Source organism: Lygodium microphyllum, chromosome 20, assembly GCF_053477565.2.
Source record: "Lygodium microphyllum isolate KBCC chromosome 20, Lygodium_microphyllum_v1.1.10, whole genome shotgun sequence".
Lineage (NCBI taxonomy): Eukaryota > Viridiplantae > Streptophyta > Polypodiopsida > Schizaeales > Lygodiaceae > Lygodium > Lygodium microphyllum.
This window is the reverse complement of record NC_141154.1, coordinates 93,772,844-93,917,022: the sequence shown is the minus strand read 5'-3', so window position 1 is coordinate 93,917,022 and position 144,179 is coordinate 93,772,844.

The following is a 144,179-nucleotide window of genomic DNA, read 5'->3' as shown; positions in this document are numbered from 1 at the left end:
CTAGAAAATTTCTTCTTTCAGTGTATTGACCAATTTGAATTTCTAAGTCATGCACTTCCTGTGTACCATTATACCTAGTGCCTAAGAATGCTGCTTTGATGTGATAATGCGTAGGAACAGTCTGTAATTTCAATTCTTTTACTAGCTTTGCAGAAATAACATCATGAGTACTACCGTCATCATGCAAAATAATCTTTTCCTTTCCATGCACTAAACATTTCATTGTCAATAAAGAATGTGGAGTTGGCATACCTGGTAAAGTATCTGAAGGAGTAGTAGTGTCGTCTTCATCTTCCGTGAAATCAGGTATTTCTTCATGTTCGTCTTCTTCCATTGCTTCAAGGTAGTTGATATGGACATGTGGCTTCTTCAAATGGCAATTTGCTGCTAGATGTCCAGGCTGGTGGCATTTATAACATACTATAGGCTTGGCTTTGGTTACATTGTTTGGAATGGCGCGAAGTCTAGGGATATTAGGATTTGGCTGGGGAATAGGCTTAGGGTTTTGATTGGTATTGGACGGTAAAGCATGTGGTTTTGCCCAATTTTTACAGAAAGATGATGAAGGAAAATGACATTGATTAAATCTTCTAAAATTTGAGTTGAATTGCTTAGATCCATAGTTACCATTGGCTTGGAATTGCTGTGGATGTCTGTCTCTTTCTCGCAGCTTGTCTTCAGTGTCATGAGCTAGTGAAATTGCGTCTTTAAGAGTTGCAGGCTTGAACATATTAACTTCAGCGTAGTAATGCCCAAGTAGTCCAGACATATACTTGCGCTTGTGTGTCGCTTTAGGTACGTCTTTAAGCATGTATAACTGGAGTAATGCATTCCAAAAGCGCTCGGTGTACTGAGGAATGGGCTCATGATCCCGAAGAAGGTTCCATTGTTTTATGGCTTTTTCATGAAATTGTGGAGGAAGAAAATTCTGCACAAACTTCTTCTTAAAATTCTCCCAGGTAGCGGGACAATCTATACTTTTACGAACCACGGTCCACCAAAGAGATGCTCTATCCACTAAGTGATTAGTGACACACTTGATTTTATCTTTTTCTACATAGGTTTCCTCATGAAAGTAGTCATCAAACTGACTAATGAATGCAAGAACAATTTTTCACTCTCGAGTGCCATTGAAAGTACAGAATTTGAAATTTCTTTTACTTATCTTTGCTTCCTTGCAGATGGATAGAGCTTCGAGAGTTGCATCGATGGTACATCGAATAAGATCTTCAGATTGAGGTTCCTCTTTGTCGGTAGTCGATCTTTGTAAATTAGCCAATTGAACTTGCAATGCTTGCCTAGCTCGTCGTTTTGCATCCAACTGCATCATAATTACGTCCAACTTTTGCTCCATCGTAGGTTCAGGTAGGTCACCTTCAGCCATTAAATCATCCATATGTGGTTCTGTCATCCTGAAAAACTCAAAAGATCTCTCACTCTCAAAATCAAGTTAGCGGGATGAGCGTAGCTCAAGATCGGGTGTACAAGGCTTATATATTTTTGGGTGTGGCTTTCACAATCTTCGTCTTTGACTATTGTGGGATTTGTAATTTTTGAAAAATCTGTGTTTTAATCTTCTGCGTGTGCTGAAAATGCTTCAACAAACCTGCATATCGAAGAGTACCTTCCAATGAACAACTTCGCAGTTCAGAGTTTTTGTGCAGGAACAACCCTTCTATGAGTTTTGAACAGAAGTCAGTTTTGACTTCAGGTGACTTGTCTGACTTGCAGAGTTGCAGACTTATGTGACTTGCAGAGTTCCAGACTTGCAGAACTTGACTTGAAAGAACTTTGAAGACTTGAATGGTCGAATGACTTTAGGTGACTTAGGGGATTAAGAAGCTTTATGCTTCTTGGTCCGTCGTCAATTTTGAGGACATGAATATGTCCTCGACGGAAAAATCGGTGCCCAGAACGTCCTCACATTCTTGATAATGAGTCATTTTGAAGCTTAAGTTAAGCTTCTAATTGACTAAGCTTTGTAACTTAAAGATTGAAGCTTTTAAACTTGGCAAGAAATATGGCTTATCTCTGTTTCTTGACGACTTGAAGAAGAGGATGTAGGAGTGGTCCTCCGCCTCTGCAAGCTGGTCCTTCGCGACATGATGATGGAAACAAAGGTTCTTGATCGCCAAGAATCCAACTGTATCGACCATTCGCGATGAGATTAACCGTAGAGCTTGATCGTTCCAAGAGCTCCGCCTTCGCACAAGATGGGTAGCAATTGGAAGCTCTTGATCTCAGCTTCGCTCTGATACCACTAGTGCGCAGATCGGATGCTGTATGCTCGCGTAGTGAATGCCGGAAGGTCCCCAAGAACAATAAAACTCTACTTTTTGCACAAAATTCAAGGTAAAAAGCATGAACGACATGAACAAGAGACCAATTGGGTGCAATCTCCCCCCATGCCTTGTGTGAGTGCTCCACAAAGCATGTATTTTATGTATTAATCATCTTCAAGCTCAAATAATAGCCCAAATTATAAAATGGCAAGCTTTTAGCTTTTGAGTTTCCTTTAGCACAAAATAGGAATAAAGCTAGTGGGCAGTGCCCAAAGAGTCTGGCATGCCCAATACAATGTCTAAGTACAAATAACATAATCGTGCGCCCATGCGTATACAAAATAATAAATAAATATCCAATGCCTCAATAAATAGGTGCAACAAAATATAGGCGCCATGCCTAAGGTATGCGCCCATCAAAATATAAGTAATAAATCGAATACTCGCTATCCTTCAATGCTTTTCTCCGCCACTGTTGCTATCTCTACACATCAACTGAAGCATTCACAATCGTTAGTAAAATAATACAATTAAACTGACAAAAGTGAATACCTAGCAGTCTTCAGCTACATAAATAAATCAACTGGTTAGAAATCAATCCTAACCTTAATTTATTACAAGTGCGCACTCTAAACTCATAAACGTTTATTAATTTAATATGCATTTTGCAGAATCACCCACTATGGAATCACCCATGTACACACTAAATTAATGAAACGCTCGAAAAGGATAGGCGTCCCCATCAACTTCTCACACAAAGAATCCACTTTGTGTATGAGCCCTGGTCAACAAAGTTTACGGAATCCATCGTAAAACCTCACGGAATCCACCATGGCATGGAATGCACCGTGAAATATACCTCCTGGCATCAATGACTCATATGCAAGTCATTCAACCCTAAAATTTGAATACATCAACCATCTAGTAGGTAGCACTACAAGATATAGGCCTTATACCGACATTAAAAGTGACGAAAATGTAAATAAAGAAATTTACCCCCGTCATCGCAAAAAGCATCGTTATTGGTGATACCATAGAACAATCGGTATTAGTGTCGTTATCAGCGTCGCTATTTGCATCGGTATCAATGTCACATTTGCGACACTGATACCGATGCAAATAACGACGCTTTGCGATGCTAATAACGATGCCAATAATGATGCATGCATGTAATTTTGTGATGCTAATAGTGACGGTAATAGGGAAAAAAAAATTTTGTGGATAGCACTGTGTGCTGTATTTGGGCTATACAAAATAGTTTTTGCACTGTGTACAATGCTCGTGTAAATTAAAAAAAAGTGTACTTAAATCATAACACTAATACATGAAATAAATACATGATCGCATAATGAAAGTGAGTGGTACAACCATAGCAAGATATCACTACTACATAGAAAATGTTTACACAGATCAGGCAATCAAAAAAGAGGGTGTGTGAGCTCCAGGGATCCAAGGGCGAGCTATACATCCTCCCCATCCAATAGCTCGTCCCGCCGCAAAGGAGCATTAAACGAACTCTGCAAAGAAAGAAACAACTACACATTAATCCACCATACAATAATGCATTCTAATTAAACATGGTAACTATGGACAAGAAAGATGAGTGACTTACAGGGCCGCCGCGTCTATACAATCGGTTGATCAATGCAATGAGACCGTGCCTCTCTACATATTGAGTCTCAAGGCCAGTCGAATTGCGATTTTTAATGGAGTGCTATAAAGAAAAGAAAATACTAACTGTTAGAAACATGACTGTCAGTACAAAGGATATTGCAAAAAAATAAGCAAGCAAAACAAAAGAAAAACTTACAAAGTCCTCCAGATATGTCATGTTGTAGCCACTCCTAAGACGATGGACCACTCTGGCCTCTAGTCGTGCCCTCGCTGCCTCGCACTACTTACTCCAACGTCCTGGAGAATCTGTAGCATTTTCCCTTAGTTAGTGCGCCAGTCGTCTGCATCTAGCCACTCGGGCTTTGCAGCCCCACTCTTGAGTGCCTTGTGTGCGTTCGATCGTCTGTATGACATATATGTACGTATGCAATCCATCATCTGGCTCGTAGAAAATCTATCTGCTGTGGCTGGAACCGAAAACTTCTCATGCAAGGATGCTACTATGTAGTCCTTGCTTCCCTCCGATATGTTTTTCCAATGATCTAAGACGTTGTGCCGAAAAATTTGTTGGCACAACTCTCTCATGTGAGCCATCACCCTCCTCCCCTCATCATTCATGATGGCTCCTGACCTATCATCAACAAGATAGGCATATCCCTCTGGGGTATGCCTAAGATGGGTTCTCTCACACCTGCGACCACACTCCTAGGCATATCCAGGAGACCCCTGTACATCTGGTGTATTGACTGGGGTAGTATCTATTGGTGTAGCACCCATAGGGGTGCCACTTGCAGATGACTAAGCAAAAGCCAGAGTATCTGGATTAGACATCCCCACAGGTGTGACAAATCCTGGAGATGGTGCAACTCCAATAGAATGACGAGATGGAGACACCGCATTTGTGCCTCCACAGCAACGACCTGAGCTACGCTTCCTAGAACCTCCATGAGAGCGAGGAGTAGCACGTATCCCCCTGACCCTGAAGCACTCCCTCCCTCTAGCCCAAGTCTAGAGCATTAACCTCATCTGCTCGAAGCTGAAGCATCTGTTTGCGCCGAAGTAGATTTAATAGAGCAACTTGATGATGTCCGAGACAACTCTTGGTCTGCCATGTCTCTGAATCTCGCCATCTGATCTGGAGACATGCGCATGAAAATATCCTGCAACTCCTCATTACTCATCCCTTGATTCATCCTAATGATCTAAGTATCCAAAAATGTCACATGCACAAACAAAAATGATGTTAGCATAATCAATTTAAATCATACAAAGCACGATAATATAAATACTAAAAAAATGATCCCACTTAAAATGCATATCTAATGTACCCTTATAAGCAATTAGTCAACGAATTGAGTAAGTGAATGCTCCAAGTATGAAGTATCTTATGGTCCCATGTCAATCTCATGACACAACTCTGCATACACTGGAAGGTTGATAGACATGTCACCACAAAAGGATGAGTCCACCTCATTCTCAAAGAAATCTTAGACTCTTATATTTCCATCATTGTTACCCGATGATGGCTCCTCTATATGCTCCAAGCTTTCGGTGGCCTCCACCCCTTGCAATATCGACCCCTCTATTTGCATAATGTCCTCATCTATGCTCAGAACATCGCTTTAATCATATACTCTCACACTTCTGAGAGCTAAAGGTATAACATACCACCATTGAGGCTATTAGGGTTTTGGATAGAAGATTACCTCTTCATAAATACGTACAAGAGAGATTAAACTATTGTGACATGTACCATGTCGTAATACAATTAATAGACAAATGAGTTCATGCACCTGTTCACAATGGGCCGGCAACACAAAGGTGTCGCACAAATCCGTGCATTTTTTTTCGGAATCTATTTCGAGAAATCCTGATGGACCTCGTCGAACTGTTGCTCTAGCTCCTTCAAGTACCCCTTTGAACCACTGTACATCAAATAGTATCATGGAGAAGCTACGGTAATCCACCGTAACAATACTTTGCAAGTTTCCAAAATACTCCATCTCATCTATAACCGTGTTTGGATCCGTTGCTCATTGTTAGCTCTCTTCCTTGAACCTTGCCATGATACCACAGTCCATTGTGGAGTGCATTTTGTCAATACACTGCATGCGAAAATGTTATCTGCGCGACCACACTGCACTATATATTTTGTACTATACATTGAAACACTCAAATTAGTTGTCGCATATAAAATATAGATATGACAAATCCTAAACACGTCATCACCTTTGGACTATATCCCCTCGAGAATTTTCACTCCTCAATTGAGATCACTGCCCCTTCGTGAGACATTGTGGTCAAAGCTCCATGCAACCATCGCGTTGACATGAACCATGGCATCTCCTCCATGCCCTTGGGATATCCAATCGATCGATGGCGCGTACTATGTAGAAATTCAGATCGCGCTTCCTCTTGATCTTGCCTAGCTTGCTGGTACCTGGCAAGCCACGTCTCCATAGAGGCATGGTGCAACATACAAAATCGATTCACCTTCTCCTCCATTGTAGCATCAACTCTTTTTTCTACCCCATTTCCAACCACCACATCTCCGGTGAGTCTATCATCGTCCTTCAGCGACCATAGCATTTTGTTGTCTCGATCCACTGTTGGTAGCCATTGTGAAATATGCATTAGCACCTCACACACCAACCAACCTTCCGCCATGCTACCTTCTGGCTGAGCTCATTGTCGCACAAAGCCTTTCAGGGTTTTCATGAAGCGCTCCAAGAAGAACATCCATCGCGTATGGACAGGTCCAACAATCTCCACTTCATCTACAAGATGCACAAGAAGGTGGATTTGTATCGTGAGCATGCTGGTAGGTAGGTATTTCTCAAAGAGACAGACCACCTCCACTACTCCCCACCTCGCGGATTCAATACAGGACATCTTAATCTCCTTCTGTGAGATCCATTACACTAAACTCGACAACCTGTAAATGGCCGCGTGTATTTCTGGAGTAAGGCATTCTGCGATCATGATCGATAGTACAAATTGCCACAAATGAGAAAGAATTATGAACAATGGCTACACTCTAAATAGCAAAATGTGCACACCAATTACAATCCATTTGTAGTACAAACCTGACATATCTTATGCCAGTCATGGGATTTTAGCCCTGATAATTGGTCGTCTTAAGAAAATGCAGACCTGAGAGAACGCATCATACCCGTCGGAGTGCGGATAGACTTGACTATTTGCTTCACAATAAGTTCTTCTTTAGTGGACAAAATCCAAGGAGCGCGAGGCAGCTGCACGCGACCATCAGCACTCGTCGACTGCGGCCAAAGCACCTCCATCTTGCCTACCTCCTTCAAATCCATTTGTGCCCCTATAGTATCTCTCTTTCCTATGATGTGGTCCCATAGCAAGCTGCCCACGTTCTTGGAAATATACATGGGATCCAACAAGTGGTTGATCTATAAGTGGGTCCAATATGGCAACTCATAGAAAACTAAGAACCATCACATTCCATTTGGATGTGACTCCGCGTGGACCATTTTCAGCTCGTACCAGCTTGTGGCATTCATATGTGTTGGAGGTCATCCAAGAAAAACTTCCCTGAGTTCATGACCCTCTGGCAAGAAAGCGGCGTGTCCTTGATATACCATCTTCTTCATGGTTCGTGACCTTCGAGAGTCTAATTGTAGCCCGCACAATGGACATGCATGATAACTTGAGGTACCCAGACCTGTTCCAACACCTCTATCCAATGAATACAAACTTGAACGAGCTATGATAGATATTACCAATGAGAACGGAATCCTATTTACCTGAGCACTCTCCGAATCCCAGAAAGTCATGCATTGTCCACATGAGAATGGCTCGAATATTGGCGGACCGTTGATCATTCCGCTTGCTCATATCTTGCACGGTGACCTCCTCCTCCCACAAAATCTTAAGCTCATCAACTAATGGACGAAGATATACACATCCATATTTTTGACTTTGTAGCAGTCGGGGACAAGCAAGCTAAGGATGAGATATCCCTTCTTCATAGAAAGCCATGGAGGTATATTGTAGTTGACAAGGACTATAGGCCACACATTGTAAGAAGTTGAGTACAGACCAAATGGGTTCATGACATCCATTGCAAGACCAAGCCGAAGATTCCTTGGCTCTCAGGAAAAGCTCAGGAAGGTAGAGTCAATGTGGCTCCATGTGCGTGAATCCACTGATATTCGTTGAACTCCATCTATGGACCTATTCTGTACATGCTGTAATATCCCCCCCCCCTCCCATACCTCCCTCCCTCCCCCATTATAAGGGGATAGCACCCCCCCTCCGTCGGGAAGAAGCCGCAAGCCCTCCCCCCCTCGTCGTGGACACTGTGCCCCCCCTCCGTCTTCTCCAGGCAGCTGCGCCCCCCTAGCCATGACCTCAGCACCCCCCCTCCCCCCATGATTAGAGAGAGAGAGAGTGAGAGAGGAGAAGAAGAAGAAGAAGAGGGAGAGAGAGAAGGAGAAGAAGAAGAAGAAGAAGAGGGAGAAAGAGAAGGAGAAGAAAAAGGAGAAGAAGAGGGAGAGAGAGGAGAAGAAGAAGAAGGAGAAGAGGGAGAGAGAGAAGGAGAAGAAGAAGAAGAAGAAGAGGGAGAGAGAGAAGGAGAAGAAGAAGGAGAGGAAGTAAAACAAGAGCGAGAGAGAAGAAGAGGGAGAGAGAGAAGGAGAAGAAGAAGGAGAGGAAGTAAAACAAGAGCGAGAGAGAAAGAGAGAGAGGGAGAGAAGACTATGAGATGGAGAGGGTGAGATAGAAGGAAAGCAAATTGGGGAGAGGGTAAAAGAAGAAGAAGAGTTATGCATGTTGAAGTCACATTGAGTGGCCTTAGATTCCTTGTGGACCCTTGTACCACTTCCTTCCGCCAAGACAAGAGCGATTGATTTACCTCAAGGGTTGCAAGACCACGAACGCACAAGGATGGCACCCAAGAGACGAGTTACAAGGAGCAAAAGTGCTTAAGTTGCAAACGGAGCTAGGAACATATCCAATGCAAGAAGTGGAGACATGAATACCACCAACCCTACGACAACTATAGCTCATATCCAGGTTGTAGCAAGATTTAGATTCTTCTCACGCATCTTGAATACTTAAATAGAGGTGGAATTGCATGTATTCGCCATTAAAGGGCTTAAGATGGGTTGATCTTCTACCCTAAATAGGTCAAGGTAAAATCACATAGATCATTAAAAATATCTAGAAGATAAGCGTTTAAATTTTTCTTTGAGCAACCCTAGATCCCAAGGGGGAGAGTAAACTCTAGGGAGGCAATACATCAAGGCTGAAAATGATTGAAGTAGGGATAAGCTAAGTTCTAAAGCAACGGTGGCTTAAGGGACTTGTTGAAATCGTTTAGCATTGATGTTTCTAATGAGGTTTGACCTTGTTTAAGATGGAAAAAAGGTTAGTAAGTAGAGTGGTTAATTGCTAGATTAGGAAATGATGTTTTTCTAGTTAAAGGATGCTAGGCTGGCTCTTTCAACTTGATTGTTTCCGGAAGGATACTTAAGAATTGGTTGTGGTTTTGGATGAGTATCCAAGTGATTATATTTTCATGGCGGGAACTGTAAGGATAAATTGCCATGGGAACAAAAGGGATTTTTTCCCTAGTAAATGTTATTAGACTAGTTTCTTCAGCTGTGAATGATTTTCCAAAGAAATAATTAAGGAAGGATGGCGCTAGCTACCCCCCCAAACCGCCAAATCCTAACCAAGGGGGTTATGAATCTGTGCCAGGAATGTGGACCGAACCCACTGCAAGAGGTCTCTCCGTGGAAATTACTTGGCGTAGGAGGACGCTTGGGTGCCATGGGGGCTCTAACTGTAAATCCCAATGCCTCCAGACCCTACATAAGTGTTCTATGTGACTCGAGATGGGATCTCGAGGCCTTGATACTAGTTACAAGGTAGAATCTTGGTAGGATAAACCTTCGGGTTGTTATTTTCGGGATATGGAAGGATTATTTTTGCAGAGGCAGAAAGGGACACTTAATTCTCCTGTATAGGCGGGAGACAAACATTAACATGAAGATTAAGTTAAGGAACTGTTTGATCCTTGTTTTATCTTGTCTTTGTGTCCATTCCCTAAATTACGTAAAGGAACTTGTAATAACGGGTTAATTAATGAAGATTGTTTTATATGTCAAATATAATGCGCTGTAGGTAATTAGATAACTAAAACAACCCCCGAGGAAAGCATGGTGGATGTGACCCCAATGGGTCTATCCTACGGAAGGATGGTCTCGGTTAGCCGAGAGCTTTCCTCAAAGGAAATGTTAACGGGAAATGTCAGGAAAAGGTGGACGATGACCTTAGACAATGTTGGTTAGAACCCTGATTCATACCGTTTTAGGGGACCGGAATGGGACTATGCCCTACGGGCAGGGAGGTCGAGCGATGCATCCCTCTCGTTTCCCATTCTCTTCGAACCAAGTGCGGTATGAGTCTGCTTTGGTCCACTTGTATCTGCACAAAGTGGAGTAGTTGTAGACCGATGCTAGAAGGTTGTTAGGAATACCCGACTACGAGTAACCTGGACTTCAGGTTGATCCAAGTGGGAACGGTCGGATACTTCCGTTGCGAGGCAGACTCAAGAGACCCTAGTTGAAAAATCATGTGTCATGCCTTTGGAGTGTCGGGTGGCGTCTTCTAGATATACCTCTTGTTGGACTGCTAAGACGAGTTCCACAATTTGAGGAGCACGCATGTTACAGTTGGTATCAGAGCAAAAGTGCTTAAGCTCAGGGCTCTACTACATGAACAAAGTTGCGCAGTAGAAGCGTGATGGGTCCTAACCCACAGGTTCTAGAATTCAATGATAACTTGTCATCAATGAACCCTAAGCGTATTCGAGATGAGGAAATCTCAATTTCTCTAAGGGGGAGAGGATGTAATATTCCCCCCCCCCATACCTCCCTCCCTCCCCCGTTATAAGGGGACATCGCCTCCCCCCTCCGTCGGGAAGAAGTCGCAAGCCCTCCCCCCCTCTTCATGGATAGTGTGCCCCCCCCTCCGTCTTCGCCAGGAATGATGCCAGGAGGCATATTCCACGGTGGATTCCGTGAGGTTTTACGGTGGATTCCGTAAACTTAGATGACCGGGGCTCATACGCAAAGAGGATTCTTTGTGCGAGAAGTTGATGGGGACGCCTGTCCTTTTCGGGCGTTTCATTAATTTAGTGTGTACATGGGTGATTCCATAGCGGGTGATTCCGCAAAATGCATATTAAATTAATAAACGTTTATGAGTTTAGAGTGCGCACTCGTAATAAATTAAGGTTAGGATTTATTTCTAACCAGTTGATTTATTTATGTAGCTGAAGACTGCTAGGTATTCACTTTTGTCGGTTTAATTGTGTTATTTTACTAACGATTGTGAATGCTTCAGTTGATGTGTAGAGATAGCAGCAGTGGCGGAGGAAAGCATTGGAGTCTAGCGAGTTTTCGACTTTGGACTATATTTTGATAGGCGCCACGCCTATATTTTGTTATGTCTATAGAGACATCGATTATTTATTATTATTTTGTATGCGCTTATGCGCTTGGATATGTTATTTCTATTTGGACATTGAGATTGGGCGTGCCAAACTCTATGGGCACCGTCCATTAGCTTTATTTTCCTATTTTTGGTAGAAAGCAAACTCAAAAGCTAAAAGCTTGTCATATTTTTGTAATTGGGCTATTTTTGAGCATAAAGATTGGAAATATACATTAAATACATGCTTTGTGAAGCGCTCACACAAGGCATGGGGGAGATTCAACCCAATTTGTCTCTTGTCTCATGTCGTGCTTGTTTTTACATTGGTTTTTGTGCTAAAAAGTAGAGTGCTTTGTTCTTGGGGACCTTTGGGAATTCACTACGTGAGCTACCTGCGTCTGATCTGCGCACCAGTGGTATCAGAGCGGAGCAGAGATCAAGGGCTTCCAATCGCTACCAATCTCGGGCGAAGGCGGAGCTCCAGGAACAAACGGCCTCTACAGTCAATCTCGTCGCGAACCGTCGATACAGGCAGACTTTTGGCGATCAAGAACCCCTGTTTCCACTCTCAGATCGCGAAGGACCACTCTCTGTCGGCGGAGGACCACTCCCTCAACTCCATGAACAAGTCGTGATGAAACTGTGAGAAAAGCTCTTAATCCTATTAATCAAAAGCTTAATCATAAAGCTTAAGGGTATTAGAGAAGCTTATTAGCTTCATAATCTTCAAATCGTGATCAACAAGAAGGTCCGAAAATCGCGCGGAATCAAAAACGGCCCCCCCCCCTTCACGATCAAAAACGGCGGCTTCTGTGGTCAATAATTAAGCTATTAAGCTTAATTACTAAGTTCAATTAAGGTTAAGACACACCATACTCTGCAAGTCAGTGAAGGCCAATAAGTCTGCAAACTCCGGGTCCTGCGCATCAGAAGTCAAGTTTCGCAAGTCGACACTAATCAAGTCCTGCAAGTTCTGCAAGTCGGCTAAGTTCAGCAAGTCAACAACCTTGCAAGTCTGTTAAGTCTGCAACTCTGCAAGTTAGACTAAATCAGAACTGACTAACTCTCGAAACTCATAGAAGACTTGTTCGTATGCAAAAACTCAGAACTGGAAAGTTGTTCGCAGCAAGCTGTTTTACCTATCTACAAGTTCGTTGAAGTACTTTCAGCAAACGGAGACAGAAATATTTCAGAATTTCTGAAAATTGAAGAAGAAAATACCCAAAAATACATAGCCTTGTAACCCCAAATTTGAGCTACGCTCATCCCGCTAACTGATTTTGAGTGAGAAAGGTTTGTTGAGTTTTACAGGATGACTACCCCACATATGGATGATCCTATGGCTGAAGAAGATCTACCCGAGCCTACCATGGAACAAAAGCTGGATCTTATCATGTTGCAATTGGACGAAGAGCGAAGAGCTAGGCAAGCCTTGCAAGCGCAATTGACAAAGCTACAAGGAGCGTCCACTGATAAAGAAGAACCTCAAGCTGAAGATTTGATTCGCCGTACCATCGACGCCACTCTTGAAGCACAAACCATTCGCAAGGAATCCAAGATAAGTAAACGAAGTTTCAAGTTTCGCACTTTCAATGGCATAAGAGAAGGAAAGACTGTTTTATCATTCATTAGCCAGTTTGATGACTATTTCCATGAGGAAACTTATCCTGAGAAAGATAAAATCAAGTGTGTTACTAATCATCTGATAGATAGAGCATCACTTTGGTGGACTGTTGTCCGCAAGAGCATAGAATGTCCTGCTACATGGGAAGATTTCAAGAAGAAGTTCATGCAAAATTTCTTACCACCGCAATTTCATGAGAAGGCAATCAAGCAATGGGATTTACTTCAACAACGCGATCGTGAGCCTATTCCACAGTATACAGAGCGTTTTTGGAATGCACTCTTACAGCTACGCATGCTTGAAGACGTACCAGAGACGACACATAAGCGGAAGTACATGTCTGGACTTCTTGGACATTACTACGCTGAGGTGAATATGTTCAAGCCTGCTACTCTTGAAGATGCTATCTCCTTAGCTCACGACACTGAAGATAAGTTACGTGGAAGAGATCGACGACCACAGCCATTCCAAGCAAACGGTAATTATGGATCTAAACAATTCAATTCAAATTTCAGAAGGTTTAATCCAGGTCGTTTTTCATCACCATCTTTCCGCAAGAATTGGCCTAAACTACCTGCATTACCATCCACTGTCAATCCAAATCCTAAACCTATTCCACAAGCAAATCCAAATATACCCAGACTCCCAGCCATTGCAAATAATGTGACCAAAGCCAAGCCCATCGTATGCTACAAGTGCCACCAGCCAGGGCATCTCGCAGCAAATTGTCATTCAAAGAAGCCATCAGCACATATCAACTACCTTGGAGCTATGGACGAAGACGAGCATGAGGATATGCCGGATTTCACTGAAGAAGAAGATGATCCTACTACTACTTCCGACACTTTACCAGGTATGCCTACTTTACATTCATTGTTGACTATGAAATGTATGGTGCATGGAAAAGAAAGAACTGTATTGCATGATGACGGTAGTACGCATGACTTTATTTCAGCAAAATTGGTAAAGGAATTGAAATTGCATACTGTACCTACGCATTATCGCATAAAAGCTGCATTCTTAGGTACTAGGTACAATGGCACACAAGAAGTTCAAGATTTAGAAATTCAAATTGGTCCATATATTGAAAGAAGAAATTTCTTAGTTGTCCCATTACAGTCTAGCGACATTATTCTAGGAATGCCATGGAGACACCAACATAATCCCAATATAGATTATTCCACACACACAATGAATATTAATTTTCAAGGAAAATCTATTACATTATTTGGTATGCATGCATCTCATATGTTTCCACTGCTTTCGCATACTCAAGCAAAACGTGCACTACGCAAGAACACTAAATCATATCTCATTTGGGTGAATGAATTACACGCAAAAGAAACTCATATGCACCCTAGACATAAGGAATTTCTTGCATATTTTAAGGACTGTTTTGCAGAAGACCTACCACCAGGTTTACCTCCATCACGTCCAGAAGACCATAAGATTGACCTAATACCTGGCACACAACCACCTTGCAAAGCCCCATATAGGCACAATCAAATAGAGCAAAAAGAAATCCAGACTCAAGTTGAAGAATTACTAAATAGAGGTTTAATTCGACCTAGCAGTTCCCCATTTGGTGCACCTGTGCTCTTAGTCAAGAAAAAGAATAATACTTATCGGATGTGTATTGACTACCGAGCATTAAACAAGATCACTGTAAAGAATAGGTATCCTATACCTAGAGTTGATGACCTTATGGACAAACTGCAAGGATCTTCTATATTTAGTAAAATTGACCTTAAATCTGGATATCATCAGGTGAGGCTAGATAGATCCGACATATTTAAGACTGCATTCAGAACACAGTTTGGCCATTACGAATTCTTAGTTATGCCATTCGGATTAACTAATGCACCTGCTACTTTCAGTAGAATGATGAACCATATTTTTCTAAAATATCAATATTGTGTGATTGTTTTCTTTGATGATATTTTAGTGTTCAGTCAAAGTGAAAAAGAGCATTATGAGCATTTATCATTAGTTTTTCAATTACTGAAAGAAAATCAATTGTTTGCAAATCCTGACAAGAGTGAATTCTTTAAGACAGAAGTAGAATATCTAGGTCATATTGTATCACAAGAAGGAATAAAAGTTGATCCTAAGAAAATTGACGCAATATTGCATTGGCCTATTCCTAAAAATGTACATGAATTATGCTCATTCCTTGGTCTTGCTAGTTTCTATAGGAAGTTTGTACGTAATTTCTCATTACTTGCTTTACCACTGACCAAACTTCTTAAGAAAGGCATTGTTTATCAATGGACTGAAAATCAGCAGAAATCCTTTGATTTACTCAAACGTGCATTGACCAATGCCCCTGTTCTACAATTTCCTGACTTTAACCGACCATTCTTTCTAGTTGTGACTGATGCTAGCGGATCAGGAATAGGAGCCGTATTAATGCAAGACAATCATCCAATAGCATATTCTAGTTCTAAGCTGAAATCCTCTGAGCTCAAATATTCCACTTATGACAAGGAACTCTTAGCAGTTGTACAAGCATTGAAACAATGGAAGCATTATCTAATGGGTTCAGAATTCATGATAAAGACCGACCAGCAAAGCATTAGACATCTACTTAGTCAACCCCAAATTTCTGACCGTCATATCAAATGGGCTTCATTCATTCAAAGTTTCCATCCTATCATTCAATACCAACCTGGAAAAGAAAATGTAGTTGCTGATGCATTGAGTAGAAGACCTGCAATTCATAACATTTCTATCATATCTTTTAATTCTTTGATTGCTATGAAAGACACATATCACCAGGATATTACTTTTCATTCTGATTGGCAAAAATTAGTTCAAAATAATTTCATTCCTGTTGATTCATTGTCATATAATGATGGATTCATGTTCTTTGAAAAGAGACTGTGTATTACTATTCCATTCCGATCTTTTGTTTTAAATGAAATTCATTGTCCCCCATATCAAGGTCATAGAGGTATCATTTCTACATTACGCATGTTAACTGAAGATTTTTATTGGCCGCATATGGATGCAGATGTATCTAATTTTGTTTCTGAATGTCTGATTTGTCAAAGAATAAAAAGACATCATGGTAAACAGTATGGATTATTAATGCCTTTATCTATTCCATCTAAACCTTGGGAACATATATCTATGGATTTCATTACTGGCTTACCAAATACTAAATCTAACCATGACATGATTTGGACAATTGTAGATAGATTTAGTAAGCAAGCATATTTCATTGCATGTAAGAAAACTTTAACAGCATCACAAGCAGCACAGTTATTTTTGAAAACTGTTTTTACTAACCATGGATTGCCGAAAGTGATTATTTCAGATAGAGATTCTAGATTTTGTAATAACTTCTGGATTACACTGTTTGCAAATCTAGGCACAAAGATTGATTTCTCATCTGCATTTCATCCAGAAACAAATGGACAAACAGAAGCCACAAATAGCACTATTCTAGATCTTTTATGTGCATACACTATCTCTAAACCTCAGACATGGGATACTCATTTACATTTATTACAGTTTGCATATAACAATACTCCACACACATCTACAAAGAAAGCACCTTTTGAAGTTATTTATGGATATAGATTATCTACACCTGTTGCATCTTTGTCTAATAGAATACAAAGTGCCGATGATATTGCTGTTATGCATAACACTATTTTTGATGAAGTAAAGGATATGATTGCTAAAGCCCAACAATCATATACCAAACAAGCCAACAAGAAAAGACAAGCCATGAATTTCAAAGTTGATGATTATGTTTGGCTTAGAATAGAAAAGCGTAGACTGCAAAGTGTAGATAGACATCCAGTTGTCAAATTAGCCCCTAGATTCTACGGACCATTTAGAATCATTCATAAGATTAATGACAATGCATTCAAATTAGAATTGCCAACTCATTGGAAAATTCATAATACATTTCATATTAGTTTATTGAGACCATTTAGAGGACAATTACCTATCCACCCTGTCTATGAAAACCCACCTTTACTAGAAGAAGAGACTGAAATCCTTGAACCAGAAGCCATCATAGACACTGACTACATGACCACTAGAACTGGCCGAAGGTATTCTAGATATCTAGTGAAATTTAAGAACCATCCTGTAGAAGAAGCACAATGGATGAACGCTAGAGACCTAAATGCTTTCCCCACTCTGTTAGCTCCACATTGAGCTAATAGCAATTGAGGTCAATTGCTATCCCACCCCGGGGGTATGATGCCAGGAGGCATATTCCACGGTGGATTCCGTGCCACGGTGGATTCCGTGAGGTTTTACGGTGGATTCCGTAAACTTAGATGACCGGGGCTCATACGCAAAGAGGATTCTTTGTGCGAGAAGTTGATGGGGACGCCTGTCCTTTTCGGGCGTTTCATTAATTTAGTGTGTACATGGGTGATTCCATAGCGGGTGATTCCGCAAAATGCATATTAAATTAATAAACGTTTATGAGTTTAGAGTGCGCACTCGTAATAAATTAAGGTTAGGATTTATTTCTAACCAGTTGATTTATTTATGTAGCTGAAGACTGCTAGGTATTCACTTTTGTCGGTTTAATTGTGTTATTTTACTAACGATTGTGAATGCTTCAGTTGATGTGTAGAGATAGCAGCAGTGGCGGAGGAAAGCATTGGAGTCTAGCGAGTTTTCGACTTTGGACTATATTTTGATAGGCGCCACGCCTATATTTTGTTATGTCTATAGAGACATCGATTATTTATTATTATTTTGTATGCGCTTATGCGCTTGGATATGTTATTTCTATTTGGACATTGAGATTGGGCGTGCCAAACTCTATGGGCACCGTCCATTAGCTTTATTTTCCTATTTTTGGTAGAAAGCAAACTCAAAAGCTAAAAGCTTGTCATATTTTTGTAATTGGGCTATTTTTGAGCATAAAGATTGGAAATATACATTAAATACATGCTTTGTGAAGCGCTCACACAAGGCATGGGGGAGATTCAACCCAATTTGTCTCTTGTCTCATGTCGTGCTTGTTTTTACATTGGTTTTTGTGCTAAAAAGTAGAGTGCTTTGTTCTTGGGGACCTTTGGGAATTCACTACGTGAGCTACCTGCGTCCGATCTGCGCACCAAGGAAACTGCATCCCTCCTGGCCGTGACGTCAGCACCCCCCAACCTCCCCTCCTCCCCCCCGTGATCAGAGAGAGAGAGTGAGAGAGGAGAAGAAGAAGAAGAAGAAGAGGGAGAGAGAGAAGGAGAAGAAGAAGAAGAAGAAGAAGAGGGGGAGAGAGAAGGACAAGAATAGGGAGAGAGAGGAGAAGAAGAAGAAGAAGAAGAGGGAGAGAGAGAAGGGGAAGAAGAAGAAGAAGAAGAGGGAGAGAGAGAAGGAGAAGAAGAAGGAGAGGAAGTAAAACAAGAGCGAGAGAGAAAGAGAGAGAGGGAGAGAAGACTATGAGATGGAGAGGGTGAGATAGAAGGAAAGAAAATTGGGGAGAGGGTAAAAGAATAAGAAGAGTTATGCTTGTTGAAGTCACATTGATTGGCATTAGATTCCTTGTAGACCCTTGTACCACTTCCTTTCACCAAGGCAAGAGCGGTCGAATTACCTCAAGGGTTGCAAGACCAGGAACGCATAAGGATGGCATCCAAGAGATGAGTTAAAAGGAGCACAAGTGCTGAAGTTGCAAATGGAGCTAGGAACATATCCAATGCAAGCAGAGACATGAATACCACCAACCCTTTGGCAACTATAGCTCATATCCAGGTTGTACCAAGATTTAGATTCTTCTCAGTCATCTTGAGTTCTTAAATAGAGGTAGAATTGCATGTATTTGCCATTAAAGGGCTTAAGATGGGTTGATCTTCTACCCTAAATAGGTCAAGGTGAAATCACATAGATCATTAAAAAGATCTAGAAGATAACCGTAAAAGTTGTTCTTTAAGAAACCCTAGATCCCAAGGGGGAGAGTAAACCCTAGGGAGGCAGTATATCAAGACTGAAAATGATTTAAGTAGGGATAAGCTAAGTTCCAAAGCAAGGTGGCCTAAGGGACTTATTAAAATGGTTTACCATTGATGTTTCTAATGAGGGTTGACCTTGTTTAAGATGGAAAAAAGGTTAGTAAGTAGAGTGGTTACTTGCTAGATTAAGAAATGATGTTTTCCTAGTTAAAGGATATTAGGCTGGCTCTTTCAGCTTGATTGTTTCTAGGATACTTAAGGATTGGTTGTGGTTTTGGATGAGTATCCAAGTGATCATATTTTCATGGCGGGAACTGTAAGGATAAATTGCCATGGAAACAAAAGGGATGTTTTTCCTAGTAAATGTTATTAGGCTGGTTGCTTTAGCTAAGGATGATTTCCCAAAGGGATAATTAAGGAAGGATAGCACTAGCTACCCCTGCAAACCGCCAAACCCTAACCAAGGGGGTTATGAATCTGTGCCGGGAATGTGGACCAAACCCACCGTAAGAGGTCTCTCCATGGAAATTACTTGGCGTAGGAGGACGCTTGGGTGCCATGGGGGCTCTGGCTGTAAATCGCAATGCCTCCAGACCCTACACAAGTGTTCTATGTGACTCGAGATGGGATCTCGAGGGCTTGATACTAGTTACAAGGTAGAGTCTTGGTAGGATAAACCTTCGAGTTGTTATTTTCAGGATATGGAAGGATTATTTCTGCAGAGGCAGAAAGGGACACTTAATTCTCCTGTATGGGTGGGAGACAAACATTAACATGAAGATTAAGTTAAGGAACTGTTTGATCCTTATTTTATCTTGTCTTTGTGTCCGTGCCCTAAATTACGTAAAGGAACTTGTGATTAACGGGTTAATTAATGAAGATTTTTTTATATGTCAAATATAATGTGTTGTAGGTAATTAGATAACTAAAACAACCCCTGAGGAAAGCGTGGTGGATGTGACCCCGATGGGTCTATCCTATGGAAGGATGGTCTCGGTTAGCCGAGAGCTTTTCTCAAAGGAAATGTTAGGAAAAGGTGGATGATGACCTTAGACAATGTTGGTTAGAACCCTGATTCATACCGTTTTAGGGGACCAGAATGGGACTATACCCTACGGGCAGAGAGGTCGAGCGATGCATCCCTCTCATTTCCCATTCTCTTCGAACCAAGTGCGGTATGAGTCTGCTTTGGTCCACTTGTATCTACACAAAGTGGAGCAGTTGTAGACCGACACTAAAAGGCTATTAGGAAGACCCGACTATGAGGAACCCGGACTTCAAGTCGATCCTAGTGGGAATGGCCGGATACTTCCATTGTGAGGCAGACACGAGAGACCCTAGTTAGCAAATCCTATGTCATTCCTTGGAAGCATTGGGTGCTGTCTTCTAGATATATCTCTCGATGGATTGCTAAGACGTGTTCCGCAATTTGAGGAGTAGATACGTTACACATGCCATATTGTGAAGCTCACCATGCCGGATATACGAAATATGTGGTTTATACGGAAGTGTCTAAGAACTTTTTGAGGGATGGTTTGCCCTTGCAAGTCTTGTCAATACCTATGAGCACCACACTTTGGATATGTCTCCATAGTCTCGTATTCTCCTTGAAATAGTATGCAATCGTTGTTACCTGCATGGATGCTATTGTAGTCCATGCCAAGCTTTCGTAAAACATATCGTGCATCATCACGAGACTCATGCATGGTATTTGTAGGTGGTAATATATGATATTTCAGTAACCTGAAAAAAATCATTAAACACCTTGAAAAAGCACAAAATTTTTTAATGATAGTGCCAAAAAGAAATCAACTCAGCATACATACAAGGTACCTAAACAACTTGGTCACACTCGCATCGCTCCGTCCATATTTTGCTTACACACTTAGGAGTGCAAGCAATGTCTTCAGGCGAGATACTCGGCACCCATCATATAATGGTATGGATGCTTCCTCTCTAAGCGGATCAGATGTCTCGACATCCATGGGAATCAATACATCGATCATTGCCTCCATCTCAAGCTCCAAGATTGTAGGTAGATTTGGAAGGCTACCTTTCTCCTCTGGTATTGACGGTATAGATTGGGTAGTACCTTCCAAGTGGTGGATTCATTCAGGCACTCCATCCATCGCATGCCCACGAACTCTTCTAATTGGTTGCAAAGGGTGCACTCCTCCTTGGGACGAGACGTCACCTCCCTGGATAGAAAATTTGCTAGTCACACCCAATCTTCTTGTATATGGTATTCCAATAGCTTGTGAGTACAATGCATGATTGATATTAACTTTTCTTACCATTTGCTGAAAATCCAAGATCTCCTGATCAATGATCTCTGATTGAAAATCGTACATGTTCTATAGACAATCGATGTTTTTGTCTAATTGCTAGCTTGCATTGAGAGCAAGGACATGGGATACACTAATTAAGATACGCCTTGCAATCTTAAACAACAAGACCTTCATCGTTTTCCATTTTGTCTACGTTATGACAAACAAGTTGTTTTTGTTATCATTCTTTTTTTCTTTCTTAAATTGTTTGAGAATGGATTTCTTCTTTTGTAACTCAGCAAAAATTAACGTATGTAAAGTCTCCACCCACCCACCCACAAATTAACGTATATATGTCGGAGTGTTTCCTGTCTCGTGGTGTTGCACTGGACCTTGCCACCACTCTCTCTTTGTTTTTTAACCATTCATTATCTCCTCTCCTTCCATCTCTCTCTCTTTTTCTATTTCTTTATTATGCTGTATGTCTATTCTCTCTCTCTCTCTCGTTCCTTCTTCTTTTTTCTCTTCCACCCCCTCTCTCATTTTCTTTAACAATCACGACCACGACCACGACCACGACCACTACTACGACTACTACTACTACTACAAACAACAATAATTTTCTTTTCTCCTTTCCTCTCCCTCTCTCATTTCCTCTCTCCCTCACCCTCTCCCTCTCTTTCTCTCTTTCCCTATCAGGTTTAATGTTTTTTCTCTCTTTTTTTCTCTCTCCTCTCCCTCTCTCATTTCCTTTTCTCTCTTCCTCTCCCTCCCTCACCCTCACCCTCACCCTCTCTTTCTCTCTTTTCCTATTATGTTTAATGTTTTTTCTCTCTCCTCTCCCTCTCTCATTTCCTTTTCTCTCTTCCTCTCCCTCTCTCATTTTCTCTCCCTCCCTCCCTCCCTCACCCTCACCCTCTCTTTCTCTCTTTTTCTATTAGGTTTAATGTTTTTTCTATCTTTTTCTCTCTCCTCTCCCTCTCTCATTTCCTTTTCTCTCTTTCTCTTCCTCTCTCATTTCCTCTCCCTCTCTTTCTCTCTTTTCCTATTAGGTTTAATGTTTTTTCTCCCTTTTTCTCTCTCCTCTCCCTCTCTCATTTCTTTTTCTCTCTCCTCTCCCTCTCTCATTTTCTTGTCTCTCTTTTTCTCCCTCCCTCACCCTCACCCTCACCCTCTCCCTCTCTTTCTCTCTTTCCCTATTAGGTTTAATTTTTTCTCTCTCTTTTTCTCTCTCCTCTCCTTCTCTCATTTTTTCTCTCTCCTCTCCCTCTCTCATTTCCATTTCTCTCTTTCTATCCCTCTCTTATTTCCTCTCTCTCCCTAACCCTCTCCCTCTCTTTCTCTCTTTCCCTATTACGTTTAATGTTTTTTCTCTCCTCTCCCTCTCTCATTTCCTTTTCTCTCTTCCTCTCCCTCTCATTTCCTCTCCCTCCCTCACCCTCTCCCTCTCTTTCTCTGTTTTCCTATTAGGTTTAATGTTTTTTCTCTCTCCTCTCCTCTCAATTTATTTATGTCTTCTCTCCCTCTCTCATTTCCTTTTACTCTCTTCCTCTCCCTCTCTCATTTCTTCTCCCTCCCTCACACTCACCCTCTCTTTCTCTCTTTCCCTATTATGTTTAATGTTTTTTCTCTCTCCTCTCCCTCTCTCATTTGCTTTTCTCTCTTCCTCTTCCTCTCTCATTTCCTCTCCCTCTCTTTCTCTGTTTCCCTATTATGTTTAATGTTTTTTCTCTCTTTTTTCTCTCTCCTCTCCCTCTCTCATTTCTTTTTCTCTCTACTCTCCCTCTCTCATTTCCTCTCCCTCCCTCATTTCTTCTCCCTCCCTCATCCTCTCCCTCTCTTTCTCTCTTTCCCTATTATGTTTAATGTTTTTTCTCTCTCCTCTCCCTCTCTCATTTTCTTTTCTCTCTTCCTCGCCCTCCCTCTGCCTCTCCCTCTCTTTCTCTCTTTCCCTATTATGTTTAATGTTTTTTTCCTTCCTCTCCCTCTCTCATTTCCTCTCCCTACCTTTCTCTCTTTCGCGATTATGTTTATTGTTTTTTTCTCTATTCCTCTCCCTCTCTCTTTCCCTATTATGTTGAATGTTTCCCACTCTTTCCTCTCCCTCTCTCTTTCTCTCTTTCTCCCTTTTTCTATTATGTTTAATGTTTTTTCTCTCTTCCTCTCCTTCTCTCATTTCCTCTCCCTCTCTTTCTCCCTTTTCCTATTATGTTTAATGTTTTTTCTCTCTTCCTCTCCTTCTCTCATTTCCTCTCCCTCTCCCTCTGCCTCTCCCTCTCTTTCTCTCTCATTTCCTCTCCCTCTCTCAATACACACGAATTATACCAAAAACAACTAAAAGAGAGAGAGAAAACACAAAAGGAAAGCAAGAACGGAGAATGCACCCTCCCTCTCCCTCTCCCTCTCTCATTTCCTCTCCCTCCCTCTCCCATTTCCTCCCCCTCTCTCTCCCTCTCTCTCATTTCCTCTCCCTCCCTCTCCCTCTCCCTCTCTTTCTCTCTCATCCTCTCTCCCTCTCTCAATACACACGAATCATACCAAAAACAAGTAAGAGAGAGAGAGAGAAAACACAAAAGCAAAGCAAGAATGGAGAATGCACTCACCGTAAAGGCTCAAAGAAGGGTTTGGCAACTTCTCTTTGCGATGGCGGCTCCTCTTCGCCTTCCTACACCTCCTCTTCTTCTTGAACGGTGGTGGCGGCAGTGAGAGCCTTCTTTCTTTCTCTTTCTCTCATTCTCTCCCTCTCAAATGCAAGATGTTCGCTCTCCCTTTCACTCTCTCTTTCGTAAATGTGCGCAAAATAACGAGCTCGGGTTTCGGCCCGTGTTTTTTTCGTCTGACTACCGTCGCTATTTGTGTCGACGCTGCTATTTCTTGTCGTAAATTGTCGTCGCTATACCCTCATATCCTTGTAGTGTAGGTGGCTAATGAAATACTTTGACAAGGACTTTACCTACCTTAGTAACTCTTGAATTTTTGTTATTACATGATTATTTTTTTCATACATTGTAAGCACATGAAAATAATAATGATTTCAATTTATAGGATCATATATATATATATTATTTTTTAGGGTTGGGTTAGCCATTAATAGACTAGAGATCATCATTGTTTTTCCAGAAAGAAATAGGTGGGATAATTGCAATGCCGCCTTCATCCCAGTAAGTGCACATTAAATTGTTATTTAGGGAAGCTAATTTACTATTTTTTTTAAAAATCATTTCTTTCAATATTTTCTAAAAAAAGAGCTCGTAGCTAATAAATATTTTCAAGGATTCTTGTGAATGCATTTTATCAAAACCATTTTTCCATCATGAAAATTTGGTATAAACACGAGTAAAAGCTAACAGATGATGATAATAATAATTATTTATATGAACATGAATTTCACGATGAGTATTCTTACAAAAATATCCATGGGTTTGATAAATTTAGAATTATTGACTTTGATTTGATTTACTGATTCAGATTTGATTCACCTTACCCCCTCCCCTTCCAGCTGGAGAAGAATCCTTCCTAAGATATAGGGTCAGAAGGTTAAGGGCTTTCAGCATGGAGGTGTAGGGGTTACTTGTGAAGGAGCCAAGTATAGAAATTGGGATTGTATTCCAAATGAGCTTTGCTGTCTAGATCAAAGGGTTTAATCCCCACCAGAGTTGACTCGGCTAGTAATGTGTAACTCTTCCTCGGTCAACAAGCGGTCAAGGTAGGGGTGTCCTTTGATGTGTTCTTCTATAGGTCGGCCCCGAAGAGTGGTTAACACTCGATATAAGGTTGGCACGACATATGTGGGTCCATGAGGTAAACTATCAATTTTTTAAAAATTCATGGGTACATACTCACAATAGATTATTTAATTTATATTGAAAGATACATTGCCTTGAATATACTATTTTGATTTCATTAGAATGGGATATTCTTAGGGACATTTTCAAACATCAAGGACCTAGTACACAAGTTGTTCCATAAGTATCATTGATATAATATATTATTCTACCCTTTTGTTGACCAAGTACAATCCATGAATGAGGTATATCTTGATAACTTTAGACTATATAACTTGATTGTTGGATGTGAGGTGACTGTTGGAGGTTTGGGCTTCAAAAAGCCAGAAATGAAAAAAATTACGCAATATTTCAATTGATTAATTCATTCTTAGATCTATTCTAAATTACTCAAAATTATTAGTACTCAAGAGAAAACCTTTGCTATTATAATGCACCCTTGATGGCACGATTATAATAGCCCATCAAAGACCTAAGCGATAGACTCTAGAATTCCCTTAGAACTACATGAACTCTATTGCCTTAGGATCACTTGAGTCTACCTCACAAGGGAATATCCACCCCATTCCCATAAGGATTAACTTGAAAATAAGACTCCTAAATAATGTTAAGATCACCTAAAAATTTATCTAGTGTTAATCAAGGGCAGATAATCTTGTAAATCGGCCCAAACCAAAGTAGAATTGTGTTGCCTTAGGTTTATGAGGGTGAGAAACAAGGGGGAGCTAGCACATGAATCCATTTGCCCATAAGACAGAGTCTCACCCTATCCCCATAAAGCGACATGAGGTTAGGGTTTAATAAACTTTCTATGATGGTCAATGTTTCGGCTCTTCTCACTTGCTCCTAATATATTGTTTTGAGGGAAACCTCTTAGTGTGATCAAAGACTACTCTACCATAGGATGGATGTCTAGGGGATATACTCTTCCATGCCAAAAGACAGAGAGGTGAGAGAAGAGAGTGAAAAAGAGAGACAAAAGAGGAGACAGAATGACTAAGAAGGAGAGAGAAAGACTAAAAAGATAGGAGAGAGGTGAGAAAATCATGAAAGTTGTGAACAAGAACATAAGATGAAGAGATTGTAATTGTAACAATCAAAAAGTGATCTCAACACCTTATACACCTCCTCCAATGTGAAAAAATATTATTAATGAATCATCTAATAATATCTCTTCTAGGCTCTTACAATTCATTCCTTCTTAAAGTATTTTTACACAAAAGAATTTTACAATTGCCAAAAAGGATGGGTAGAATAGAGTACTACTCTGTTTATAGCCATACAAATAATAGGAAATGATTGACAAAAAGCAGACATTTTAACTAGAATGAAGACAAAAATAGAAGTCTCTACCATGTACCCATGTAGATGCCTTCACAATGGCTCCCAAGGGCTTTCATATATGTTTGTGAAGCCACACTCACACATAACCTTTTTCACCGTAATTATATCCTATAGACCTTTTTTTCTCTTAAGCTTTATAAACCTTTCCCTCTCTGAAGAAGCTAAGACTTTAGAGGTCTTATTATCCCTTCTCGTGGTCGACCTTTTGAATGAGTCCTTGTCTCGAAAGAGAGACGGTGCAAATCCGAAAGAAAGAGTAAATGCTGCCTTCACGTTCGAACTGCGATGCCGCCTAAGAAAGTCCAAGCAGTAGCTACGGGAGGGTCATCTCCCGATATCCATGTGGATATCTCACCCCAAAACCCGGTTTCCCTCTTGGTTTTATATCGGTTTTAAGTCAATCATGCAAAGATAAATTGTTAAGGATAAGATATATATATTTTTTCCAAGTTATTTACGATGAAGGAGTTTAGTTTAATTGATCATGCCAAAAAATGATAATAGTTTCCTTCAAATAGCATCATGCATTGAAACGAATTACGATCAAGATTATCTACCTACTATAGTAGTATATGTCGATTAAATCTTGAAGGAATTAAAAAAATCTGCATCTTGCACCATTAACCCTATTCCTTTTTGCAACGAATCATCATAGAAGATGAAATTCATGAAAAGTTTCTTACGTTGCTTGAATTCTAGGAAGTTATCATTGCCAATTGCATATCTTAGCAGGGAAAAGATTGGTATTTGGCATGAGTTTCGTTTGCAAGGAAAAAGGAAGATTAATTGAATTTACCTAACCTCAAAGCATTAAAGTTTAGGACTGAAAAATCAATTGTCACAAGGATAACAAATCGTGCCGAGGTGATCTCAATATTACCTTCTAAAAGATAACCAAATTAATGTAAACTTAGAAATACCTATGCTGTGAAATATGCCTTGGGAATGATTTAAAGACCAAGAAACATTTATACCTTAAACACTTGACTACCTTCCCTGATTGTAGGGTCAGTAAATTTGTAAATGTAAAGGAACTAAGATTTGTCCCTGAGGTTCTTAAAAAGAGATCCTAGGTCTGACAAACGTCAGCTTAAAGAAACTAAAATGGATTGTTTCATCGTATATTACGATGCAGGACTTGCACAGCAAGTACGAAGTCATATGGTCTTATTATTGATTCACAAGAAGGAAGGTTAAATAACCTCAGCAAGGATGGCGAATCCTTACGCAAGTTATCTTGCAAAAGGATGTATTCTTTGATATCTTTCTAAATAAGGAAGGTTAAAAAACAGAAACTAAAGTATCCAATGAACTTTAGGGTTGACCAAGTTGAGTTAATAGGGTACGCCCTAACCCAGAATATAAGGGATCTTGCCAAGTTGCAAGGAACCCTGGAACGAGTGTTGATGCATTCGAAAGGAAAGAATCATTCCTTAGTAGTTTGCCAACAACAAGATCGATTAATGAAAGTGTTTGTGCTTGCTAGAGATTTTAGAGCACTGTGTGATTTATGAATTACAAATTAAATGAATATCTATACTTCAGGTTGAAGGCCTGAAGAGAGTGGCAGTTTCAATTACCCCTGACTGCCTGCTTGACCCTAACCGAGGGGGTTGTTGACCGCGCCGGGAACGTGGATCGAGCCCGCCGCGAGAGGTCTCTCCGTTGAGCTCTACTTGGAGCAAGAGGACACTTGGGTGCCAGGGGGTTCTGTCCGTAAATCCCTCTCCTTCCGGGTCCTACACAAGAGGCTAACGTGACTCGAGATTGGATCTCGAGGCCCGCATACTAGTTTACAGGCGGAAGCTTGGAATAATGATCCTTGTGGATTATTGGATAGCCTTCGGGCGGATTATGGACAAGCCTACGGGCGGAACTCTTTGTATTTCAAAGATAAAAATGATGATATGTTAATAAAGAACTTGTTTGATATTATTTTTCTATGTCACGTGATAAGATTACGTGAAGGAACCAGTGCTTAATGGATTAATTAAAGAAGCTGATTGTTACATGTCAAATTAATGTGTTAGATAATTACATAGCTAAAGCAAACGAGAAAAGTGCAGAGGATGGACCATGGATCTGTCCTATGGATGGGTGGTCCCGGTTAGCCAAGAACTTTTCTCAAAATCTTGAAGAACAGCGGGATAATCGTCAAAGGAAACGAATAACGAAAGCGATGACCTAGAGATATAACTTAACCGATTTACGCTGTTTTAGGGGAACGGAATGGGACTATGTCTTATGGCAGAGAGGTTGAGCTTTGCAACCCTCTCTTTTCCCATTCTCCTTGAACCAAGTGCAGCATAAATCCGCTTCGGACCTGGCGTTTCTGCGTAAAGTATTTCGCTTGGGTTCGACGCTAGTTGCTGTTAGGTAATGACCAATCAGGATAACCCAAATTCCGATCGGTCCTAAGTGGGAATGGCCAGGATACTTCCGCTACATGGCAGACATGGGAAGACCTAGATCGCAAAGCCCGTAACATCCCATGGGAATGCCGGGTGGAGCTTTCTAAACATCCTTTCCGATGGACTGCTAAGACGTGTCCTAGATGATTCAAGTGGACACGTTACAGTTGGTATCAAAGCCGACCAATAACAGAATTGTTTTTATAAAATCTCAATAAAATGAAGTAAAGAAATTATTGCTGTCCAAACATTTCCTTACCTTCAATGCTGTCTTGCAGAATTACAAAGCGTGGAACAAGTTTTTGGTATTTCAAGTCATGTTTATGACTGCAATGCACTCTCCACTTTATAGACAAAGAATTGGGATGATGAACATCCTAGAGCAGATTTATAATCCATCACCTTTATACATACAACGAAGATGGATGGGGTCTTCAGGAATCTACTATATAGCTGCCCACCGGTTTTCTTATCTACAGACCAACCTAAAGAGGATCAAGTGGTTGGAAGACCTGAAAATCGTGAAGCTGTTCGTTTAAGTGGAAGCTCATGTAAATTCGACTTTATATATTCATGGTCAGAGGGTTGAGATGAACTCATATGTATATGAGGAAGTAACTCGTGTAATCCCCGCCGACAGGATTAAAGTGTTGGGCCTCCATGAGAAGTATGGATTCCAACGGAAAGGATATCCTGAACTTCCAATGACTTATCGATTCCTGAAGATCCATGACCCAAAACCCTACTATTATACAGTTCCTATAGATAAATGCAATAAAACGTTGTTCTCCCCAAATTAAATGTAAAAATAGGCTTATCATCACATGAAACGTTGTATTCAAAGGGGCTATGCCCATATAAATACAAATAAAAATTTCTTTTTATCAATGTTTGGCGGTGCATAAGAGTTGATAAAAAGTTAAGTAGCTACATTGTAGCTGAATTAAAAATGTAATATAAGCTAACGTTGATTATCGTATAATAACGTTAAGAAAACCTTTATTCAGGCACAACCCCAGGTACAGGTTCCAAATTCGCCTCCTACATCAAGTACTGCTGTGATCTAGGAGAAGTTCCTTCTCAAGCAGATTAAGCCACTCGAGTTTGATGGGAGAGGCAGATTTGTCCAAGCTGATGCTGAAATTTGGATTGAATCCATGGAGGATTACTTCGAAGCAGCTGGTACTGCACCCACCAATCAGGCTATGCTCGCCAAATTAAAACTCACCGGCGAAACCAAACTTTGGTGGAAGCAATGGTGCACGGATCAAGGGATTGCAGAGGGATCCGTTACTTGGGAGAAGATGAAGAAAGCCGTGTAGGGAAGATACTTACCACTTGCATATTGCACGCAGAAAATGAACGAGTTCTACGAGCTAAAACAACAAGGACTCACTCTTGACGCATACTACTCTAAATTCGTTTCACTTTTAAAGTATGCGCCACAGATGGACATGACATAGCAGGTGTCCAAATTTTGTGCAGGCTTAAATCCACCAGTAAAAATACCTGTCTCGAATCTATGCGTCCATCAGATCTTTAGGATGCACTCATTTGAGCGGTGCCTATAATTCAGGAGGTGCAAGCTAGACCAAGGGGTAACAAAACTTGGTCTTATAGTGACCCGAACAGAGGAGCATTCAAACCGCAAATGAAGAGAGTTCAAGGTCATAATCAGGGACAAAGAAAGAAAGCAAGGATGAATAGCGTCAACAACTTTGTTCCTACTCAAGGTAATGGCCGAAACCTCCGTTGTTTCCACTGCAACGAACCCGGTCACTTCAAGAGGCAATGTCCCAAGCTTAGTGGAGGACATCGCCAAGCGACTTTTCAAGGAACAGGCCATGGTCAAGGAGCCGCTACCCAGGGAAGAGGAAGAACCGCCTGCATTGCCAATAGGCAAATGTGCGAAGGAGGGGAAGAAGAAGATCCGACCATGGAAGCAGAATTTGAAAGAGCGACAGTCCATGCCGCTTTACACAAGAAAGGGCCGAATCGCCAATTCTCGGTGATTCGGACTATCAAGGTAAAGGTTTCAAAACCTTGATTGATTGTGGCAGTACACATTCCTTTATCTCACCAGCATGTGCAAAAAGATTAGGAATAGCCACAGTAGAAGCACCTACCCTGCTTGTGGAATTGGCAAATGGTCGTGAGGTAACTTGTACCAGGAAAACTGCTAAGGTGGAATTCTTTCTGGGAGGAAAGAAGACTTCGATTAAATTCAGAGTCATGAATTTAGGTATCCATGAGTGTCTACTCGGAATGGATTGGCTTAGGCCCAACGACGGCCACATTCACTGTGGAAAGGGCCAAGTTTCCTTTCAAAACTCTGAAAGGGAATTTGTCACAACTCAAGGTGAGGTTGGAGTGCCAAGAATCCAATTGGCCAAAGTATCTCGGATCATAAAAGGAGTCAGAAAAGGATTACCCGTTTACTTGATCAAACTCATCAAGTTAGATCAAAAGCAAGAGTTTCATGAAGGGGCTTCTTGGCTAAAGGAATACGCGGACGTATTCCCTGAAGAGTTGACCGAACTTCGGCCTCAAAGAGAAGTGGATCATGATATTAGGTTAGTGCCTGGAGCTACACCAATTGCAAAGAGACCTTATAGAATGTCCATACCAGAAGCAATAGAGTTGAAGGAACAACTCAAGCAACTCTTAGATTAGGGCTACATCCGGCCTAGTAATTCACCGTGGGGAGCTCCAGTACTATTCTAGAAAAAGAAAGATGGGACACTTCGACTTTGTATTAATTACCGAGGGTTGAATCAATCAACAGTCAAGAACAAGTATCTTATTCCTAGAATAGATGAGCTTCTTGATCGTCTTCAGGGTGCAAAGATCTTTTCCAAGATTGATCTCAGGTCAGGTTACTATCACATAAGGATCAAGGAAGAAGATATCCCAAAGATGACCTTCAATACAAGATATGGGCACTTTGAGTTCCTAGTTATGTCATTTGGGCTTACGAATGCACCTGCCACCTTCAATAGGTTAATGCAGGACATCTTTAGGCCATATTTTGATGATTTCGTGCTTGTCTTATTTGATGACACTTTAGTCTATTCTAAACGGGAAGAAGATCATGAACCTCAATTGCGGATTGTCCTTGAGACAATGAGATCACATAAGCTATATGAAAAAATGAAAAAGTGTGCATTCTTCAAGCGTCAGATTGAATATCTGGGATTCATAGTATCATCAGAAGGAATATCAGTAGACCCAGCCAAGGTCAGAGATGTGCTTGAATGGCCATTACCAGTATCTGTCAAAGAGATACGTAGCTTTCTTGGATTGACAGGATGGTATAGGGTCTTCATAAAAAATTATGCTTTGATTGTAGCACCTCTGACAGACTTACTAAAGAAGCAGACTTCCATTACATGGTCAACTCCCGAACAAAATAGCTTCGACAGATTGAAGCAAAGTTTGGCATCAACACCTATTTTAAAACTTCCAGACCTCAATAAGGAGTTCGAGGTAGTAACTGATGCTAGCATTCTTGCCTTGGGGTGTGTACTTATGCAGGAAGGCCATCCAGTAGCATACTCTTCAAGGAAACTAAAGAACCATGAAAAGAATTATGCTACGCATGATCTGGAATTACTAGCTGTCATCCATGCTCTAAAGCTTTGGAGACACTACCTGTTGGGTAACAAGTTTACTCTAGTAACCGACCATAAGAGTCTCAAATGGATCTTTACCCAGAACGAGCTCAACATGAGGCAACGTCGATGGATTGAAGTGTTGGAGGAATATGATTTTGAAATCAAGTACCGACTGGGAAAGAGAATGTAGTTGCCGATGCACTTAGTCGCAAGGCATTCCTAAATTCCCTAATCTTGCAGAATCCATCACGGCCAGATCTCTAGCTACAAAAGTATCTATGCCAAACAACCCTATACTTGAGTTAGCAAGAGAGGAAGCATGCCATGATTTGGCCTACCAAACAATGCTAAAGGATATCTCTACCAAGGTGCAGAATCAAAAGTTACAAGCTGAGTATCAGGAATTTTCCATTGATAATGGACTTGTCTACTACAGAACAAGGCTGTGTATACCAGCAAGTCAGTCACTTAAGTAGAAGATAATGTGGGAAGCTCATGATTCCCCTTTCGTAGGACATCCTGGCTATGCTAAGACTCTTAACGCAATTAGGAAGAGCTACCATTGGGAGAGGCTCAAAGGTGACGTTCTCAAATATGTGACTGAGTGTTTGTCTTGCCAACGTATCAAAGCCGAACATGTCATGATGCTAGGGAAACTACAACAGCTTGACATTCCCCAAATGAAATGGGAATTCATCAGTATGGATTTTGTGGTAGGCTTACCCCAAGTCCAGGGAGGATACAACTCCATCATGGTTGTGGTTGTCATGCTTACCAAGGTTGCACACCTGATTCCAGTAAAGACAAACTATAAAGCCTCCAACATTGCAAGATTGTTTATCAAGGAGATATTTAAACTACATGGTTTACCCAGAGATTCTCTCTTCACATCACACTTCTGGAGAGCTATCTTTGAAGCTATTGGGACTCAACTCTGTTTTAGTACCGCCTACCATCCCCAAACGGATGGCCAAACATAGTGAGTAAATCAAGTCATCGAGGATATGCTTAGGGCATACTGCTATCGAGAGCCGAAGAGGTGGATTCAATACTTGCCGTTGGTTGAATTTGCCTACAATGCTTCTTACCAACAGAGCATTCCGATGACTCCTTTTCAAGCATTGTATGGTCATGATTGTCGAAGTCCCCTAAACTTTTCTGATCCAACCCTAAGGGTTGAAGCATCAAGACAGATGTTGGAAGACATGGATGATCAAATAAAAACAATAAGACAAGACATACAAGCGGCCAAGGATAGACGAAAGGCATACACGGATCTGAAACGTCAAGAAAGAGTCTTCGAAGAAGGAGACATGGTCTTCATTCGCATACGCCCTAAAAAGAGTTCTCTATCCCTAGGAGATTGCAAGAAGCTAAGTCCAAGGTATTGTGGGCCATACAAAATCCTCAAATGCCTAGGACCCAATGCTTATAGATTGCAACTCCCTGAGAACCTAAAAGTTCACAATGTATTCCATATCAGCCTATTGAAAAAATATGGACCCAACCCTAACCATGTACTTGATGACCAACAAATTGTAATGCCTAGTCAAGGAGTCCTTGAACTAAGGCCGGATAGGATCTTAGATGTTAGGGAGAGACAATTAAGATCCATAACCTTGGGAGAATGCCTTGTCCAATGGTAAGATTATCCCAAAGAGGATGCCACTTGGGTAGATGAAGGCACTCTTAACCATCAATATCCCCAGTTTATCTCGAGATGAGGACATCTTGACTCCTCTAAGGGGGAGAGAATGTAATATTTCTGTTAAAAATATTATAAAGTCCATGTGAAGTCTCGGGGAAATGACAATGTTACATTGTGGGTTGGGACGGGTTAATCTAATACACTCTCCACTGAGCCCAAACTAGACATAGCTTAACAAAACCGCGTATTTTTCATGAGAACCTCCTCTTGGGAGGAGGATAAGGGATAAATATTGGATTTAATGTAAAAAAAATTTATTACCTTCCCCCAGCCGAAGCACGGCTGAGGGAAGAGGATGGTGCTAAAATGGGAGAGTGTAGAGGTGGAGGGGAGGAACTACATGCGAGCACCATGTGGGGGGAAGGGAAGGCCTTATCCCTTCCTATAAATACCCCCTCTAAGGGGTGAGAAGGAGGAAGGTCGTGGAAAAAAAAACTGTGAGGTTCGTGAACTGATTGAAGGCAATCACGCAGGGAGGGGAACGAAACATCGCCAGGCTGTGTCGTGTAAGGAGGAGGTGAGAGGGCACCATATGCTGTGTTGTCGCTGCTGGTACGCAGAGCCGCCGCTGGTACGCAGAGCCGCCGCCAGCTCCGTTGGGAATCACGGCCACCTGGCCATGCTGGCCATCGTCATCATGCTCATCTCCCTGCCATGACAATAATTAGAAGCTTTAGAAGCTTCTTGTAACTTCTAAGGGCCTCCTCCCAAGCCTCCCTTCCCGTGGTACATTTAAGCCACCTTCCCGTGGTACATTTAAGCCAAGTCTCTTAAAGTTTACCTTACTCTAGAAATTAAAACCTTTTCTCCTCTAGCATCCCCCAAAAGCCACCTTAGCCCACTCCCCTTGGCCTCAAAAACCCTTAATCCCCCGTGCCTAAATCCATAAGTCCCATCTTGTGTTTGAAACCCCATATTTTACCCCTCATATTTCTTTTTTTTTCTTAATACACCCCCTAAGCCCTTTCTAAAACCCGTGTCCCCTTTTTACTTACACGCCTTTTTCCCCTGTGCTATAAACCCTTGTGTTATCTTTCAAATTTTTCCCTTGGGTTTGAAAAACCCCTAAAGTCCTTTCACTCCAGTGCCCAAAGATCTCCCAAGGGCTTTCATATATGTTTGTGAAGCCACACTCACACATAACCTTTTTCACCGTGATTATATCCTATAGACCTTTTTTTCTCTTAAGCTTTATAAACCTTTCCCTCTCCGAAGAAGCTAAGACTTTAGAGGTCTTATTATCCCTTCTTGTGGTCAACCTTTTGAATGACTCCTTGCCTCGAAAGAGAGACGGTGGAAATCCGAAAGAAAGAGTAAAAGCTGCCTTCACGTTTGAACTGCGATGCCGCCTAAGAAAGTCCAAGAAGTAGCTGCGGGAGGGTCATCTCCCGATATCCTTGTGGATATCTCACTCCAAAACTAGGTTTCCCTCTTGGTTTTATATCGGTTTTAAGTCAATCATGCAAAGATGAATTTTTACGGATAAGATATATATATTTTTTCCAAGTTATTTACGATGAAGGAGTTTAGTTTAATTGATCATGCAAAAAAATGATAATAGTTTCCTTCAAATAGCATCATGCATTGAAACGAATTACGATCAAGATTATCTACCTGCTATAGTAGTATATGTTGATTAAATCTTGAAGGAATAAAAAAAATTTGCATCTTGCACCATTAACCCTATTCCTTTTTGCAACGAATCATCATAGAAGATGAATTTCATGAAATGTTTCTTACGTTGTTTGAATTCTAGGAAGTTATCATTGCTAATTGCATATCTTAGAAGGGAAAAGATTGGTATTTGGCATGAGTTTCGTTTGCAAGGAAAAAGGAAGATTAATTGAATTTACCTAACCTCAAAGCCTTAAAGTTTAGGACTGAAAAATCAATTGTCACAAGGATAACAAATCGTGCCGAGGTGATCTCAATATTACCTTCAAAAAGATAACCGAATTAATGTAAACTTAGAAATACCTATGCTGTGAAATATGCCTTGGAATGATTTAAAGTCTAAGAAACATTTATACCTTAAACACTTGACTACCTTCCCTGATTGTAGGGTCACTAAATTTGTAAATGTAAAGGAACTAAGGTTTGTCCCTGAGGTTCTTAAAAAGAGATCCTAGGTCTGACAAACGTCAGCTTAAAGAAACTAAAATGGATTGTTTCATCATATATTACGATGCAGGACTTGCACAGCAAGTACGGAGTCATATGGTCTTATGATTGATTCACAAGAAGGAAGGTTAGATAACCTCAGCAAGGATGGCGGATCCTTACGCAAGTTATCTTGCAAAAGGATGTATTCTTTGATATCTTTCTAAATAAGGAAGGTTAAAAAACAGAAACTAAAGTATCCAATGAACTTTAGCATTGACCAAGTTGGGTTAATAGGGTACGCCCTAACCCAGAATATAAGGGATCTTGCCAAGTTGCAAGGAACCCTGGAACGAGTGCTGATGCATTCGAAAGGAAAGAATCATTCCTTAGCAGTTTGCCAACAACAAGATCGGTTAATGGAAGTGTTTGTGCTTGCTAGAGATTTTAGAGCACTGTGTGATTTATGAATTATAAATTAAATGAATATCTATAGTTCAGGTTGAAGGCCTGAAGAGAGTGGCAGTTTCACTTACCCCCGACTGTCTGCCTGACCCTAACCAAGGGGGTTGTTGACCGTGTCGGGAACGTGGACGTTGAGCTCTACTTGGAGCAAGAGGACGCTTGGGTGTCAGGGGGGCTCTAGTCGTAAATCCCTCGCCTTCCGGGTCCTGCACAAGAGGCTAACGTGACTCAGGATTGGATCTCAAGGCCCGCATACTAGTTTACGGGCGGAAGCTTGGAATAGTGATCCTTGTGGATTACTGGATAGCCTTCGGGCGGATTATGGACAAGCCTACGGGCGGAACTCCTTGTACTTCAAAGATAAAAATGATTATATGTTAATAAAGAACTTGTTTGATATTGTTTTTCTATGTCACGTGATAAGATTACGTGAAGGAACCAGTGCTTAATGGATTAATTAAAGAAGCTGATTGTTACATGTCAAATTAATGTGTTAGATAATTATATATCTAAAACAAACCGAGGAAAGTGCGGAGGATGGGCCATGGGTCTGTCCTAAGGATGGGTGGTCCTGGTTAGCATGGAAGTTTTCTCAAAATCTCGAAGAACAGTGGGATGATCGTCAAAGGAAACGAATAAGGAAAGCGATGACCTAGAGATATGACTTAACCGATTTATGCTGTTTTAGGGGAACGGAATGGGACTATGTCTTATGGCAGAGAGGCTGAGCTTTGCAACCCTCTCGTTTTCCATTCTCCTTGAACGAAGTGCAGCGTAAATCCACTTTGGACCTGGCGTTTCTGCGTAAAGTAGTTTGCTTGGGTCCGACGCTAGTTGCTGTTAGGTAATGACCAATCAGGATAACCCAAATTCTGATTGGTCCTAAGTGGGAACGGCCAGGATACTTCTGCTGCGTGGTAGACGTGGGAAGACCTAGATCGCAAAGCCCGTAACATCCCATGGGAATGCCGGGTGGAGCTTTCTAGACATCCTTTTCGAGTTCCATCCCGTAAGATTCTTAGGGACAAACCCTAGATCACTTCCCAAATATGTTTCACTGTCCCTACATTCGGTGAATGTGGGCAAGTATTTAGGGTATAGGAGTTTCAGTTTTAGCAATACGTATGATTAGGTCACGTATTAATTCCTAGTGAATTTCTTGGAATTTAACTCATTCTAAATGAGTATTCCATGGTTTAGGTTTATGCCAATTTGTTTAACTCTTGAAGATAGTTACGTTATCATTTCTTAAACACATGGCTTGTTGTCTACGCGTAAATTGATTTTTCAACCCTAACTTATCGATTTAAGGTTAGGTTAATTCCAACTAGTTTTCCTATAACTTGCAAACAAAATTCATGCTAAACAAGCAACCTTTTGCTAATAATTTATGCATTTGATAAACGATAATTGCCTAGAGTTGTGCATCGTGAGAATCATTTCATGCGTTGCACTTTTCTAAGGATTCCTAGCACTTCCCATGATGATTCATTGCGAAAAGGATATGGTTTAATAAGCCAATATGCAGTTTATAATTCCATCTTTAAACCAAGTATACTATTTTAATGGACATTACTCTAATTTTAATTCATTGCAATGCATAAAGCTATTTGGTAGGAATGCATTTATTATCCCTTTATTTTGCTTGTTTTATTGAAAATATTAATGACTAAATTCCTCCGTCGTGAGCTAAGTTTTTAAAAGCTTTTAAGACAAAAAAATGCATCTTATTTTTAACAATTATCCTTGCACGATTGAATTATAATAATACCAAATAAAAATTAGGAAGGAAAACCTGGACTTGGGGTGAGATGTCCATGTGGATGCTAGGAGACAACCCTCCTGTGGCTGCGCCTTGGGCTTTCTCATGAGGCATCGCAAGTGCACTCTTTCCATTGTGGATGTAGCTTTACAAATATTTTTTGAAATTCCACCGTGGCTCCCTTTTGCGATAACTTGCATCGTCCGTCGAAAGCAATTTTAGAAGGCTTCCTCCTTGAAGTAGGGATTTTGAAAAGTGGGCGTTTCAAAATCTTTCGCGAATAAGGCCCATTCAAGCCATGGGAAAGGCTTAATGGCCTTATAAAGACTCACATGAACGGGGAATAAAAGGTGTAAAACAAAAGGGAGTATAAGGGTCCTTAGGGAGGAAATTTCGTGGATGGGGTGTTATATGCAAGGGGACATGAAGGCTTTGAAATTCCCAAGGGGATAGGGGTTGTTTTGACAATCCCTCATGATCCACAACTAGGAGGGAAAAGAAAAAAGGACATGAAAGGCCTAAGGGAACCCTTAGGGAGGGATTTTGAGGGGGTGGAAGAAAAAGGGATTAGGGAGGTCTTAGGAGGGAATTCAGGGGGGTAGTCTTAAGGTTATAGGAAAGGGCCTAAGGGGGATTTAAAATACCGGGGAGGAAAAGGCCCTTTGGGGTACCTTATGGGGGGGAAAGGCCCTAAGGGAGCCTTAGAGAGGAATTTTAAAGGGGGGTTTCAAGAGGCCACAGGAAGGGGGCCTAAGGAGGGTTTTAAGACACGGGGGGGGGGGGGGGGGGGGGGGGGGAGAATAAGACCTTTAAGGTCTTTGGGGGGAAAGGGGGCTTATGAAGCCCCTTAGAAGCTTCAATTCTTCTACACGTGGGGTGGGAGGTCGTCGACAGACGGCGGCAGAATTTAGGCTACTGGGGCGGTAGATGGAAGACAGCAGCCCCTACAGCACCTCCTCTCCAAGCCGCTTATCCCTATTGCGGCAGCGGTAGCGCGACGTCAATCTCCCTCTCTCACGAGTTTTTTTTTCTCAACGTGCCCAGCTCCTCTTCCTTTTTTTCTCTCTAATCCCCCATGGCTATTGGTTTTAAATAGGGGAGGGGAGGGGGATCTTCCCTCCCCTGCGTGACAGCATGTGCCATTGCCTAGCAAGCTCCAGCAAGGAGCTTGCCTCACTTGCTATTCCCCTCTTCCTCCAGCTCGATAGTCGACTGGAGGAGAGGGGAAATAATAAATTTTTTTGCTTAATTTGAAAAATATTATCCCTATGAGGGCTTTCATATGGGACTTTCGGATTTCGGAGTTGTTACACATAACCATGACTGGGCCACAAGAAGCTTTTGTGCAGTAAGGGGCTTGCTCCAAGTACTCCATTATATCTATTTAGTACAAAAGTAAAACAAGAAAACATTAACCACACCTGCACCAAACAAATAAATGGTCTCTTGGTATTATGAAATGAACCAATACACTCCAAAAGAAATGGCCCTCTTGGCCTAATGAAAAGAAAAACATAAAGCACACCATACATCATCCAGCTACTAAAAACAAACCCTTGGTCCCCACATAAATCATACCAAAATATAGCACAAAACCAAGGGATGGCCATGTAGGCTCTACACTATATGCATTAGATTATTAGTTAGGCTCCCTACATAAATGCGGGGCATGTTTGACGATTATATCATTTAACAATCCTATGTATCCATGAAAGAATAGAATGATGGTCGATTGGAACCTGACTCATCACCCATACTAAACATCAGCGGCCATAATAAGATGTTTCAACAACAAGAAATTCCTGAAGTAGTCCTGCGCTAATAAGATCAGGAAATTCTAATAATCCCTCGGGTCCACAATTAAGAAATACATCCTCAATAAAGGCATAGTTTGCTAACAAATCCACAAAATAGTTCCATCGATGATGAACTAGTTGACAAGTCATCATCTCAAATATCTGTAGTACATCCACGGCTGCATGATGATATATCTGCAAAATGGGATCCCTTATACTATACTTTCCATTCAATTGGTTGATCACTAACTGCAAGTCACCTTTCATTAATAAATGGTAGATTATATATTTGCCAAAGTTGCATGATGATATATCTGAAAAATGGGATCCCTTATACTATACTTTCCATTCAATTGGTTGATCACTAACTGCAAGTCAGCTTTCATTAATAAATGGCAGATATTAGCACATCAAGCTATATTCAACCCCGTGATCAAGGCCTTGTATTCTACCATGTTATTAGTAAAAGCAATGCCTAAATAAACTCCCATTTTCATAATGACTCTATGTTGGGGGTCTGTAATAACCATATTGACACTTGCATGCTTAGTATGTCCTCGTGAAGCTCCATCAAAGTATAAAGCATAGATCCATGCTTCATTGATAGGCCACACCATATCGATTAGTCTACTTGTACTTGTGATAGTAGGATGTATGATAGGTATAATCCCTCATTTCTCACTAAACGCAATAGGGATGCTAATAAGAATCTTATGACAACGGTAGCAATAGTAGACCTTAATATCCCACGTAAAAGATCTGTCTTCCCACTCAGTAAATATGATAACCCTTACTCCACCAGATTAGTTGACATTGGTGGAAATGCTACTCTAAATAGAGATATTCAAGATAAGGAATGATTCTGCACATCCGATTGCCTTGGCACCTACTATAAGCTTAAGTTGGATCTTAGAAGACTTGCAAAGTTATCAAGTTTGACGTCAGTGCCTATACATAATAGGGATTCAACTTATTAAAGTTTGCTTTAGTTTTAAACTCTACCCCCTACAAATATGCTAAAATGACTATAGGGCCATTCTTTTCTATATGAACGATCTTATAAGGGCCATCCCATTTGGGTTCTAGCTTGTTAGGAAATAACTTGCAACGTGCATCATAATATAGGACTAACTAACATTTTCCAAATTTATATCTCTTAGCACGAAGGTCATGAAGTGTTTTCATCCTCTTCTTTTTCTACCTGTTGATGTAACAAAGCCTATAATCAGATCTCATCAAGAGAGGTCAACCTTTCTTGCAGTAATGCCTCTTCACCCAAAGAATGATTCAATGCAAGCCTCACAATGGGTAACTCAATTTCCAAGGGCAAGACACACTCTTCCCGATATAACAACTTGAATGGGGTATGGCCTGTTGCTCTACTCAAACATTGTATTGTAAGCCTAGATAGCCACATGAAGTTTCTTGTCCTAGTTGTGCTTACGCTCTGATACTATCTTGGATAGAATCCCTACAAGATGCTTTTTGGTACTCTCTACTAGGCCATTTTCTTGGGGATTATATGGGGCAGTTTTATTATATTTAAATTTTAAAGCCTCAGTCAAGGACTATATAATCTTATTCAATAAATGTGTCTATGGTCGCACACCAATTCCCTAGGTGAACAAAAACAAAAAATTATTTTTTTCATAATAGATATTTCCTTGGCATTGTCATTCGTCCTAGCTCAACCTTTAGACCATTTTATAAAATAGTCCATCGCTCCACAATGATATAACACTTCCACGTGATATATGAAGCATGCACAAGTCCAACAAAATCGATACCCCACTTTTCAAAAGGAAAAGTCATAAGAATAGGATTAAGCGCCACTTAGAAATTTCCTTGGTATCATTTCTCTAACAAACATCACAACGCTTAACATATGCAAAAGTATATTAGAAAACCATTGGCCACCAATAGTGCTACCATGTAAAGCTCTCTAGGTAGTAAGTCGTCCAGCAAAATGGCCTCCACATGGTGAATCATGACATTTCTCTAGAATAAAGGGTACCTCATTAAGAGCCACAGAATAATGATAGATCTCATCCACACCTTTCATGTATGAGACACCCACTATTATTGAAAAGCGAAGTTCTTTCTACTTAATCTTTCTATTCTTAGATTCAGAAAGAGTTGATGCATACCATGATGGAATAGAGGTTGGATCAATCTTGCATACATCCTCATAGTCACTAATATTAGCCACTCTTTCTTAGGCTCACCAAAATCTATTAAACACTCTTCAATATCTTGCAGCTTTGGTGGCTTACTCCTAATCTCATATTCAAACTCTTGCAAAGAAATCAATCACTTTCCCAGGCAATCAAGGGGTTGAAGCTTGTTCAGTAAAATAAGCACAATCCCTCTATCATCTTAGTTACACCACCTTCTTGTCAAGAATATAATGTCTGATCTTCTTGGTGTGGAAAACACCATAGCCAAGCAAACTTTCTCCAAATAGTTGTAACAAAGTTTTGAATTTCCCAACTTTCAGCTTGTAAATGTAATAGGATGATAAATCTATACCTCCCAAATTTTGACTAGACAACAACTAATACCATGTCTTATTGGAGTTGTGAATATATAGAAAACCTCATCCCTTTTTGAAGCTTTCAAAATTGGCACTTTGCATAATTTCATTTTAACATCTTCAAACGCCACTAATTTGCATGCTTTTGTCCATTCAGAAACATGGCTACGAGATCAAAGATTCATCAAGATTAACAAATGTTCAGCCAATGAATTAACAAATTGTTGATAATATCCTGCAGATGAAACAAAACAGTGAACTTCCCTAAGACAAGTGGAGGGGCTCTGGTGCATAGACTGGATACTGTATGCACGATAGGGAATGCTGAAAGGTCCCCAAGAACAAAGAACTCTACAAAACCTTCATAAAAGCAAAAAGAGATTTTGCATAACCTGAGACAAAAAGACAAATTGGGTGCAATCTCCCCCTACGCCTTGTGTGAGCACTTCACAAGGCATGTATTTATAGATTTATTTATCTTTAAGCTCAATGATAGCCTTCTTTACAAATAGCATGATTTTGGGTTTTGTGATTGCTTTTGCCCAATTATAAAGTAAAGCATTTGAACGTCCAAAAGTTAGACTATGTCCAAATACAATGTCAAATAATAAAATATTAGACCGAGCGCCTATGCATATAAAATAAATAAATGTTTTGTCAGACGCTTTAATAAATAAACACACCTAAATAAATATTGGTGCCACACCTTTAGTGATAAGGCGCACGCCCATCAAAAATAGTAAATCTTCCAAGAATTTTTGAATTCTTGCCATCGCCCCTCCACTACAGCTACAAATAATTAAATATTCTAACCTTAATTTAATTCAAGTGTGCACTCTAAAATCATAAACGTCTACTCATTTGATATGTATTTTGCGGAATCACCCGCTATGGAATCACCCAGATGCACATTAAATTAATTTGATGCCCGAAAAGGATAGGCGTCCCCCTTAACTTCTTGCACAAGGAATCCACCTTGTGTACGAGCCCCAAAAAATAGATATAGTTTTACAGAATCCACCAAAAACCCTCATGGAATCCATCATGGAATAAGAACCTCATGGAATCCACCGTGCCATATGCCTCCTGGGATCATAACCCCAGGGTGGGATAGCAATTGTTCTCAATTGCTATTAGCTCAATGTGGAGCAAGCAGTGAGGGGTAAGCACTTAGGTCACGCGCGTGCATCCATTGGGCCTCTTCAATAGGATGATTTTTAAATTTAACAAAATATCTAGAATATCTACGGTCAGTCCTAGTGGTCATAAAGTTAGTGTCTAGAATAGTTTCGAGTTCAAGGATTTCAGTTTCTTCTTCTAACAAACGAGGATTTTCATAGATATGGTGGACAGGCTCGGGGGATTCACTATATATATGTTCTCTATATAATGTGCGTTCATGGCCTATTTATAAATATCCTAATCTGTGAATTTTTCTTGAATAAAACATAACCCTTTTCTATTCAAATTTTAAGTAACCCCTTTATATGACACCCTTCTGTATATAAAAAATGTATAAAAATAGTGTTTAAAAAACCCCTTATTTTAAACTCACATTATATATATATAATTCATGAGTGACCCTCCCATGTGGACAGGTAATTGGCCTCCTCTAAAAGGTCGTAGCAAACTGATATGAAAAGTATTATGGATCTTCAAATGTTGGGGTAGTTCTAATTTAAATGCATTGCCATTGATCTTGTGAATTATTTTAAAAGGTCCATAAAACCTAGGTACTAATTTAACAACTGAGTGTTTCTCAACACTTTGCAATCTTCTCTTTTCAATGCGTAACCAAACATAATCATCAACATTGAAACTCATGGCTTTTCTTTTCTTATTAGCTTGTTTAGTGTTTGATTGTTGGGCTTTTGTAATCATATCTTTAACTTGAGCAAAAATAGTAACATGCATATTGGCAATATCATCAGCAGCTTTAAGTTTATTCGACAATGATGTAATAGGTATAGGCAATCTATGTCCATAAATGATTTCAAAAGGAGCTTTATGAATAACTGTGTGGTGTATTATTGTATGAAAATTGAAGTAGGTGCAAATGTGTATCTCATATTTCTGGTTTTGAAATTGTGCATGCATGCTGTCGGAACGTTTGCGGTTGAAAGTCTACCGCACGGGTAAGAGACATCAGGGTGAAGGGAGACTCAAGGAGTGGACTAGATGGAAGAGAAGGGCTTGAAAGAAATAGAAGATATGAAAGAATACTCCCAAAAAGAAATAGAAGACGTAGAATAATACTCATACAATTGAAGCTTGTCAGTTTATTTCTCCATCTGAGATGAGAAATCTCTTGTACACAAAAATGTACACAAAATAATATCTTTCTCGATGCTGCCCAAACCGCCAATCAGATGCTTCCATTGGCTTTGAAAGGGGGGTAAAATACTAGCACACCTGATTAGAATTTTGCCACATCACTGCTTTATCTGTTCATTGCCTGAAAATAGTGATCGCGACCCGCGCAATTTCGCCCATCTCTCTTTTTACATAAAATCCTCACAGATGGCTAAAAGCTACATGCTTTCTTTTGCATGTCATCCTAATCTAGAAGTTTTTTACATTTTTTTGGATTTTTACAAGAGATAATATCTAAAATATCATAAAGTGGCTATACTTGTCCAAGAAACTAATATGTTTGAACCATGGACACTAATACTAATGTCTAAAATGGCATTGGCTCTCTAGATCAATAAGAAAGCCACACTTTAGATTTTTTCACATGGTGTGCGCAATCAATAAGAAAGCTGAACTTTAGAGTTTTTCACATGGTGTGCGCGTAGCGGCATGACATCCACCCCCTCCTAACTTGCACATCCTTTGGTATGTGCCAAAGTCTTATGGATCCATAGAGTTAGAAGAAGTATCCTCTGCCATATCAATGTCTTTATCTTCAACCTCTTCTTCTTCCATATTCTCATGTTCATACTAAGTATCCAGCTCCTTCAACTCATATGCCAAAGACTCCCTACGTTTAAAGAGTTTGATACATTTTCCAACCATTGGAATCCTTAGAGTTGTCCCGTACATCTCATTTAATGCATAGGTAGCATTGTCAAAAACAAAACTTACCATATATGGATCGAATCTCCACTTTTTCATCTTTTGACTGGCACTATGTTGATTTTCTAAGCTACTGTCATAAACTAGCACCCAGTCTCCTTCTTGTATAGCTTGTGGTCGAAGTCTGTGTCGCTTGTCAAACCTCTTCTTGTTCTTGATCCTTGCAGTCTTCATCTTTTACATGGCTATCTCAATGTCTTCAGGCCTTCTTTCTAACTGTCTAATGCGTAGGATCAACAACTCTTCTCTATTCAAACCCTCTTCCCATGGTAGAACACTCCAAGTAGCAATAGTCTCCTGAATAGGCATGATTGGCTATTGTCCATACATTAATTCAATAGGCATATACCCTGTAACTGCACTATGAGTGGTCCTATCAGCCTACAAAGCAAAGGGTAACATTCTTGGACATTCTTTCATCCTACCCTTGCATGACTTTGCTAATGCCTTAATGATAGGTTGATGACCTCTTTCACTTTCGCCATTTTCTTCAAGATTGTAAGCTGAAGTTCAAGCTAGCTTGATACCCAATGGTGAAAAGAAGTCACGAGCCTCATCCACATCCAATTTTCCTCTATTAGCAACCACTTTACCAATAAAATCATACCGACAAAAGACTTCTTCCAATAAGAACTTGCAAACTGCTTGAGTAGTCTTTGTACTAAGAGCTCGACCTTCCACTTGATTTGTCAAGTCTTCTCATGCAAGCACAAGATATCTCATATTCCATAAACTTGTAGGCATGGTAACCAAATCAACTACCCATTTGTAATGCATAGACAATGGATAGGTTGGTTGCAACCCATTTCTATGCTTTACCATGGAATACATCTGACAAACATCCCATGATTCCACATAATGTTCCACATCTTTATACATATTTTTCCACAAATATTTCTCTTTGATCTTGAAAAATGTGTCCCAAACTCCGCTATGTCCAGCCCATAAGCTTTCATGAAACTCTTGCATCACCTGTTGTTCAGAAGCCCTATCTCCCAAAACACGTACTGGAGCTCCTCTCTTTTTCTTTGCATGCTTCCATAAACATCCATCTTTTAAGAAAAACCCATAAGCTTTTCTTTCAATCCTTTTGAACTCAGCTTCAGACCATTCAGTCTTCTTTGTCATGAGGCTGAGATATTGTCCTATTTTCAACCAATCATCCTCATATAACTCTTCCAAAAATTGTGCTCTCACTGAAGCATAACACCGATGATGCTTTCTCTCTGCCCATTTCTTATCCATGGCTGTAAGCTCTTTTCTTACTACTGAAATCCCTGCTACAACACATGTACCTGCAATAGTAATAGCTACATACTCATTCCCTATTGTCATAAAATCATTTTGAGCACCTATCACATCATCCTCTTCATCTTCCATCAACTCTTCTTCATCCTCCATCAACTCCTCTTCATCCTCAAACCTCGCTCGTGAAAGCATGTTAGTGACGGGTTTTCCTCTACTTGCAATATGCTGAAAATCAGGATTAAGTGACTTTATATATGCAATCCATCGTAACATGGCAATATCAAGAGTTGAGAAATTTGCTATCATGCCCGATAGAGGTAGACAATCAGAATCTACCACTACATGAGCTCCCATAAAATACTCCCTATCACACTTAAGAGCTGTCACTACACCCCAAAGCTCTCTTTTGACTTGAGAATACTGTTGCTGGCGTTCAATGAGGAACTTTGCTCCAAATCGAATGGCATATCTATTCCCATCAGCATCATCTTGACCCACTACCTAACCAATGCCAATTGGGCTTGTATCTAGAGTGAGAATAATAGGTTTTCCATTCTCATAATTTGCTCTCTTTAGTGTTGGGGTTGAAATCAATAAGCTCTTTAGCTTCTGAACTGCCTTCCTATGCTGTTTTCCCCACCAAAACTTTTGTCCTTTTCTCAAGAGCTGATATAGACTTTCAGCCACATCAGCAAAATGCAGAATCCATATCAGGTAAAAGACACATGGACCCAAAAATCTTCTTACCTCAGCTATATTCGAACATGTCTTCTGCATTCTGGTTATGGCATCAATCATTAATGGTGAGGGTTTTCTTCCATATGGTCCACACATGTGCCCAACAACCAATACTTCCTCTACTCCAAAAACTAATTTTTCTCCTAATAGAGTCAAATGCACTTCTTCAAGATGGCTCAAAATCTAGTCACAATCAACAATATGATCATCCACAAATCCTTTATATCCCTGATCATTCAGCTCTTCATTCTTCTCATGGATATCACATCCCTTTATCGACACATCATCAAGAAAGGGTAAGGTCAATTCGAGGAATATACTCCCTCAAAACTTTATGCATAGCATTCATCATATGCACCACTGAATTGGTTGTCCCCTGTGAAGTGTGCATATCCTAACCAATCCAAGTGGTGTCTTCATGGTAGTGATATCCAGACTTTCTAATGCAAGCTGGAAGTGATCATATCTTGAATATAAATCTCCCAAAGAGTAAATTGCCTTGCCTGCAAATGCTTCTACAAATTCATCCACTATCGGGCCTGATTCAACATTCCTTATGGTGACTTTATTAATTGGTTGCAAATCCTGTATAAACCTCAAAGAACCATTCTTATTTGGAACAATAAACCACCGATTCGAATATGGAGCTGAAGAGGAATTCAAAATCTACATCCTGATCTTCTTGTTCAAAAGCTTTAGCAACTTAGGAAAATATGCCTGAGGTACTGGAATAGGCTTTAAATTCCATGGCACATGTGGTATTGTAAAGATCACCATAGGTGCAACTATAGTCGGATCAATACATCCAATTTCATCTAGCTAAAATGCAAAGGCTTTCCCATGCCTTGCAAATATATGCAAGAAACAAGCTCTTTGTGCAAGTAAAAGAAAGCTAGTATCACCAATTTATGTCCCACTCAATGTGGATCCCATAAACTAGGCTGTTGAGTCACTTTTTCAGCCAACCCATCACTTTCAAGTGGTAAAGGCAAAGCTATAGGCTTAAGCTTCTTTGCAACTATTTTGTACTTTGTACCCACCCTTGCTTCAGCCCTGTTTTGTACCCACCCTTGCTTCAGCCCTATTTTGTAGCCCATATTGCAGCCCATAACAGTCATGCTTAGCAAACTCTTGAATGACTTCATACATTTCTAAAGTGTCAACATAAATAACCTCTTTTTGTGCCATGCTTTCAGCATTAATTGCTGTAGAAATTTTAGCCATTGTATCAACATCAATTAGTCTTGAAAACAACCCTAAAATACCTTCATTTTCAGCCATCATGGTGCATAGATCGGATGCCGTAAGCGTGCGTAGTGAGCGTTAGAAGGTCCCCAAGAACAAAAGAACTCTACTTTTTGCACACAAATCAATGTAGAAAGCTTACACGACATGAACAAGAGACCAATTGGGTGCAATCTCCCCCCATGCCTTGTGTGAGCGCTCCACAAAGCATGTATTTCATATATTAATCATCTTCAAGCTCAAATAATAGCCCAAATTACAAAATAGCACACTTTAGCTTTTGAGTTTGCTTTTGTGCCAATAGAGAATTAAAGCTAATGGGTGCCCAAGAAGTCAGGCGTACCCAAATACAATGTCCAAATACAAAATATCTAAATCGTGCGCCCATGTGCATACAAAAATAATAAATAAATATCAAGCGCTTTGATAAATAAGTGTGACAAAATATAGGCACCATGCCTAAGGTATGTGCCCATCAAAATATTGACGATAAATTTGAATACATGCTATCCTCCAATGCTTTCCACTGCCACCGGTGCTATCTCTACACATCAACTGAAGCATTCACAATCGTTAATAGAATAATACAATTAAACCGACAAAAGTGAATACCTAGTAGTCTTTAGCTACATAAATAAATTGGTTAGAAATCAATCCTAACCTTAATTTATCAAGAGTGCACGCTCTAAACTCATAAACGTTTATTAATTTAAATAGTATTTTGCGGAATCACCCGCTATGGAATCACCCATGTACACACTAAATTAACAAAACGCCCGAAAAGGATAGGTGCCCCCATTAACTTCTCGCACAAAGAATCCACTTTGTGTATGAGCCCCGGTAATAAAAGTTTACGGAATCCACCGTGGCACAGAATCCACCATGGCACGGAATCCACCGTGGAATATGCCTCCTGGCATCATACCCTTGGGGTGGGATAGCAATTATCCTCAATTGCTATTAGCTCAATGTGGAGCTAACAGAGTGGGGAAAGAATTTAAGTCTCTAGCATGCATCCATCGGGTCTCTTCAACAGGATGGTTTTTAAACTTGACCAAATATCTAGAATATCTATGGCCAATTCTAGTGGTCATAAAGTCAACATCTAAAATAGTTTCAGGCTCAAGGATTTCAGTCTCATCATCTAGAAAAGATGGGTTTTCATAAACAGGGTGTACAGGTAATTGGTCTCTAAAGGGTCGTAATAAACTGATATGGAAGGTGTTATGGATTTTCCAATGTTGTGGGAGTTCTAGTTTAAATGCATTGTCATTGATTTTGTGTATGATCTTGAATGGTCCATAGAATCTAGGTGCTAATTTCACAACTGGGTATTTATCTACACTTTGTAATCTACGTTTTTCTATTCGTAACCAAACATAATCATCATTGTTGGGCTTTGGCAATCATATCTTTAACTTCATCAAATATAGTAGCGTGCATGTTAGCAATATCATCAACAATCTAAAGTTTGTTTGATAATGATGCAACAGGTGTAGACAATCTATATCCATAAATAACTTCAAATGGTGCTTTCTTTGTAGTTGTGTGTGGTGTATTGTTATATGAAAACTGAAGTAAATGTAGATGTATATCCCATGTGTATGGTTTTGAAATAGTGTAAGTACGTAAAAGATCTAAAATAGTACTGTTAGTAGCTTCTGTTTGACCGTTTATATCAGGATGAAATGTCGATGAAAAATCAATCTTTGTTTCTAAGTTAGCAAACAAAGTAATCCAAAAATTATTACAAAATCTAGAATCACGATCAGAAATAATAACTTTAGGTAAACCATGATTAGTGAAAACAGTTTTCAAAAATAATTGAGCTACTTGAGATGCAATTAAAGTTATATTGCGTGGAATAAAATATGCTTGTTTGCTAAACCTGTCTACAACAGTCCAAATCATATCATGGCTAGCTTTAGTGTTAGGTAAACCAGTAATAAAATCCATTGAAATTTGTTCCCATGGTTGTGATGGAATAGATAATGGCATCAGTAAACCATACTATTTACCATGGTGTCTTTTAACTTGTTGGCAAACTAAACATTCAAAAACAAAGTTAGATACATAAGTGTCCATATGTGGCCAATAAAAATCTTCAATCAATGCATGCAAAGTAGATATAATACCTCTATGACCTTGATATGGAGGACAATGAATCTCATGCAAAACAAAAGATCTAAATGGAACTGTCACACATAATCTCTTTTCATAAAACATGAATCCATTATTGTAAGACAGTGAATCAATAGGAATCCAGTTATTTGTAACTAATTTATTCCAATTAGCTTGAAAAGTAATATCCTAATGATAAGTATCTTTCATAGGGATAAGGGAATCAAATGATATAACATAAATATTATGAATTGTTGGTCTTCTACTTAAAGCGTCCACACTACAACATTCTCTTTTCCTGGTTGATATTGTATAAGGGGGTGAAAACTTTTAATGAAAGCTGCCCATTTAATATGTTGGTCAGATATTTGGGGTTGACTAAGGAGATGTCTAAATTTGCTTTGTTGGTCAGTTTTGATCATAAATTCAGAACCCATTAAGTAATCTTTCCATTGACGTAAGGCTTGTACTATAGCTAGTAATTCTTTATCATACGTAGAATATTTAAGTTCAAGTGGTTTCAGTTTACATCTAGAATAGGCTATGGGATGATTATCTTGCATAAGGATGGCTCCTATTCCAGATCCACTAGCATCAGCAACTACTAAAAAGAATGGTCTATTGAAATCAGGTAGTTGTAATACAGGAGCATGGGTTAATGCATGTTTCAATAAATCAAAATATTTTGGTTGATTATCAGACCAGTTATAAACAATACCCTTCTTTAAAAGTTTAGTCAAAGGTAATGCAAGTAATGAAAAATTCTGCACAAACTTTTTGTAAAAGTTAGCAAGACCTAGAAAAGAACGTAACTCATGCACATTTTTGGGTACGGGCCAATTTAAAATTGCTTCTATCTTTTTAGGGTCAACTTTAATTCAATTTCTATTTGAAAGAATTCACTCTTTTCTGGATTAGCATACAATTGATTGTCTTCTAATAACTTGAAAACTAAAGACCGATGTTCATAATGTTCATTCTCATTTTTACTGAATACTAATATATCATCAAAGAATGCTATGACACAATGCTGATATTTCAGAAATATGTGATTCACCATTCGATTAAATGTAGCAGATGCATTAGTTAAACCAAAAGGCATCACTAGAAATTCATAGTGTCCAAATTGTGTTCTAAATGCAGTTTTGAATATATCAGATTTATCCAATCTTACTTGATGATAACCAGATTTAAGATCTATCTTACTGAATATGGAAGAACCTTGTAGCTTATCCATAAGATCATCTACCCTAGGAATTGGATATCTATTCTTAACAATAATTTTATTTAGGACACGATAATCAGTGCACATGCGATAAGTATTATTATTCTTCTTTACTAATAAGACAGGTGCGCCAAATGGAGAACTACTAGGTCTAATTAATCCTCTGTTAAGCAATTCTTCTATTTGATTTTGAATTTCTTTCTGTTCAATTTGGTTATGCCTATATGGTGCTTTACATGGTGGTTGTGTACTAGAAATTAAATCTATTTTGTGATCTTCAGGTCGTGAAGGTGGTAGTTCAGGTGGTAAATCATCAGCAAAACAATCTTGAAATTGAGCAAGAAATTGTGTATGCCTAGGATGCATTTGTTTTTCCTTAGCTTGAAGTTCATTCACCCATATTAAATAAGATTTGCTACTTTTACGTAATGCACATTTAGCCTCAGTATGAGTAAGAAGTGGAAAATTATTAGAAGTATGCATACCATGCAATGCGATTTGTTTTCCTTGAAAATAATTTTTAATTGAATGCGTAGAATAATCAATGTCAGGATTATACTGATGACGCCAAGGTATTCCTAAGATAATGTCACTAGACTACAAAGGTACAACTAAGAAATTCCTTCGTTCAGTGTATTCACCAATTTTAATTTCTAAGTTATGCACCTCTTGTGTTCCATTATATCTTGTGCCTAAGAATCCAACTTTAATGCGGTAATGTGTAGAAACAGCTTGTAAATTCAATTATTTCACTAACTTTGCAGAAATAAAATCATGTGTGCTACCATCATCATGTAAAATAATCTTTTCTTTACCATGCACAAAACATTTCATTGTTAACAAAGAATATGGAGTTGGCATACCTGGCAAAGTATCTAAAGTAGTAGCAATATCGTCATCATCTTCCGTAAAGTCAGGCATTTTCTCACGTTTTTCTTCTTCCATTGCTCCAAGATAATTGATATGGACAGGTGGCTTTTTTTATTAACAGTTGGCTACTAGATGTCCAGGTTGATGGCATTTGTAACAAACTATGGGTTTGGCTTTAGATACATTGTTGGTAATGGCAGGAAGTTTAGGAATGTTGGGATTTGGCTGCGAGGATATCTTAGGGTTTGGATTGGTATTTGATGGCAAAGCAGGTGGTCGTGTCCAAGACTTACGGAATGAAGATTGAAGAAAATGACTTTGATTGAATCTTCGAAAATTTGAATTGAATTGTTTGGAACCATAGTTACCATTAGTTTGAAATGGTTGTGGACGCTTGTCTCTTCCGCGAATCTTGTCTTCAGTGTCATGAGCCAAGGAAATTGCATCTTCAAGGATTGTTAGCTTGAACATATTGACTTCAGCATAGTAATTTCCAAGTAGGCCGGACATAAACTTGTGTTTGTGAGTCGCTTCAGGTACATCTTCGAGCATGCATAATTGTAGTAGGGCATTCCAAAAACGTTCAGTGTATTGGGAAATAGGTTTGCGATCTCTTTGCTATAGAAGATCCCATTGCTTTATGGCTTTTTCATTGAACTGAGAAGGAAGGAAATTCTGCAAAAACTTCTTTTGGAAACTCTCCCAAGTAGTGGGACAATCAATGCTCTTGCAAACCACAGTCCACCATAAAGATGCTCGATCGACTAAATGATTAGTGACACATTTAATTTTGTCTTTCTCAGCATATGTCTCTTCATGAAAGTAATCATCAAATTGATTGATAAATGCAAGTATAATCTTTCCATCTCGAGATCCATTGAAAGTACGAAATTTGAAGTTTCTTTTACTTATCTTTGTTTCTTTACGGATGGATTGGGCTTCAAGTGTCGCATCGATAGTACGTCGTATAAGATCTTCGGGTTGCGGTCCAACTTTGTCAGTGGTAGTTCATTGTAGATCAGCCAATTGAACTTGCAAAGCTTGTCGGGCTCTTTGTTCTTCATCGAGCTGAATCATAATCAAATCTAACTTTTGTTCCATCGTTGGTTCGGGTACATCACCTTCAGCCATAAAATCATCCATGTTTTGTTCCGTCATCCTGTAAAATCCAAAAGACCTCGCACTCTCGAAATCTTGTTAGCGGGATGAGCGTAGCTCAAAGGCGGGTATACAGGGCTTATAAATTTTGTTTGGCTTTTATGATCTTTCTCTTTTGTGATTGCGGTATTCGTTGTCTTTGTAGAAGTTGCATATAATCTTTGTATGACCTTCTACGTTTGCTGAAACTGGTTGAGCAAGTCAGTAGGTATGAAGAGAGTCTACCAATGAGCAATGCAGTGATTCTGTGCTTCTGCATATGAACAGCCTTTATGGGGGTGGTTGGAGTAAGTCTGTAGTGACTTCTGTGACTTGCAGGACTGAGTAAACTTAGAAGACTTAGTTTAGTGGAGTTAAGAGATTACATAACTAAGCTTTAGGAAATCTGAACTTTCGTCTATTCATTTTTAGGAGGGGGTGTTTTTGGCCGCCGATTCAGACGTGTACATGCCGTTCTACCCTGTCAGTCGTCGAATTCTTGGGTTGAAGCTTTTTAAAGCTTCTTATTAAGCTTACTAAGCTTTAATTCAAAGCTTTAAAGCTTTTAGTTATGGAGCTTATTGTCTCTGTTTGAAGACGACTTGTAGAAGGAGATGTCTACGTGGTCTTCCGTCTCCTCAGGCCGGTCCTTCACAATCAAAGAGTGTAGAAGGGGGTTCTTGACCGCCAGGAACACACCGATATCGACCGTTCACGATGAAACTAACTGTAGAGATCGATCGTTCCAGGAGCTCCACCTTCGCGCAAGATGGTAAGCAATTGGAAGCTCTCGATCTCAGCTTCGCTCTGATACCACTAGTGCACAGATCGGATGCCGTAACTGCGTGTAGTGAGTGTCAGAAGGTCCCTAAGAACAAAAGAACTCTACTTTTTGCACACAAATCAATGTAGAAAGCTTGCATGACATGAACAAGAGACCAATTGGGTGCAATCTCCCCCCATGCCTTGTGTGAGCACTCCACAAAGCATGTATTTCATATATTAATCATCTTCAAGCTCAAATCATAGCCCAAACTACAAAATAGAACCCTTTAGCTTTTGATTTTACTTTTGCGCCAATAGAGAATTAAAGCTAATGGGGGCCCAAGAAGTCAGGCGTACCCAAATACAATGTCCAAATATAAAATATCTAAATTGTGTGCCCATGCGCATACAAAAATAATAAATAAATATCAAGCGCTTTGATAAATAAGCGCGACAAAATATATGCGCCATGCCTAAGGTATGTGCCCATCAAAATATTGATGATAAATTTGAATACATGCTATCCTCCAATGCTTTCCACTGCCACCGCTGTTATCTCTACACATCAACTGAAGCATTCACAATTGTTAGTAAAATAATACAATTCAACCGACAAAAGTGAATACCTAGTAGTCTTCAGCTACATAAATAAATTGGTTAGAAATCAATCCTAACCTTAATTTATCACGAGTGCGCACTCTAAACTCATAAACGTTTATTAATTTAAATATGTATTTTGCAGAATCACCTGCTATGAAATCACCCATGTACACACTAAATTAACAAAATGCTCGAAAAGGATAGGTGTCCCCATCAACTTCTTGCACAAAGAATCCACTTTGTGTATGAGCCCCGGTAATAAAAGTTTACGGAATCCATCGTAAAACCTCACGGAATCCACCGTGGAATATGCCTCCTCGCATCACATCAAACCATATGTTTTTAGTTATTTTTCAGCCTATCCTACATATTTCTTTTCAACCTTGCACATGGCTTAAACATTCCTAAAACTGCCAAGACTACATGCTGTCCATTTCTACAATCCAGACACAAATACAGTTTCCCCATTTCTTGGAGGCATAATTACCTTCCTAGAGGCACTGCCATAGCCTCTCCTTACAGCAGTGCTATCTAGAAACCCTTAAACTCTCATGCATTACGTGGAATGGGATTATCCTATAGCTTATCTCAATTGCGGGGATGATTTACACAAACAGTGAGAAATTGTACTACCTTTGTATTATCTTTACTCTGAACTCGACCATATGAAGAATCACCATCCAAGGCTTTTTTCCAGCCTTGCTTTTGAAATATAGGGCTGCCACAAAATCATTGGATAACTACATGGATCTTGCACTAAAAAATAATATTCATCCCTAACATCTCCAATAGTCACAGGTACATTTGGACAAGTAGCATAAAGATCCTTTGATGAATTGTTTGCCGCCCGTATGTGCCATCTTGGATCTACATCAATTGGCCAACCTCCATTCTCATACAAATTGCGTGCTATAACATTGATTTCAGAACCATGATCCAAGAGAGCTATGCAAGGCATCTCTCTTTCTCCCACTTTAACAATTGTCTCTGTTGTAGCACGAGCCCAATGCATTCGTGAATAATGAATGCTTAGAATAAAATGAGCATCTTCTTCTCTATGCTTAGTGCTACCCATAATACCATTTTTGGCCACAAGCTTGTTGTCTATACTTCCATCTAACCCATTTTCAGCATCAGCTTGTTCCAAAACAACATTACATACATCAGCATATTTCCTCTGAAGATGTTTCTCTATATCTTTGTCAACCTGCATTAATGCTTGCAAAACTTCACCATCAAATTGTCTTTTTCGTTTCAGCATATCAATGATTGCGTCATGAAATTCACACTTTGTGATTCCAAGAACTTCGCCAAGTATTAATTCCACTCTACTGCCAAGTATGCAATCTTCCAAGACTTTTTTAAGATTTGTGGCAGTCTCAAGATCTGATTGTAACCTATAACCGGGCTGCTTGCCCCTTTTCTTCCCTTCTTGTTTCTTCTCTTGACATGCATCATCCATAACATGCTCATGTATGGCTTTTTCAGTCTCTTTTTGTTACTCCATTTTACTTCGTGTTATGCATTTAGATGGGCCTGAAGAGAAAGTACCAGCAGTGTCCTCATCTCTTCTTCTCTTTTCTTCCACAAGAGCTTCTTGATTGTGAACCTCAGCTAAATAAGCATAGGTTGAAAATGAGTCCATTGGTGCACTCCATGTTGTTCTCTCTCATATACTTTGACTTGCATCAACCACTTCAAACTTTGTCGTTTAGCCGTTTCCATGCAATCTAATGCTCGCATCTAAATATGAGATTTTACTTTAGTAATGCTTCTTTTATGAGCTTTATCAGTCCTTTCAATTCTCAACCCATGTGTGGCTGCATCTATGGCAGTAAATGCTATCCTTGTAGCCATATCTTCCAACTTCTTCTGCATGCCACCAGTTCCAAAATTTGGCTCTATTGGAAGACCAGTTTTTGTTGCATGTATTTTTCCATCTTTCCAAAAGATTAACCTTTTTTCTTCCGCTTCACAGTAAGCTTTACAATCTCACTTTTCATGTTGTAAACTGTCGCACCAAATGCATCTCCTCTTGTATCCTTGTTTGTACAGTCTTTGGGGTATTGTCCAAGCCTTCTTTTCTACCTTAACATCCAACTTTTCAACCTTTTCATAGATCTCTATCAAATTCAGTTACAAATCACGCATGCCTTTGATTGATTCATCCACAACATCACCTTTAAGAGCTGGACTAATAGGTATAGCCAGTTTTTACGCCATAGCTACAAGCGCCTTGGTTGCAATTTCAGCCCCCTTCCAAGCAGTGGCAGTTGTGGTGTGTAATATTCCCACCCGTGAATATTGACGTCCCGCACACGACGTAAACCTTGTGCAAAGGTTATCTCTTGCATTGAAATTATTGGCAGTGTAATGTGTGACCCGCACGCGAGAAATGGGGTCCTCCGCATTGGTAAATTAAAACCGAGGTTCAAAAATCGAAACTCCCGCAAAAACACCCTCTTGGGAGGGGAAATATGAATAATTCAAGGCAAATTTTTTTATTTTTTCCCCTTTTTCTCCAGCTGATGCATGGCTGGAGAAGAGGGAGTGTGGGGAGGATGGGGATATGACAGTCGTGGCCTGCATGGGAGGGGGGGAACCCATGCAAGGGGGCCACGTGGTGGAGGCCTTCTCCCCCCCCCCCCCCATGCCTATATAAACACCCCTAGCTAGAGGGGGGGAGGCTAGAGGGAGGGCCGTGCTGGAGAGAGGTCGCGGTGCTGAAGAGGTCGCCGTGCAGAGAGAGGCCGTCGTGCAGGAAGTCGCCGTGCTGCCGCTGCAGTCCGCCAGTCCGCCATAGCCGCCGCCACGGCCCGCCAGACTGACACGGTCCGCCGCCCGCCTGGATCACGACCCCCCCCCCCCGACGTTGCTGCAGAAGCTTAGAAGCTTCTTAGAAGCTTCTTAAGAAGCTTCTAAGGGGGCTTTCTTAAGCCCCCTTCCCACTAGGTCCCATAAGTCCATTCATACCCCCGGGACTTTGAAGAGAAGAGGAATAAGCTATAAAGCCCTCCCGCAAGATCCTTCGTAAGAGGCTTCCCGCAATTAGAATTCAAAGGCCACAAGCCATCCGTGAACCCATTCCTAGCCACTCGGGTTTTTCCTAAAGAATTCATCCGCAAGCACCATTTATCCAAAGTCCTGCGAAGGAATCTCCTACGTACGAGGGAAAAAGGCAAAGGTCTGGAGGCTGCATACCAAGGCAAGTCAATTCATAGACCGCAAAGGCAACCCAGAAGCCGAAACCACGCCTACGATGGCCCCTAAAAAGTCACAAGGTGCGCCTGCAGGAGGTTCATCTCCGAGCATACAAGTGGACATCTCCCCGAGCCCACAAGTCCAGGTTTTTTCAAGTTTATTCTCGCATAAAGAAATATTTAGGCACGCTTAATTCCATAAGGAAGAACGCATTTTACACATTGTGGCAGCGTTAAAAATACATTTGATAAATTATCTCTTTAAACATTAGATAAGGTTGATGCATGTCATGAAATTGAAACGGTTGCATTTCGAGAGTTGTCCGCCTTAGAAGACTAGCTGCATGTTGCTATTTTGGAACATTATCAAAGTAATGAGTCTAAACATATATTACTTAGGGCAAAGAAATGAAGTTGATAAGTGCATTTGGTTACTAGACATGGTAGGAATAAGCGTGTGCCGCATTTTAGGCAACATCTTCCTTGTAATGATTCGTGAGGAAAAGTTAACACCCATAAGATATTACCCGAAAAGAAATAGAAGAGTACGATAATGATCTTATGGACTTGCAAGTAGCATGTAACATGGAATAAGTTAACACTAGCTTTAGTTGGTACGAACTTCATTAACTACATTGTAGCTAGGGGAAAGTTGCGTGTTGCATAGTCATCATGCAGAAATTTCATTCATCAGGAGCCGTATTTAGGAAAGGTCGCATGGTTTATTAAAGCACAAGATTCTAAAGTGTAGACAACAAGGTTGTAGGCATGATTAATTGATGTAAGTCCTAGTAGGTCCTTGGAAAGTTAGTACCCAGATTATCATGCATTTTTACGATACAAGGAAAGATAGAGTCATTGTGAACCATGTGATGCGTAGAGGCGATGAATCACATGTTTACATGTATTGTGGTGGTTGCAACTATTTTTCCTCTTTTAGATCTAGTTTATTGTCTCTAGGAAGGATTCATTCTCGGTCGCAAGACAAGCATAATGAATTACCCAAATCACCTAGCCACAAAGGATTTCATATGAGCATGGTTCAGTCAAGACGTTAGATACCCCAAACACTAACTAGGGGTTGGCGCGTTAAGGATTCGGCCAAGTTTTCCCATTGTCGCTAAGTCAGAACCTTCAAACCCAATAGTCCTGACCATATTCCCAAAAATGTTGGGCCAATTGGATGCTCATGTAAACAATAATCTAGGATTCCTACCTTATGGACCAAGCGTTCAAGATGATGAAACTCGATTTGAGTTGGACTAAACGCTGTCGATTTAGTGAAATTAAGGATGGGTGGGTAAAAAGACACCCTAAACCCTCCTTCTCGTCTGAAGTTAATTCCGTGACCTGAATACGCCATTCATTAGGTGAAATGATCTCTTAGAATGGAGGCGACACTTGTGCAATAAATTGCAACGTCACTTAGCTTTGCGGTTTGATCGTAAGAAGTTTTGCCATTCTGTGGATTAAGGTTGGCAGGTTCTTGCGCCAGTTTAAACTCGCAAGGGGAAAAGGGTAGTCGTCCTTTTACTCTATCCTCATTAGGGAAACTTTGTCAAGTTAAGGGAAGCTAGGCATTTGCTTGGACGCAAATGATTAATCAATAAACTAAAGCGACATGGTCGCCGGAATTTACCATAAACCAAACCTAAAGTATTGACAGGGTATGACCCTAGCCCAAGGACGATAGGAATCTTGCCAAGTTGCAATTGATTCCGGATCGAATGCGGGTTGCATTCGGAGAAAAGGAGTCACTCCTTAACAGTTTGCCAGCTAAAACGACCACTGGAATTGATTGTGCTTGTAACAGTTTAGAAAGCACTGTTTGCATTGTTTGCTCAATGAACTAAACGATGAAACGATATCTAAATACTTCAGGTTGAAGGCCTGAAGGGAGAGGCAGCTTCAGTTACCCCCGACTGCCTGCCTGACCCTAACCAAGAGGGTTGTTAACCGCGCCGGGGACGTGGACCGAACCCGCCGTGAGAGGTCTCTCCGTTGAGTTCTACTTGGAGCAGGAGGACGCTTGGGTGCCAGAGGGGGCTCTGGCCGTAAATCCCTCGCCTTCCGGGCCCTGCACAAGAGGCTAACGTGACTCGGGATTGGATCTCGAGGCCCGCATACTAGTCTACGGGCAGAAGCTTGGATTAGTGATCCCTGGTGGATTACTGGATAGCCTTCGGGCGGATTATGAACAAGCCTACGGGCGGAACTCCTTGTATTTCAAAGATAAAAAGATAAAATGATAATAAAGAAGTTGTTTGACATTGTTTTCTTTATGTCCTGTGATAAGATTACGTGAAGGAACCAGTGCTTAACAGGGTTAATCAAAGAAGCTGTTTGTTATATGTCAAATTAATGTGGTAGGTAATTACATAACTAAAACAAACCGAGGAAAGTGCGGAGGATGGACCATGGGTCCGTCCTATGGATGGGTGGTCCCGGTTAGCCGGGAACTTTTCTCAAAAATCTTCAACGAACAGAGGGATGATCATCATCGCCGAGCAAATAAAGAGAAGGATGACTTAGATTTACCTGTTACCCGATTCACGCTGTTTTAGGGGAACGGAATGGGACTATGCCTTATGGCAGAGAGGTTGAGCATGGCATCCCCTCTCGTTTCCCATTCTCCTTGAACCAAGTGCAGCGTGAATCCGCTTCGGACCTGGCGTTTCTGCGTAAAGTAGTTCGCTCAGGTCTGACGCTAGTTGCTGCTAGCTAATGACCAAACTAGAAAACCTTAATTCCGGTCAATCCTAAGTGGGAAACGGCCAGGACACTTCCGCTACGTGGCAGACGCGGAAAGACCTAGATTACAAAACCCGTAACATTCCATGGGAGTGCCGGGCGGAGTTCTCTAGACAGCCTTTCCGATGGACTGCCAAGACGTGTCCTAGAGGATTCTAGTGGACACGTTACATGGTGCCTGTATCCCATCTTAATTTCATCCATTCTCTCTTTACGAACATATGCACTGCTTCAGTTACATTAGCCCAATCTTATTTCAGCCCTATTTCAGAAGAGACATATTCTAAATGATCAGTTAGCTTCTCCTGCAAGACAGGATCTGCAACCTTAAAAAACAAATCAATTTTTTGACTCTCCAATGATTGCTGCTCATCAGCATCCAATTGTGCATACTGACTTTCAAATTCATGGAGCAAAGCTGTAGCAGCCAACCCTTAACTTGGTTTTTCAATCCAATCTATAAATGTATTTTTAGTTACCAATCCTGCATCTTCCAAGAAAAATTCTTCTCTCAAAGCTTTCTTAAAAGCTGCCCAATCAGCATCTCTTCTATGTAACTCATCAATTTGATCATGCAAAGTATGTATGGCCAAATGGGAGAAATACGGACTCCATGCATATTGCGGTATCCCATGAAACAACATCTTTTCTTCATACAGCCGGATGAAGACAAAAATATTTTGACCTTTAAATTGCTTCAATTCTTGTCCCACTACTTGTAATGCATTCATAGCTAAGAAATCAATTCTTTCTGCTTCGTGTCGAGTTTGCATGTGTTGTTAGTTGTTGTTATTGCTGCAACAAAGCAATCATTTGTTGTAAAGCATCACTACCACTTAAAGTTGTAGAATCTCCCATCTTTACACACCTTTGCTGTGCTGACTTTCACGTTGAGTTCACCACCCCCACTGTCGAAGCGTTTGCGGTCAAAAGTCTATCGCAGGGGTAAGAGACAACAGGGTGAAGGGAGATTCAAGGAGTGGAGTAGATGCAAGAGAAGGGGTTGAAAGAAATAGAAATATGAAAGAATAATCGCAAAAAGAAATAGAAGACGTAGAATAATACTCAGAGAATTGAAGCCTGTCAGTTTATTTCTCCATTATGAGAAGACAAATCTCTTATACACAAAAATACACACAAAATAATACATTTCTCTAAGCTGCTCAGACCACCAATCTAATGCTTCCATTGGCTCTAAAAGGGGAGTAAAATACTAGCACACTTGGCTAGAATTCTGCCAAATCACTCATTCCTTATCTCCCACTTCGGAGTGTTGTTCATTGCCTGAAAATAGCGATCGCGACGCACGTGATTTTGTCCATCTCTCTTTTTACATAAAATCCTCATAGATGGATAAAAGCTACATGCTTTCTTTTGCATGTCATCCTAATCTAGAAGCTGTCTATATTTTTTGGATTTTTTACAAGAGATAATATCATAAATTGGCTATAGTTGTCCAAAAAACTAATATGTTTGAACCATGGACACTAACACTAATATCCAAAATGGAATTGGCTCTCTAGATAAATAACATAGCCGCACTTTAAATTTTTTCATATGGTGTGCGCAATCAATAAAAAAGCCGTACTTTAGAGTTTTTCACATGGTGTGCACATAGCGGCACGACAACGCAAAAGATCTAGAATGGTACTATTAGTAGCTTATGTTTGTCCATTGGTTTCACGATGGAATGTAGATGAGAAAGTAATCTTAGTATCCAAATTAGCAGACAAATTAGTCCAAAAATTATTGCAAAATCTAAAATCACGATAACAAATAATAACTTTTGGCAAACCATGATTAATGAAAACAGTCTTGAAAAGCAATTGTGTAGCTTGAGATGCAGTTAATGTTTTCTTGCATGGTAGAAAATGTTCTTGTTTGCTAAATCGATCTACTATAGTCCAAATTATATCATGATTAGCTTGTGTATTAGGCAAACTAGTTATAAAATCCATTGAAATATGTTCCCATGGACGGTCAGGAATTGGTAAAGGCATTAACAAACCATATTGCTTACCATAGTGGTGCTTGACTCTTTGGAAAATTAAATACTTAGAAACAAAGTTAGAAACATCAGATTCCATTTATGGCTAGTAAAAATCTTCAACCTTAAAGTGAAACTAATACCTATATGTCCTTGATATGGAGGACAATGAATTTCCTGCAACACAAATTATCTAAATTGAACAGTGACACACAATCTTTTCTCATAAAACATAAATCCATTAGAATAAGACAAAGAATCAATTGGAATCCAGTTATTAGCAACTAATTTGTTCCAATAAGCTTGAAAAAAGGAGTCATGGTCATAGGTATCCTTCATAAGAGTAAGGGAATTAAAAGATAAAACAGATACTTGGTCTTCTACTCAAGCCATCGAGAACAACATTCTCTCTACCTAGTTGATATTGGATAAGTTGATGAAAACTTTGGATGAAAGCAATTTTTGATACTTTGTTGGTCTGTTTTAATCATAAATTCGGATCCCATTATATAGTGTTTCCATTGACATAAGGCTTGAACTACAACTAACAATTCTTTATCATAGGTGAAATACTTCAATTCATAAGGTTTAAGTTTACAACTAGAATAGTCTATGGGATGTGATTCTTGCATTAGAATAGCTTCTTTTTTTTCTCATCCGCTAGCATCAGTGACTACTAGAATGGTCTATTAAAATTAGGTAATTGCAAGACATGTGTATGTGTTAAAGCATGTTTCAACAAATCAAAAGACTTTTGTTGGTTGTCAAACCAATGATACATAACACCTTTCTTTAACAAATTCGTCAAAGGCAATGCAAGCAATGAACAATTTCTCACAAATTTTCTATAAAAGCTGGCAAGACCTAAGAAAGAATGTAACTTATGCATATTTTTAGGGACTGGCCAATTCAAAATTGCCTCTATCTTTTTAAGATCAACATGAATACCATCAGAAGAAACAATTTGACCTAAATATTCAATTTGGGTTTGGAAAATTTCACTCTTGTCAAGGTTAGCATACAATTGATTCTCTTTCAACAATTTGAAAACTAAAGATAGATGTTCACAATTCTCATTATCATTCTTACTGAAAACCAATATATCATCAAAGAAAACAATCACACAATTCTGATACTTCAAAAATATACAATTTATCATACGACTGAATATAGCTGGTGCATTGGTCAAACCTAAAGGCATAACAAGAAATTCATAATCACCAAATTGAGTTCTAAATGCAGTCTTGAAAATGTTAAGTGTATCCAATCATACTTGATGATATCCAAATTTGAGATCTATCTAAATGCAGTCTTGAAAATGTTAAGTGTATCCAATCATACTTGATGATATCCAGATTTGAGATCTATCTTGTTAAAAATAGTGGCCCCTTGTAGCTTATCCACGAGGTCATCTACCCTAGGAATCAGATATCTATTCTTAACAATGATTTCCTTTAGGGAATGATAGTCAATGCACATCCTATAGGTATTATTTTTCTTCTTGACTAATAGGACATGTGCACCAAAAGGAGAACTACTGGGCCTAATGAGTCCTCGGTTCAACAGTTCTTAAACTTGTGCGTTGATTTCTTTCTATTCAATCTGATTGTGTCTATAGGGTACTTTACATGGTGGTTGAGAACCTGGGATTAAATCTATTTTATGGTCTTCAAGACGTGTAGGTGGTAAACCAGGTGGTAAATCAATAGCAAAACAATCTTTAAATTGTGAAAGAAATATTGCATGCCTAGGATGCATCTGGTTTTCATAAGCTTTAATTTCATTCACCCATACTAAATATGATTTACTACCTTTTCTCAATGCACATTTAGCTTGTGTGTGACTAAGAAATGGAAAATTATCAAAGGTGTGCAATCATGTATTGTGATTTGGTTCCCTTTAAAATGAATTTTCATGGAATGTGTGAAATAATCTATTAAAGGATTATATTTGTGATGCACCAAAGAGTTTAACGACATAACTCATTGGTAGGATTTTCTTGAACTTCTTACAAATGCTTAGCGATAATTGAATAAGTTGTAGCAGATTCACATCTAGTTTGACTTCACATAGCATGTTTGCTAGGTCAAACTCACAGAAGTTTCCCACTACTCTCTTTTCTTTCCACACCAACCGCTCTTGGCTCTTGATAATCTTAGTATCCTCCTTTTCTTTTGACTTCTTCTTTATTTTGACCATGCAATTCTCTAAAACAACATTATTTTTTAGAGGACCCACCTAGGCACCCAACATATTCTTATCATCTTTACTAGGGTTAGGATTAACTTTAATTGTACTACGGTCATCTTTCTGAGTGTCTTTTAGTTTTTGACCCCTAGTTACCATCCTAATATACTGTTAGAAGATAAACTCTTACTGATTGGTAGAGTTTCAACTAAACTTACCTCATTGGGTATTTCCTCAAGTGTGGCTTTATCCCTTAGCAAAATTTTCTTAGGTCCCTCTCCTTTAGTAATCTTGTTATTTGCATAATGGTTCACAAGATTAGATTGCTGAATACCTTGGTAGAGAGGAACTAACCCTACTCCAATAGCTAGTGGCTAAGTGACCAAAATTCTTGCATATATCACAGTTGACATTAGTAAAATTACTAAGGAAATGCTATCCACCACACTAGTTATAGCTCAATCATGATGGACCCCCATCATAAGGGTTCCTAGTACCTATCAAATTTTATTGACACTTTAAGAAATTAACATCGATGATGATGTTGTGGTATTGCTCTGTGATCATATCTGTATAACCTTTCATCATATCTTTTACTTCCTCTATAATATTTGATATAGAGGACTCATAACCACTGACTTTAGGAGGTATCCTCTCATTAGGTTGCACAACTTGCAAAAAAAAACACTACCAACATGGGCCCCTTGGTTTGCAAAAGGAGCTCTTTGGCTCATGGTTAGCTTAACGATATTTAGATGAGCTGGCAACAAAGGAACATTTTGACTCACGCTTTCTCTACCATTTAGGTTGGTCATAGAAGTATTGATTGTGTCTTGACCTCCATTAGCCAATCCCAAATGATTTCCAGGACTAAGGCTTGAGTTTAGATTTATCCTCAATGCGTAGACCGCTTATAAGTGAGAATCTACTTCCTGTGCCTGGGTTATAGTAGTATCTATATCCACCACTAGAGGGACACTACTCAACTACACATGGATATTGAAGTCCAATCCATGCAAGAAATATTGTAGCTGGACAACAAGCGGGATAGGAATAGAGGCTTGAAATTTGCAAAACACCTTTTTAATTTTCTTAGCATAGGCTCAATTAGTTTATTTGGGGCTCTTGATGTGTCACATTTAGAGTACATAGCCAATATTATCTATCCCTTTGAAAGGAAAATTCTCTTAGAAACCTATAAAGAATAGATTAATCATGGTTATGGTACCCTCTTCTAGACCGTGATACCACAATGCAGCCACCCCTTTTAGGGTCATGTCAAAAAACATCATTAGATGTCCCTTGTCTTGAATTCAAAAGTTGAATATGAGTTTTTGGAACTCACTAATGTGGAGCTCCACATCTTCCTCAGATTGCCCATTAAAGGTAGGTACGGGGTAACCTAAAGCTGGAAAATCCAGTGTTCTTGCAAGAGAATTGCAATAGGTTGCGCCATAACGATAACCAAATTTATTGTAGGTGTTTGTAATGATGTAATCACAACTTCATTTGAAGTGGGCTGACTTATTGGGAGAAGGGATTATTGGAGCTTTCTCCTCTCCTAATGAACTATTTGTGCTACTTGAGTAACTAAAACATGTCCCTCATAGCGGTGTTGGACTGCTACGCTAAGGAAAATACCTCCTAATAATTTATGGTGACTATCTAGCCCTTTTAGCTCTTTCTTGCTTTTGGATCTCATCTTGATAGTGTTTATTGAGAAATAATGGATCAATGATCTTAATGCTCTTTGGCATGAACTGACTAACTAGTCCCTAATTAATCAAGATTTAGAAATTTCCACTTATTAGAGGCTCCCACAAAATGCACTACATGTCACGACAGAAAATGGATCCGACTTGGCTCTAGGGATCTAGTTGAGCCTCCTAAACTCACATGAATAACCCCATGGCCTCCTAGCCAGCAAGTATAGACATCATGAACGAATTTAACCAAAGAATGTGTTTGTAGGTACAATTTCTAAATTGTAGTTCGACATATTGCCCTTCTCAACTCCAAGCAATTGGAGTACCAAAACATAATGGTTTCTGGGATCTCATAGCACAAGCAAAGAGAGCACCACCAAGTTATTACTCTAACTCCACTACGGCCCTCTTATATCCTAGGGATTAGCCCCAAGATGCGTCATTTCAACATTAAGCACATATACAACATAGTCCTCTCTTTTAGTGAAATGTTCCAGGAGATAATTCAATCCTTACCACCTCAACCCCAAAGGAAATGATTTGACGCTAGACCTATGATGACTTAGAAACCTTGCACTCAACATGGATCAATAGCAAATGCTATGCATCCAAGAAATAATTCTCATGATACCACATATGTGGATGCAAAGTGAATGCCTTTAAGTGCACAAATAAAAAACTAATAAATCAAAAAATCTTGATGTGCACAACCAAATATTTCCATGATTTCACCCTAACGTAGTGCGTTGTTTCCAAGGCAACACCAAAGTAATTTGTGCTACTATCCTTTCTTTAAAGACTTAAACTAATTGGGTCCTATATGTTATATACGCATTAAATAATCATTCCAATGATATTCAACTTTCCACGGCCCCTTCCCCTTACCATTTATGATTTTTCATTCATTGGTAGGCATAAAGAATATTTTTATGTGTTTTTTGTATATAAAAAGTGATAAATATGCACTATAACATAAAGAATGCGGATAATTTGAGGTTAAACCTCATGTCCCCATCATACATTCATGAACATATTCATAAAATTTTGTAATTTTTTAAGACGTAAAATCCATTTTTGATTTTTATTATTTTTCATGATTTTTTAATACTATTTATTATTGGTTTTCTTAAGTTTGAGACATATAGAACTTGAATGGACCAAGAACTAGCTGCATTATACTCCATAGAAGTCCATATGAATACCAAAGAACCATGAACTCATAAAACCCTTAATTTTCTCAAAATCCTACAATTCTTGCATTGCAAGCTTTCTTGGTTTCCATTTTAATTATACAAATAACAAGAATCAATTGAGAAATTTGATTTTTTAAGTAATAGATATCATATTCAATCATTTTAAACCATTTTTCAGCACGTAGATCAAAGCATTGCCTTCCATCCTGCACCAATTCCTCTGAGACAAAAAGCTATGATGATGCCAATCGAGGGGACATAAAAAACTTCGCCCCTCCCTTGTCCATGTTGAATGCTTGAGTTCTTTAAAAGCCACAAGGCTTAGACAGCAAAATTTTAAGTTAATCGATTCCATCTCTGATGCATTCACACTTCCCAAAAGTGGTTTCAGCCTCGTTGGAGGAATAAACAACCTCGAATTCCAATCTGATTGGATAGCTAGCACTAGAGATAGTGTCAAGCACACCTACAAATCTGAAATCTCATCATTTCACGTGTGCTTTTTCTCAACATCAACACTCTTTGCATCTCATTACACCCTTGCTTCATCAACACATTGCTACAAGGAACCAAACCAATTGTCTTCTAGCTAAGTAATATCTAAGTACGCACATGCACTCATGTAATATCTACACAACAACATATACACAGGTTGGGTCCTCAAGTGTGGGACAACACTTTAGGCTTGCTTAGAGTTCAACTCGTCTCCAAAACCAACCAAATATGTCATGTGCATAGTAAAGAAGACTAGCACTACCCCCTAAGGAGAGACTACACGAGAGGTTTTCCATTGTAGGTATTGAAGATTTCCAAGATTAATTAGCTCTTCAATGGCATGAGCCAACACTTCTGTCCTTTGTTTCATCATCGATGCTTACCAAGAGCATGATCACCAACAACACAACATACTAAGAGAATCTCAAGAAAGCCAATAACTTTAGTGGCCATAACAATTGCTAGTCATACCGCTAATTGCAACAACATGTTATATATCAATTGCAATCCACCAGTCTCGCTGCAAAGCATTCTTCATTAGTAACTCTATTGAGATTCCTCCAAGGAAATGCAAAACTATCCCTAGCATCCACATCTTTGGTGAAAGATAAAGCATGCTACTTAAGACACAGAGTGCCATGGGACTAGCACTCATCTAGGAAGGGGATAATACAAGATGCAACAGCAAAAGCAAGCATGGAAAAGGAGCATATTTTTTGGGATTAATTATCCATATCTTCATGTACATGAAGTGCTTGTAACATTAAAACCCTAAGCGGTTATGTCCAACCATAGATGTCTTAGTTGAAGTTAGAAAGAAGAAAAAGAAGCATGTAAGATTCATTTGCTTCTAATGTTTGAGCTATAAACTAGCATAGAACACTAAAGTAATTTAACTTCATATTAACAAATACATGCATAAGCAATAGTTAATAAATGATGTCTTAAGAAAAGAGACATTTGACCATGTGTAAGGGCATGCCACCCAATTTTAGACACTGGAAAATTTTCATTGTCCTTGCATGATGCTTAGACACTATAAGATGTATTACATGTGTCATCTATCACAAAGAATTTAATGTCTATTAGTCAAATGGTAGAAAAAAGGTTGCAAGTTTGATTTAAGAAAATGATTACTTTGTGAAAAATTTTAATGAGACGTGCAAGTTGGTCATAAATGGAAGTAGAGTTGGCCGCATGTTCACTTTAGATGTTGGAATTCTTACTATGAATGTTGCTATGTATGCTAAAGGCAAATGAGTGGTTGTTGACATCCCCATGGCTTTAGCCACTTTCCTAAGATATAAAAAACACAAGTATGACAATCATCGTCAGCAATCTTCACGTGCTACAAGGAATAAGTGATATTCTAACATTAAGTTCCAATGTTATTTTTTATGAACAAAATATCTCCATCAATATAATTGTTTGTGTAGATTTTGGTATACCTCGTTGGCATATATGCCAATGAATGTGGAACAAATATAATGTTGCAAATACCAATGATTAAAGAACATCTATGTTAACATTCATATTGACAAAATCTATAGATGAAACTCTATCGAAAGTGAGGAGAAATATGTGTGTGGCAAAAACATCAAGGTAAGGGCATCTTGTCTCCCTCCATTTTGCATTGGTTTTTTCCTTAATTGGTTTCTTCTCTCCCATACAATCTTTCAACCAAATTCTCTTGAAAAGAAGACATTTCTTCAAGGTACAGTTTCTTCTTTTTACATATGAGCATCCATGCTCATGAGAGCTATCAATTTTTCTTTAATGTTAACTTAGATGTAAATTTCATGTGAAGGTCTTCACGTGTAATTATCAGGTGCCTTTACAGATCCTCAAGAATTTTAAACATCTTGACACCAAATCTAGTCCTTCCAAAAATGTAAATAAATAAAAAGCTCTAGGGAAAACTAGGAGTAAACTTTCAAAGAGAGGGAGAGGAAGGAGGAGAGGGAGCTAATTCAAGGCTATGGAAAGACCCCTCTTCTCAAGGCCATGCAACAAGGACCACGCATCTCAAAACATCCAAGGTTTGCTTTTCTCCCACTCTCTTTCTTTGGTTCCCATACATTTCTTACTCTTTCAAAATCTATGATTTTCATATATTTGACATGGTGATTTATACCTTTTTATTATTCTTGAAAAAATTTAAATTCATATATCATTGATATTTAGGTTTTTCATGTTCTCAAAAGATATTGAGTTCGGTTTACCTCTAGTATCTTAAGAATCTATGTCTGCATGAATTTGTTACTTTTGATCTTTAGAGATTTATTTTTTACTTTTGTTGTTTGAATTCATACTTATGTGTTTCTTATCAATATAGCACTATTTCATGTGCACTTTAATATGTATAATATCATTTTTCATCATAATTCGTTTGCATTTTAATAATTTGGTAGAACTCAAAAGATACTTATACTTGCCACATTTCTTTAGTCTCACAAAGTTTTTCACGGAGAAATTAATAAGAATACTAAAAGAGTCCTTTGATAATTTTGACATTAACTAATCTCATGAGACAATATATTTTACATGGACTGTTCTAACTAGATTATCACACATGAAGGCCACATATTCAGAGGCTCCTCCTTGGAAGTTTTGTGAGATTGGAGAGCTATGTGAAATATGGTCTTCTCCCTTGCTTAGGGCTTGCTAAGATTGGGAGAATGTGAGGATTGAAAACTTTTTTCTAAATGTGGTGGATACGAACATGCATTTTGATTTAGCATTTTCTTTAGAGTTTGTTATAAATGCTTATTCAAACTTAATTTGTATATCTTTCAAAAAAATGTACAAGTTTTTAGCTATGAGAGTATATAGATATCTTGTTGATCTATATGTAGATCCTATTTAAGTATTATTTCATATACATTAATCTAATATAAAGTCTAATTAATGTTTATTGGTATTAGATTTCATTCCCCATCACCCATAGGTATGCTTACAATAAATTCACAACATTACTTAATGGTCATAATATGGCATGCAAGCTTTTATTTTCAAGAGAGAGTGAGCCAAGCGAGGCGAGAGAGTAGGGTGATATATAAAAATGTGAATTCCAACCAAGGAGTCACAACTTTACTAGCTCGAGTACAACAAGATTCCACTTTTAACAAATGCACCTATTATGGCTTGTAAGAAGAGTTCATGACCATACAATGGAAGCAACGCTCAAGCTCATAAATCCACTAGAAGGCACTCCACTTATTGCACCGTCAATGCTAGGAGACATTGGGGACTGTCCACACCTTCATCATGGATATGGGATTATCCAATCCATTAAGAGAGAAGGTATCCATACCATTATATGATGGATGTCGGGTATCTTGCTTAAGGATGCTCTTTGTGCACCTAAGTATATAAACAAAGTACGGATTGAGCATTGCAAGTATGATCTAAATTTTCATGTACATACTCTACTCCTTTCTCTTGATATATAAATAATATTTTTAAAAATTTCTTTAAAGGTATTTAAATATTTATCAGCCTACTAAAATGTCACATACTGCCATCCAAAAACACGATGATGGAGTCTTTCGATGAGAGTTAGGAAAGTAGACATCCCTATAGGTATAGCAAATCTTGGAGGTGATAAGCATCCACACGATCGACAAGATGGGGATACTCCATCAGTATCTCCATAGCACACACCTAAGCCACTCCTCTCTAGAATCAATAGGAGAGTGAGAAAATGCAACCTCGTATGGGGTCATAGCATCTATATCTCTACAACACACCCTAGAACCACCACTAGAACAAGGGGAAGAAAAATTTGTACCTCTCTGATGCATTTTCCATAACCACCACCTCTATCAGTCGAGCAAGGCATCCCTAAGCCACCCTCTATGACTACCTTAGATCATCAACTTTGCTTGCTAGAGATCAACATGTTGGAGTGTGCTAAGGTAGAATACGTTAAACACCTAGGATGATGATTGAGACAACTCATGATTTTCCATATCTGTGAAGGATGCCATGTGATCTAGAGATATATGGGTAAAGATATCCTATAACTCCTCATCTATCATCCCTCAACTCATCCCACTCTCTGTATCATCTATAGTGATTTGCATAGCCAATTTAATGATGTTAACACAATCAATATAAAGGTGAAGGTAAAGCATGATAATATATATTTTCAAAGAAGGGTTTTAGTTAGAAAATATGTGATAAAATGCCAATATAATCAAATAGGCAACAAATTTGATAAGCAGACACAAATACTACCAATCCTATGGCTCCATGACAAGCACTTATCATAGCTCGGCATACACTCAAAGGTCTATGAATAGGTCCACATAGAGAGAGGAGTCTACTTCGTTCTCAAAGTATTCTTCTACTATAGACTCTTTGCTTAGATTGCTCATGTTTGTCTCATATGTACAATGCAAGCCCTCCTCGTTCTGCACCTTCTTGAATAGCAATTCCTCTACTTATATACTCTCCTCATATACACTAGGAAAATTTCCTTTCATCATATAATTGAGTGCTCTGAGGTATCGATGATATAATATACCACTAAACGAGATTGTTGCAAGTCTGGGTAGAAGATTACTTATTCAATACTATCAAATAAGAGCCTACTACAAGGAACAAAAGAGCATTTGTGGTTGTTTCATGACTGTCATGGAAAAGTTAACTAAAAAGTCATGTACATATTCACATTGACCTATCAAGACAAACATGTTGCGTAGATCATTTCATCTTTTCTGAAAGTCTATCTCTAAGAATCTAGAGGGTCCGCACTGAATCGTTACCCCTACTCCTTCCAATGCCACTTTAAACTATTAAACATTGAATATGATCATGGAGAAGCTATGGTAATCTACTAAAAGAACACTTTGAGGATTACCAAAGTACTCCATCTCATCCACTATAATATTCATATCATTTACGTGAGCACTCACAGAATCGTAGAGAGTCATGCATGGTCCACATAAGAATAGCTCGTATATTAATAGAAGACTAGCTCCCAATATACTTGCTCATTTCTTTCAGAGTAATCCCCTCCTCCCACAAAATCTTGAGCTCATCAACTAATGGTCAAAGATAGACATCCATATTCTTGACTTTGTAGCACATAAGAACGAGCAAGCTAAGGATCAGGTATCCCTTGTTTATAGAAGCCATAGTGGGATGTTGTAGTTCACAAGGACTACTGGCCACACACTGTAAGAAGTGAAGTGGAGTCGAAATGGATTCACACTATCCATAGCAAGACAGAGCCAAATATTTCTTGGCTCTCTTTTGCAAAGCTTAGAAAGGTGGATTCAATGTGAACCCATGTTTCAAGTCTGTTGGTATTTGTTGCATTCCATCTTTGAACCTATTTTACACATATCACATTGTCAAACTTGCCATGCGTGATGTGTAAAAAATGCAACAGATGTGTTGTATAAGTGAAAAATGTCTGAGAACCTTTTGAGGGATAGACAATTTGCCCTTACAAGTCTTGGAAATACCTATGAGAACCATACTTTGGACATGTTTTCGTAGACTCACATTATTCTTGAAAGAGCATACAATCATTGACACATGCACAAATGTTGTTATAATACATGCCAAGCTTCCATAACACTTGATACATTATATTATCTAGATTAATATTTGGTTGATTTATATTGCAAAGTCTGTTCAACACTCCATTGCATTTGGACAAGCTTTTAGATGGTGAGGAGTTGTAGTAGTCACTTGGATTCATGGAGCATGTATCCCTTTCCTTTTTAGCCCTATAATTTATGCATGATCTTTCTATATAGACTTCCTTTGATATATTTTTCATCCTTTGTATGGACTTGCAATTTTATGATATTTATTAATATATTTGTATATTTTGGATTCTACTCCCCATCAATTCATGTAATTTTATGAGAAGTCATTGTTGATATTGTACTTATTTGAAAAATGAATCAATGAACACTTTTCTTCTAGCATCTCACGATGCATGCCTTTTGACAATAGCTACATGCTCAACTTATAAACAATTTATGAAACATTGTTTAGCACATGTGGCTAGGGCCGCATGCCTTACCATCCAATTTCTTTTTCTCTATAACCATCACTATTAGCATAAGAAATAAACATGTATGTGTTGCTATATGCATCTTAAAAAGTATCGCAATATGTGTCATAATGTGCATTGCAATATGCATTGCTATTTGGATCACAAATAGTGGCACTAATTGTGATGCACATTGCACTGCGTATTGTGATGATTTTGTAGAGATGTGTATACCAAGAGTTTTAGCGATGTAGGAGAAGTTTTTTGGATGAATAATTTTATAGCTTTAAGTGTCGATATATGGCTTGTATCTTATATTTTCCTCTTTTTATTTTAATTTGAATCTCTACTTTGAGTGAAACATAGTAAGAGAAGGGATGAGAGAGAGTGTATGATAGATGAGATATAAGATGAGACCACGAGCTCTGATGTGAGAGATGTAAGGGTTGACGGGTTTCATGAAGAGAGAACATTTGACTCCTCACCTCCTACTCTTCTTCACACACATGAATGTGAGTTAATTTTTGAAATTCCTTTCCTTCTCTCTTTGTCTCCCTTCATTTCATTCTTTTGTTTTAATTTTTCTTATTTCTCTTAAATTTGTTTAAGGAAGTGATCCTTATATTTTTCAAAGGAGGCAAGAGAAACTTGATATTGAAAAGGATAAGCTCATCTTGACATATAATCTCTTCTCTTTTTTCTTTGATCTCTCTATGCTAAATCTATTTTCTTTATATCTTAATATTATACTTATTTTAATCTATTACCAGATTAGACTATGCTTAAATAAGATCTCTACTAGGATTGTGGGGCCAAAATTGCATGTGTTGGAGTATGGAAAAACATGATGAACTCTATAAACATGTATTGAAATGATATTTTCACAGGTCCAAGTATGCACTTATTGTCCTATATTCTTAGGCATCTCCCTATATAGTGCAGCTTACCTCATGGTAAAAATAGCTCTCTATACAATGAAGACATAGAGAGTGTCACAAAGCATACAAAACAACCTACAAATTCTAGTGACAGTCTGAAGACACACGTGTCTATTAGCATTCTAGCTCTATGAAAACAAAACTACTACAAGCTATATGGATATTTCTTTAGTTAACTTTGAATATACTTAGAAATATTTTGAAAGAGTTTGGAGGAAATTTGAAGCTCTATTTTTTCTTTTTTAAAATTTTAATTATATCACTTTATTTGTATATGTAGGCATACAAAGAGAAACAAAGAGAGAGGAGAAATAAAGAGAATAACAACCAAACAAGGCTTTTCAGAATTTGGTATTTATTTGGCAAAGCATTGTAAGGGAAGGTGGAGAAGTTTTATAATGAGTCACTCCATGCACAATGTGTACATTGTCACATGGAGATCCAAATCCTTGTCCACAACAAGCACTTCTTGGGGAGTAAGCCCCACATGTACCAATAAGACATGCTCATTAGGATTTTGTAGATTTTTAACTTAAAATCAATGATAAGCTTGAGAAGCTTTCAATTTTCATTGTATTGTGTGCAAGCCAAACTTGGCCTTTATGTAAACTCATATTTCATTCATTATGCAAAAAACAAGAGTAGATTTTTGTCCATCTATTTTTTAAAATTCCTTCAGCATGTTATTTCAAGCAATGATATTTTGTGTATATTTTAATACAATGTAGATTAAGTTTGTATGAACAATGTGAAATGTGGATGCAAGGGAAGATAAAAGAAAACTAGAGAGTTATTAGTTGTTGTGATGAGCCTAAGAGAACACTAGAAACAACAGGTAGAAGCCAGCAAAATATATGCTGAGAGCAACCCTAAGCTTTGAGAAGGAGAAAAGGAAGAGAATTACATAGAAGAGATACTTCAAATCTACACAAAATTTCCGTTATCTCATCAGCTTAAGCATCCTCACGCTCTCCATCGCTAAAAGGAGCCATGAATGCACATGAGGAAGAGTAACGAGAAGCCAAAAGTATGGAAGAGAGAGAGAAAAAAGACCCACAAGAGCCTTTTTTTCTTTATGATTATAAAAATGTGTGAAGGTGGCTATCTATGGCTTGAATCTTTTCTAGTATCACATCTCCTTTTTTTTTGTAAGGCATGGTAACTTATCATACATTTTATAGCACTACCTTCAAAAGCGTTTTAGTAATATAGCTTCAAACAATGTATATTTTTATAAATATACATTTTAAGAACTTTTCTATTTTACCATTTGGTTGATCTTGGGTCTCCTACAATTCTTGTTGTATATCATTTTTGTTCAAGATTCTATTGAGTCAAACTATGTTGCTGTGTCTACATTTCATTCATAAATATAATGTCCTATGAGTATATAATAAGAGGGGGGTAGGTAAAAATCGTAGATTTATTGGTCGTAGAGTTACGATTGGAGTCATGGGTCTACAAGCAATAGCTTCCTAATTTTCTTAAATTTTATAGATATTACTTTAAGTTCCCATGAAAGGATGCATGAAAATTGTAAGTGAATCATGTTTATAAAGTCATGATATTTGTAAAGCTTTTGCATAAAAAGTTTCTTGCTTATAAGTCAATATATATAGGCAATTGAGATGTGAGTCATTTGACATTACAAGGAAAGAGAGGTATAGTGATGGCAGGTAGCGACGTAGGAATAGCGACGGCGGGTAGCGACACAAATAGCGACGCCCCATAGGAAAAAAAACAGGGCCGAAACCCGAGCGCATTTCATTTTGTGCATTTTTGTGAGACATTTCGAGAGGGAGAGGGAGAGAGAGAGCGACCGTCTTCCATAGAGGGTGAGAGAGGGAGAGGAAGAAGGCTTGCCGCCGCCGCTGCCGCCATTCGCGAAGGAGAGGAGGAGCCTTTATCGCGAAGAGGAGCCGCCAAACCCTCGCCATATCTCTACGGTGAGTCCATTCTCTCCTTCTTTTGCTTGTTTAGGAGAGGAAATGAGAGACAAAGAGAGGGAGAGGGAGAGGGGGAGAGAAAGAGAAAGAGAAAGAGAGGGAGAGAGAGGGGGGAGGAAATGAGAGAGGGAGAGAAAGAGAAAGAGAAAGAGAGGGAGAGGGAGAGGGAGAGGGATGGGGAGGAAATGAGAAAGGGAGAGGGAGGGAGAGTGCATTCTCTCTCTCTTTTACTTTTGCTTATATGATTTGTGTATATATATTGAGAGAGGGAGAGGAAATGAGAGAGAAAGAGAGGGAGAGGGAGGAAATGGAAGAGGGAGGGGGATGAAATGAGAGAACGAGAGGGAGGGAGAGTGTATTCACTCTCCTTTTTATTTATTTTTTGTATAATTTGTATATAATGAGTGAGGGAGAAGAAATGAAGGAGACGGAGAGGAAGAGGGAGAGGGAAAAAGAGAGGGAGAGGAAGGAAATGGGAGAGGGAGAGAGAGAGAGAAAGAGAAAGAGAGAGAGGGAGAGGGAGGGGGGAGGAAATGAGAGAGGGAGAGGGAGATAAAGAGAGGGAGAGAAAGAGAAAGAGAAAGAGAGGGAGGGGGAGGGGGAGAGGAAATGAGAGAGGGAGAGAAAGAGAAAGAGAGGGAGAGGGAGAGGGAGAGGAATGGGGAGAAAAGAGAGAGGGAGAGGGAGGGAGAGTGCATTCTCTCTCTCTTTTACTTTTGCTTATATGATTTGTGTATATATATTGAGAGAGGGAGAGGAAATGAGAGAGAAAGAGAGGGAGAGGGAGAGGGAGGAAATGGGAGAGGAAGGGGGAGGGAGGGAGAGAGAGAGAAAGAGAGGGAGAGGGAGAGGGAGGAAATGGAAGAGGGAGGGGGATGAAATGTGAGAACGAGAGGAAGGGAGAGTGTATTTTCTCTCTTTTTTATTTTATTTTTTTATAATTTATATATAATGAGAGAGGGAGAAGAAATTAGGGAGAGAGAGAGAGAGGGGGAGAGGAAGAAAGAGAGGGAAATTGAAGAGGGGGAGGGTGAGGAAATGAGAGAGGGAGAGGGAGAGGGAGAGGGGGGGAGACGAAAAAATAATAGGGAAATGAGAGAGGGAGAGGGAGGGAGAAGAAATGAGAGAAGGAGAGGAAGAGAGAAAAACAAAATGAGAGAGGGAAAGGAGAGAGAAAAAAAGAGAATGAGAGGAGAGAGAAAAAGAGATAAGATGTTAAACATAATAGGCAAAGAGAGAAAGAGAGGGTGTGGGTGAGGGTGAGGGTGAGGGAGGGAGAGGAAATGAGAGAGGGAGAGAAAAGGAAATGAGAGAGGGATAGGAGAGACAAAAAGAAATGAGAGAGAGAGGAGAGAAAAAAAGAGAGAAAGATCATTAAACCTAATGGAAAAATAGAAAAAGAGAGAGACAGGGTGAGGGAGGGAGAGGAAATGAGAGAGGGAGAGAAAGAAAGAAAGGAAAACGAGAGAGGGAGAGGAGAGAAAAAATGAGAGAGGGTGAGGAGAGAGAAAAAGAGAAAAAAATACTAAATCTAATAGAAAAAGAGAAAAAGAGAGGGTCACGGTGAGGGAGGGACAGGAAATGAGAGAGGGAGAGAAAGAGAGAAAGGTAAATGAGAGAGGGAGAGGAGGGAGAAAAAAAGAGAAAAAAGGGAGGGAGAGGAAATGAGAGAGGGGGAGAAAGAGAGAAAGGGAAATGAGAGAGGGAGAGGAGAGAGAAAAAGAGAAAAAAGTCATTAAATCTAAGAGAGAAAGAGAGAAAGAGAGGGTCAGGGTGAGAGAGGGACAGAAAGAGAGAAAGCAAAATGAGAGAGGGAGAGGAGAGAGAAAAGCAAATGAGAGAGAGAGAGGAGAGAGAAAAAGAGAAAAATCATTAAACCTAATAGGGAAAGAGAGAAAGAGAGGGTTAGGGTGAGGGAGGGAGAGGAAATGAGAGAGGGAGAGAAAGAGAGAAAGGGAAATGAGAGAGGGAGAGGAGAGAGAAAAATTTGAGATAGGGAGAGGAGAGAGAAAAAGAGAAAAAATCATTAAACCTAATAGAGAAAGAGAAAGAGAGGGTGAGGGTGAGAGAGGGAGAGGAAATGAGAGGGAGAAAGAGAGAACAGAAAATGAGAGTGAAAAGGAAATGAGATGGAGAGCAGAGAGAAAAAAAATATGAGAGAGAGAGGAGAGAGAAAAAAAGAGAGAAAAAGAGGAGAGAGAAAGAGAGAAAAAGTATCATAGTACTGGGTACTTGGCACTATGATACTAGAGTACTAATGCTAGATACTAAGATGCTATGATATTATGTGCTAGGTACTGAGTACTAGGTACTAAATACTAGTGTTCTATGATACTAGATGCTAGGTCATAGAAAAAGAGAGAGATGGAAGGAGAGGATAACAATCTAAGAAATGAAAAGAATGATAACAAAAATAAATTGTTTGTTGTAACGCAGACAAGATGGAAAATGAAGAAGGTCCCGTTGTTCAAGATCGCAAGGCATATCTTAATCAGCGTGTCTCATGTCCTTGCTCTCAATGCAAGCTGGCAATGAGATGAAAATGTCGATTGTCTATAGAACACATACGATGATTTGGCAAGTTTCAATCTGAGATCATTGATCAGGCGATTGCAGATTTTCAGTAAATGGTAATTTGAAGTTAATATCAATCATGCATTGTACTCGCAAGCTAATTGAATACCATATACAATAAGATTGGGTCTTGCTAGTAAATTTTCTATCCAGGGAGGTGATGTCTCATCCTAAGGAGAAGTGCACCCTTTGCGGACAATTAGAAGAGTACGTGGACGTGCAATGGATGGAGTGCAAGAGTCAATCCACCACTTGCAAGGCCAATCTATACCGTCAATGCCAAAGGAGACAGGTAACCTTCCAGACCTACCTATAATCTTGGAGCCTGAGATGAATGCAATGATCAATGCATTGATTCCCATGGATGTCGAGACTTCTGATCCGCTTAGAGAGGAAGCATCCATACCATTATATGATGGGTGCCGAGTATCTTGGCTGAAGATACTGCTTGCACTCTTAAGTGTGCAAGAAAAATATAGGTGGAGCGATACGAGTGTGACCGAGTTGTTCAGGTACCTTGTACATATGCTTCGTTGATTTTTTTTTTTCAATACTATTATTACAAATATTTGTGCTTTTTCAAGGTGTTTATGATTTTTTTCAGGTTATTGAAATATCATTTATTACCACCTGTAAATACCATGCCTGAGTCTCATGATGATGCACGACATGTTTTACAAAAGCTTGGCATGGACTACAATAACATCCATGTATGTATCAACGATTGCATACTATTTTGAGGAGAATACGAGACTATGGAGACATGTCCAAAGTGTGGAGCTCACAAGTATCGATATGACTTTCAAGGGAAAACCATCCCTCAAAAAGTTCTCAGACACTTTTCGCTTATCCCCCACATAAACCACATGTTTCGTACGTCCGGCATGGCGAGCTTGACAACGTGGCATGCGCAGAATAGGTCCACGGATGGAGTTCAACAAATATTAGCGGATTCACGTGCATGGAGCCACATTGACTCTACCTTCCCAGACTTTGCCCGAGAGCCAAGGAATCTTCGGCTCGGTCTTGCAATGGATGGCGTGAACCCATTCGGTCTGCACTCAACTTCTTATAGTGTATGGCCTATAGTCCTTGTCAACTACAATATCCCTCCATGGCTTTCTACGAAGAAAGGACATCTCATCCTTAGCATACTCGTTCCCGGCTGCTACAAAGTCAAAAATATGGACATGTATCTTCGTCCATTAGTCGATGAGCTTAAGATATTGTGGGGAGAGGGGGTCACCGTGCAAGATATGAGCAAGCGCGATGGTCGGTGGTCAGCCAATATTCGAGCCATTCTCATGTGGATGATGCATAACTTTCCAGGATTCGGAGAGTGCTCAGGTGAGCAGGCCTCTGTTCTCGTTGGTAATATCTATATTTTATTTTGTTCAAGCAAGTATTCACTGGGTCATGGTGTTGGAATAGGTTTGGTTATCTCAACTTATCATGCATGTCCATTGTGCGGGCCATAGTTAGACTCCCGAAGGTCACGAATCATGAAGAAGATGGTTTATCAAGGACACGTTGTTTTCTTGCCAGAGGATCACGAACTCATGGAAGGTTTCCTTGGAACAGGTTTGGTTACCTCAACTTATCATGCATGTCCATTGTGTGGGCCACAGTTAGACTCCCGAAGGTCACGAACCATAAAGAATATGGTATATCAAGGACACGCTGCTTTCTTGCCAGAGGATCATGAACTTAGGGAAGGTTTCCTTGGATGACCTCCAACATGTATGAACGCTGCAAGCTGGTACGAGCTGAAAACGGTCCATGCGGAATCATATCCAAAAGGAATGCGGCGATTCTCAGTTTTCTATGAGTTTCCATATTGGACCCACTTACAGGTCAGCCACTTGTTGGATCCCATGCATATTTTTAAGAATGTGGGCAGCCTGCTATGGGACCACATCACAGGAAAGAGAGACACTATAGGCGCACAAATGGATTTGAAGAAGGTAGGTAAGATGGAGGTGCTTTGGCCGCAGTCGAGTGCTGATGGTCGCGTGCAGCTTCCTCGCGCTCCTTCGGTTTTGTCTACTAAAGAAGAGCGCATTGTGAAGCAAGTAATCAAGTCTATCCACACTCCGATGGGTATGATGCGTTCTCTCAGGTTTGCATTTTCTAAAGATGACCAATTATCAGGGCTAAAATCCCATGACTGGCATAAGATATGTCAGGTTTGTACTATGAATGGATTGTAATTGGCGTGCACATTTTGCTATTTGGAGTGTAGCCATTATTCATAATGCTTTCTCATTTGTGGCAGTTTGTACTACCGATCGCAATTGAGGATGTCTTACTCCAGAAATAAGCGGGGCCATTTACAGGTTGTCAACTTTAGTGCAATGGATCTCATAGAAGGAGATTAACACGTCCTCTATTGAATTCGCGAGGCGGGGAGCAGTGAAGACAGTCTGACTCTTTGAGAAATACCTGCCCACCAGCATGCTCACGATACAAATCCACCTTCTTATGCATCTTGTAGATGAAGTGGAGATTGTTGGACCTATCCATATGCGATGGATGTTCTTCTTGGAGTGCTTCATGAAAACCCTGAAAGGCTTTGTGCGACAACGAGCTCGGCCAGAAGGTAGCATGGTTGAAGGCTTCCAGACAATGAAATGCTATGGTTACTGAAGGACGATGATAGACTGACTGGAGATGTGGTGGTTGGAAATGGGATAGAAAAAAGAATGGATGCCTTAATGGAGGAGAAGGTGAATCGCTTTTATATGTTGCACCATGCCTCTATGGAGACGTGGCTCACCAAGTATCAGATCGTTAGGCAAGATCGAGAGGAAGCGCGAGCTGAATTCCGACGTAGTATGCGTCATCGACCGATTCGATATCCCAAAGGCATGGAGCACTACAAGATATAGACCTTATACCGACGTTTAAAGCGACAAAAATACAAACAAAAATTTTTTTCCCCGTCGTCGCAAAAAGCGTCATTATTGACGACGCCATAGAAACGTTGCTATTGGCGTCGCTATTGGCGTCACTATATGCGTCGCATTTGCGACGCAAATAGCGACACATATAGCGATGCCAATAGCGACGCAACCAGTAAATTTGCGACGCACATAGTGATGCCAATAGCGACGCAACCAGTAAATTTGCGACGCACATAGTGATGCCAATAGCGACGCAACCAGTAAATTTGTGACGCAAATAGCGACGGTAATAGGGAAAAAAAAATTTCTGTGCTGTATGAGAGTCATACAAAATAGTTTCTGCACTATTGTATACAAAGCGCTTGCAAACAAAAAGAATGTATACTAAAATCATAAAACTGATATTGAAATAAATACATGATCGCATAAAAAGAGATTGGTACAATCATGACAGGATATCACTAATACATAGAAAATGTCTACATAGATCAGGCAACTAAAAAATAAAGGTGTGTGAGCTCCAAGGATCCAAGGGCGAGCTAGAAATCCTCATCCTCGTCCTGCCGCAAAGGAGCATCGAATGGATTCTGCAGAAAAAGAAACAACACATCAATCCACCTTACAATAATGCATTCAAATATCTCATGGTAATTATGGACAAGAAAGATGAGTGACTTACAGGGCCGCCGCGTCTATACAATCGGTCGATCAATGCATTGAGACCATGCCTCTCTGCATATCGAGTCTCAAGGCCTTGCGGCTCGCGATTTGTAATGGAGTGCTGCAAAGAAAACAAAATGCTAACTGCTAGAAACATGATTGTCAGTACAAAGAATATTTCAAAAAAACAAATAAGCAAAACAAAAGAGAAACTTACAAAGTCCTCCAAATATGTCATGTGGCCGCCACTCCCAGGATGATGGACCACTTCGGCCTCGAGTCGTGCCCTCGCCGCATCGACCAGATATCCATAACCCCTAGGAGTTTGCAAAAGATAGGTCCTCTCCCATCTCCGTCCACGCTCCTGGGCATATCTAGGAGACCCCTCTACATCCGGTGTACCGACGGGGGTAACCTCTCTCGGAGTGGGACCCAAAGGGGTGCCACCAAAAGGGGTGCCACCTACTGACGGCTGTGCAAAAGCCGGAGTAACTGGAGTAGATGCCCCCACAGGTGTGACAAATCCTGGAGGTGACACAACTCAAGCTGAACGACAAGACAGAGACACCACATCCGTGTCTCCACAACAGCATCGCCCTGATCCCAATGCAGTCCCTCCCTCTGGCCCAAGTCGTGAGCGTCGAGATCGTGTGCTCGAAGCTGAAGCATCTGATTGCGCTGAAGTAGATCTAGCAGAGCGCCCTGACGAAGAACGAGACAGCTCTTGGTCTGCCATCTCTCTGAATCTCGTGAGTTGGTCTGGAGACATGCGTGCAAAGATGTCCTGCAACTTCTCATCGCTCATCCCTCGACTCATCCTGAAAATGTCACCTGCATAGATAAAAAATGGTGTTAGAATAATCAATTTAAATTATACAAAGCACTGTAATATAAATCATTTTTAAAAAATCTCTCTTGAAATGCATATCTTATGTACCTTTATAAGAGATCTAAACAACGAATTGAGTAAGTGGATGCTCCAATAATGAAGTATCCTATGGTCCCATGTTAATCTCCTGACATAACTCCGCATACACTGGAAGGTCGATAGACATGTCACCACAAAAGAATGAGTCTGCCTCGTTCTCAAAAAATTCTTAGACTCCTGTATTTCCATCATTGTTAGCTGAAGCTTGCGGCAGCCTCCACCCCTTGTAATATTGACCCCTCTATTTGCATATTATCTTCATCTATTCTCGGAACATCGCTTTGATCATATACTCTCGCACTTCGGGGAGTTGAAGGTCTAACATACCACCATCAAGGTTGTTGAGGGTTTGGATAGAAGATTACCTATTCACAAACACGTACAAAGCGAGTTCAAACCATTGTGACATAAACCATGTCGTATTGCAATTAGTAAGCAAATGACTCTATGCACCTGTTCACAATGGCCTAGCAACACAGAGGTGTCGCGCAAATCCGTCCATTTTTTTTCGAAATCTATTTCAAGAAATCCAGATGGACCTCGTCGAACTATTGCTCCAGCTCCTCCAAGTACCACTTTGAACCACTGCACATCGAATAGTATCATGGAGAAGCTACGGTAATCCACCGTAATGATACTTTGCAAGTTCCCAAAATACTCCATCTCATCCACAACCGTGTTCGGATCCATTGCTCGTCGCCGGCTCTCTTGCTCGAACCTTGCCATGACACTTAAGAGTGAAAGCAATGTCTTCAACCGAGATACTCAGCACCCATCATATAATGGTATGGATGCTTCCTCTCTAAGCGGATCATATGTCTCGACATCCATGGGAATCAATGCATCGATCATTGCCTCCATCTCAGGCTCCAAGATTGTAGGTAGGTCGGGAAGGTTGTCTGTCTCCTCTGGCATTGACGGTATAGATTGGCCTTGCGAGTGGTGGATTGGCTCCTGCAATCCATCCATCGCACGTCCACGAACTCTTCTAATTGGCCGCAAAGGATGTACTCCCCCTTGGGACGAGACATCACCCCCCTGGATAGAAAATTTGCCAACAAGACGCCATCTTATTTTGTATGGTTTTCAATTAGCTTGCGAGTACAATGCATGATTAATATTAACTTCAAATTACCGTTTGCTGAAAATCCGCAATCGCGTGATCAATGATCTCAGATTGAAACTCGCCAAATCGTCGTACGTGTTCTATAGACAATCGGCGTTTTCGTCTAATTGCCAACTTGCATTGAGAGCAAGTACATGGGACACCTTGATTAAGATACGCCTCGCGATCTTGAACAATAAGACCTTCTTCGTTTTCCATCTTATCTACATTACAGCAAACGAGGCTCAAATGGATAGCTTTATGGAGATGTATGTCAAGTTGCAAGTTGACCATAAGCTCTTGCATTGTACATAGTAGTTGAGAGATTTATTGATGTTATATCTCGGCCCTATACCATGCTCAAGGATTTGTTTGTCTCGATAGATAATTATTCGTTATTGTAAAAAAAAAGAAGCATTGGTTCATAAGGTTCATGAGTCGAAGACTAAATGTTTGGACTTGACTAAAAGATCAGATAATGGCTTTGATGCTAAAAGGAAAAGTGATGAATATGTTACTTCATCATTGCAAGAAAAAGATTGGTGATAAGGATGCTATGATTAATGAAGTTCTTCACGAGGTGAATATAGAGTTGAAGGGGATGGAACACGATTCTTCTTTGGGATTTATTGGTGATAAGTCAATTATTGAGGTGTCTTCTTGTACAACCTTTCTAGCTTATATACCTAGCTACGGTCTCTAGGTTATGTACTTTGAGTATCTTAGAGGGGCTCTACTAGGATTACTTATACAATTGCACTAGAGGGCTTTGAGTATAAGTAATCCATTTATGAGCATCATTGAGGATCTCTTAGTCTAATGATAAATCAGTCTCAACAAAAAGCATCTTATAAATGTGGTTTTTTTGTCCTAGGATCGCGTATTAAAATTAATGCCATCTATGAAATTTATCAACTATAGTAATAAAATTTGTTTCAATCAATTCTACCCATAGTCATAAGACCTAAGAGAAAATATCCTATGCTCAATTTAAGGGATTCTTCTTCTATAACAATACTTTTGGGTTCATTTTGATGAAGTACCATAATGACCATTAGCTAGGGTATCATTTTCTTTTAGTCCTTCCGTTGACTAGTTGGCATGATTTCTAATTTGTTATGCCTATAAAGTTAATACAAAAACAATGAATTATGCATATCACAATTAGATCCCCTACTTGGACATTATGAAGGACATGACCAATTTTAAGCCATCTTAAAGAGTCACCAATGTACCTGGCCCATGTCACAGCACATTGCATACCATTATCGATAATTCTATTATCGTGCATCTTAAATCTCCTAATTAGACTTTATAAAGTGCATGACTAATTTTTAGCCCTCTTAAGGAGTCGATGTAATGGTACCCATAAAAAAAGCAAAATGGATACCATTACCATAATCATGGATATGGTATCGTTCCAATATATGTTATCTTTCTCTTTCTCTCCCTCTCTCTCCCTCTCCCTCCCTCTCCCTCTCTTTCTCTCGCATTTCCTCTCCCTCTCACAATATATCTTAATACTCTCCAAAAGAAAAAGGGAGAGGGAGAGAGAGAATGCACTCTCCCTCCTTCTCCCTCTCCCTCTCTTTCTCTTTCTCTCCCTCTCTCATTTCCTCCCTCTCCCTCTCCCTCTCCCTCCCTCTCTCTCTCTCCCTCTCTCTCCCTCTCCCTCTCCCTCTCTTTCTCTCCTTCTCTCTCATTTCCTCTCCTAAACAAGCAAAAAAGAAAGTGATTTAAACCTTTAATAAGCAAAAGGGAGAGGGAGAGAGAGAATGCACTCTCCCTCCCTCTCCCTCTCCCTCTCCCTCTCCCTCTCTTTCTCTTTCTCTCCCTCTCCCTCTCTCTCCCTCTCCCTCTCTTTCTCTCTTTCTCTCTCATTTTCTCTCCTAAACAAGCAAAAAAGAAAGTGATTTAAACATTAAACAAGCAAAAGGGAGAGGGAGAGAGAGAATGCACTCTCCCTCCCACTCCCTCTCCCTCTCTTTCTCTTTCTCTCCCTCTCTCATTTCCTCCCCCTCCCTCTCCCTCTCCCTCTCTTTCTCTTTGTCTCCCTCTCCCTCTCTTTATCTCTTTCTCTCACATTTCCTCTTCTAAACAAGCAAAAAAGAAAGTGATTTAAACCTTAAACAAGCAAAAGGGAGAGGGAGAGTGAATGCACTCTCCCTCCCTCTCCCTCTCCCTCTCCCTCTCTTTCTCTCTCATTTCCTCTCCTAAATAAGCAAAAGAGAAAGTGATTTAAACCTTAAACAAGCAAAAGAAAGAGAGAGGAAGACTCACCGATGAGATATGGCGAGTGTGGGCGGCTCCTCTTTGCGATTAAGGCTCCTCCTCTCCTTCATGAACAATAGCGGCAGCGGCAAGTCTTCTTCCTCTCCTTCTCTCACAATGGTCGCTCTCTCCCTCGCTCTCGCTCTCAAAACACAACGTGCAAACGCGAAATGAAACTGCGCTCGGTTTCGGCCCGCTTTTTTCCCTGTGGAGCGTCACTATTTGCGTCACTTTTTGCGATGCAAATAGCGACACCAATAGCGACGGCGGGGCAAATAGCGACGCCGCTACCCGCCGTCGCTACTAGCTCTAATCCTTGTAGTAGAGGAGATGCCACGGTTCATGTCAATGCGATGGTTGCATGGAGCTTTGACCACACCGTCTTGCAAAGGGATAGAGGTGTCAATGGAGAACTGGGAATTCTCGAGGGGATGTAGTCCAAAGGTGATGAGAGGTTTAGAATTTGTCGTATCTAAATTTTATATGCGACATCTAATTTGAGTGTTTCAATGTACAGTACAAAATATATAGTGCAGCGTGGTCGCGCAAACAGCATTTTCGTGTGGAGTGTATTGACAAAATGCGCTCCACAATGGACTGTGGTATCATGGCAAGGTTCGAGTAAGAGAGCTGGTGACGAGCAACGGATCCAAACACGGTTGTGGATGAGATGGAGTATTTTGGGAACTTGCAAAGTATTGTTACGGTGGATTATCGTAGCTTCTCTATGATACTATTCGATGTACAGTGGTTCAAAGTGGTACTTGGAGGAGCTGGAGCAACAGATCGATGAGGTTCATCTTCTGGATTTCTCGAAATAGATTTCGAAAAAAAAATGGATGGATTTGTGTGACACCTTTGTGTTGCCAGCCTATTGTGAACAGGTGCATGGACTCATTTGTTTGCTAATTTTATTATGATATGGTTAATGTCACAATGGTTTGAACTCTCTTGTACGTGTTTGCGAACATGTAATCTTCTATCCAAACCCCCGACAACTTCAATGGTGGTATGCTATACCTTCAACTCTTCGAAGTGCGAGAATATATGATCAAAGCGATGTTTCGAGCATAGATGAAGATAATATGCAAATAGAGGGGTCAATATTGCAAGGGGTGGATGCCGTCGAAAGCTTGGAGCTAGCATCAGCTAACATTGATGGAAATATAGGAGTCTAAGAATTCTTTGAGAATGAGGTGGACTCATTCTTTTGGGGTGACATGTTTATCGACCTTCCAGTGTATGCGGAGTTGTGTCAAGAGATTAACATGGGACCATAGGATACTTCATACTTGGAGCATCCACTTACTCAATTCGTTGACCAATCGCTTATAAGGGTGCATAAGATATGCACTTTAAGTGAGTTTTTTTTACATGATTTATATTACTGTGCTTTGTATGATTTAAATTGATTATTCTAATATCATTTTTTGTCTGTGCAAGTGACATTTTCAAGATGAGCCGAGGGATGAGCGATGAGGACTTATAGGACATCTTCACATGCATGTCTCCAGACCATATCGCGAGATTCAGAGATATGGGATTGTCTCGGTCTTCGTTAGGGCTCTCTGCTAGATCTAATCCAATGCGATCGGATGCTTCGGCTTCGAGCAGACGAGCTCGATGCTCAGGACTTGGGCCGGAGGGAGGGAGTGCTTCGGGGTCAGGGGAACGCTGCAGAGATACAGAGGCAGTGAGCCCGCGGTTGACATGGGATACAGGTGCGACTCATCGCTCTCGTGGCCCTTCCAAGGAGCGTGGCTCAGGCTCAGGTGGATGTTGTGGAGGCACGGACGCGGTGTCTCCATCTCATCGTTCAATTGGAGCTACATCACCTAAGGGATTTGTCACACTTGTGGGGACGTCTACTCCAATTACTCTGGCTTTTGCTCAGCCGTCAATAGGTGGCGGCACCCCTGTGGGTGCCACTCCGAGAGATATTACCCCGGTCGGTACATCGGATTCAAAGGGGTCTCGTGGATATGCCCAGGAGCGTGGACGCAGATAGAAGAGGATCCATCTTAGGCAGACTCCAGGGGGATATGGATATCTAGTCAATGGTAGGTTAGGAGCCATCATCATGAATGATGAGGGGAGAAGGGTGATGGCTTGCATGAGAGAGTTGTGCCAACAAGTTTTTTAGCACAACTTCTTGGATCATTAGAAGAACATATCAGAGGGGAGCAAGGACTACATAGTAGCATCCTTGCACGAGGAGTTTCCGATGCCAGCCTCAGTAGATAGATTCTCTACAGGAGCAAGATGATGGATTTCATGCGTGCATACATGTCACATGAACGATCCAACGCACACAAGGCAATCAAGAGTGGGGCTGCAAAGCCCGAGTGGTTAGATGCAGATGATTGGCACCGACTGAGGAAGGAGACTACAGATTCTCCAGGACATTGGAGTCAGCAGCGCGAGGCAGCGAGGGTACGACTCGAGGCTGGAGTGGTCCATCATGATGAGAGTAGTGGCCACATGACATATTTGAAGGACTTTGTAAGTTTTTCTTTTGTTTTGCTTGTTTATTTTTTTGCAATATTCTTTGTACTGACAATCATGTTTCTAATAGTTAGCATTTTGTTTTCTTTGTAGAACTCCATTACAAATCGTGATCTGACTGGCCTTGAGACTCGATACGCAGAGAGGCATGGTCTCACTTCATTGATCGACCAATTGTATAGACGCGACGGCCCTGTAAGTCACTCATCTTTCTTGTCCGTAGTTACCATGTTTAATTAGAATGCATTATTGTATGGTGGACTGATATGTTGTTTCTTTTTCTGCAGAGTCCGTTCGATCCTCCTTTGTGGTGGGATGAGCTTTCGGGGGACGAGGATATGTAGCTCGCCCTTGGATCCCTGGAGCTCACACACCTTTATTTTTGAGTTGACTGATCTATGTAGATATTTTCTATGTATTAGTGATATCTTGTCATGATTGTACCAACTTCTTATTATGCGATCATGTATTTATTTCATGTATCAGTGTTATGATTTCAGTATACATTGTTTTTGTTTGCAAGCGCATTGTACACAGTGCATAAACTATTTTGTATAGCTCTAATAAAGCACACAGTGCTATATGTGGCAGAGCCCTGCCACAAATTTTTTTCCCTATTATTGTCGCTATTAACGTCGCAAATTTTACTGCTCGTGATTGGCATCGTTATTTACGTCGCAAACCATCGGTATAAGCGTTGCGACACTCATATTGATGCCAATACCAACGCTGATAGCGACGATGATATTGACTGTTCTATGGCGTCGCCAATAACGACGCTTTTTGCGACAACGGGGGCAAATTTTGTTATTTGCATTTTCATCGCTTTAAATGTCGGTATAAGGCCTATATCTTATAGTGTGAGAGGTTTTTATCATCCGTGTAAATGTGCACGTAAGTTTCTTTCTTAGTTCAAACAATGTATAAATGTGACTATATATGGATCTAATTCCTTGTAGTTAAAATTGCATGCGAGAGAGAGAAGAGGAGAGAGAAGAGAGAAAGAAGAGGAGTGATTTAATGATTTATTTTTTCCTTTAATGTTTGATTTTTGAAAAACCATTTCTAACTTCATTTTATTGTAGAATGTATGGAGAAGAGAGAGAGAGATGGGATATGAGAGATACATCTGAGAGGGAAAATTTTGAGGGTGTGAGAGAATGAGCAAATACAATTATAATAGAGTGACCTTGAGAGAGAGGGATATATATACCTCTCTCTCAATTTTTAATCACATGGTAATGTTAAAATCATTCATCTAAAAATGATGTATGGTGGATATGTGTAGCTGAAGTGATCAATGAGAGCAAGCCATGAGACCCTCAAATGGATTTTTAGTCACATAAACATCCCAAGCATTATAGAATCACATGATAAAGAAGAGTTTCTTGAGGTAGAAGGCATTGTGTCATTTCAAGTGGAATGAAATTTAACCATTAACTTGAAAGACCTAAAATGCATGTTTGGGATTTTTGGTGGAGTGATGATACCACATCCATGCTTTTATTATATGGATGGAATGACCACCAAGGATTGCTCTAACACAAAAAGCATAGGAATTTTGCCATGAAGGGACAAAACAAATAGTCAAGTTAAGACTTTGAAGAATAGACAAAGGCATTGATAAAGTAGTACACTCAAAGAATTAGAAGATAAAAATTGGGAGGTCATTCTTTAAATTCCATTAGAAAGAGTGCATATTTATATATTGTATGTAGAGATCTATGTTTTCATTTAGATGAAGCTTACTCTATCAAATCGTACATCACTTTCAAATGCATCTATCAAGAAATGTAAAGCACCCTCTTCAAGAATGGGAGTTCATGGGGCCCATATGAAACTTCAAAAGGTACACAACAATCAAGAAAAGTAGGTGATGTATTAGTACCTATATCAATGCAAGCAATAAAGGCTTGAAGATTTCTCTTACATTGTTTATTCGTCTCCAAAAACGCAATATGGGAATGTTAGAAAGAAAATTGCAAATGTAGAACCAATGTGGTAAGTGACCCCTTTGTAGAAAATAATCATATGAATGTTTGGATGGGGCTCAATAACTTCAAAAAGTTTGATGGAAGCAATAGTCAAAGAAAAGAAGGGCATTGCATTTTTCTTTGGTAAGTATACTCCTTGAAAGATTTATCTCACAAGTTCATTTTTTTGTGGATCTCACAAGTTTTTGTTTTTTGTAGCACTTTTTCCTAAAGCATGGAACATGCTTTGTTGATAACTATGAATCATTAACACACAAGACATGGAGAAGTCACACCACCACGTAAGAGGATTCTAGTTTATAACCATAAGGTGTGATGGTAAGCTAGAAAAAGAAAAATTGTTATGTAAATTGTTCAATATTTTTTAATAGAAGATAGCTTCGATATGTAGATTCAATCTCAACACTACAAAACTAACTAAGAAAACCACACTAGGATGAAGGTGAATCTTACAAACAAGATTCTCAATAGCAGAATGCAAATTTTTATATAATTTGATTATAATCACATTTTTTTGGCGATTATTCACTCTTTATAGTAGATAAGAATGTGAAATAGATATAGCTTATTGGTTCACATTGCTCCAAAGTCAAGCCAAAAGCCTCTTCTTTTGCTACTTTCGTGCACGAGGTATCTTTTCCTCCAGTATCCTTGTGATGGGGGGTTTCTTAAGGGATTAGCAAAACTATGCCATAAGCACTATAACATGAGAAGTATCCACTCATTTAGCCTTTCCATTTAGGAACATAGCCACAAAATGTAATCACTATATACTTCTCAATAAGTATGAATTTTTATTTATTTAAAGATGTGTGGAAATAACCTAAATATTGAGGATAAAGTCTTCATATTAGTTATTGGCATAGTTGTCTTGTCACTATACTTTGTATGGTAAATCCTCACAATGTTTGGATCAAGCCTAGGAAAATAGTGTGCAAAGGTAAAATCTACCCAAACTTGGTCTTTGTGTCACTAGGATGAGCTAGAAAGCCAACATCAACATAAAAGGACAATGAAAGGTACTTTTCAACTTATACATCACTTTCATGGTAATGCATGTTTACCGTCTAACACGAAAATCAAATATCATATATGATTTTTATGCAATGAATCAAACTCAAACTACATGGGTTATTTGAAGCACCTCTATGTACAACCTTATTAAGGGTGACTATCACCTCTATCCATAGCCTCCTTAAGTAAGGGGAACATTAGAATCTATCACCAAGACATAATGGATAGAGAGCTCAAAACGACTAGGAGAATCTGAAGCTCATGAGAGCATCTCAAAACCAATTGTGGGGTGTGTAGTGCTTATGCTCTCTATCTAACATCATGACATACACAATATGCAAATCATAGGCCACTACAACATCAACAAGTATAGTTTGTCCTACTAGGGCTACCTGTACTATAATAAGAGGCTCTCCTTGAAAGATCACCCTGTGTACCTCAACCACCTACTTTGGTCTCTTATACATCTTATCCTTATAAAATAGAACATCATAGATACAAATAATTGTCTAAGACTATAGATCCCAAAGGCAACAACCTGTCTTACCTACATCACCATATTTAAGAAAGATGTATTTGATGGACTTTGGATCTAGCTTGTTGCATTTTTCTTTGGAAATATGGTCGAAAGTGTTACATCCAAAGACTAGTTGTATGCATACAAGGGACATTTACTAGACCATATCTCCTTTGTAACTCTAGCACCAAGAGAAGTGCATGGAGATCCATCAATCAAATAAACTACATAAGTAACTACCTCTGCCCAAAAATGTTGTGGTTGCCTGCCTAACGAAGTATACTACTACATGCACTTTCCTAAATAGTCCCATTCATACACTCTACAACACCATTCTAGGGTAAGGTGTAAGGGGTAATCAAGTGATACTTAACACTCCTCTCATAAAAAAAGTGCTCAAATGTCTTAGAGATATATTTACCCCCATTTTCAAATAATGTACATTTTAGCCTATGCCCAAATTGGTTTTCAACCCTAGCAAGAAAACGTTGAAACATACACAAAACTTCTGAATCTGCTTTATGGAATAGTCCTAGATCTTATGTGAATAATCATAAATGAATGTAACAAAATACTTTTCTCTGACAAGGCATGGGACTATAAACATCTGAATGCACAAGAGTCAATAGCTCACCCGTGCATGTAGAACTACGCTTTTTATGCAAGTTACAAGTCTTCCTGGCATATGAAAAATGATCACATGAATCAAAACATGAGTATTTAAGAGGTAGCAGTAAATACTACAAATGAGTAAAGTCTTTCATTCCTTTGAGTGTCATATGCCCAAGACAAGGATGTCAAAGAGATATATGGGAAAGTCCATCAATCACGGCCAAAGCATGATAAATAGATCTAGATACAAATAAGGGATACATGTGGTCAACCTTAGCATCTCTAGAAAAAATGAGGCCTGAATCACCAAAAGATGCATAATATCTATCATCATCCAAAAATCTAGCTAAGATATGGGTTTTAGTCAAAGTCAGGACACAATATATATCATGAAGAAAAAAAAAAGGTACCAATACCAAATGCAATCTCACATACCTATAGCAAAAATATCACATATATGATCATCACCCAATCTAACTAAACTTGTAACAGTGCAGTAGGTAGTGTAAAACTAATGATAATGCGGGGTCATAGAAAATGAAGCCCACGAAATATGAAGCCAACACTAAGAGTAAGCACGCTGTACTTTAGGCTTCGATTGAAGCTTAGTTTGGGGTGGCCACTTTTGAAAATGGAGTGGAGTGTGAGCTCATTTTCAGGCTTGAAATAATGTTGGCCAAGCTAGAATGAGCTTAAAAATTTTGTTGTAAATGAGAGATAAGATAAATAATTAGTTACTTCATATTAAGTAGGATTTGTCACTCCAATTTCATTTTCCTCATGATCCTTTCTCTTTATTCTCATATAATTGATGGTGGAGCTCTTTGATTATGCTAAATTTTGTCATTCCCTCAATTTATGATATTGCTAGCTAAATCTCTAGACTCACTAGTGACCTCCATTCCATTGTACTCACATATATGTTACTCATTCTTGAGAAACATGCAATCCAACTCCTATGATAGCCTCTTTATATGGAGTAGTAAGGCAAGGAACATGCAACAGTCTAAAAGAGTTGCCTTGTATCCCATAAGCAGAGTGAGGGAAAAGTGGTACCATCCTACAACTATAAAAGAGTGTACTTGACAATCATTTGAATGCAATGTTATTGTACTTTGTAATTTCAATCTATGTCTTTCTCTACTCAAGATTGTGTTTATGAGTCCAAGTTAATTAATCTTGGAATCTAATTCACTTGAGTAAGAGTCTGGTCTAGTCTTAACTATCATGCTTCTTGTCTATGATTTTCGACCTCCATAGGTAACCTTCCTCTAGATCCATGTTTCTTAACATGGTATCGGAGCCATGGTGAGCTTGGTTTAGCTTTGCACATTGCTCCTCCACTCTTTTCAACCTCATCTCATCTCAAGTTTCTAGAAGAAATCTTGATCTCTTCACTCCATCTTCACTCTACTCTTCTTGACCTCCATAGCGAGCCGCACCTACCTCACTTGGAGGGCTGACTTCTCACACTCCAGGACATATCTCATCACGATTTCTTCTAGCAAATTTTTCCTACATCAAGATGCTTTATGCTAGTATCACAATCATTGATATTGTTGCTCCAATAACCCAGGATTGTAGAAATCGTTGCTCATTGTCCAAAATTTCCCTTTTTCTAGTCATAAAGCTAGCACTGCTCATACATCCTGCAATGTTTCCCATGACCTTAGGACTTTTGAAGACTATATTCTAACCTATCTCTAGTTTAAATATTTTTCTAAATGAATCACTCTGTCAACCACATAGAGCAAAAAACCAGGCCCCCATCAAAACCCTAATTGTGGTAGCCATAGCCATCAAACTTCAAGCTCACTTTTCACTTCATTCTCTTACTTCATTTGGATCAAATCTTGTTACTACCACTATGATCTAGTGCTGCACCAAGGTTCTAGCAAGATTTCCACATTAAATCAACAAGAAGGGGGGGATTCAATGTCAATCACAAAAGCACAGTGTCTTTTGACACTACTTTCACTCGTGACTCTTAATATGGTTTCAACTCTTGTAGTGATCTATGTTTAGGGATTTGATATTAATCAAACCTCCAGAATTGGAAAGGCTTCCCCACAAGTTGGAAAACAAGGATCAAATTGATCCTTATTGATAGCCTCCAATTTTGTCATCAAAAAGGCTAAAAGATTTGGGATCTACATTGACAAATTATTCACTTTATCAAAAATATTTGTGTTATTGTATCTAAGTTGTATTTCATTGATATACATTTATGTATTGTAAATGCTTGGCTTGGAGCTATAAAAGCCATTGCATATGTTCCTTGATTTTAAAAACCTTAGGAATCTTGCCTAGAATGCATGTAACACATAAGGGCTTCAACCTTAGTCTTTTTTGTATGGTCAAAAATATTTGATTTAATAAAGGTTCAAAAGGGTGCAATTGGGGTTCTTGGGAAAAAGTGGTTGAGGAGTTTGGAGCACGGCAGATTGTGGTGCCTCTTTAACTTCCCTCTTCCCTCTTTTCCAAACTCTCTTTGTCCATCCTTCTTCTTGCTCTTCGTGTGTGCTGCAACTATGGATTCTTGGTGTGTGAGCTTGAAAGAGGAGCCTCCTGATCTTGTTTCTTGATTGGTGAGGGTGTGTCTTGAGTCTTTTGTGTGTGTGTATTCATGGCAAGAGAGGTGTGTTTGCAGGTTTCATGGTGAGGAGCAAAGCTCCAAGCATATACTTTGCTGCTCGGTACCCTGGTTTTGTGCTTCTTGGTATGCTGGGTGAGAGCCAGTCATTTTTGGTTCCGTTGCCGGGACCGGGCTAGCCATGGATTCTGCAAAGTAAAGAGCAGGTGTTCAAGAACTTTGAAGAGCAGGGAGTTGTATGCAGATTTGTGCTCATATATTGTATTTTGCAAGATTAGAGGAAAGTAGGAAGAAGAAAGAAGGAATTGGAAGGCGAGGAGGAGGAGAAGGCCGATCAACGATGACCTTCATGTGCACACTCTTCTTCGTTGGGGCTAGCACTGTCTATGGCGTCTATCTGGTATGGCGTCTATCTGGTGTAGAACTACAACGTTCGTGATGTTCGCAAGCTTGTGAAGACGGTCATCATCATTGTTCGCGTCTATGAGGAGAATTACAGGAAGAAGCCTAGTAGATCAAACGATGATCCATAGAGTCAAATGTGCAAAAGATGAAAATCGGGCAGAGGGAATGCAAGATGAGGAGAGAGAAGAAGAAAGATCGAAAAGGGAAGCCCCTCTCGTTTGATCTTGCATCACACGGAGGTAAGACGCCTTCCTTCATTCCTTGCCATCGCCATCTCCTGATCTCTTGCTTCCTTCCTCCTTTGTCTCCTCTGTTTCGGGGCCCTGTTTGTGACCAGAGATCAGCATCTGCACCGAATAAGAATGCCTGCACGAAGAAACAGTTAAAAGACGAGACGAGCATCAAACTAGGGGAAATCCAGTGAAAAGGGAAGATACAAATTACGACCTATTCTACTCCTGCTCTGTCATACATGGCGATCTGTTCTGCTTTTGTTTCCCTCGCTGATTTACAGCAAATCGTTCGTCCTCATCCTTATCCACAGAAGGCATCGGCAAGAAACGGCAATGAAAAAGAAGATAATCTTTTGCTTTAATAAAACCTTAAAATCCTAAGGTCCTTATAAAGCTAGTTCCTATGCAATGTTACAATGAAGCCTTCATATCAAAGCCAAAGCATTAGAATCTTCCGGGTGGGAGAACATTAAAGTTAAATCTGATGAAGTGGGAGTGCTACTTTGAAGATCTTTTGTGGGTTTTTCACCTTTTTGGTGTCAAATTGGTGGATTTTCAATGTTTCTTCTTCATGGAGATAGTGTGTCTCCCAAAATCAAAGTGTTGTGGTATTCATCCTTATCAGTGTATTAGTCAGTGATGGGTGTTTGGAATCAAGACAAAATATTGATGTGAAGAGATAATGGTTGTTGAAGAAGTGGACAAATGATCCACGGAAGTGTGAAGAAATGAGAAGAAGGATATGATGTTTTTCTTGAAGCTTACAATGGAAGTTTACCATGGTTCTTTGGTTCGCGAGAGCTCACCAATTTAAGTGTGGGAGGAATGATAGCCTCCAATTTTGTCATCAAAAAGGCTAAAAGATTTGGGATCTACATTGACAAATTATTCACTTTATCAAAAATATTTGTGTTATTGTATCTAAGTTGTATTTCATTGATATACATTTATGTATTGTAAATGCTTGGCTTGGAGCTATAAAAGCCATTGCATATGTTCCTTGATTTTAAAAACCTTAGGAATCTTGCCTAGAATGCATGTAACACATAAGGGCTTCAACCTTAGTCTTTTTTGTATGGTCAAAAATATTTGATTTAATAAAGGTTCAAAAGGGTGCAATTGGGGTTCTTGGGAAAAAGTGGTTGAGGAGTTTGGAGCACGGCAGATTGTGGTGCCTCTTTAACTTCCCTCTTCCCTCTTTTCCAAACTCTCTTTGTCCATCCTTCTTCTTGCTCTTCGTGTGTGCTGCAACTATGGATTCTTGGTGTGTGAGCTTGAAAGAGGAGCCTCCTGATCTTGTTTCTTGATTGGTGAGGGTGTGTCTTGAGTCTTTTGTGTGTGTGTATTCATGGCAAGAGAGGTGTGTTTGCAGGTTTCATGGTGAGGAGCAAAGCTCCAAGCATATACTTTGCTGCTCGGTACCCTGGTTTTGTGCTTCTTGGTATGCTGGGTGAGAGCCAGTCACTTATGAAAAAAGGTTTGTGGTCAATAAAATAATCAGTGGCTATGCCTAGAGACGCTACTTTGTAGCAGTATGGAAAAAGACTGATAAAAAAGGCCAAGAAATTATCAAGCTTGAGCTTGATGATAGTTATATTCACCATGTAGACACATGCGATACATCTCATTCTAATGTTCCCCCCCCTCATGCTTTCCCCATGCCCCCCCATAGGAACTCCCCTCTCCCTTAATTTCAAAAAAATATATATATCAGTTCAAATTTTTTAACTCCCCCTCTCTCTCCCTGCCGACAGCACGTTGGGGAGAGAGAGAGAGGGAGTGGTGTGTTGGTAATGGGGGGCATGCAACCCCCCAGGTGGGAGGGGTGGCGGCCATGCCCACCTCCTCCCCCTCCTATAAAAGGGGAAAGGTCAAGATAAAATCACTTAGTCCATTTAAAGGATCTAGAAGGAACTTGTTAAATCAACCTTGAGAAGCCCTAACACAAGGGGGAGAGCGAACTTTAGGGTAGTTGATTCATGCTAAGCATGTTGCTTGGAACTGTTGAAATGGTTTTAACGAAGGTTGATCTTGTTAAAGATGGATTGTTGACCCAAGTTATGCTTGGTTGTTTGAAAAGGTTGTAAAAGGGTTTTGTACATCCAAGTTAAATTCTGGTTGTGCATGCAATGGGATTGTGATGCCTTGAAGCAAGAGGTTGGGCATTCAACTGTTTGTTAATGTGGTTTTGGATGTTAACCCAAGTGGGGTGTGGTTGATGATTTCATGGCTGGGTCTGAGATGACTGATTGCCATGGAAACAAAAGGGATGTTTTCCCTAGTAAATGTTATTAAGCTGGTTGCTTCAGTTATGATTGATTTCCTAAATAGATAATTAAGGAAGGATGGCGCTAGCTATCCCCTGCAAACTGCCAAACCCTAACCAAGAGGGGTTATGAATCCGACTGGGAATGTGGACCGAACCCGCCATGAGAGGTCTCTCCGTGGAAATTACTTGGCATAGGAGGACGCTTGGGTGCCAATGGGGGCTCTGGCCATAAACCCCAATGCCTCGGGACCCTATACAAGTGTTCTATGTGACTCGAGATGGGATCTCGAGGCCTTGATACTAGTTACAAGGCGAAATCTTGATAGGATAAACCTTCGGGTTTTATTGCTGGGAGACGGAAGGATTTTTCTGTGGAGGTAGAAAGGAACACTTAATTCTCCTATATGGGCAGGAGACAAACATTAATCTGAAGATAATTCAAGGAAGTGTTTGATCTTGTTTTATCTTGTCTTAGTGTCTATGCCCTAAACTACGTAAAGGAACCTTTGATTAATGGGTTAATTAAGGAAGTTGCTTCTATGTGTCAAACATAATGTGGTAGGTATTTAGATAACTAAAACAACCCCCGAGGGAAGCGTGGTGGATGTGACCGTCGGGTCCATCCTACGGCAGGGTGGTCTGGGTTAGTCGAGAGCTTTCCTCAATGGAATTTATTTGATGCGAATGTTAGTTAGTCAAGGACCTTAGAACTTGTAAGTTGAAACCCTAATTCATACAGTTTTTAGGAGACCAGAATGGGACTATGCCCTACGGGCAGAGAGGTCGAGCGATGACTCTATCTCGTTTCCCATTCTCTTTGAACCAAGTGTAGTATGAGTCTGCTTGGGTCCAGTTCTATCTACGCAAAGTGGAGCGGTTGTGTGACCAATGTTATAAGGCTGTTAGGAAGACCCAATTACAAGGAACCCGGACTTTAGGTTGATCCTAGTGGGAACGGTCGGATAAGTTCCATTGCGGGGCAGACTCGAGATACCCTAGTTGGCAAACCCTGTGCCACTCCTTGAGAGTGCCGAGCGGCATCTTCTAGATATATCTCTGGATGGACTGCTAAGACGTGTCCTGCGATTTGAGGAGCGGCAACTTTACAGTTGGTATCGGAGCAAAACTGCTTAAGCTAAGGGCTGTGCTACATCATCAGAGTTGTGTGGCGGAAGCGTGATGGGTCCTAACCCATAGATTCTAGAACCCAATGATAACTTTTCATCAATGAACTCCCAAGCGCATTCGAGATGAGGACATCTCGATTCCTCTAAGGGGGAGAGGATGTAATGTTCCCCTCCCCCCCCCCCCCCCCCCCCCCCCCATGCTTCCCCCGTGCCGCCTCCCATAGGAACTCCCCCCACCTTAATTTCAAAAAAAAAAATTATTAGTTCAAAAATTTTTAACTCCCGGTCTCTCTCCTCGCCGAGAGCATGTCTGGGAGAGAGAGAGAGGGAGTGATGTGTTGGTAATGGGGGACATGCAGCCCCCCAAGTGGGAGGGATGGCGGCCATGCCCACCTCCTCCCCCTCGTATAAAAGGGGAGGCTCCTCCCCCTCCTTGGGGGATGAAGCAGAAGGAAGCCCCTGCTGGCCGTGATGCATAGGCGGCCCCCCTCCAACTCATCCACAGACGCTACACCCCCCCTCTGTTGCAAGTTTTTCCCCCATCTTCAATCTACCACAGTGGCCCCCGTGATCAGCATGGAGAGAAGATAAGAAGAAGAAGAAGAAGAAGAAGAGCAAGGGAGAGAAAGAAGAGAGAAGAGAGGGAGAGGGAGAGGGAGAGGAGAGAGAGAGAAGGAGAAGAAGAGAAGAAGAAGAAGAGAAGAAGGAGAAGAAGGGAAAAAGGAAGTAGAAGAGGAGGAGGGAGAAGATAGAAGAAGAGAAGGAGAAGGGAGAGACAGAGGAGAAGAAGAGAGGAAGAAGAGGGAGAGAGAGAGGTGAAGAAGGGAAGAAGAAGGAGAAGAGGAGAGAGAGAGAGAAGAGGGAGAGAAGAGAGAGAAGGAGAAGAAGAGAAGAAGAGAAGAAGAAGAAGGAGAAGAAGAGAGAAGAGAGAGAGGAGGGAGAGAGGAGAGAGAAGGAGAAGAAGAGAAAAAGAGAAGAAGAAGACGAAGAGAAAGAGAGAGAGAAGGTTCTATAACTTTTCCAACCTTTCCCCCCCTAAGCCCAATTCATGCACGGGATCCCTTTTCGTGCCTTTAGGAGTATATCTTGATCATCAGGATATGCTCAGGTGGCATTGGAGTGCTAGAGTTCTACAATCCCTGCACAAGAAGACACATCCCATTAAAGCTCTCTATCGAAGTTCGTGTATAAGATACATGGCTCCCAATAGGCGCTCCCTATTCGTACATTGTCTCTTGGCCAAGGTTCTTACGGACTTTCTCTCCATGACTCAGAGAGTCTCATAATTGAGGATGGACCCGAAGTGGAGATTTTCCCAAGTAAATAGGAATCCCACAACCATGGACGAAGATTCGGGTCAAGATGCAACCATCCATGCAAACACACTGCTAAGGGTAAACATTAAAGTTTCTCCCCACAATCAGGTACTGCTTTGATGTCTTGCTTGTCTCATGAGGATAGGGGATCATAATAAAATTCATATTCCATGGTTTGATAGGTAAAGAACCTAGGCATGAATCTACTTACGATAGTTGTAATAATCATAAGTTATTTCATGTTTATGGTCGATGAAATGATATGTAAAATTGATTAAGGAAAACACATTATAAGATGCCAAAATGCCTGACACAAACACTTGCATGAAGAACATTCTACTGATTGATAATAATAGAAGATATTTTTGTATTATACACTGAATGGATTACCTTAGTTTGCATTTAGAAAGAGCTAGACTCTTGCATTATTTTCATGAAAAGGATTGAAGCCTCGCATCGAAAGAGATAAAAATACTCCCTAAGATTGCAAACCAGTTTTTCATGCGCAAGGATGGTAGAGTACATTAAAGTAACAGTTAGATCATGCACATGTCAATATATGTTAACTTTCACACACAGTGGGATTGCACGATAAACATTGTTAGAATAGTAGTTCTAAAAGAAATTCCATCTAGAGATCCTTGTCCGAACTCTAGCCGATAGATGAAGATTGGATAACCCATGACTAATCAAATTGGAATCTCGTTAATGTACTCTTGGTGATGTACTAGCAATATGGGTTAGCACTTGGTGACCTGTGATATTAGATAGCTACTCTAGGAATTGGGTTGATCTTCTACCCTAAATAGGTAGCCAGGATTAATAAAGGTCAAGATAAAATCACATAGTCCATATAAAGGATCTAGAAGGAACTTGTTAAATCAACCTTGTGAATCCCTAACCCAAGGGGGAGAGCGAACTGTAGGGTAGTTGATTCATGCAAAGCATGTTGCTTGGAACTGTTGAAATGGTTTTAGCGAAGGTTGATCTTCTCAAAGATGGATTGTTGACCCAAGCATGTTGCTTGGAACTGTTGAAATGGTTTTAATGAAGGTTGATCTTGTTAAAGATGGATTGTTGACCCAAGTTATGCTTGGTTGTTTGAAAAGGTTGTAAAAGTGTTTTGATACATCCAAGTTAAATTCTGGTTGTGCATGCAATGGGATTGCAATGCCTTGAAGCAAGAGGTTGTGGATTCAATTGTTTGTTAATGTGGTTTTGGATGTTAATCCAAGTGGGGTGTGGTTGATGATTTCATGGCCGGGTCTAAGATGACTGATTGCCATTGAAACAAAAGGGATGTTTTCCCTAGTAAATGTTATTAAGCTGGTTGCTTCAGTTGTGATTGATTTCCTAAATGGATAATTAAGGAAGGATGGTGCTAGCTACCCCCTGCAAACCGACAAACCCTAACCAAGGAGGTTATGAATCCGACTGGGAATGTGGACCGAACCCGCCATGAGAGGTCTCTCCGTGGAAATTACTTGGCATAGGAGGATGCTTGGGTGCGAATGGGGGCTCTAGCCGTAAACCCCAATGCCTCCAGACCCTCCACAAGTGTTCTATGTGAGTCGAGATGGGATCTCGAGGCCTTGATACTAGTTACAAGGCGGAATCTTGGTAGGATAAACCTTCGGGTTTTATTGCCGGGAGACGGAATGATTTTTCTGCGGAGGTAGAAAGGAACACTTAATTCTCCTGTATGGACAGGAGACAAACATTAATTTGAAGATAAGTTAAGGAAGTGTTTGATCTTGTTTGATCTTGTTTTATCTTGTCTTAGTGTCTGTGCCCTAAATTACGTAAAGGAACCTGTGATTAACTAGTTAATTAAGGAAGCTGCTTATATGTGTCAAATATAATGTGGTACGTAATTAGATAACTAAAACAACCCCCGAGGGAAGCGTGGTGGATGTGACCGTCGAGTCCATCCTACAACAGGGTGGTCTCGGTTAGCCGAGAGCTTTCCTCAATGGAATTTATTTGATGCGAATGTTAGTTAGTCACGGATATTAGAACTTGTAAGTTGAAACCCTAATTCATACCGTTTTTAGGGGACCAAAATGGAACTATGCCCTATGTGTAGAGAGGTCGAGCGATGCCTCCCTCTCATTTTCCATTCTCTTTGAACCAAGTGTGGTATGAGTCTACTTGGGTCTAGTTGTATCTATGCAAAGTGGAGTGGTTGTGGATCGACGCTAAAAGGCTATTAGGAAGACCCAATTACAAGGAACCCGAACTTCAGGTCAATCTTAGTGGGAATGGCCATTGCAGGGCAGACTCAAGAGACCCTAATTTGCAAACCTCATGCCATTCCTTGGGAGTGCCAAGAGGCATCTTCTAGATATATCTCTCAATGGACTGCTAAGACGTGTCCCACAATTTGAGGAGCGGGCATGTTACACTCATGCTAGTTGGAAACGATTGGATACATTGTTTGGTGCCCGATCTAAATCTTCAAAGTATGGATTGTTTATTGAGTTTTTCAAGTTGGATATGAGGGCTAATACATTTCTTGCAACTCACCTTAATTATATGGAAAGTTTGCCAACTCAACAGGTAGGAATTAACTTAAAAATGGAAAAAGACATAGAGTCTTGCTCAAGAGTCTTTCTCTAGAATTTGGTAATGTCTCTGTTACATTGATTAATATGCCAAATCCAAAGCAGGTAGACATCAAAGCATCGCTCCTTGAAGAAGAGAAGAAGCTCAAAGGTAAAGAGGAAGCAAGAAGTTCAAAAGAAGAACATGTGATGTATGTTAACAACAAGTACAAAGGGAAGAAAGGCATTGTATGTGACATTTGTAAAAGAATTGGGCACATTGAAAAATTTTGTCATACCAGGAAGAGATCACAGAAGGCTCTCCTTGCAATTGTCAAAGAAGAAGAAGGAGGAGGAGGAGGAGAAGACACTCAAGAGTAGAACAACAAGGCTCATAAGCGCCTCCTTTCCCCCTATTCAGACCAACTTTTTTAAGCCTTGTATGTACTAGAATTAATGCTCCAATCATAAGCGTTGTACTCCTCGTCTAACCTCTTGCACTATACCCTCCACATACTTAGTGAGGCCTTGTGATAGCCTCTAGCTTTATATGGTTGGTTTTTCCATGTGTACAGTTCAAAAGGTTCTACTCATGAGAGCCTTTGTATACTCAATGTTTTCATGGTTGTGATTGAGGAGGGGTGTTGAGAAATATGGAATCACACTCCTATGATAGCCTTTCTATATAGAGTAGTAAGGCAAGGAACATGCAACAATCTAGAAGAGCTTCCTTACATCACATAGGCATAGTGAGGGAAAAGTGATACCATCCTGCAACTATAAAGAGTGTAACCTACAACTTTCTATGGCATCTTTCCCTATTGGAGCCCTTATTCCTTGAATTTTCTTCTCCTTCTAAAAAAAAATCAAATCTTACACCCTAAAAAGTCTATTCACACAATCCTCTAACCCTTCTCACTTATCTAGCTCTTGTTCTTGTGATTTAAACCCCGAAAGCGATCCAAAGTCCAAATGGCTTAGAAATGACTTGAGAAAACTTGTGAGCATTGTTGTACCCCTATTGTGCCCTAAGAAATAATAAACATAAATTTTTATAGGTAGTTCATGTTTTCTTGTGAAGATCATATCTTGAAGACTCTTATATCTCCAAAAGGACAAAGAGAGAGTGTATGTGCTCTTGTCATTAAACTGGATAATATCAACTATATGTGTGTCTCTTGGGAGAACCATCACTCTGAGAAGGTTGGTCCAAATTTTTGTCAAAATCATATGCATTTCTCCCCTAAAAGTCTATTATGATATTGGCATGGCCTATTTTCTTATGAATATTTACCTCATTTCTAATACACATGAAGTTATTGTCTCAAGCTGTTTCACATGTAATATAGACATTAAATAACAACATGTAAAGAGTGAATTATTTTTAACATTAAACATGCTTTTGTATCACTACCAGTAAGGAATAAGCTATAATTATTATAAAGGAAAAATAGATTGCAATTTTTTAAAACTATTTTTGAATATTAAATAAGAAAATTTCCTTGCACTATAGCTTACTCCTATCATCTTGTGGTAATGTGCATCGATAGCTTATTTATGATTTCAAAGTTGATCACACTTTTGTTGAGGATAGTAGAAGTAGTGCATCGGCTTCACAGGGTTTTGAAGATAATGTTAAGATACCTAAATTTTCCTTCCAAATTATTTTATTTTTATGGCCTCTTTTTAGATCTTTAAAGATCATAGAAAGTAAATTACATTGCATTTCAAATGACACAAGATACACACCTTGAATGTTTTGTAAAAGAGGACTTTGCATGCATTCCCATTTCGATTCCAATTCCTTCAACTTCACCTTCCATTCTAGCCATCAATCCTTGTCAAAAATTCTCCTCACCAGTACTTATGCATGTTGTCCAACTTTCTACTGAATTGTCATCACCATCATAGCCTTCCATCATATAAGTCTATCACCATCTTCAAGGTTTATTCACATAGTTGTCCATATACTTTACTTTTATTTTAATAAAATTTCCTTTTTTTACATAATTTTTACTAGGAATCTTAACTTGTACCTTAAGGGAATTATATTATATCCAAGCCTATTTAGGTAGGTGTGCCCCATTACTGCAAAGGAAACTTCACTTTGCAATTAGAATAGTCTCCTTACATGGCACAATCGAAAATCGGATTGGCACATGCACATTGACGACTCCATGCAAAGATATGCCCTAACAGCATGAGGGGAATTTGGTTTAAAATAGGTTCTCTTTATACTATTCAAGTATACATGTGTTTGTAGTATGTATTTGTTCCAATAGCATGAGAGAGTGCTATTCTGTGCATAACATCTTACCCTCACGTTCTTTGGGTACACATATCCAAGAGAAAGGCATATAAATTTATTTTGCATCTTGATAATGATTATCATGTGCCATCTAGCATAATGATGATTTTGAGCAACATATGGTGCATTAATGACCTAGGGAGGTCAATCATAAATATATGTATGTATCACATTGGTGGTTGAAAATGAGCGACTGGGGACATGATGTTGCGTGGGGTCAAGTGGGGTAACACATGCAACTATCAATTTTTTGTCTTTCTAACACCTACCCTTAGCGAGTCGAGTTGATAGATGGATTTCCCAAGTGGTACCATGCATATTTGACATGTGGTTGTGATATTTCAGTTTTGAGACATCTGCCGTGTTCTCACTTCTGATTTTGAGTCCCCGAGTGAAATTTTACGTGCTAGGGGGCATGCTTACCATCTAGCAACTAAGAGGAAGCATGGGTAGCTTGGTGAAATAGGGGGGAAAATAAAAAATGTGAAGAGTTTTTTTTAAAGAAAAGAGAGGGAGAGGAGTTCTACACAAGACAATTAGCATATCACACAGAGAGAGAGAGAGAGAGAGAGAGAGAGAGAGAGAGAGAGAGAGATTTTGCAGTATGAAGAGAAGGGAGAAATCTGATGCTCTGAAGAAGAAGAACAAGTTTTTAGAAGAAAGAAGCCATGCAACTGAAGTTATCCCATGCCACAATAGAATGCTAGGAAAGATGCTCGACCTCATCAACAACAAATGCCACTTGAACTAGCTAGGCAACAGGGCCTAGTGAAGACACATCAGGTATGAATTTGATAAAAAATAGCATGTATGATCATGGGAAAAATGCAAATGTTTTTTCTACCAAGAGAGTGAGAGAGAGGGATACTGAAAATGAAACTCAAAGGGCAGCAAGGATTAAAAAGGGAAAACAGGTTGTAGATGATCTAGAAACCAGCAGGAAAGCTAGACAATGAAGGAAGATTCAAATGGAGGACTTTCTTTTGGGAGTCAATCAAGTTCCTTGCAACTTGCTTGAGGATTTAAAGGGTAAGAGCGTTGATGTTACATGTGGTCAGCTGTTGGAAATGAACTTATCTTTGAGGAGGCAATGGCATGGTTTGGTTAGCATTAGGAAAGGAAAAACCCAAATTGGACATGTTGGAGTGGTATCACCTATCAGATATGAAAGACATTATACCTATCATGGATGCATGGATACATGAAATGAAAATTGATTAAGTTTATTTTAATGGTGGTGTGCAAGTTTGTGTAATCACTGAAGAAGCAATGCTATAAATGTATCTTAAAATGATAGGGAAGTCATTGTTTAAGGTTAAAATGGCAAACATCTCAAAAGTGAGATGTTTGGGACTCATCAAGAACTTGGAAGTCAACATTGGAGGCCAAAGAACATGTTTGTATTTCCAAGTTATGCCTGCAAAACTTGGGGCATATCCTCTCATTTTGGGATGACCATTGGTTGATTGCTATGAGGTCTAGACAAGATTGGTATAGAGGTCAATTGAAAGTGATGTTGGAGGTGATGAAAGTAGTGATTCAGAAAATTCTAGCCTTGATGAGGAAGATAGAGAACATGAAGCCATCTTACTCTCTAGGGATGTGGACCTCTTTGAGTTGTCAATCGAGGGTTCAGAAGGAGAGGAAAAAATTGTAAATATTACTGTAGGATAGGTACAGACCTCATGTAGGAATCATGTGATCAACAACTTGAAATGGTGTTGGACTACCCAAGCTTCTGAATATGCTAGGAAATGACTTGAATAAGGATGAAAGAGATGAATATTAAGCCATTTTTTAGAAATACTCGAAACTATTTGCTACATAATATCACCAATTGAGGGGTACTAAGAGCATTGTGCACCATATCAAATTGAAAGAAGGGTATAAACTAGTGGCTCAAAAACTTAGGAAACTTGGTATAGTTGAGGAAAATGTACTTCAAGATGAAATTCAAAAGTTACTTGATGCGGGATTTATCTATCCTATTGATGATGCAGAGTGGGTGTCTCTTGTTGTACTCAGGCAAAAGAAGAATGGAAAGTGGAGCGTATGTGTTGATTTCAAGCCTCTTAATGTAGATACTAAGAGGGACTACTATCCTCTTATGTTTCAAGATGAGATCTTGGATCAAATAGCTAGTCATGAATTTTACAATGTGTGCAATGGTTACTCTGGATATTTCCAAGTCAGAATAGTGAAAGAAGATAATAAGAAAACGATGTTCATTACCCCATGGGGATGTTTCTACTATAGAGTAATGTCTTTTGGTTTGATGAATACATGCACCGACTTTTCAAGATGTGTTAGTTGGGTATTTGCCCCTTTCATTGAGAAATCTTTGCGGGTCTTTATGGATGACTTTTGTGTGTACAACTCAAGGGAATTACACTCTCAAAAACTTAATGACGTTTTTTGCACGCTTGATGAGGATGGCGGTTAGCTAAGCCGTGATAAATGTAAGATAGCAGGAACTAGAGTGATACCCTTGGGTCATGAAGTGTCTATTAATGGTATTTCACCTAAGCCTAGTAAAGTTGAGGCTTTACTTCTTATGTATTCTCCAAAAACTCTAAAAGAACTGATGAGCTTTGTTCAAAAGTTGAGGTATCTATCAAGATCATTTCATATGCTAGCTGAGTATGTGTATCCTATATAGAAAGCAACTCAAAGGGATCCTTTAGTTTGGATGCAAGTTGAAGAGGATGCATTCTTGTAGATTAAAGAAAAGTTAAGCATTTTGCTAGTTCTTATGCCTCCAAACTGGGATGAACCTTTCTTCATTAGCATTAGTGTTGAAAAAAATGAGTGGGAACCATTTTAATATAGATAGGAAAGAGGATGTCTTATATGAGGCTTGTGTTTTATATAAGCAGATCCATTGGAGCGATTCAAAAAGCTTGGATGGAAGAATAATTGTTGGTATGGGGGGCTAGTATATGCAGTTAAAAAATGGAAATCATACTTGAATAAAAAACCATTTGTAGTACTTACTAGTTCCCAGTTGCTTCTAGCGGTTTTGCAATCTGTTGAAAATGCTTCAAGAGTTACTGAATGGTTGTTGGCTCTACAATATTTTGAATTTACATGTTTGAAGGAGGATATTGTAAGAGCTAACTTAACTAATATTTTCACTTATAAAGAACCTATTGAAAGTGCAACTCTTATAAGATGGAAACTCTTTCCGCATCTGCAAATTCATGAGGAGAGGAAGGATAAAGATGCTACCTTGTTTTTTTATGGCAATTACACAAGAATGCTAAAAAAGGTAGGACTGGTTTTTGTCATTATGGACGCTAAAAGTCGAGAAGTCTTTTCTGGAAGTCTAGAAAATAAAGAGATACAAAGTAACAATGAAACTGAATATGTGAGTTTACATGCTGGCTTGAAATAGTGTATTCAACTGGGATACAAGAAGATAGTTACAAAAGGAGATGATGCATTGGTGGTCAGACATGTTCAAAATTTTTAGAAAGCCAATAAAGATATTTTGTAGGATTGGCTGTTTAAGATAAAAGGCCTCATGAGGTAGCTGCAAAAATTTGAAATTTGGCATATTCGTAGGGATAACAACCATAGAGCTCATGAATTGGCTGAAAATGCTCTTTCCCAATATTTTGCTACCATGAGGGTGGATAATGCAAGGAGAGACTTCATCTGATTGAAGAGTTTCTAAAAATCAGAGAGTTAAAGTCATTGGATGATAAATACAAAAGGTATGCCATTTTTAGAAAGGCCAAGTCATATGTGCTCATAAATGATGAGTTGTACATGAAGGGCATTGATAATGTACTGAGAAGGGTGCTAGATAGTTCTAAGATTCTTGCTTGCTTATCTTCCAGTCATGAGGAAGCATGTGGTAGTAATTTTGATATTGAGCTTACCAAAATGCAAATTTTTCTAGCAGGACTTACTTGGCCTAGTTTGAGTGCTGATGTTGCTCATTGGTGTAAAATTTTTCATGCTTGCCAATCATATGCAAAAAGGGTACTAATTCCAGAACCTGCTAAAGCCATTGTTGCCTATGGACTGTTTGAGAAGTGGGGTTTTGATTTCATTGGATTTTATTGAACATTTTCATGGTACAAAAATACGAAAGTTCTACATCATCATTGCAGTTGATTATATGACCAAATTGCCTGAAGCTAAGGCTACAAGGAATTGCAAGAAAGAGGATGTAACTCAGTTCCTCATGAAGGACATATGTTGTAGATTTGAAATACCTATAGAAATAGTGACAGATCAGGGTTGTGGTTTCAAAAATAAGATATTGAGAGAATTAACAAGAAAGCTAGACTTGAAACATAGATTTGTTACTCCTTATTACCCTCAGTGCAACTGACTGGTGGAAGCATTCAATGGAACGTTACAAAAGATTCTCTTTAAGCTGGTGGAAGATCATCCTAAAGATTGGGACGATTATCTACATCAAGATTTGTGGGCTTGTAGAACAATGCACAAAAAAAGTACAAGATTCACCCCTTTTCAATTAGTATATGGTCAAGATGCTTTATTACCTATGAATGTAATGTTCCCTATGATGGAGTTTGTAAGAAAGCATCAATCTGATAAAAAAGAATTGGGAATTGATAGAGGACTAAACTTGCATATCCTACAGTAGGATAGACAACAAGCAATGAGTTGTTATGAAAAATAGATTATGAAGAGAAGGGAATGCTTCAATACATAGCTGAAGAAGAAGAATCCCGTAGAGCGAATGTTGGTTATGAGATATGATAGTATCTTGGACTCCACTTTTCAAACCAAGTTTCAAGTTAGATGGGAAGGACCTTTCCTCATTAAGTATTTAGATGTGACTGTTCACAAAAGAAAAGAAAAATCAATGGGTTCCATCTAAAGAAATATATTTGTAGAATCATGTAAATAAAGGGAATGTTAGTAATGTACATACTATACATAGAGTAGGTTGCCTCCAATTTACTATTTTGGGCATATTCAATTTTCTAAAATCAGGTGTTAATCAGATGGTTGTAAATTATGGATAGCATATTCAAAGGGTGCTTTGAAACCTACTAAAGGTCTCTGTCAAGTTTGGAGTTGATTCGAGCAAACCTACTAAAGGTCGATGTTTGAAGCAGATTGCATGCAGAAATTTAGGACTATAGGCTTTATAGAGCTGTTTCAAGATAGCGGATCAAAGAATTTGGCTTTGAGTTGCTCTAAAAAATTCTAGATCGGAAGGATAGCTACAAATTTCCTTTTTGAAGCTTGGCAATCCAAGATCTGGTTAGAAAGTTATGAACTGTTCTATGCAGTGCTCTAGAAGGCAGATTTTCAGGAAAACACCATATTGGGGAATATGGGAATTTCCCATAAGTTTGGGACACATGGTCAAATTTTGGATTTTTCATAACTTGTATACTATAACTCCAAATTGAGCACTCTATAGCTCAATAGATTCCATTTTTCAAGCGCTTTCTAATTATAGGTCACATCATATGGTTTTGAGAAACTTATGGGGATGTTATCCGAGTGCCACCTTTTTAGTATTCAGAAATTTGGAATTGGGAATTCTCAAACTCACTAATATTGTATTGGAAAAGGATTTTATCTTCGTCAGATGTTTTCGAAGCTTTTAATAAAGGTTTGTTCACACTTTTTCCAAACGAGGGGGTGGCTAATCATGGTAGATAAAAATGTGCGACCGAGGACATGATGCTATGTGGAGTCAAGTGGGGTAACACATGCAAATATATTTTTTGTGTTTTCTAATACTTATCCATAGTGGGAGTTGGGTTTATAGATGGAAATCCCAAGTGGTATGGTGCATGTTCGACATGTGGTTGTGATATTTCGGTTTTGAGACACACGCCTCATGCAGGAAGAGAAGGGAATTTGTTCTCACTTTCGATTTTGAGTCCCCGAGTGGAATTGTACGTGGCAAGGGGCATGTTTGCCATCTAGAAACTAAGGGGAAGCAAGGGCTAGCTTAGTAAAATAGGGGAAAAAGTAAAAATATGAGGAGTTTTTTTAAAAATAAGAGAAGGGGAGAAGGGTTCCACACAAGAGAGAATCAAAGAGAGAGAGAGAGAGAGAGAGAGAGAGAGAGAGAGAGAGAAGAATCTTGTAGCCTGAAGAGAAGGGAGAAATCTAAAGCTCAGAAGAAGAATAACAAATTGTTAGAAGAAAGAGGCCATGAAACTAAAGGTATCGGAGCCATGGTGCATGATGTCAAGGCTGTTGAAGTCAATGGACTGATGTGAGTTCTCAAATTTTAGATGATGGTAGTAAGAGTATTCTTATTTTCTTATTTTCTTCTATTGTTGTGTGGAGCAGAGAGTATGTATATCTATTGTGAGAGATAGTTGAAGGTTGTTATTCATCATGTTGAGAGTGATGTATGTTAGTTGTTGCGTGAGGCTTCCCACAGAGAAGAATGAAGGTAAAGGATTTCTAGATCTAAAACTCGGTATGTGGCAGAGAATATGTATTATGGGTAGATGTTGAATGCATGGACTCAAGTTAGTGGAAATCTGGAAGGATTTTTCAGGCTCTCGCAACTCTTCGTCAATGTAAGATATGCTGAGATGTATCTACTCGTATGCTGAAATGACAATCTAAAATCAAAGAAAGTGTCTTCCAATTTGCAAGTTTGTGCTTTTGGAATAGAGAAGTTGTGTTTTGTTGTGTAGAGCATGCAAAAATTTAGGATTGCAAGCTATGTAGAGTTGTTTCAGGATAGGAGATCAAAGAATTTGGCTGTTAGTTGTTCCGGATAGTTATAGATTGGAAAGAGAGCTATAACTTTCCTTTTTGGACCTTGGCAATCCAAGATCTGGTTAGAGAGTTATGAATTGTTTTGTTGTGTAGTGCTTTATGAGGAAAGACATGAATTCAGCAACATCTACATCACCAACTTGGTTTCCCATGAAAGTCATCATGATAGTCCATTGCTATATCAATGTAAACTCTATTTTGATGCAGTAATGGAATGTCTACAACATTGAAATGCTTGTAGCCAATGAATGGGTATGAAAATTTGACATATAAAGCTTTGGTAACATGTGATTTTTGATTTCTATTTATGTGTGCTCTGAGAAAAGAGGAACAGAATGGATCTACAACAAGCTTTGCATTGATTAAGGCGATCACGCTTTGTGGGGCAGTTTTCTGCGTGCAGTTGCCATCCCTAAAAAATGGGAGTTGTGTGAATGTGAAAGCTCATGTTGTTAAAGTCTCAACCATGGTTGTTTTAACATCATATTCTCTCTAAAAATGGTAAAATCTAAGCTTGAAGTTTAAGATGCTTAAGTGTTGAGCTGCAGTCTCAGTGGGGAGTGAGTCATCAAAAATATTTGATCATGTATTCAGTGGTGTTGTTTTGTACATTTTGTTGAGGTGAGATCCTTGGTATTTATCTTGTGGTGTTGTCTTAGGGGTTGTTAGAGGCAAACTACCCAATTCACCTACCAGTTGTATATTCAAGATGGGGTTGTTGAAGCCAATTGGCTGATGCGAGTTCTTAGTTTTCAAATGATGGCAATAAGATTCTTCATTTTGTATTGGTTTCTTCTACTGTTGCGTGGGGCATATAGTATACAAATCTCTTTTGATGTATGGATATGAGTGAGAGACAATAGAGGGACATTCTTCATCATGTTGAGAGTGATGTATTTTAGTTGTTTGTGTGAGGCTTCTTGTTAGGAGAGAAGAATGGAAGTAAAGGATCTCTACATCTGAAAGTGGGTATGTGGTAGAGAATATGTATTATGGGCAGGTGTTGAATGCATGGACTCAAGTTAGTGAAAATTTGAAAGGATTTGCAGCCAGGAAAATGATGAATTAGAGCTCATAATGATAGAAGCTGCGTAATTCTTCATCAATGCAAGATATGCTGAGATATATCTGCTATTATGCTTAAATGATAATCTGAAATCAAAGAAAGTGTCATCCTGATTGCAGATTTGTGCTTCTTAGAGTAAAGAAGTTATGTGTTTGCTGTATAGAGCAATAGTGTATTTTTGTAGTGCTCTATGAGGCAATTTCTATGCTACATGAGGTGACAGGTGAGTTCAATACCATTTACACTACCAACTTGGTTTCCCACGAATGCCATTATGATTATCCATCGCTATATCATATTTGATCATGTATTCAGTGGTATATTCAAGATGGGGCTGTTGAAGCCAATTGGCTGATGCGAGTTCTCATTTTTCAGATGATGGCAATAAGGTTCTTCCTTTTGTCTTGTTTTCTTCTACTATGGCGTGGGGTATAGAGTATATAGATTTGTTCTGATGCATGGATATGAGTGAGAGATAGTAGAGGGTTGTTCTTCATCGTGTTGAGAGTGATGTATCTTAGTTGTTTACATGAGGCTTCCCATCAAGAGATAAGAATGGAAGTAAAGGATCTCTACATTTGAAAGTGGGTAGGTGGTAGAGAATATGTATTATTGGTAGGTGTTGAATTCACAGACTCGAGTTAGTGGAAATTTGAAAGGATTTGCAGCCACAAAAATGATGAAATAGAGCTCATAACACTTGAAGCTGCGTAACTGTTCATCAATACAAGATACGCTAAGATATATATGCTGTTATGCTGAAATGATAATCTAAAATCAAATAAAGTGTCCTCCACTTTGCAAGTTTGTGATTTTTGGGGCAGAGAAGTTATGTGTTTGTTGTATAGAGCAATTGGCAATTTCTATGCTGCATGAGGCAACAGGTGAATTCAATAATATGTACACCATCAACTTGGTTTCTTATGAAAGTCATCGTGATTATCCATTGCTATATCAGTGTAATTGTTCTCAATTGCATGTTGGTAGATTTGTGAGTTTGAAGGAAATCGATCCAAATACGTTGCAAGAGGCTCGAGTATTGTCCATTGAGGTGGTTTGTTTGGTAGAGGAAACTTCTCCTCGCTCCATTTTGATTACTCAAGTACACTTACTCGTACATCTGATTGATGAGATCGCAAGTTTTGGGGTAGTTCATGCAAGGTGGATGTTTTTTCTAGAGCGCTTTATGAAAACCCTAAAAGATTTTGTGAGGCAAAATGCACGGCCCGAGGGAAGCATGGCTAAGGGTTAGTTAGTACAATCGTCCCTTGTACAAATCTCTGAATATCTTACTAAAGTGAACCCCTCTTTACCACGACTATGGAAAGAAAATGAAGATTTGAGGATGACCTCTATAATACCTCGAAAAAGGAAGGAGCAAAGTGCTACTGAAAGAGGAACTTCGTAAGTTAAATGCATTTTGTGTGCTTAACAACGAAGTAATGAGCAAATGGGTGACACTATATAAAGAAGCAAGGGCAAGAAGAGTAAGCAAAAGGCAAGCAAGAGGTGAATTCAGCAACATTTACAACATCAACTTGGTTTCCCATGAAAGTCATCATGATTATCCATTGCTATATTAGTGTAAACTCAGTTTTGATGCAGTTCCCGTTTGCAAGTTTGTGCTTTTTTGGGAACAGAAGTTATGCGTTTGCTGTATAGAGTAGTTGTGTGTTTCTGTAGTGCTCTATGAGGCAATTTCTATGCTCCATGAGGCAACAGGTGTTTTCAACAGCATTTACGCCATCAACTTGGTTTCTTATGAAAGTCATCATGATTATCTATTTTTATATCAGTGTAAAGTAAATTTTGATGCAATAATGGAATGTCTACAATAGTGAAATGATTGTAGCCATTGAATAGGCATGAAAATTCACCATATAAAGCTTTGGTAACTTGTGCCTTTTGGTTTGTATTTATGTGTGCTATGAGAAAAGAGGAACACAAAGGATCTACAACTAGTTTTGCATTGATTAAGGCAATCACGCTGTGTGGGTCAATTTTCTGCATGAGGTTGCCATCCCTAAAAAATAGGAGTTGTGTGAATCTAAAAACTCTATTGTCAGAGTCTTATCCGTGGTTGTTTCTGCATCAGAAGCTTTCTAAAAATGGTAAAATCTAATCTTGAAGTTTAATATGCTTAAGTGTTGAGTTGACATCTCAGTGAGCAATTAGTGATCAAAAATATTTGATGGTGGGTTTTGTTGAGGTAAGATCCTTGGTCTTTGTCATGTGATGTTGTCTTGGGGGTTGTTAGAGGCTGACTACCCAATTCACCTACCCCTAAAAACTAAGAGTTGTGTGAATCTCAAAGATTGTGTTATCAAAGTCTTAGCCGTGGTTGTTTCCACATCAGATTCTCTCTAAAAATGGTAAATTCTAAGCTTGAAGGTTTAAACTACTAAAGTGTTGAGTTGAAGTCTGAGTGTGAGGAGTGAGTGATTAGGAATATTTGATCATGTGCTTAGTGATGCTGTCTTGGGGGTTGTTAGAGGCCAACTACCCAATTCACCTACCATAGATTGATGCCCCCTTTAAAGATCTCCCATGTTGAAGATCTCTTGCTTATCTTATTAGTTGGGAAGTGTAAGGTTTGGAAACTAACCTATACACAAACTCAAGCATGGCGGCTTTTGGATATGAATCCTTCTTTGGTATAAAAAATGAGGATGCTAATCAGTTTATCAAGAGATTGGAGTGGATGGCTTACCAAGATTGAAGGGACACGAATGTAGATAAGCTTCAAATGATCAACATGATACTTGAAGATTCTGCAAGATTATGGTGGAACTCACTGAATGAAGAGAAAAGGGAAAATTAGAATGAAGTCAAATATGAGTATCTTACAAGGTTTGCAGCTAAGAAAATCCTAAGAGTTTATGGAAATCTTTGGAAAGGATGTTTCAAGGGGAAAATGAGGAAGTGTCTAAATTTTCTATGAGATTTGAAGCAAAATAGATGGAAATTGCACAAAGTATGGAGCAATCTCCAATGATCTTGAAAAAGGACAAGTTTGTTTCATTGCTCAAGCTTGAAATTAAAGAAAAGATTCTGTAGGAAATGTAAGACAAAAAGCTGTGAATCTTCATGGGGCATTTGAAAGAGTGGAGAATGGAACTCAACAAGGCCGTAGGAAACCTGATGATGATGTGATTAGTAAACTACAAGAACAATTGGTAGCCTCAAATGTAACCTAGATCTAGAGGACCTCCAAGAAATAGATGGGAAAACTTTGAATGCTTTAATTATAGGGAGAGAGGTCATATTGCTCCTGATTGCCCTTATCCAAGAAGAACAAGAGGGGAGATGTATCCCATTCCATAATGGAATAGTAGGCAAGATGCTAGACCTCAGCAAGAATAACGGCCACTTGAACTAGCTATGCAACAATTGGAAAGAAGACCTGGTGAAGGCACATCGGGTATGAATTTGATCAAAACCAGCATGTGTAATGATGGGGAAAATGCAGATGTTTTTGCTAACAAGAGAGCCAAAGGGAGGGATATTGAAATTGAAACTCAGAGCGCAACAAGGATTAAAAATTGAAAATAGGTTGTAGACGTGATCCAAAAACTAGCAAGAAAGCTAGACAATGAAGGAAGATTTAAATGGGGGACATTTCTTTGGGAGTCAATCAAGTTCCTTACAACTTCCTTGAGGATTTAAAAGGTAAGAAGGCTAATGTCACATGTGGTTAGCCGCTAAAAATGAACTCATCTCTGAGGAGGCAATGGCATGAGTTGGCTAGCATCAGGAAAGGAAAAATTGGAACTAGGCATGTTGGAGTGGTATACCTATCAAATGTGAAAGACATTATATCTGTCATGGATGCATGGATACACGAAAGGAAATTTGATCAAGTTTATGTTGATGGTGGTGCACAAGTTTATGTAATCGGTGAAGAAGCAATGTTGCAAATGCATCTTAAAATAATAGGGAAGTCATTGTTTAAGGTTAAAATGGCAAACAACTCAAAAGTGAAATGTTTGGGAGTCATTGAGAACTTGGAAATCAACATTGGAGGCTGAAGAGCATGTTTGGATTTCCATGTTATGCTTGCAAAATTGGGGGCATATCCTCTATTTTGGGATGACTCTGGGCTGATTGGTATGAAGTCCAAACAAGACTTTTATAGAGGTCAATTGGAACTCTATCTAGAGAAGCCAGCTCATAAGAGGGTGATCTTTGACTTGAAAACAGGATCCGTCATTCAAAATGGACATGAAAGTGATGTTGGAGGTGATGAAAGTAGTGATTCAAAAAATTCCCACCTTGATGTGAGGAAGATAGAGAATGGGAAGCTAGCCTACTCTCTAGATATGTTGACCTCTTCAGGTTGCCAATCCAAGGTTCAGAAAGAGAGGAAAAACTTGTAAATATTGGTACAGGAAGTATAAACCGCATGCAAGAAACATGTGATCAGCAACGTGAATGAATGTTAGACTGCCTAAGCTTATGAATATGTTGGGAAATGACTTCACTAATGATGAAAGAGATAAATATTTGGCCATTTTTCAAAAATACTTGAATCTCTTTGCTACAAAATACCACCAACTAAGGGGTAGTAACAGCATTGTGCACCATATCAAATTGAAAGAAGGGTATAAACCAGTGGCTCAAAAACATAGGAAATTTGGTACAATTCAAATAAATGTACTTAAAGCTAAAATTCAAAAGTTTCTTGATGTGAGATTTATCTATCCTATTGATGATGTAGAGTGGTTGTCTCCTCTTGTAATCAGGCTAAAGAAGAACAAAAAATGGAGAGTATGTGTTGATTTCAAGCCTCTTAATGCAAAAATTAAGAGGGACTACTATCCTTTTCTCTTTCAAGGTGAGTTCTTGGATCAAGTGGCTGGTCATGAATTTTACAATATGTGCGATGGGTACTTTGGATATTTCCAGATCAAAATAGCAAAAGAAGATCTGAAGAAACCAATGTTCATTAACCCATGGGGATGCTTCTATTATATAGTAATGCTCTTTGGTTTGATAAATGCATATGCTGGCTTTTCAAGATGGGTTAGTTGTATATTTTCCCCTTTCATTGGAAATCTTTGTGGGTTTTTATGGACAACTTTTGTGTGTATAGCTCGAGGGCATTACACTCTCTAAAACTTAATGAAGTTTTATGTAGACTTTATGAGGATCGCGGTCAGCTGAACCTTGATAAATGTAAAATAGCAAGAACTAGAGTGATACTCTTGGGTCATGAAGTGTCTGCTAATGGTATTTGACTTGAGCCTAGTAAAGTTGAGGCTTTACTTCCAATGGATTCTCCAGAAACTGTAAAAGAACTGATGAGCTTTTTTTAAAAGTTGAGATATCTATCAAGATCATTCCATATTTTGGCGAAGTATGTATATTCTTTACAGAAAGAAACTCAAAGGGATCCTTTAGTTTGGACACAAGTTGAAGAGGATGCATTCTTAAGATTAAAGAAAAGATAAGCACTTTGCTAGTTCTTATGCTTCCAAACTAGGATGAACCTTTCTTCATTAGCATCAATGCTTGAAAAAATGCAGTGGGAGCCATTTTAATGCAGAAGGGGAAGGGGGTGTCTTATATGAGGCCTACATTGTATATAAGCACGTCCATTGGAGTGGTTGAAAAAGCTTGGATGGAAGAAGAATTGTTTGTATGGGGGCTATTATATACAGTTAAAAGATGGAAATCATACTTGATTCAAAAACCATTTGTAGTACTTACTAGTTCTTAGTTGCTTCCATAGGTTTTGGGATCTACTGAAAATGCTCAAAGAGTTACTAAGTGGTTGCTAGTTCAGCAAGAATTTGAATTTACATGTTTGAAAGAGGATACTATAAGAGCTAGCTTAGCTTATATTTTTTCTTATAAAGAACCTATTGAAAGTCCACTTGTTATAAGAAGGAAACTAATTTTGCATGTGCAAAATCATGAGGAGATGAAGGATAAAGATGCTACCTTATTCTTTGATGGAAGTTATAGGAGAGTGCTGAAAAAGGGAGGACTGGGTTTTGTCATTATGAATGCTAAAAATTGAGAAGTCTTTTCTAGAAGCCAAGAAAGTAAAGAGATACAAAGTAGCAATGAAGCTGAATATGCGAGTTTACATACTAGCTTGAAATAGTGTATTCAGCTAGGATACAGGAGGATAGTTGCAAAAAGAGATGCTATGTTGGTGGTTAGATAGGTTCAGAATGTTTGGAAAGCCTCATGATGCCTCATGAGGCAGTTGCAAAAATTTAAAATTTGAAGAACAACTACAGAGCTCGTGAATTGGTTGAAGATGCTCTTTTCCAGTATATTTTTGCCATGAGGGTGTATAATCCTAGATATGAGCGTAGGGGAAGACTTTACCAGAGCCTTCACTTGATTGAAGAGGTTCTAAAAACTAGGGAGTTAAAGTCAATGGTTGAAAAATACAAAAGGTATGCCATTGTCAGCAAGGCCAAGGCATATGTGCTCATAAATGATCAGTTGTACATGAAGGGGATTAATAATGTACTGAGAAGAGTGTTGGATAGTTCTGAGATTCTTGCTTGCTTATCTTCTTGTCATGAGGAAGGATGTGGTGGTGATTTTGGTTTTGAGCTTACGAAAAAGAAAATTCTGCTAGTAGGACTTACTTGGACTAGTCTTAACGCTGATGATGCTCATTGGTGTAAAAGTTATCATGCTTGCTAGTCATATGCAAAAAGGGTAGTAATTCCAGAACCTACTAAAGCCATTGTTGTTGCCTATGGACCATTTGAGAAGTGGGGTTTGGATTTTATTGGATCTTTTCTTGGTACAAGAACATGAAAGTCTTACATCCTTACTGTAGTTCATTATATAACAAAATGACCTGAAGCTAAGGCTACAAGGAATTGCAAGAAAGAGGATGTAACTCAATTCCTCATGGTGGAGGACATATGCTGTAGATTTGGAATACCACTACTTTAGAAATAAGCTATTGAGAGAACTAATAGGGAAACTAGACTTGAAGCAAAGATTTTCTACTCCTTATTACCCTCAATGTAATGGACTAGTGAAAGCATTCAATGGAATGTTACAGAAGATTCTCTTTAAGCTGGTGGAAGATCATCTTAAAGATTGGGACAATTATCTACATCAAGCTTTGTTGGCTTGTAAAACAATGCAGAAGACAAGTACAAGATTCACCCCTTTTAACTTAGTATATGGTCAAGATGCTTTATTACCTATGAATGCCATGTTCCCTACGATGGATTTTGTAAGAAAGCATCATTTAGATCAAATAGAATTGGGAGTTGATAGAGGACTAAACTTTCATACCCTATAGTTGGATAGGCAACAAGCAATGGATTGTTATGGAAAATAGATTGTGAAGAGAAGGAAATGGTCCAATACACAATTGAAGAAGAAGAATCTTGGAGAGGGAATGTTGGTTATAAGATATGACAATAGCTTGGACTCCACTTTTTAAACCAAGTTTCAAGTTAGGTTGGAATTAGGACCTTTCCTCATCAAGTAGAAGTTTGAAAATGGCACTTACTTGCTAGAAGATTTAGATGGGTCTATTCACAATAGTAGAATCAATGGGTTCCGTCTAAAGAAATATATCTGTAGAATCTTATAAATAAAGGGGATGTAAGTAATTCACATACTATACGTAGAATAGGTTGCTTCTAGTTTATTGTTTGGGGTAGATTCAATTTTCTAAAATTTGGTGTTAATCAAATGGTTGTAAATGATGGACAACATATTTAAAGTGTGCTTTGACACCTACTAAAGGTCTTTGTTAAGTTTGGTGTTCATTTGACCAAGAATGTGAAAGTTATGGTCTCTGGAAGGTCGATGTTTGAAGCAAACTGCATACAGAAATTTAGGACTAGAAATCCCAAGTGGTACCATGCATGTTTGACATGTGGTTGTGATATTTCAGTTTTGAGACACATGCCTCATGCACAAAGAGGTATCCTCATATAGGGAACATGTTCTCACTTTCGATTTTTAGTCCCTGAGTGGAATTTTATGTGGCAGGGGGACATGCTTGCCATCTAGCAACTAAGGGAAAGTAGGGGACAGCTTGGTAAAATAGGAGAAAAAGTAAAAACGTTAAGAGTTTTTTTTAAAGAAAAGGGAGGGAGAGGAGTTCTACACAAGACAATTAGCGTATCATAAAGAGAGAGAGAGAGAGAGAGAGAGAGAGAGAGAGAGAGAGAGAGAGAGAGAGAGAGAGAGAGAGAGAGAGAGAGAGAGAGAAGAATCTTGCAATGTGAAGAGAAGGGAGAAATCTGATGATGAGAAGAATAACAAGTTTTTAGAAGAAAGAAGCCATGCAGTTGAAGTTATCGGAGCTGTGGAGCATCATGGCGGTATATGAAAGATGGGGCTCTTGAAGCCAATTAGTTGATGCGAGTTCTCAATTTTCAGATGATGGCAATAAGATTCTTCCTTTTGTCTTGTTTTCTTCTACTATTGTGTGGGGCAACAGTATGTAGATTTGTTCTGATGTATGGATACAAGTGAGAGACAACAAAGGGTTGTTCTTCATCATGTTGAGAGTGATGTATGCTAGTTTTTTTCATGAGGCTTCCCGTTAAGAGAGAAGAATGGAAGTAAAGGATGTCTACATTTGAAAGTGGGTATGTGGCAAAGAATATGTATTATGGACAGGTGTTGAATGCAGGGACTTTAGTGAAAATTCGAAAGGATTTGCAGCCATGAAAATGGTAAATTAGAGCTCATAATATTTGAAGTTGCGTAACTCTTCATCAACGCAAGATATGCTGAGATGTATCTGCTATTATGCTGAAATGATAATCTCAAATCAAATAAAGTGTCCTGTTGCTTGCAAGTTTGTGCTTCTTGGAGCAGAGAAGTTATGTGTTTGTTGTAAAGAGTAGTAGTGTATTTCTGTAGTGCCCTATGAGGCAATTTCTATGCTGCGTGAGGCAAGAGGTGAATTCAAAAACATTTATACTGCCAACTTGGTTTCCCATGAAATTCATCATGATTATCAATTGCTATATCAGTGTAAACTCTGTTATGTTGCAGTAATGGAATGTCTACAACAGTGAAATTCTTGTAGCAGCTAAATAAGCATGAAAATATGTTGTACAAAGCTATGGTTACTTGCATTTTTTATTTGTATTTATGTGTGCTTCTCTTAGAAAAGAAGAATAGAAAGGACCTACAATTGATTTTGCACTGCTTGAGGCAACCACACTTTGTGGGGCAGTTTTCGCATGGGGCTGCTATCCCCAAAAAATAGAAGCTTTGTGAATCTGAAAGCTTGTATTGTTAGAGTCTCAGCCATGGTTGTTTCCAAATTAGATTCTCTCTAAAAATGGTAAATCTTGAGCTTGAAGGTTTAAATTGCTTAAGTGTTGAGTTGAAGTCTTAGTGAGGAGTGAGCGATTAGGAATATTTGATGATGTGTTTAGTGGTGCTGTCTTGTGGGTTTTGTTGAGGTGAGATCCTCAGTTTTTATCATGTGGTGTTGTCTTGGGGGTTCTTAGAGGCCGACTACCCAATTCACCTACCAATGTGGGCTCAACATAAGGGATTTTTCAACTACCATTTTTACACATTTTCTACATAAGACCATATTGGGTAATATGGGAATTTCCCATAAGTTTAGGACACGTGATCAAATCTTTGTATTTGTCATAACTGGAACATTATAACTCCAAATTGAGCATCCTATAGCTCAATAGATTCTATTTTTCAAGTGCTTTCCAATGATAGGTCAATCATAAGGCAAGAAACTTATGGGCATGTTATCCAAGTGCCACCTTTTTAGTATTCAAAAAATGAAAATTGGGAGATTCCCAAACTCATTAATATTATGTTACATACAAAAGGGTCCCATATAAAGGGATTACTTATAGATTAAATAGAGAAGGGTTATGTTTTATTAAGGTAAAATTCACAAATAAATATATTTATAAGTAGGTCTTGAACGCACATGATATAGAGGGTATACATATAGTGAACTACTCACAATTAATGACTCCATGCAATAATGCCAACTTGTGTGTCGCTCTCCATATAAAGATTATCTATTCAAATTTTGAACCATTTAGTTCCTACAAGTGGAGGTCCGTTTGAATACTTACAAACCCAAATCAAAAGACAATGACACTATTTCTCATAGTGAAAAGTTTAATCTATTTGATTTGATTTTAATTATTTTATATGCCTCAGTAGTGTGGGAGAACCGTTTTTGCAATGATATTAGGGTCTTTTAGCATTGTCTAGGTGAATGAGCTTGTATTATGTTGGGAATGGATGTTTTTCTAGTTGCATGCGCACCTTTTGCACCATTTGGGCACATCCTAAAGCCCATTCCATTGTTCCCTAATAACATCACAAAGTGTTGTTTCTTGTGTAGGATGGCCTTCCTTCCTATTGTTTGGGAACAATCTAGAGACCATTCATAAGTGCCCCAGTAGTGCAAGGGGATCTTGTTTTATGGTCAAAATGAGGTTCCTTCATGTTGTTCGATGAGGAAATTCATATAATATGTGTCTGACAAGCAGAAGAGGGAGCGAAAGGAGGGGTGGGGAGACTATTTGTCTAGCACAACATCCCCTTGTGTTATTCAGGTAAATGTGTCTTATTCCATGTGTATCCCAAGAGCGCAACAAAAGCTTACTTCTTATTTAGCATGGACTTCCTTTACAATGTTTGGAAATAACACATTGACTACCTTAATAGCATAAATGGACATAATTTTTGTTGTAATGAAAGAGACCTAACTGTCCTAACTAAGGGGAATGAGAGAGAGAAGGACTGCAGAAGAAAGGGAGAGGAGAGAGAAAGGCAAGAAGAAGAGAGAGAAAGAGGGAGAAAGGAAGAAGAAGAGGAAGAAGAAGAAGAAGCCATGGAAGCTTGAGAAGGTGAAAAGAGAGATTCTTGATAATTTCTGTGATGCCTCAAAATACCCTCTTACACCTTATATACTGTCAGTGTGACTGGTATGTTCCTATGCCATGTTCGCGTGATCCCCATTCGTTACAAACCATCCCGTCTCATAAAGTTTTTGTCCTAAAAAACAAGGGATGTAGTCATGGACTATAAGGGTGTGTTGTAGGAAATAAGCGATAACTTTGTGTGAGAAACTCCAAATGGGACAGTTGAGGTGTAGTTACAGAGCCCATGAGATATACTTTCACCCCATGTGGGTGGAGCGGGGCTGCAATCAGGTCAGGAACAAAACTGTTATAAAGTAGAGGGCTATCTTGAAATTACTAGTGTGTTGTCCGAGATGGTATGGCTAGAGAAAAACAACCATAACTTCCACTAGGGAACTCCCATCGGGGCAAATAAGGTGTTGGAACGGAGCCTCGAGGTGTACTTTCAGCCTATGTATGGAGGATGGAGCTGAAAATGGACCAAGACCAAAACTAGCACAAAATAGGTGGCTGTCCAAATGCTGACTGTAGCCCAAAACAGGTGTCATGGTTGAGTTCCAGCCAATACGGCCTCCTTGAGGTGTGGAAATTCATCCAAAATAGATGCTGGGCGCCAAGAGGCTTCTTCTATTGGTAGGTCTTGCCATTTGATCAGGTATTCATGTATGGAACGAGTGTGGAGGATCATATGCATCTTGAACTCTTTCCAATCATGAAACTGCTGATTTTCTCTTTGAATGAATCTCCACCATGTGTGGGCAAAACCTTCTAAATGAAGGGAGGAAAAAATAATATTTGCCTCATCGGTACGGGGGTAGATGAGAAAATAGGCTTCCAATTTAGAGGTCCATTCCTCTAATTCAGCTGGGGATGAGGACTGCCCATTGAATTTAGTAAACACAATCTTGTCACGCAGCTCATTTGGGCCTTGCTACCCGTGAATGCTATGTGCTACATGATGCCTATACATGCCTTGCTGTCCAATCCTCGGCTGTCCAAAATTTCCATGGGGGCCATGCTGCCCTTGCATTACATGAGGACCAAATTGCCCATTAGGACCTTGCTGTCCAAAATGTCCATGCTGCCCATTACCATATGCATGCTGCCCATTGCCATATATATGCTGCCCATTGCCATATGCATGCTGCCCATTGCCATGTGCATGTTACCCATGCACTCCATGCATTCCATACTGCCCAAGATTTGCATTGGAGGCATTCCCTTGAGTGTGCAAGTAGCTTTCGTTACGGGGGAGTTCGGGTACCAAGGATGGGTTTGAAGGATTCGTAACGGGAGAGGGAAGGAGGTGCTCATCATGTCGAGTGGAGGGCCCACCCATCTCATAAGTGCTATCGCGAATGCCATGGGTACCACCGAGACCTTGTGGGCTACGTCCGGTCTCCAAGGGGGGAGGGCGGTTAGCCTCACGGGGAGGGACATACTCCTTGGGTCGATCCAAGGGGGCAGGGGGGGCAATGGCGGGGATGAGGGTGCCCATGCGCTCTATGAGTAAGTCCATCTTGGCCATCATCTCGGAATGACGGTGATCTTGGCGGGTTTCCATCTCCCTATGGCATTGCTCCATCTCTCGATGTCGTTCAGCATGATGGGTCTCATGTTGGCATAAGGTTTGGTTGAGCAAAGATAAGCGGTCTACCTCGGGGGCACCCTCTTCAAACATTTCTTCACAATCCTCCTGGGCTGAGCTAGGATCGTCCATTGAGGCATGGGAGTCCCTTATTTCACACTGAAATTCCTCTTAGGCCTTTGTCTTACCCTTGTTGCCTGCCATCCCAAGTGCAGTCCAGCAGACCCATTATCATAGAAATGATGATATCTTGAGCTAGGAAGCTCCAATCACCAAAATTTTTAATTCAAATAAAATCCCTCGATCCCCTCTATGGGCTATGTAAAAATATATATGATAGTAAATGATTAGGGCTTTGTTGTAATCACTTTTTGTGGACTAACTTTGTAGGACTGTTACCTGTCCCACAGTACCTCTGGGCACAAAACTGAGTGTATCTCCCAAACTGTAGGGCGGAATGGGGAGGTTTTTAGTTCAGATCGAATGGGAGGACACCCTCTTCAAATCAAGCTATAGAGCCCATGCTCAATCACACAAGAAGGCTTTGATGTAATCAACTTTTGCGGGCTGACTGTGTAGGATTGCTGAATGTAACACAATACCTCTGAGCACAAAACTGAGTGTATCTCCCAAATCATAAGGCAGAATGGGGAGGTTTTTAGTTCAGATCGAAGGGAAAGATGCCGTCTTAGAATCAAGCTATAGAGCCCGCAGTTAGTCACACAAGAAGGCTTTGATGCAATCAACTTTTGTGGGCTGACTGTGTAGGACTCACTATCTGCAATACCTGTAAAGACTCCCTCAAGGAGCATACCTTATCCCAATGGTGAGGGTCTTATCCCAGACATCCAAGGCCTCAATGGTGGTAATTAATGCCACATGGATCCATACATCCTTTGCATCCATAGTTCTATTGCTGAGACCATTTCCATGAATGCATACCCTGCCCTTCTTGCATGCATCCACCATACATTACCAAGTGATTCATGACATTACCAATGCATGTAGGGGACTGTGGACTCAAATGATCAAGGCTTGGGCTATTCCATCAAATGTACTTGCACTTGTAATAATTCTTGGGCTTCGGATCATCGGGAGGTGGGCAAAGTTCCCCCCAGGCCGGGTTATGCACCCCTTTAGGGTCTTTGATGGCAAGGGGGGGTCACCCCTCTTTTGTCTTGCCACCTCACTTGGCATCGGGATTTTTCTCACTCAGAATATACATGGCAAACATTTATTAATTAAACACCCAGCATGAGATGCATTTCCGAAATCAAAATTTTGGACTTTTCATGAAGTGCATGAAATTGGAATGGGGAATAAGGATAGAGAGCTTACCGGTAGTGACTCACTGCCTACTCACCCTTATACAATGGATTTTTTTGATCAATTCTTGGCTCAGTCAATTCACGAGAAGCCAAATGGGTTATGGGTAAGAAAAAATATAATCTCAATGAAGCTTCAGCATGAGTAAAATCCATTCAAGTGCCATAAGATCAGAGGGAAAACTCTAGGATTAATATTCAGCATGCATTCAATGTCTGGGACTCCTATTATCTACTTGGACTCATACGTTCTCTCAAACAAGTGCATAGGATTCAACAAGAGGCTTAAACGGAGAGAATGAGAACCAAGAATCGGTTACCTTGAGTCTTTTGGAGAAGAAGGCAGCCTTCCAGTGCTTCTTGATGGCTGAAATCTTGAGCTAGGCTTGAAGAGGGACTCCCGGGGACCAAGAAAAGACCAAAATCTTCAAGATTTCTGAGCTTAATGCCAAGGTTCTATGGCTGCCATGGACTGCACCAAATCAGGGTTTCTTGAAGTGAAAAGAGGAGTCCAAGAGCTGAGAAAGAAGCCTTCAATGTTGCCCAAGAGGGTTGTCAAGAGCCAGGAGTGACATCAAGGAGGAGAGGAGGGCTAGGGGGCTATCCAGTAGGCCAAAAAGCAGCCCAAGCTTGATGCTGCTCCTGGAGGCTCCACACAAGGTAGGCCAAGCTTGATGCTGCTCTAGAAGTTGCTCCAGCTGAAGGGAAAGCACTGGGACCAGCCATTCTTACTGAGCAAGAGGGGGAAACAAGATTCCTGAGGTTCTTGCGCTGGAGGTTCCATGGCAGCTTGGAGGAAGGAGAAGAGAGAAGGCCTTCTTGAAAAGTAACTTAGCTTTTGGCCTTCTCTAACTGTGCTACCCTCCTTTTTGCCCAAAACCCTAGAAAAACTTGCATGAATATTAGTGACGACCTATCAAATTTGTCTGTCTGCGTCAAGATGTGTCCATGGTTCTTGGGAAAGCTCTAAAGAAAGGCTGCCATAGTCTTCAAGAGGGTTGACAGCCTGCTTGAGTACTCTTGTGTACCTGTGAAAGAGATGTAACTAGAATTTTCTAACTGTGGGAAATTGTGAGAGCCTAAATCTATGGGAAAAGAGAAGGATCAAGGACAAAGCTCTGATACCACTTGTAATGAAAGAGACCTAACTGTCCTAACTAAGGGAAAGGAGAGAGAGAAAAGGACTGCAAAAGAAGAGGGAGAGGAGAGAGAAAGGCAAGAAGAAGAGAGAGAAAGAGGGAGAAATGAAGAAGAAGAGAAAGAAGAAGAAGAAGCCATGGAAGCTTGAGAAGGTGAAAAGAGAGTTTCTTGATAATTTCTGTGATGCCTCAAAATACCCTCTTACACCTTATATACCATCAGTGTGACTGGTATGTTCCCATGCCATGTTCCTGTGATCCCCATTCGTTACATTTGCATTAAAGTAGAGTCCTTCTTATTGTGTTTGCTTAGGATTGGAATAGTGCCCGTTTGTGTTTGTGTGTATAGATTGGGTATTGTATGTGTACGTAGTGAACACTAGAAGGTCCCCAAGAACAAAGAACACTACAAAAGCTTCATAAAGGACAAAAGAGATTTTGCACGACAAGAGACAAGAAGACAAATTGGGTGCAATCTCCCCCCATGCCTTATGTGAGCGCTTCACAAGGCATGTATTTATAGATTTATTAATCTCCAAGCTAAAAAACAGCCCACTTTACAATTAGCATGCTTTTGGCTTTTGTATTTGCTTTTGCCCAAATAAATAATAAAGCGTTTGGGTATCCCAAAAGTCGGGTCATGCCCAAATACAATATTAAATAATGGAATATTTAATCGAGCGTCTATGCGTATACAATTAGCATGCTTTTGGCTTTTGTATTTGCTTTTGCCCAAATAAATAATAAAGCATTTGGGTATCCTAAAAGTCGTGCCCAAATACAATATTAAATAATGAAATATTTAACCGAGCGTCTATGCGTACAAAAAATAATAAATGTTTATCAAGTGTTTTAATAAATAAGTGTGCATAAATAAATATTAGTGACATGCCACTACAAGGATACAAAGGCATAGAGATGGCACTTTTCGATGCAAATAGCGACGGTATTCAGACAAAAAATGTGGGCTGAAACCTTAGTGCATTATTTTGCGTGAACGAACAAAAGAGAGAGCAAAAGGGAGAGCAAACTCCAACTTGCATTTTAGAGAGAGAGGGAGAGAAAGAGAGAAAGAGGAAGAAGGAAAGCTTCTCACCGTCGCCACTTCCGTTTGCAAAGAAGAGGAGAAAGTGTACGGAGGGCGAAGAGAAGCCAGTGTCACGAAGAGGAGCCGCCAAATCCATCCTCGGGCCTTTGCGTTGAGTGCATTGTTGCCTCTTGCTTTGTTTTTATTTTTTCTCCTTTTCTTTTACTTGTTTTTGTTAAAAATCATGTGTATCGAGAAAGAAAGAGAGGAAATGAGAGAGAGAGGTGAAGAGAGAAAATGAAAGAAGGAACGAGAGAGAGAAGAAGAAAACATTAAACATAATAGGGAAAGAGAGAAAGAGAGGGAGAGGGAGAAAGGGAGAGAGAGAGGGAGGAGAGGTTGTTGTTATTGTTGTTGTTGTTTTATTTCTTCTTTTCTTTTTTTCTTATTTATTATTATTATAGTAGTCCTGGCAGTGGTAGTGGTAGCGGTAGCGGTAGTGGTAGCGGTAGTGGTAGTTGTTGTTTAATTTTTTATTTTCTTGTTTGTTGTTGTTGTGGTAGTCATAGTAGTAGTAGTGGTAGTGGTAGTTGTTATTTAATTTTTTATTTTCTTATTTGTTGTTGTTGTGGTAGTCATAGTAGTAGTAGTGGTAGTGGTAGTGGTAGTGGTAGTGATAGTATTAGTAATTGTTGTTTAATTTCTTATTTTCTTGTTTGTTGTTGTTGTGGTAGTCATAGTCGTGGTCGTAGTCTTCGTAGTCGTGATTGTAGTAGTAGTACTAGTAGTGGTAATAGTAGTTTTCTTGTTTATTGTTTTTATAGTAGTAGTAGTAGTTTTTTCTTCTTTTCTTATTTTTTGTTATTGTAGTACTAGTTGTTGTTGTTTTTTTTTTCTTATTTTCTTATTTATTGTAGTGGTAGTGGTGGTGGTTTGTTGTTGTGGTAGTCATAGTCATGGTAGTAGTAGTAGTAGTAGTTTTCTTGTTTCTTATTGTTGTTGTTGTAGTTTTTTTCTTTTCTTTTCTTTTTTATTGTTGTTTAGTTATTTTGTTTGTTGGTGTTGTTATAGTAGTGGTAGTAGTTATTGTTGTTTAGTATTTTTCTTTTCTTTTCTTGTTTGTTGTTGTTGTTGTTATTATTACCTTTTTTTCTTCTTTTCTTATTTATTGTAGTGGTAGTGGTAGTGGTAATGGTAGCGGTAGTAATAGAGAGAGAGAGAGAGATGTTTTGTTACAGGAAATTGGCAGTAGAGAGAGAGATAATATGTTAAAGGAAATGAAAGAGGGAGAGGAAGAGAAAAAGAAAGAAGGAACGAGAGACAGGGAATAAACATACAACATAATAAAGAAAGAGAAAAAGAGAGAGAGATAAAAGGAGAGAAGAGAATGAATGGATAAAAAACAAAGAGAGAGTGGTAGCGAGGTCCAGTGCAATACTAGGAGATGGAAAACACTCTGATATACGTTAATTTGTGGGTGGATGGAGACTTTATATATGTTAATTTTGTTAGTTACAAGAGAAGAAATCCCTTCTCAAACTATTTAAGAAAGAAAAAAAGAATGATAACAAAAACAAATTGTTTGTCATAACGTAGACCAAATGGAAAACGATGAAGGTCGTGATGTTCAAGATCGCGAGACGCATCTTAATCAGTGTGTCCCATGTCCTTTCTCTCAATGTAAGCTAGCAATTAGATGAAAACATCGATTGTGTATAGAACACATACGATACTTCGATAAGTTTCAATCTGAGATCATTGATCAGGCGATCTCATATTTTTAGAAAATGATAAGAAAAGTATATATCAATCATGCATTGTATTCGCAAGCTAATTGAATACCATATACAAAAACATTGGGTGTGATTGGCAAATTTTCTATCCAGGGAGGTAACGTCTCATCCCAAGGAGGAGTACACTCTTTGCGGCCAGTTAGAAGAGTTAGTGGGCATGTGATGGATGGAGTACCGGAGCCAATCCACCACTTGGAAGGTACTAGCCAATCTATACCGCCAATAACAGAGGAGATAGACAGCCTTCCAGACTTACCTACAAACTTGGTACCTGAGATGGAGGAAATGATCGATGCATTGATGCCCATGGATATCGAGACTTCCGATCCGCTTAGAGAGGAAGTATCCATACCATTATATGATAGGTATTGAGTATCTCGTCTAAAGATACTACTTGCACTCCTAAGTATACAAGCAAAATACAGGTGGAGCGATGCGAGTGTGATCGAGTTATTCAGGTACCTTGTATGTACACTTCGTTGATTTCTTTTCAACACTATCATTAAAAAGAATTATGCTTTTTCAAGGTATTTTATGTTTTTTTTTCAAGTTACTGAAGTATCATATATTACCACTTACAAATACTATGTATAAGTCTCGTGATGATGCACGATATGTTTTATGAAAGCTTGGCATGGACTACAATAGCATCCATGCATGTATCAACGATTGCATACTATTTCGAGGATAATATGAGACTATGGAGACATGTCCAAAGTGTGCTGCTCACAGGGTATTGAAAGGACTTGCAAGGGAAAACCATCCCTCAAAAAGTTCTTAGACACTTTCTGCTTACACCCTGCATAAACCACATGTTTTGTACGTCCAACATAGCGAGCTTGACAATGTGGCATACGCAGAATAGGTCCAGAGATGGAGTTCAACGAATATCAACGGATTCACATGCATGAAGCCACATTGACTCTATCTTCCCAGGCTTTGCCTCAAAGCGAAGGAATCTTCGGCTCGGTCTTGCTATGGATGGCATGAACCCATTCTGTCTGCCCTCAACTTCTTACAGTGTTTGGCCTATAGTCCTTGTCAACTACAATATCCTTCCATGGCTTTCTATGAAGAAATGACATCTCATCCTTAGCTTTCTCATTCCCAGCCGCTACAAAGTCAAAAATATGGACGTATATCTTTATCCATTAGTCAATGAGCTTAAGATTTTGTGGGAGGAGGGGATTATCGTGCAAGATATGAGCAAGTGCGATGGTCGACGGTCTGCCAATATTTGATCCATTCTCATGTGGACCATGCATGACTTTTCGGGATTCGGAGAGTGCTCAGGTAAGTAGGCTTCCATTCTCGTTGGTAATATCTATCATAGTTTGTTTAAGTTTGTATTCACTGGATAGAGGTATTGGGATAGGTCTGGTTACCTCAGGTTATCATGCATGTCCATTGTGTGGGCCATAGTTAGACTCTCAAAGGACACAAACCATGAAGAAGATGGTATATCAAAGACACGCCGCTTTCTTTGATCTTCACGCATATATCTCTACATTACATGGCAAGATTCACAAATATGGCAGACCAGAAGCCGTCTCGGACATCATTAGGCCACTCTATTAGATCTACTTCGGCACGCTCTAATGCTTTAGTTTTCAACAAATGAGGTCAACGCTCCAGACTTGGGTCAGATGAAGAGAGTGGTTCAGGGGGATGCTGCGGAGATCTGGATACAGTGAATCCGTAGTTGGCTCAAGATACAGGTGCTGCTCCTCGCTCTCGTAGCAGTTCGAGAGAGCGTGGCTTAGGTGGTTGATGTGGAGGTACCGACGTAGTGTCTCCATCTTGTCATTCTGCTGGAGTTGCATCACCTTCGGGATTTGTCACACTTGTGGGGACGTCTACTCCAGTCACTCCGGCTTTTGCTCAGTCGTCCGCAGGTGGCATCCCTATGGGTGCTACTCCGAGAGATACTACCCTAGTAGGTACACCAGATGTATAGGAGTCTCAAGTGGGAGAGGACTCAACTTAGTCACACCCCTCTACCTTGTAGATAATAGGTGAGGAGCCATCATCATAAATGATGAGGGGAGGAGGGTGATGGCTCACATAAGAGATTTGTGCCAACAATTTTTCAGCAAAACGTCTTGGATCATTGAAAGAACATACTGGAGGGGAGCCAGGACTACATAGTAGCATCCTTGCATGAGGAGTTTCCGGTACCAGCCGCATCAAATAGTTTTTCTATGGGCTGGATGATAGAGTGCATGTATGCATACATGTCACACAGACGATCAGACGTACGCAAGGCACTCAAGAGTGGGGCTTCAAAGCCCGAGTGGCTAGACATGGATAACTAGCATCGACTCAGAGAGGAGGCTACAAATTTTCCAAGATGTTGGAGACAGTAGCACGAGGTGGTGAGGGCACGACTAGAGGCCGGAGTGGTCCATCATGTTGGGAGTGGTAGCCACATGACATATCTGGAGGACTTTGTTAGCTTTTTTTTTAAATTCTGCTTGCTTTTTTTTGCAATATTCTTTGTAAACTGAAGCATTCACAACTGTTAGAAAATAATAAGATAACATCCACAAAAGTGAATGCCTAGTAGTCCTTAGCTACAAAATAATTAAATAGGTTGGAACTTTGTTCTAAACTTAATTTAACTCGAGTGCACTCTAAATTCATAAATGTTTATTAATTTAATATGTATTTTGCAGAATCACCCGCTATGGAATCACCCACGTGCACATTAAATTAATCTTACGCTAAAAAAGGATAGGTGTCCTCATCAACTTCTTGCACAAGGAATCCACATTGTGTACGAGCCTCGACAAATAAATATAGTTTTACGAAATCCACTGGAAAACCTCACGAAATCCACTATGGAATAATAAAAAATTACGAAATCCACCGTGGAATATGCCTCCTGGCATCATACCCCCGGGTGGGATAGCAATTGTCCTCAATTGCTATTAGCTCAATGTGGAGCAAGCAGTGAGGGGTAAGCACTTAGGTCATGGGCATGCATCCATTGGGATTTTTCAACAAGATGATTTTTAAACTTAACCAAATATCTAGAATATCTACGACCACTTCTAGTGGTCATAAAGTCCATGTCTAAAATAGTTTTGGGTTCAAGGATTTCAATTTCTTCTTTTAACAAAGGAGGATTTTCATAGATAGGGTAGACAGGTAATTGGCCTCTAAAAGGTCATTATAAATTTATATAAAAATTATTATGTATCTTCCAGTGTTGGGGTAGTTCTAATTTAAATGCATTGTCATTGAACTTGTGAATTATTTTGAAAGGTCCATAAAACCTAGGTGCTAGTTTAACAACAGGGTATTTCTCAACACTTTGCAATCTTCTCTTTTCAATGTGTAACCAAACATAGTCACCAACATTGAAATTCATGGCTTTTCTTTTCTTATTAGCTTGTTTAGTGTATGATTGCTTGGCTTTCACAATCATATCTTTAACTTGAGCAAAAATAGTAGCATGTGTATTGGCAATATTATCAATAGCTTAAACTTTGTTCGACAATGATGTAACAGGTGTAGGAAATCTATTTCCATAAGTCTGTATGTGGTGTATTATTATATGAAAATTAAAGTAGATGCAAATGTGTGTCCCATGTTTGTGGTTTTAAAATTGTGTATGCATGCAAAAGATCTAGAATTATACTATTAGTAGCTTATGTTTACCCCTTGATTTTAGGATGAAATGCAGATGAGAAATCAATATTAATACCCAAATTAGAAAACAATGTAGTTAAAAAATTGTTATAGAATCTAGAATCACAATAAAAAATAATAACTTTGGGCAAATCATGGTTAGTGAAAACAGTCTTCAAAAACAATTGTGCAGCTTGAGATGTAGTTGATGTTTTCTTGCATGGTAGAAAATATGATTGTTTGCTAAATCGATCAACTATAGTCCAAAACATATCATGATTAGCTTGTGTGTTAGGCAAACCAGTTATAAAATCCATTGAAATATGTTCCCATGGACGTTTAGAAATTGGTAAAGGCATTAATAAACCATATTTCTTACCATGGTGTCACTTAACTCTTTGATAAATTAAACACTCAGAAACAAATTTAGAAATATCAGATTCCATTTGTGGCCATGAAAAATCTTCAAGCAATGTTGTTAAAGTGGAAATAATATCTCTTTGGCCTTAATATGAAGGACAATGAATTTCATGCAACACAAATGATCTAAATTGAATAGTGACATATAATCTTTTCTCATAAAACATAAATCCATTAGAATAAGACAAAGAATCAATTGGAATCTAGTTGTTATCAACCAATTTGTTCCAATCAACTTGAAAACTAGGGTCATGGTCATAGGTATCCTTCATAGGAATAAGGGAATCAAAAGATAGAATGTAAATATTATGGATACTTGATCTTCTATTCAACGCATCAGAAATAACATTCTCTCTTTTAGATTAGTATTGGATAAGTGGATGGAAACTTTGAATGAAAGAAACCCATTTAATATGATGTTTAGAAATTTGTGGCTGACTAAGGAGATGTTTAATACTTTTCTAGTCAGTTATGATCATAAATTCGGATCCCATTAGGTTGTGTTTCCATTGATGTAAGGCTTATCCTCTTAACCAAAGCATCAAACCTAAATGGCCCTATTGCTCAAAATGATGGTAATGCAATGCTTAATACATATGCATTAGTTCCTAATCATAATATTTTCTAATTTTTTTCCATTTTAATCAAATCTATTGCATATCTAATTTAGTGGATATGGATTTGAGTGTTACGCTTACCGTATTGGAAATAAACTCAACCCTAACACAATGGTAAGGATACCAAGCTCATCAATGAGTATACAAATCTCTATCATGTCCTAATAAGGAAATCGATATATTGAGGCAAATCACCTTAACATCAAGAACTTCGTGCTTGTTCTTTAGAGTGATTTCACACCACTCATGGTTATCATATCTCTCACCTTGGCCACTTGATATCCAATCTAATCTCTCCCTCTTACCTTACTTCATTCCTATCCTAGAAGGCAAATTAGAGGAAAATGAAAGCTAGAAAATATTGTAGTAACTCATCAAAGCTTCTATAGCTTCCCTTATAGATTAGATGATTGTGGAAGGATGCTCAAGGGATGCTTTGATAGCCTCTGTTTTGTAGTAGACACTTTGCAACTCCTCTTAATATGTCTCATTTGATTCATTTCTTTTACACATGCAAGCAATAAGATAAGAGAAGATAAAGGAGCTCAGAGGGTTTAAGTTTGCAACTAGAATAGGGTATGGGATGTGAATCTTGCATGAGAATAGCTCCTATTCTTGATCTGCTAGCATCAGTGACTACTATGAAGAATGATCACTTAAAATCAAGTAATTGCAAGACAAGTGCATGTGTTAAAGTATGTTTCAATAAATCAAAAGAATTTTTCTGATTGTCAAGCCAATGGTACACAACACCTTTCTTTAATAATTTCGTCAAAGGCAATGCAAGCAATGAAAAATTTCTCAAAAATTTTCTATAAAAGCTGGCCAGACCTACGAAAGAACGTAACTCATACACATTTTTAGGGATTGGCCAATTCAGAATTTCCTCTATCTTTTTAGGATCAACACGAATACCATCAACAGAAACAATGTGACCGAAGTATTCAATTTGGGTTTGGAAAAATTCACTCTTGTCAATGTTAGCATACAATTGATTCTCTTTCAACAATTTGATGTTTACAATGCTCATTCTCATTCTTACTAAAAACTAGTATATCATCAAAGAAAACAATCACACAATTCTGATCCTTCAAAAATATACGATTCATCATACGACTGAATGTAGCTGGTGCATTGGTCAAACCGAAAGGCATAATAAGAAATTCATAATGACTAAGCTGAGTTCTAAATGCAATCTTGAAAATGCCAGGTGTATCCAATCATACTTGATGACATCCAGATTTGAGATCTATCTTGCTAAAAATAGTGGCTCATTGTAGTTTATCCATGAGGTCGCCTATTCTAGGGATTGGATATCTATTTTTAACAGTGATCTTGTTTAGGGCACGATAGTCAATGCACATCCTATAGGTATTATTTTTCTTCTCAACTAATAGGACATGTGCACCAAAAGGAGAACTACTAGGCCTAATGAGTTCTCAGTTCAACAGTCCTTCAACTTGTGTTTGGATTTCTTTTTGTTCAATCTGATTGTGTCTATAAGGTGCTTTACATGGTGGTTGAGAACGTGGATTAAGTGTATTTTATGATCCTCGGAACGTGTAGGTGGTAAATCAAGTGGTAAATCAATAGCAAAACAAACTTTAAAATATAAAAGAAATTGTGCATACCTAGGTTGCATTTGATTTTTCTTAGCTTCAATTTCATTTACCCTTACTAAGTATGATTTGCTACCTTTTCTCGATGCACGTTTAGCCTGTGTGTGACTAAGTAGAGGATAATTATCAAAGGTGTGCAATACATGCCATGTGATTTGTTTTCCATTAGAATAAATTTTCATGGAATGTGTGGAATAATCTATGTCGGGATTATATTTGTGATGCCAGGGCATTCCTAAATTAATGTCACTAGCTTGCAAAGGCACAAACAAGAAATTTCTGCGCTCAACATTATCACCAATTTTAATTTCTAAATCATGAACTTTTTGTGTATCATTGTATCTAATGCCTAAGAATGTAGCCTTTATGCGATAATGAGTTGGAACAATAGGTAAATTCAATTCTTTTACCAACTTTACAAAAATAAAATCATGTGTGCTTCCATCATCATGCAAACCAATCTTTTTTTGACCATGCACAAAACATTTCATCATTAATAATGAATGAGGATTCGGTATACCTTGTAAAGTATGTGAAACATCACTGATATCATCATCATCTTCAGTGAAGTCTAGTATATCTTCATGGTATTTATCTTCAGTCGCTCCCAAATAATTGATTTGAATAGCTTGCTTCTTGGATTGACAGCTCACTGCTAAGTGTCCAGGTTGATGATACTTGTAGCAAACTATAGGCTTTGCTTTGGAGACATTGGTAAGGGCTAGAAATTTGGGTATGTTTGGATTTGGCTAGAGAGAAGGCTTAGGGTTTGAATTTGTGTTTGATGGTAAAGTAAGAGGTTGAGTCCAGGGTTTATAGAAAGAAGAAGGAACAAAGCGATTTTGATTGAATCTTTGGAAGTTAGAATTGAATTGCTTTGTACCAAAGTTACCATTAGTACAAAATTATTGTGGTTTCTTTTCTCGTCCACAAATTTTGTCTTCCGCATCATTTGCTAAATAAATTGCATCCTCTAAAGTCTTTGGCTTAGACATATTCACTTCCGCATATAAGTGACCAAGCAAACCAGATATATACTTGCGCTTATGGATCGCCTCAAGAACATCTTCAAGCATTCAAAGTTGTAGTAAGACATTCCAGAAATGCTTAGTGTATTGCGGGATGGATTCATGATCTCTTTGTTGCAAAAGATCCCACTGCTTGATAGCTTTTTCACGGAATTGAGGTGGAAGGAAATTCTGCAAAAATTTCTTTTGAAAGGCCTCCCAAGTAGAGAGACAATCAATACTCTTGCGAATAACAGTCCACCATAACGATGCTCTGTCTGCTAGATGGTTAGTAACTCATTTAAGTTTATATTTTTCAGCATATTGCTCTCCATGAAAATAGTCATCAAACTAGTTGATGAAAGCAAGAACAATTTTGTCGTCACGACGTTGTCGTGACATTGTGCATCTACCACTGCAAACCTGAGGGCTGAGTTTTCTGCCAAGATTTTGGACTCTTAAGAAGTCAGCGTCATTATGAGTTTATTTTCCATTGTGTGTTTCTTTTGTGTTTTCATTTGCATGATACACCAACACATATAGTTAGGCTAGGCACAAAATCTTCAATGCATTCATATATATATATATTTTTGGTGTGGAGCGTCGCTCGATTGATTGCAAAGCATAGACTCAAATTTGCAAACTACATGAGTGTCTTGGCATGAAGTTCTTTTCTAAAGCATGTTTTTGTTAGGGCACAATTCATGGAAAAATGGATCACATGAAGAAGACTCGAGGACTTGATGAAATTCGGATGTTGTTGCCATTGCAGATGATATGACTCTTCATAAGCAAAATCGGATCAATATTTAGTAGTCCATGAAAGCTAAAAGATATCCGCTCATATTATAGACATTTAAGTGGAGTAATGCTACAACTAAGACTTGCATTCTTTGTGAAGATGGATAAAACAAGCTCTACAAAAAGAATGTTGTGTGTTCAAAACGAGCATCGATAACATGTATCTTGCACAATGAAACAACTTGCCATATTGGTATATTCCGTATTGACAAGGATCATTGTAAAAAGGAGGAGTGTTTTATTCCATGGACTAGTGATGACGTAATTGATGATGATCATAAAGAAGGGATGCTTAAAAAGCTTTTGATTGGCATGTTTTTAAATAGACAAAAGCAGATTGAAATTAACAACGCTATTGATTTTAGCAACGCCATTGATTTTAGGATTAAAGTTTTTTGGATGGTTTCCCAAAAAGCTTACGGGTTTGTAAGTAAATATAAAGATCAATGAGCTCATCAAACGAGGTGAGGAACGGAAGTGAAGATGACGAAATGAAGAAGCTCTGCGACATGAAGACGATCGAAGAGAAGTAGCCAGGAGCTCTGCAACATCGGAGGATGGGGACGAGAGAAAGACTACATCGAATCTTTGTCGCTGTGAACGAGGTGACGAATGCGAGAAGAAGAACGAAGAAGGCTACTGTGGGGGGCGAGTGGAGGAATCATCATGCCGGCCGAAGACGAACGAAGACATGAGAAGACAGCTGAAGAGAGATCGAAATATTGAAATGGGAAGAGCAACGTGGGATGACAAAGCAGGATCGACGAAGGCTGTTGTGACTGTGGAGAGGGTGACGATCGCTCAAAAAAAAAGAGCACATCAATCAAAGTACGAAACCAGAGCCTCCCCACCGATAGCCATGGTCGGTTGAAGAGGAAGGTACAGCCATATCCACCTGGGATGCCGATACATGGACTAGTTTGTTGGAGGTGATTGATAGTGAGCAGAAACTCAATGATGAACGAGGTAATGCTTCTTTCGGGCCAAGAAACGACATATATATATAATTTTTTGTTGATCAACGGAAATATCAGAGCATGTTTGTCGGAGCTCACAATTAAGGAGCTCACCCTGATGGCAAAGAGGGCTTAAGTCGTTTGTGTTTAGAGGGGAGGCTTCTACAGGTTGCGAGCCATGAACGACGTCTAGCTACACATGAAAAATAAAACAATTGAGAAGCTAGCTAGCCACGGAACTCTTCTGTTGAATGCGGCAATCATCACTATAGGCTGCCAGCATCTGATTATTATTCAGACAGAGCTCGCAAGAGAGCAGGAAGGAAGAAGAAAAGAAGGAAGGATAACTAAGACTTGAAGATGGAGGTGGCCAAGATGTCCATGGAGGTTGGCGTCAATGGATTTGCTATGATCACAATAAACAACCCTCCCGTCAACTCCCTTTCCGCTCCAGTCTTTTGGGATCGAAGACAAATTATAGCGAATTCTGTTTGGAGTTGTAACATGGGAGAGGGCTTACAGACCTCCACGGCCTTGAGAAATTTTCCCAACATGGTGTACTTGGACCTTGATTAGTCACCACAAACGTAAACATCGAGAAACAGAAGATTCATCGACTCATGATTCAACAAATGAATAGGCTTGCAACGTGGAAAGAAAGCCGTCAAACGTATTATAGCCCTTCACAGATAACATCAAGGCTTGTCTTACCATGCGGCTGTGCTCGTGCAAAAGGGTTGTACTTATGAAATAAAAGAAGAAGAAGTACTAAATGTAATCTCTAATGGATGAATATGTCTAAAGCTTGCACTTGGAGTGGAGCCTTGAAATCTGTAATATTCCCGCATATGAATCTCCTCTTAAGTTAGATAATAGCAAATTTTTTTTAAAAAAATTATCCCCTCCCTTCCCCAGCCGACGGTTGTGCTGGAGGAGAGGGAGGGGAGGCACGATGATTGTGCACTGTGCTGGAGAAGGCTTGATGCTCATGCATCAGGCCGCGTGGAGGGAGGGAGGTACCTCTCCCTCTACCTATAAAAACCATGGCTATTTCAGCAAGAAGTGTGGGGGCTGGACGAGAGGAGAGAGCCTTGACGCTACTGATTGGGTATAGTCGTGACGTTGGCGTAGGAAGGAGATAGGCCGGGACGCCGCCAGAAAGAGTGGTGGTGGTCGTGTGAAGGAAAGAGGAGGCTGCGATAGGCTGAAAGGACGCCGACTGCGTGAGGTGTTGTGGACCCTCGTAAGAGAGGAGGGTGCTGTGAAGCCGGGTGGTCGCCGCTTGCTGCAAAAGAGCGGCTGCCTCAGGCTCGATAGCCATCGCCAATCGGCCACCTCCGTTGGGCCTGCCGTAGTCACCTGTGGCTTAACAGCCGCCGCCATCTCAAGAAGGCTCCCCACACTCCACGTTAGGACCACCCCTCCCTCTTCCGTGTGTTTATCATCTTTCCCCCCTCTCACGAAACTATTACCCTCCCCTTTTCCACGTGGACCTGCACACACCCCCCAGAAGCTTCTTAGAAGCTTCTAAGGGGGCTTCTCTAAGCCCCCTTCCTATTGGATCCA